We start from the raw sequence: 144,179 nt of genomic DNA, 5'->3' as shown, positions 1-144,179 counted from the left end.
TCTGGGGCAGGAAAAGTAGAAGATGAGCAGATAAGCTTAGACTACCTTGTTGGAACAAGGAGCAAGGGCATTGTCAAAGACTGGTTGGGGTGCTGTTAAAAAGACTTAGGGGTCAAGCTGGAGAACCTCCCACTCACCAAAGATAGGACAGTTTGAGCATTGGTAAGGGTGATGCCTTAGATGGATAGAAACACATCAAAGGAGTGTAAATCTCTGAGCTTAGAATGATGCAGTGCATTCATCCAGGTCCTCCAAGAAGCATGTGCTGAGGTAGAATGAGAAGTGCAAGGATTTTATTGGAGGAAATGACCAAGTGAGAGAAAATACGGACTGAAAGAGAAGAATGGGAGAGCTGTCAAACTGCAGTGTAAGTCTGACCCCAAGTGTGGGGAGAAAGGAGGAAAGGCTGTGTGGCTGAGTGGCAGAGTCCTAGACTGACATTCAGGAAGGTTCAGCAAGGCCACTGGGAGACCTCAAGCCAAAGCTGGTTGTCATAGGCGTTCAGTGTCTCCCAGGAACAAGGAACAGCCTGTCAGAGCATGTCTTCAGCACAGGCAGGGAGATGGAGTTCACAGCTCTTGTAGCTAGAACCCTTGGTGAACTAAGCTACCTAAAGTTGGAGCACTGGAGGTTCTCTCTCTCTTCTCTCTCTCAATCTCTCTGGCTCTCAGTTTCATTCTCTCTCACCTAATTAATTATAGAATATGAAAGACACCAGTTCTTTGTTTTGAAAACTCACAAAAACGGAAAGACTGAAACATCTATCCTGCCTTTCCTATGCAAACTACCTCTAGGAAACTCAATGTCAGATGTGGGACTATGTTTAAACAAAGAAGGAATGATGGCATTAGAGCATCAACATTTTGCAACACATATCCAGAAAGAGACAGGAAAGAGCCTAATATTCCAAAGAAAGAACAAAAAGAAAGAAATTGCATTAATGTTTGGCAATTCACAACTCTTCCAAGAGGGGCTATTATTAAATCATTAGGAGAGAATGAATGAAAAGCAGATTCAAAAAAGTTATGTCTTATGACCCAGAAATTCCGCTCCTGGGCATATATCCAGACGGAACCCTACTTCAAAATGACACCTGCACCCCAATGTTTATAGCAGCACTATTTACACTAGCCAAGACATGGAAACGGCCTTAATGTCCATCAACAGATGACTAGATAAAGAAGATGTGGTATGTTTATACAATGGCATACTATTCAGCCATAAAAACCGACAACATAATGCCATTTGCAGCAATATGGATTTTCCTGGAGAATGTCATTCTTTGTGAAGTAAGCCAGAAAGAGAAAGAAAAATACCATATGAGATCGTTCATGTGTGGAATCTTAAAAAACAAAAAAACAAAAAACAAAAAAAAAAAACAGAAATACAAAACAGAAACAGACTCATAGACGTAGAATAGAAACTGTGGTTGCCAGGGGGATGGGGGGTGGGAAGGGACAGACTGGGATTTCAAAAAGTAGAATAGATAAACAAAATTGTACTGTGTAGCACAGGAAAATATATACAGGATCTTGTGGTGGCTCACAGCAAAAGAGAATGTGACAATGAATATATGTATGTTCATGTATAACTGAAAATTTGTGCTCTACACTGGAATTTGACACAACATTGTAAAATGACTGTAACTCAATAAAAACTGTTTAAAAAAAGTTTATATTTAATTACTATTTTGCAGGAAATCTGGAAAACAAATAAAAATGTCACATGAAACTATAGGAATGCAATCAGCAAAATCTTCATGCCACAGGAATGCTTTCTTCAGCAAAAAGTGTTCAAGGTGAAAAATATACAGAGACGTAAGAGACATATTTTTGAAAATCAGGCTAAGTTACACTACAGAGTTTAGAGCTCCTCAGCTAGGTAAATAAAACTACAATGAAAAGTAATAAGAGCATTCCCATAAAATCCAGAACAGTAGTTACTCTTGTTATGGGAAGCTGGTGCTCATCATGGAGAAGACGCATGAGGCTTCTGGGGCTCCCTCCAAGTTCTGCCTGATTTATGGGTGGGATTCAAAGGACACTCATCTTCTAAAAAAAAATAAATAAATAAAAACTCTTTAAATGGCACATTTGCTCTAAGCTGTTTTCTGTATTTGTGTTATTTTAATTTAAAAAATTTGATGGAAAACAGAGACATTTATGCATAATGATAGGAGCTTACCTTATAAAGACACTCACTAAAAAAAGTACTAAGATGTGTATCGGTAAGAATAGTAATCACGGAGAGAAAGCAATTGAACTAAGAAACAACATGTTCATAAAATTAACAAAATATTGCCTACATAAATTATATTGCTAACCTTAACTAAACAGTAGGTGTGAAAAGTAACTTTCCAGATTCAGCTCCAGGCAAGAGGGAGTAAACACGGGCCCATCTTTGTATCTCACTGAACACAATTACACAACCTGAACAGAATGACTAAGTGGCAATCTGAGAACTCTGAAAAGTAAATAGCAGCAGGTGGAGCAAAGGAAACCTACAAAATTCAAAATACCAATAAATTGGCAGTGAGTTTGCCATCTTTTTCCTGCATAGTCCCCAGCTTGAATTGGATACAGTTAGAAAACGAGGCATGAATACCGTCATTCAGACACAGAGAGCTCCAGGAGAAACTCTCTAGCTGGGCTCAAGGCCAGAAAATGAAAATGCAGGGAAATTCCCCATTTTTTCACTCTATTTTCTGGGTTCTTACACTTTAGTCCCCAGGCAACTGTGAAATGGGGGCTGGACAGTAGCCAAAGTAGCAGAAAGCAATGGAAAACTGCAGGAGCTAAGCCTGTGGGAAGGAAGCGTCCTCTCACATTGGTTGTAGCTACCCCTCCAAAAAGGCTGGGTCAGTCCCAGGTTGTTGTTGTTTTTCTCCCTGTCCTGTGTTACATGGGCCTTGCGTATGGCACAGTCATGGAACTGGGCAGTTCCTAGCCACGGAACTGAAAAAGGGGATTCAGAGACCAGAAAGTACTGCAGAGATAGCAGAGAGATGAGCTTGGGAAAGTGAATCCACCAAGATTTTTGTAACATCTTGGACTCTCCTCCTACCTGCACAGTCATGGATCTGATCTCAATCAGCACACCAAAGACTGAGAACTGATATAACCAACTGACCTATGTCCAGGTCCTTGATGGACCTGGACAGCACAGATCCAGGACAGATTTGAATAGCACTCAAAGGCTTGGAAAACTGACCTGGTATTGGAACCACAGCCTACAGAAGGCTAAAAGATACATGTCATCATTCCTCCTAGGACTTAAACAAGACCCAGGGCCTCATAAAGCATTCAAAGCGTGCAGGATAAAATCCAAAATTATTCAGCATGCGAAGAACCACACACACAACTCAACTTGCATTAGAAAAGATAATCAACATGGGGATAGGTATAGCTCAGTCATAGGGCACATTCTGAGCATACACAAGGTCCTAGGTTCAAACTCCAGTACCTCCATTAAAAGAAAGAAAGAAAGAAATAAAGAAAGAGAAGAAAGAAATAAAGAAAGAGAAGAAAGAAAGAAAGAAAGAAAGAAAGAAAGAAAGGGCAGTCAATAGACAACAATGATGAGGTATTGGCATTATCTAACAAGTCTTCAAAGCAAGTACTAAAAAAAGACTCTGATGAGCAATCACGAGTCCTCTTGAAACAAGTTAAAATAGAAAATTTTAGAAAATAAATATAATAGGAAGAAGAGTCAAATGGAATTTTTTTTCATTTTCATATTCTTTTTCATTATAGGTTACTACAAGATACTGAATATAGTTCCCTGTGCTGTACAGAAGAAATTTGTTGTTTATTTTACATGTTGTAGTTAGTATCTGCAAATCTTGAGCTCCCATTTTATTCCTTTTGATCCCCTTCCCACCCTGGTAACTATAAGTTTGTTTTCTACATCTGTAAGGCTGTCTGTTTTGTAAATAAGTTGATTTATGTCCTTTTTTATTTTTAGATTCCACATATGAGTGATATCATATGATATTTTTTCTTTCTCTTCCTACTTACTTCACTTAGAATGATAGTCTCCAGGTCCATCCATGTTGCTACAAATGGCATTATTTTACTCTTTTTTATGGCTGAGTAGTATTCTGTTGCATAAATATATTACAGCTTTTTTATCCAGTCATCTGTCGATGGACATTTAGCTTGTTTCCACATCTTGGCTATTGTAAATAGTGCTGCTATGAACATTGGGGTTCATGTATTTTTTTAAATTAGAGTTTCAAACAGGAATTTTAGAATGGAAAAATTCAACAATGAAATAAATTTACTGTGATGACTCAATAGTAGAGTGGAGATGACAAAGGAAATGAGTGAACTTGAAAATTGATCAATAGAAATTATCCAACTTGAACAACACGCAGAAACACACAGACACACAGACACACACACACACACACACACACAACACAGCCTAAAGGACCAGTGAGGCAATAACAGGCTCAAATATATGTCATTAGAGTCCAAGAAAGAGAGGAGAAAAGATGTGAGGCTAAAATAATATTGAAGAAGTAATGGTTGAAAACATCCTCAGTTTGTGAAGAACAAAGCAGAATGAAAAAAAAAAAAAACTATAAATTCCAGAAGTTCAACAAACCCAGAAAGGATAAACTAAAAGCAGTCCATGTCCAGACATGTCATAGTCAAACTTCTAAAAACTAAACACAAAGAAAGCAATGTTGACAACAGCCGCAGAAAAATGACACATACTTGTAAAGACACAATGGTTTGAATGACAGCATATTTTTCATGAGAAACCATGAGGGTGGATGGTAGGGCAAGAAAGTGGCAGTTTTTAAAGTATCAAAAGAAGGAACTGTCAACTTAGAGTTGTCAACAATTCTATAGCCAATGAAATATTTTTCAAATATAAATACATGACAAAGAATGATTTCCTTTTATGCTGAAAGTGAGTTATTTCTTCACTGGATGTAGAGTCATTGACTTACATTTACTTTTTGTCAGTAGACTGTAGACTAGTCCTCTCTTAGAGTTTCCATGTAATATGTATATGTGCTACCAAGTCCAAATTCATTCTGCTTGCTGCACAACAGGCCAGTAAGTTGGGAGACAAAGTGTTGGGGCAAAGACTAGCAACTTTATCAGCAAAGCCAGCAGCCTGAGAAGATGGGGGACTAATGTCCTGGAGAATCATCTTCCCCAGGTCAGAATTCAGGCTCCTTTTACACTAAAAAGTGGAGGGGGTGAGATTGGTTGTTACAAACTTATTGGTGTCAGAATCCTTTGTTCTTGCAGTTGTCCATGTGGGTCAGGTCATGGTGTCCCTGTAAACCTCCAACAAGATAAATATTATTTTCTATTCTGCAAATTTTTATCTCTATATAAATGGGAAAGTGTTACACCCTTAAAGGTCACAGCCTCGAGAATGGGCTCTCCTGTCTATTTCAGGCTCTAGGCAACATTCTTTTACAAAAGGTAAGGAACCAGCATGACTAAGCCCAGGAAACAGAGCACAGGGTTAGAGCCAAAGGAACAGATCTAATGTGGAGTCAGATTTGTTCTTTTCTATTATGTACAGTTTATCATATGTGATTTATATCTCAATTAAAAAATAAGACACAAAACAGAAACCTAGACCAGTATATTATTTTGTGGAAATGAAAAAGTGGATTCTAAAATTTATAGATAAACGCAAAGATAACCAAGGTGAAGGAGTGAGGAGAAATGGAAGACAGTGTGGAGTATAGAGCAGAGACAGACCCTCACATGCACTGCCATTCCATGTAGGACAGAATGAAATTGTAATTCAGCCAATGAAGATCATCTTTTCCATAAATGGTACCAACACAATTGTACACTAATACATCAAAAATAACCTTGAACCCTATCTTCCCTTGGATCATCCACAAAAAAAAAATTACAGATGGATTATAGCTCTAAATATAAGAGACAACATGGCAAACTTTTAGAAGAAAACTTAGAAGAGTATCTTTCTGACTTTAGAGTTGGAATATATTTCTTTCATAGGACATTAAAAACACTAACGATAAATGAAAAATGCATAAATCGGATTATATGAAGATCAGTAAATTTTATTTGTCAAAATATGTCTTCAGAGAGTGAAAAAGAAGACACAGAGAGGAAGAAGATAATTTTAGTACATTTTTGGACCAAGGATTCCTACCCAGAATAAATAAGACTTCTTCAAATAAACAGGAAAAGTAAGTCTACTCAATAAAAACGAGCAAAAAAGCTCTCAACAGGTGCTTCATGAAAGAAGATATTTAAATGGTCAACAAACAGATTAAAAGGTCCTAAGCCTTGTTAGTTAGCAGAGAAACCGATAATTAATGCCACAAATACCATCCAAAATGTTTAAAAAAATGTTTAAAAAAATGTTCACAGAAAGTGGAATAACCATATTCATTAGACGTACACCCTTTCACTGAAAGATCAGTAATAAGAATGTTCACAGAAGCATTATTTTTAATTGCTCCAAATGGGAAAATACTCAGATGCCCATCAACAGTAGTGGGATATTTCCTTTAGTCTCTTAATGGAATACTACACAGTAAAAAGAATCAATGAGAAACAACTGCATACCAAAAAATAGGGACGAATGTTACAAACATAAATTTGAGCAAAAATTGCCAGATAAAAAGAGACTACACTGCATTATTGCATTTACACAAAGTTCAATATTAGTCAAAACTATCTGTAATGTTAGAAATCAAGATCATATTACCTTTTGAGGGATAGAAACTGGAATGCAGCAGAAAAAAGTGCTTTTCGGTATGGCAGTATTCCTTTTCTTGACCTTGATGCAAGTTTCACAGACATGACCTTTTCTGTTTGTAATTTGTGCTTCTATAACAAATTACAAAATAAAATTCTTCTGAGAAGGGAAATGCAATATTAGATGGTTTCACCAGCTAATTTTTCTAATGATTCAGGGAGAAAATAACACAGGGCTTACACAAACTTTCACAATATAGAAAATGGGGAATAATTCTGGACCCATTTTATGAAGCTGATGTAATCTAGATGCCAAAACTAGTAAGGCTGCTCACTAAAACAAGAAAATCTCAAGTACGTTCTGTTGATAAACATGTATGCGAAATCCTCAAGAAAATATTCACTATACAAATTCAACAGTATGTTTAAAAATAATAGTAATGACAATCAAGTGGGTTATTTTTCAGGACTAGAAGGTGGGAAGGAACAGGCTGACAGTGTGTTTATAAGCCAGACCCTCCTACTTTAAAAAAATTTTATTCAAATATAGTCAGTTACAATGTGTCAATTTCTGGTGTACAGCATAATGTCCCAGTCATGTATATACATACATGTGTTCATTTTCATATTCTTTTACATTAAAGGTTATTACAAGTTATTGAATATAGTTCCCTGTGCTATACAGACAAAAAAAATTTTAACCTAATTTTAATATAGTGGTTATCATTTGCAATTCTCAAAATCCCAAATTTATCCCTTCCCACCCCCTTTCCCCTCAGAACCATGAGATTGTTTACTATGTCTGCAAGTCTGTTTCTGTTTTATAGATAAGGTCATTAGTGTCCCTTTCTTTCTTTCTTTCTTTCTTTCTTTCTTTCTTTCTTTCTTTCTTTCTTTCTTTCTTTCTTTCTTTCTTTCTTTCTTTCTCTTTCTTTCTCTCTTTCTTTCTTTCTTTCTTTCTCTCTTTCTTTCTTTCTTTCTTTCTTTCTTTCTTTCTTTCTTTCTTTCTTTCTTTCTTTCTTTCTTTCTTTCTTTCTTTCTTTCTTTCTTTCTTTCTTTCCTTTCTTTCTTTCTTTCTTTCCTTTCTTTTCTTAGGGCTGGTTTAATTCTGTCCAAAACTCTTATCAAAGAAAGGCTGATGAAATGTACTAACTGTAAGGTGACTAAGAATTATTCCTCAGGGAATGCTACAGAGGGGACTGATTACCATTCTAGGAGCCCTGTCAGTGTGATGTACCTGGTTTGTCTATCATGATTATTATAAGTAAATCTGCAATTAGTGGGCTGCATCTGCAGTGAACAACTGAAACTAGTCACATAGCCAGAGCAAGGCTACGTGAGTTGCAGGATATAAAAGCTGAGTGATAATCAAACACAGCTGTTTTCTGGTGCTAACTTGTCCCTACGCAGTTAGCACCATTCATCAATCTGAAGCCAGAATTTCACGCTATGTAGGTAAAAGGAGCTCAGAATCCTGAGAGTTAAGGAGTCGGGGCCTCCCAGCTACTCCTGCAGCATATAGCATAGTTCTTGCTTTGCGTGTCCTGCTAATCATTAATAAACTTGATGCTGGATGAGACTTCAATTTCACGTGGGTCTGATCAATAAGGTGGGCTTTAAGGGGGGAGGGTGTAGCTCAGCAGTGGAGGGCATGCCTACCACGCACGAGGTCCTGGGCTCAATCCCCAGTACCTCCCTTAAAACGAAAGAAAGAAAGAAACCTAATTACTTTCCCTCCTCAAAACAAACAAAAATAGTGTGGGTTTTGACTTATGCACAGCATTAATTCAACAATTAAAAAGTCAGTGTACTTCAAAATACTAGAATAAAAGAAAACCATCATCTTAATAAATACTAAGAAATGGCATGATTTCCATACCCATTTGTTATTTTTAAAAAATCTTATCTGAATAGGAATAGATGGGAATTTTCTTGCTTTGGCAAGAATGATATATGTGTGAAAAAGAAGAAACAAGACAAAACACAGCTAATATTTTCCTTCGTGGTTGCTGTGAGCTGAATTTTGTCCATCAAAAAGATACGATAAAATCCTAATCACCGCCCTCCCACCTTCCAGTATCTGCGAATGTGATCTTATTTGGAAATAGAGTCTTTACAGGTGTAGCAAAGTTAAGATGAGAACATTAAGTTAGGCCTTAAGCCAATATTACTGTTATCCTTATAAGAAAAGGGAAATCCAGACACACACAGGGAGCACCATGTGATGATGTGGGCAGAGACTGGAGTGATGTAGCTGCAAGCCAAGGGACACCAAGTATTGCCAGCCACCACCAGAACCAAGAGGGTGCAGGGAGGATTCCATGCAGAATTTCGGAGGGAACATGCTGACACCTTGATTTCAGTGTTCTAACCTCCAGAACTGTGAGACAATTTCTGTGTTAAAAGTCACCCGGTTTTGGGTGCTTTATTATGAAAGTCCCAGAAAACGAGTGCAGTGGTAAATTATTGAAGGTCTTCTGCCTAAAATCAGGAATGAGATGACACGGTGTGCTACCACTCCCATTAAATATTGAATTTGATGGTCCTACTTAGCGAAATAGGTCAAGAAAATGAAACACAAGAATAGGGATTGGAAAGAAAAGTTGAAAATTGTTTGATTTGGCAATTGTTATGACTATGTATGTTTGAAAAAATCTGCAGCCAAACTATTAAGAATTAATAAATTAGCTTAGAATTTCACCAAAAAAGAGACCAATAAGCAAATATCACATGCAACAGTTAAAAAAATGAATTTTTAATAACATCATAAAAACATCAATATCTATGAATGGTTCTTACAAAGTTTCCCAACATTTCTTCATTGAAAAATTATAAAATATGACCCTTGAACAACATGGCTTTGAACTGTGCAGCTCACCAAGACACAGAAGGAGGTACTAGAGTTCTACACAATCTGTGGTTGGTTGACTCTGCAGAAGGGGAACTGTGAATAGCAAAGGATGACTGTAAAGTTATACATGGATTTTCGACTGTGAGGAGGGTTGGCACCCCTAACCCCCATGCTGTTCAAGGGCCCACTGTATTATTGGAAAAAAAATAGAGAAGATCTAAATAAATGGGCGAAAACACCATGTTCACACATTAAAGAATGCAGTGTGGTAAGACCCCAAATTAGTCTAAAGAGTCCATAGAATCACCCAAATTATAAAATGAATCACAATTATATTAAGATAAAAAAAAGGCAAGAAGAGCCAAGACAATCTGAAGGAATATTTTGAAACTTAGAAACTGTACACTACCAAGTACATAAACCTAGTTAAGTGTTACAGTAGTTAAGAAAGTGTGATATTGGTGCAAGGATAAACAAACAGATCAGACCCACACATATATACCGTCATCTGATGCACAAAGGTGATGTGATGATATAGGAAGAAAAAAATTACCCTTTCGTTAAATGGTACTGGGTCAATTGAATATCCATATAAATTAATGAATCTCGATTTCTACTTTACTTATAGCATACACAAAAGTTAATTCCAAATGGGTGAAAAATCTCAATGTGAAAGGTAAAATCATAAATCTTTTAGAAGAAAACATAGGGATATCTTCATGACCTTGGGATAGCAAAGAAAACTAACGCAGGACACAAAAAAATTCAAACTGCGGTTGGAAATGTTGATAAATTGGAACACTGTAAGATTGAGAACATCTGTTCCTCAAAGGATAACATTAAGAAAGTAAAAATGAAGCCACAGAGTGGTAAAAAAATGTTTGCAGTATATATGTCTAACAAAGGACTCATATTCCGAACAAAGAATAAATTCCTACAAGGAACTTAAAAAAAAGGCAGATGACCCAATAGAAAAATGAGCCAGTCTGAAAAGTCACTTCACAAAAAAGGATATTCAGAATACCAATAAACACATGAAAAGCTGTCCAACTTCATTAGTCATCAAGGAAATGTAAATTAAAAGCCACAATGAGATCAAATTATCCATAAGCCAAAATGTTTGAAATTAAATCAAAGACAAGTGGATGAATATGCAGAGCTGTCATATGCTGTGATGGGAGTGTAATTAGAATAAGCACTTTGGGAAATTGACAGTGCCTCCTAAAGCTGAACATTTGCAAATTCTAGGACACAGCAGAGCTTACCAGAGAATCAGAATCAGTAGGAGATATCTACATCTGTATCTATGTCTCTGTCTATATCTATATCATGTGAGCTTGTATATGTATCATGTATGTCTGTCCATCTAAGGAATTGGCTCACATGATTATGGACCAGCAGGTTCCAAGATCTGCAGAGTGATCTAGCCAACTGGAGACCCAGGACAGCCAATGGGTTAGCTGTGGTCCAAAGGCCTGAGAACCAGGAGACCCCATGGCAAGTTCCAATCCAAAGGCAGGAAAAAGCCAATAGCCAATGTCCCAGTTTGAAGGCAGTCAGGTAGGATGTTAATACCATCAGAAGACACCCCCATAGAAATACCCAGAATGATGTTTGATATATATCAAAACTCTCAGTGTCTGTGGCCTGGTATAGTTGACACATAAAATGAACTATCACAACGTCCAATGGAATTGTGTACACATTTTCCCCAAAAGACATGCTCAGGAATATTCATGGCAGTATTATTCATAATAGCTTCACAATGGAAACAACCGAGTTTTCATCAATAGCGGATACCATGGTGTATTGCTACAGTCAGACACTACATGACAATTAGGATGAACAGACTAGAACTACATTCAACAACACTGGTGGATCTCAAACACACTGTCAAGTGAAAGACCCAGACCCAAAAGAATGCATCCTGCAAGATTTCCATTCAAATGAGAACAAAAAACATTCAAATCTAATCTCTAGTATTAGAAATCAGGTTGTGTGGGAGGGTATAGCTCAGTGGTAGGGTGTGTGCCTGGCATCCACGAGGTCCTGGGTTCCATCCCCAGCCCCTCCATTAAAAAAATAGATAACCCTAATTACCACCCCCCCAACAACAACAACAACAACAACAACAACAACAACAACAACAAAAAGCACTTGTGGTTTCTGCAGGATGAATAAATTCAGTATTTTCTTAAAGTCATATTAATTATTACTTTGGTGGGGAAGGGCTAGACTCTGGAGAGGATCTTTCTAGTTGCAGCTAATATTCTGTACCCTGATCTAATGTCAAAGCGTTTTAATTCTGTGTATTCATTGAGCTGTACTTTTAAGACTTGTGCCTTTTCTTTATGATGTTTTCCCTCAAAAAATTTATCTTAAAAATGGAGCCAAAATAAAGTACATTTAGAAACTAAAAGCCAAATGATTTTTAAATTATCAGATCTTAAGTGTGGGAATATCACAGGATGGTTTCTAAGAAAGTGAAATAATCCTAGAGAAGAGCCTGGCATGCAAAAAGAAACATCAGGTTTAAAACAAAGAGTAAATGAGGGAGAAACATAAACAACCATTTACTGACTAAAACAATAACAATGAAAATAATATCTAAACAATAATAATGATGCTTACATGTAGGGGTCAAATGGCAAGAAAGAAACAGAACTTCCAATGATAATAACATACAACACTCAAAGGGTCAATCACATTTAAGGTGCCGTAAGCTCCTTGTTTGGTGTTGAAAGGAGGCAAATATAATGCTTACCCTAAAACTATGGTATGTTAAATGTGTACTTTTAATGCTATGGTAGGGAAGCTCTCTGCTTCACGTCATGAAGTAGTACCTGCCATCATAGACAACTGTGGAGCTGGGTAAAATATATCCAACTGCTTTCAGATGTTGGATGGCAGGCAGTATAGGACTGTGATCCCACAACAAAGAGAAAAAAGGGAGTCCACACTCCCCTATGCTCTGAAAAATCACTTCACAAAAAAAGGTATTTGGGGACCTTAGGTGGAGAGATGGAAGTTAAGCAGAGCAAAGTGGTGTTGCTGAGCTGAAGAGGCAAAGATGGGATTTCTAGGCTGAAAATAGTGGCTGTAATTTGTGTTAGCATACCCAAGGAGAGGATGTAATGCAGAGGGTGGTGGTCCAGAAATTTATGAGTTAACCATGAGCCTTTGGCCAAGAACTGGGCTGCACATGTAGAGGAAAAAATTCATGAAGCAGGAGACAGACTGCCAGTTAAGGGGATAACACCTGAATAGAGATGCTAGATATTGTTCTGTGCTGAGTGAGGTACGCCAGAGCAAAGTATAAAGCCAAGCTGGCCAGGACTGGAACAGTACCTATTAATAACCAGAACACAACTGTATACTCTTTAAAGCACTTCCTACCATGTACCATCTACAGTGTACAGCATACATTAAAAAATGACTAGACACAAGAAGAAGCAGGAAAAAGAATGAAGTCCACGGTTTGAAAAAAAGAAGACAGTCAATAGAAACAGAATCCAAGGTAACCCAGATGTTGGAATTAATAGACAGAAATTAAAGCAACTTTTTTGAGGTTTTTAAAAACATAAATAAAAATATTTTCGTAAGGAATGATCAGACTGGGAACATCGAGAGTGAAATTAAAACCACAAAAAATAAACAAATACAAAATCTAGCAGTAAAAGTACATGTAAATTTCACTGGATAGACTTAACACTAGATTGGAGTCTTCAGAGGAAACGATTATGGGATTTAAGGACAGTTGAGTAGAAACAATCCAACCTGAAGAACAGAGAGAAAACAGATTGGAAACAAAATAAACAGAGCCCACAGTGACATGTAGAATGGTGGGAAGCAATCTAACATATATGAGCACATTTACTGCTAGCAGACCTGTTCCAAAGGAACTACCCAAAGGAAGTTCTACAGGGTGCAGGGGTATGAGATGGAAACTTGGATTCAAAACTATGAAGAGTGCCACAAATAGTTAATATTAATGGTAAAAAGATGACCTTTTTCCTAATCTTATTTTTTAAAATGTAAGTATAATTGATTTACAATATTATATTAGTTTCAGGTGTACAGCATAGTGATTCAGTACTTTTATGGATACTAATCTTATTAAAAAATTCAACTCTCTTTCAATATAAAATTAGTAACATTGGCATGTGGGGTTTATTACCCATGTAGTTGTAAAATATATGATAATGGTTGTACAAAGGATAGGAGAAGTAAATTAAATTCCACTGTTACAAGATTTTATATTTTATGGGAGTAGTACAATAGTAACCGTAGCAGACACTCGTAAGTTAATGGAACATATTGCAATTCCTAGCACAAACACTTAATTAATGCAAAACAGTATAATTTAAAAGGCAATAGAGAAATTAAAAAATATCAATAGTTGCAGAAAAAGTGTTTCATGAAATTAGATACCTATTCATAGTATCAGCTCTTAAAAAAAAACAACTGAGAGTAGAAGAGAATGGCTTTGCTCAAATCAAGTGAACAGATGAAAAACCTACAGTTAACGTCATATTTAATGGTGAGGACTAAACTCTTTCCCTGTAAGATGAGGAAGAAGGCAATGATGTCCTCTCTCACCATTCATATTCATTATCACCCTAGAATACAAGAAAAAGACAAAATGGTATACAGATTGGAAAGGGTAAATAGAAAACAACAAAGAATCTATACACACAAGAACACCCCCACAAAACTTGTTAACTAATAAAATGAGTACAGCAGGAGTGCAGGATGTAGTCTGCAAACCAAAGCAAATGGCTCTCCTATACACCAGCTACTGAAATTTAAAATTCAAAAAGCAATTCCATTTACAATAGCACCAGAAGAAATGATGTGCTTTTGTGTACAAGTAACAAAATATATACAAGATATGTTATGCAGAAAGCTACAAAACAATGAGAGAAAGAGAAATCAAAGAAGGTTTAAATAAATGGAGAAATACTCTATGTTCATGAATTGGAAGAATCAATATTGTCAAGTTGCCAGTTCTTTCCAATTGAATCTATAGATTCAACATAATCCTAATTAAAATCCCAGCAAGCTATAGGAGAAAACTATAAAACTATGCGGGGAAAGCCATGTCACCTTGGGTATGGCCCCTTTTAGATAAAGTACCAAAAGCACAACCCATGAAAAAAAATGATAGTGTGGATTTTATTAAAATGAAAAACCTTGCTGTGCAATGAAAATTGTTAAGAGAATGAAAAGACAATTCACCATTAGGAAAGAAAACATTTACAAATCACATGTCTGATAAAGGACATCTGTCCAAAATATACAAAGACTGTTTAAAACTCAACAATAAGAAAACAAAAAAAACCTGAATTTTAAAGTGGGCAAAAGATCTGAATAGATACCTTGCCAAAGAAGAAATATAGATGGAAAACAGACAAATGAAAAGAGGTCTAACATCATCTGTCATTAGAGAAAGATAAATTAAAACAACCATGTCACCCTTAGAATGGCAAAATTATAAAAAACTAATGTCAATTGCTGGCAGAGATATAATCCAATTTCTGATAAGAAGGCAAAGTGGTCTAGACACTTTGGGAGATAATCTGGTAATTTCTTAAAAAAGCTGAATGTTATGGATTGAATTGTGACACGCCCCCTAATCTCATGTTGAAGTCCTAAAGCCCCAGAACCTTAGATTATGACATAATTTGGAGATAGAGTCATTGCAGATGTGTAGTTACTCTGGAGTTGTATACTGGAGTTACAATACCCCAACAGTAGTTATACTGGAATAGGATGGGCCCCTCATCCAACATGACAAGTATCCTTATGAAAAGGAAATTTGGAGACATATACACAGAGAGACACCACCATGCAGAGGTGAAAGCAGAGATGGGGTGTTGCGTCTACAAACCAGGAATGCCAAAGATGGCCAGCAAACCACCAGAAGATAGGAGAGACATATGGAATAGATTCCCCCTCACAGCCCTCCAAAGGAAGCAACCCTTGCCAACACCTTGATAATCAGACATCTAGCCTCCAGAATTGTGAGACTGTACATGTTTGCTGTTTAAGCAACCCTGTTTGTGGATCTTTGCTATAGCAACATAAGGAAACTTATACACTCAAAATAGTCTGATCATATGATACTCAATCACATTCCAATGATTTGAAACCTTATGCACTTCATACATAATACATACATACATTCATTTGAAAACTTATAAAACTTCAGTGTTAATTACAGCTTTATTAATAACTACCTAAAACTGGAAGCAATCAAGATATCTTTCAACAGATGAATGGGTAAACAAACTATGTTACATATATGTATTGGAGTAGTATTCAGCAATAGAAAGAAATAAGCTATCAAGCCATGCGAAAACATGGTTGAATCTTAAGTGAGTATTACTACAGGAAAGAAGCCAGTCTTAAAAGGCTACATACTGTATGATTCCCTTTATACAACATGGTGGAAAAGGCAAAACTATAAAGATGGTAAATGTATCAGTTGTTGCCAGAGAGATAAATAGGTGAAGCATGGGGGAGTTTATAGGACAGAGAAACTATTCTGTATAATACTTTCATGGTAGAGATATGACATTATGCACTTTTCAACATCCATAGAATTTTTATAGCAGAAAGAATGAACCTCAATTGATGCAAAAAATTATTTAGGGGTTCAGGGGAATCCCATGATGGAATGTTGACTGTGTCAAATATATTAAATAGTATCAAAAATATCTAAAATATCTTCAGTGATGAGGTTGGGGTAAAATATCCTGACCTGATTAATTTTGGAAATGCATGGGACTTTAAGACTAAAAGCAAAGAGGACTCCATAATTCCTGTACTCCAGTTGGTAAAGCACATACACACCCTCCCAGGGGTATGGGTTAAGTATTCTGGAACTTTGATAGATATAGACTGAAATTCAACCAATATATAGATGTAGTGGTATGAGACAGGTTTCTCACTGTAGGAGCTGGAGGTTACCCACAAGCAAGGGGAAGAAAGTTAGGATCATCAGGTGGTATTAGAAGTGGGAGCCGTCAGTGTGAACTTATATCTGGCTTAATATGGATTTAGATGGGTTTGTGTGTATACATGGGTTAGATAAACATATATCTCCTTCCTCGGACAGCTCCCTAGGTCCTAGAAGCAAACTCACCAAGTAGCAACAGGCATACCTAGTACTCAGATCTTCATTTCTAATACCATTTTCAAACAAAAGGAACTAGTGATCCCTGGAGAAATGGCTGATTCCAGGACTGTGGCCAGAAAAACTGCAAGACAAGTCTGGAGAACCTTGTAGAGCTAAAAAGAATGCAAGTGCTCAAAGAAAACTCACAGGGAGGATATCAAAGCAACAGAGGAGCCCAATAAAAGAGCTCTCAAAGCTGGAAAAATTTGAGCAACCAAATAGTTGTATTGGACTATCACCCAAAGTAGACAGGAAATAGCCACATGTCTACACTGACAGAAACAAGTGATTGAGTACATAAATAAGTGTGGAAGGGGAGATGACTGTCCCAAGCAGAATAATTTAAGATAATTAATGTAAATACTTTAAGGAGTATTTAAAACATACGTAAATACTTTAAGTAGGCGGAGCATAATTCCCACTCCTTAAATGTGGGCTGCACGTATAGACATCCTTACAAACAGCACCATACAGAGAGGGAGGTGAAAAACAGTAACTTCGCAAAGGAGAAATCTGACAAACACTGCATCTACCCAGGTGGCCAAGTCAATATCAGCAGGGTAAGTCATGTTGACAGTATGACACTTAGCGTGATGTAATGAGAACGCTGCTCCACCTTTGTGGTCTTCTTCCCCCAAACCCACAACCTCAGTCTACGTATGAGTCAACATCAGAGAACCCCAAATTGAAGGACATTCTACAAAATACAAAGCTATCAAGGTTATCAAAACACAGGCAACACGGAGAAGCTGTCACAGCCAAGAGGAGCCCAAGGAGACATGACATCTAATGCGATGTGGTGTTCTGGGGGGGATCCTGATACATAAAGACAGTGGGTAAAAACTAAGAAAATCTGAATAGACTGTGGTCTTTAGTTAATAATAGTGTATTCATATTCTTTCTTTATTTGGAAAAACCTATCGTACTGGTATTAAATGTTAACAATAGTGGCTACTGGGTATTGAGTATGTAAGAGTTCACTGTACTATTTCCACAACTTTTTTTTTTTTTGTAACACTAAAACTATTACAAATTTAAAAGATTTTTTCAGGGGGATGGTACAGCTCAACTGGTAAAGTGCATGCATAGCATGCATGAGGTCCTGGGTTCAACCCCCAGTACCATCATTAAAAAATAAACCTAATTACCTCCCTCCTAAACAAATAAAATCATTAAAGAAATAAAAAAAACTTTTTAAAGTTTATTCAAACATAAAAACAAAAGCAAGACATTTGCTGTAGGCTTTTAGAAGGTACACTTGATAAGCTTAAGATTGATTCCTTCAAACCTAGGTTGATTTGATTGTTTTTAATCCTGAGTGGGCATTGGGTTTTTTTCAACATGTTGAATTGTATTATGTCAATATATTTTATTGACATGATGATACTTTTTGTCAGCCTTTTAATGTGGTGATAAGTATTTTGCCTTTGTGGGATAAATTCTTGTTGAGACCTGAATTGTGCCCCTCTCTCCAATTTATATTTTGAAGCCCTAACCTCTCCTGGTGTGACTGTATTTGGAGACAGAGCCTTTTAGAAAGTAATTAAGGTTAAATGAGGTCACAGTGTGGGGGCTAATCCAATAGAACTTAGTGTCCTTGTAAGAAGGGGAAAAGATATCAGAGCTCTTTCTCTCTGTACCCTCGTGCGTGCATGAAAAAAAAAAAAAAAAGGCCATGTGAGAATACAGTGAGAAGGTGGCTGTCTATAAGCCAAGAAGAGAGGCCTCACCAGAAGCATAAGGGCACCTTGATTTTGTATGTCCAGCTTCTAAAACTGTCAGAAAATTAATTTCTGATTTTTAAGCCACCCACTCTGGGGTATTTTGTCTTGGCAGCCTGAGTTGATAATTATCTACTCAATAATTACAAATTTTTATGCTTTAAAAAATCTGTTTTGCTAATTGGAGTGTAATTTTTGCATCTAATTCTTTAAGTTGCACTTCCCTAATTTTTTTTCTTCTCTTAGCATCATACTAGCCTTAGTACTTCGGTCTGTTTTTCTATTAGACAAGAAGAAAATTTAAACATTAATGATGTTTATTGTATTTTCTCAATTTGAGATTTACATATTTTGAGTGCTGAAAAAATCTGAGTCATTTTTCCTTTAAATAAATTCTCATTCATCTTCTTTGCTGATATTTCCTAGAACTCCTATGAGATTAATTCTTATTCGCTTCTTCTTTACCCTTCCCTTCTCTTATCTGTGCTGTTTTCTGGGTAACTTTTTCAGCACTTTCAACCAGAGTACCAATTTTCTCCTCATCATTATCTTATCTTCTCTTTAGCACATTTGCTAAGTTTTCCATTCTGATTGCTATAGGTTGTTTTTTTTTCCCCTAGAAGCTCATGTTTTACTTTCTGTCTGTTTCTTTCCCTCTGTGTTTTGTCCTTTCTCCTGGGGGTTAATTCCTACTTTAATGCCCAGTACACCATGTTACTGATACTATTTGCTTCTATATTATCTTCCCAGACCCAAGGAGGAAGACTGTTTTCCAGCTTCCGTTGCTTGAGGTTAGGACCCAATGACTGGGTTTTGGCCAAAAGAATGTGGGCAGAATTGATTCAAGTCTCTTCCAGGCTTGGCTCAGCAGGTTCACTCCCTACTTGCTTTCAGGCTGTATGAGTGCAGAGGCTCCAGAAAAGACCTTTGGTTGGGCCACCCCCAACCCTCAGAAGACAGTCAATCTGTTTGATGAAAAGATCTTGTAACCTTGAAGGACCTGGGGAGGGTAGCCACCCAGGAAAGTCACTTGAGCATTTTGATTATGGTGTGAGGAAGAGATGAACTTTGATAGCGTTAAGACAATGGGATTTGTGGGTTATTACTGCAGCTGATATTAGTCACTAAGGAATAGATCCCATCTCAAGAAACCACTTTCTGTGCTTACTCATAAATAAGAAGCAACTCCTTATCAAAGTTTTATGATAAGATTGCAGCAATTCAGTCACACCTTCAGGCTCCACTTCTTATAATTTTAGTTCTCTTACTATTTCCACTACATCTGCAGTGACTTCCTCCACTGAAGTTGAAATCCTTATTCATGAGCTTCTGTCAAACTCCTTTTAATGTTGATATTTTGACCTCTTCTCATGAATCATGAATGTTCTTAATGGCAGCTAGAATGGTGAATCTTTTCCAGAAGATTTTCAATTTACTTTGCCCAAATCCATCAGAGGAATCACTATCGCTGGCAGATATAGTGTTATGAAAGGTATTTCTTAAAGAATAAGACTTGAAAGTTGAAGTGACTCCTGGATCCATGGGCTGTAGAGTGGATGTTCTGTTAGCAGGACTGAGAACAGCATTCATCTCATTGTACATCTCCAGCAGAGCTCCTGGGTGACCAGGTACATTGTCAATGAGAAGTAATATTTTGGAAGGAGACTTTTTTTTTTTTTTTTCTGAGCAGTAGGACTCAACAGTGGGCTTCAAATATTTAGTCAATCATGCTATAAACAGATGTGCTGTCATCCAGGCTTTGTTGTTCCACTTAGATAAAACGAGCAGAGTAGGCTTAGCATAATTCTTAATGGCCCTAGGATTTGCAGAATGGTAAGTGAGTGTTGGCTCCAACTTGAAGTCACCAGCTGCATTAGCTGCTAACAAAAGAGTCAGCCTGTCCCTTGAAGCTTGGAAGCCAGGCATTGACTTCTCTGATGGCCTCTTCCAATAGAAGGTTGTTTTGTCTGCATTGAAAATCTGATGTTCAGAGAAGCCACCTGTAGTCATTATCTGAGCTAGACCTTTTGGAGAAACTGCTGTAGCTTCTAGATTAGCACGTTCTGATTCATCTTGTACTTTTATATTATGGAGACAGCTTCTTAAACCTCAGAACCAATCTCTGCTAGCTTCAAATTTTCTCCTGCAGCTTCCTCACCTCTCTCAGCCTTCGTAGAATTGAAGAGAGCTAGGGCCTTGCACTGGATGAGGCTTTGGCTGAAGGGAATGCTGTGGCTGGTTTCATCTTTTATTCAGACCACTAAGACTTCTTCATACTAGTGAGAAGGCTGTTTCACTTTCTTATCATTCGTGTGTTTACTGGAGCAGCACGTCTAACTTCCTTCAATTACTTTGGCTTACTTTGAAATTTCTGATATTAGGGGATAAAGGGAGGCAAGAAAGTAGTTATATAATGGAGCAGGACCCCTGGGGTCTTCCCAGGACAAACCCCGCCATGTCCTCCACCTGCCTCTTGTCTGTACAAAAACTGTAGCCAAAGAATAAATTTAATCAGATAAATGAGGAAATGCAAAAGCAAAGGGAGGCAGTCAAGCAAAACAAAATAATAATAGTTTAGCCATTAAACAAAGACAAGGACCTATAGTTCCTCTTCAAAGGCTATAGGTAATATTCTGAGCCATATCCTTTGAGCTGTTTTGGAGATACTGACCACCAGGTGAAGGAAGTTAACTACATGATGACCAGACTGTAGCCATGACATAAGCTGCTCTGTCTTACACAATTCAGAGAAATGGCCTCAAGGAAATGGGAACAAACTGACCCTGGAGTTAAAGATTAACTGTATCTAAAACAATCAAGATGATGCTGATCAGACCATCGCATGACCAATTTCAAGACGATTGTCAGAGTTGATTGTGCTGCTCCTTCTTTCCTCCTATATACCCCTGAAACTCCTCTTTAATAGCTCTTGCCTCTGATCAGCAAGGGGGAGTTGGTTCTTTGGGACATGAGTCCACCTTCTCCTTAGGAATTGCTGGCTTCCTCAATAAAGCTAAATATCCTTTACCCAACACTTGTCTCTCAGTATTGGATTCTTGTGCAATGAGCAGCGAACCTGAGTAGGGTAACAGTTATGCTTTCAGGAACGTGATCCTTATGACCACACTCCACATATACAAAATCCCTCGTCCCCTCGGGGCTCATATCTGTCTAGGATGGAAGGTAGGGCTTTTAGGCATTTTTCAGGACATGTGTAGGAGTGCGAGTGCTGTATTTACATGATCAGTGGAGGTGGTGTGTCAGTGAGAATCTTGTAACTGATGCTTCTTATGTCGCTTCTATTTTGTTGTTGGGTTTTATTTTTATTTCCCTTTTTGCCAGCAGCCAACACCATGCAGCTCATTCCTTCACTACATGCCAGCTCTGTGTGTATCCAGACTGCCGCAGATGGCGTGGAACTCAGGAGCCAGATGAAGCTAAAAGCACGCCTGTCTGCTTACCAGGAATCCCTGCCCTGGTGTCCCAGTCTCCTGATGAACACCTCCTTTGAGGCAAGCCCAGGTCAGCTGTCACCTCTTCTATAAATCCTTCCCCAGAAAGAATGAATCCATCCTTCTTCTGGGGTCTTATGAAATTCATCAGAACCTGTACTGATTATTGGTTTTCACATGCATCAGTTAACGGGTGTGAATTTACTACAAGACACTTCATTGGAAGGTTGGCATATTTCTTTGTTTTTCCAAATTGAACAACTGGTTTAGTTGCCTGGGTAAATTCAAGGGCTGTCACATTTTGGTGAGCCTTTCCCTAGTTTTTGGTGCCATCCAAGAATCCCGTGCCTTACGTGGCTCAGAAACGTGGGCACTGCCTCTGCTGATCCACAGTGACCCAGCTCCAGGTGTAGCTCAGATTCTCTGGGGCCTGAGAAGGGTGAGCAGCTGAGTCCCTTCTAGTGGGCGCAGGGAACCCCTCTGCACTCAGCTTTCTGCATCATGCACACTGTGAGCAAATGGGCAGAGCTTTCTCACCACTCTTGAAAGACCTCCCCAGCACCCTCTCCCCTATCCTCTTTCGGAACCACGCCCCCTCTTCAACATCCCAGACATGACTAAGCTCCTGACCCCGTTGACTGGTGTCTGGTGTTTAGACTGTCTTTTTGGGAAAGGGTTGGGAGTTAACTTTTCAACCTTTTGAATCTCCTTAAAACAGAACAAGTCATAAAGAGGATACACACTGGGAGTCCTATCACACACTTTTGCAGCGCCTCCTCTCTGTAAGATGCCTCCTGGCCGACTTGGCTTCTCTTGGCACTTCCAGGACCTAGCTGAGAATCAGGCTGGTGTTTGCCCAGCAAATGGTTGCTCAAAGAACATCCACCTCTGGCGGGAGGTAGGAGGGGCTTGCCTCAGGTCTGTCTGCTCTCCTTGGAGCGAACCTGTGGAAGCCTGCTTTACCCCGCCGCCGGGCGTAGGGGAGAGATGGCCATAGAGAACCGGACCCTGAATGGTCCCGGCGCTCTCCCAGCGGCCCAGCGCCGCTTCTGTCTGCCAGCGGGAGGGAGCGGAGTGGCAACAAAGGAGAGAAAGGACCAGCAGAGCCTGGCGGTGGATAGCCTCCGGCACGCAAGGACCACTCGGTGGAGACGGAGGCGGGGAGGGGGCGCACGTCCCCTGGCGCGCGCGGGCCGCAGTTACCCGGGCTGCAGTTACCCAGGCGGCCGCCGAGCAGCCCCGGGCCGGGCGGGAGGGAGTGGGGACAGGGAGGAGGTGGCATGGGAGACGGGGAGGGGTGGGGCGCTGGGTTGGGCGGCGGGAGCGGGGCTCATCACGTGAAGAGGAGCGCGGGGGCGGGCCGGGCGGGGGCGCGCGCTCAGCTCTTTTAAGGCGCGCGAGCCGAGCCGGGAGAGGCGGCTCCGCGGCCGCAGGCGCAGGCCGGGGCCGGTAGCGGAGTAGAGGGCGCGCTTGCCCGCGGCAGCCCGGGACCCAACATGCGCGGCTCGGTGTGTCTGGCGCTGGTCGCGTCGCTCCTGCACGGTAAAGCCGCCGGAGGTCCTCGCCCTCCACTCCTCGTCCGCGGGATCCCGGGCACATCCTGGGAGGCTCCGGGCGCCCCGCGCCGGGTCCAGGTTTGGGGGTTCCAGCCCAAGACGGGCAGCGAGGGGCGCTGCCGGGGGAGGCGAGCCCCGCGTGTCTGGGCTGCGCAGTTTGGGCGGCGGGATCGTGGGCAGGGCGCGTGGGAGGCACCCCCACTGGCCGCCTTTGAGCAGCCCCCCGGGCTCTCTTCTCCTTAAGTGTCCCTGCAAGGAGAGTTCCAGAGGAAGCTCTACAAGGATTTGGTCAAGAACTACAATCCTTTGGAGAGGCCCGTGGCCAACGACTCGCAACCGCTCACCGTTTACTTCTCCCTGAGCCTTCTGCAGATCATGGACGTGGTGAGTCCCGGCCCGGCTCCGGGTCGCCCTCTCCTCTCCAGGGGGTCGTGGAAGCGTCGGGCGGAGAGGCGGAATGACTTAGCCAGGACACTCTCGCTGGCCCTGGGCCGGGCGGTCCCTCGCTCTCACCCCAATGCCCGCCGCCGCGTGCCTCGGTTTCCCTACCTGCCAGTGAAGGAACCTGGCACACCCCGGCCACCTGTGTGTGGGTGCTTCAGACTCGCCTTTCCATCAGCTTAGAAACTAAGGGAGAAAGTATCTGTCCCGAGCCGGGAATCCTCAAGAACAGGTCCGAATGGTCACATATTAGTACCCCTTATGGTATAAGTATTGGCATACAGTCCGACAAATTGGTGTCAGTTTAGGCATTTCTAGACTTTTCTGCTGCCCTTGGTATGTAACTTCTCTGGGGAGGAGCCTGGCCTTCTGCTTTGTCGCTGGTTCATCCGTGCAGGCAGAGGGCCAGCTGTGAGCCTGTAGACCACCCTTCTCAGTTCCAGTTACGGGCATCTTTTGCCTTCCTGATAAGGGTGGTGCAGGTCGTCTTGCTCCAAGGATGAGCCAGGATCCACAGCCAGGATACACTTGTCTGCTCCTTGAGGCAGCCGCTTCCAGCCTCATGGGCTTCTTGCTTACTTATTTGTGCTCACTTCAGTTAGCACATCTGTGTGATATCTGTGCAAGTTTGTTATTTCACTCTTTGAAACTACTTTGGGTATTTAAGTTTCATTGGCATATCCTTCGTACAAAACAAATCTTTTACAAAAGTGTGTTAAGTTCTTGTAAATGAGTTTCAGTGTCTAGCCTGAACAAGGCTTTGGACTCAGCTCTGGAGCAGCGTACAGGGATAATGATGTTCCAGGGAAGGAAGAATGCGGTAGGAAAGAGATGTGAGGATAACCACACAGGTAGAAAGTGCTAAGAGCCCCCAGAGACATTCACAAGAAAGATGTAAGAAGACAGGTCATATTTCCTGGTCCTGCAATAGAGAGGACCCACTCTACTACTGCTGCCCCGTTGCATCACAAACCTAGTTAAAACTGCCATGATGAATGGCTTCCTCTCTCACACTATGCCTGTGTTAAATGTGTACATCTTTCTGTAGATAGACCAATGCTTCAGAATATTCCTTGTGTGTGTGTGGTGATGTGGACAGGTTATCACAGTGCTGTCCCGTGGGTTACAAGGGCAGAAACTGCTGTTTGCAGAGCTCAGACTGCAGGAAAGGGGAAAGGATGGAAATTTGGGGTTAGGGGAAAGGAGCCCTGGTGTTGAGCTGAGCCAGGGCAGAGAAATGGAGGTGCAGGGGCTTTGGAGGGGAACAGGCTCGGTGGCATTTGGTGTGGGGGGCAAGCACTTTTATGGAGCACTTTTGCTGTTACTTCAGGGAGCTCAGGATTTGTATTTGGGAGCCTGGGTAGGTTCTGGCTTTGTTTTGAATGGTTGGTCTTAGGTAATTTTTTTTAGCAACTTTATTGTGGTATAATTTCTGTATAGTAAACTATATATATTTCAGATGTACAATTTGATGAATTGTACCTATGAAACCACCACCTCAATCAAGATACCTAACATTTCTGTCACTCCTCATGAAGTGCAAATTTCAAACTCCCACTTTATCTCTTCCCACCCCCTTTCCCCATGGTAACCATGAGTTTGTTTTCTGTTTGTGAGTCTGTTTCTGTTTTGTAAATAAGTTCATTTGTATCTTTTTTTTTTTTAAATTTCACATATGAGTGATACCACATGGTATTTTCTTTCTCTTTCTGACTGACTTTACTTTGTATGATGATCTCCAGGTCCATCCATGTTGCTGCAAATGGCATTATTTTATTCTTTTTCTTGACTGAATAGTAATCCATTGTTAGGTAAGTTTCTTAAACATCCCAAGTCTGTACTTTCCTGTTAAGAAACTGGACGTGTTAGCACTTCATTGGTCATTGTGAAGACCCAGAGAATGTGGAGGCAACTTTGAGGGACCACAAAGTTAGACACATGATTAAGACTATGATTATTTTCATCAAAACAAAACACCCTCCCACAGCCCCACCCCTGCCTTGTGCTGGCTGGATGGGGTGTGGAGGTGCAGTGGCGTATCAGCCAAGGAGCAGAAGCAGTAACCAAGTGGAGCAGGACTCCCAGGACTGTGGCAGTTTCTCTTGGAGAGAAGACTGCTCACTATGAAGCTGTGGGTTTCTTCCTTGGTACCTCTGCCTCTTTAAGAGACCCTTGAGGAATCAGGTGACATGAGGGATTTTTGGCTTTTATGAAAAATTTAAGCATAAGCTATAGTTTCATGATGTGATGATTAAGAAGGGAAAAAATAAGAAACATTTTGTCATTTGTCAAGTTAGAAAATTTTTAAGTAACAAAAGTATAAGCACAGTGTGTCTCTAATACATTCTAGTATTAGGGAAGCCCTTGTGAAGACGGCTGTCAACAGTCAGAAGTCATGGTGGGGTGGGTGGGGAGAAAGCCTGGGTCTCACCTTGATCAAGGGTCTAGCCATGAATACGTTGAACTTCCCAACCAGGCAATGCTTTGAGCTCATGGAGTGCCTCGAGCAAATTACTTTACCTTTCTAAGCCTTGTTTCCTCAGGTGTAAAATGAGAACAATAATACCCACTTCACAGGGTTTTGAGAGGGTTAAATAAGAGAAAGTGCTTGACACGCAGCTGTGATTCACCAAAGGTTTGCTTGATCTTCATTATGTAGCCACGCAACTCAAAGGTCCGGACGTCAGTGCCCAGGAAGGAATGGTCACTTGCCCGAGGTTGCTCATTGGTTAGAGGCAACGCTGTGAGGAAAACCCACATCTGTCTTGCAAGTCCTTTGCATCTCCTGCCTCCTTTAGAATCTGTAACTTCTTTTGAAGAGCAAAGTCAGCTTCATTTATTTAACCTGGCTGAGGGCAACTGATTGAATGTGACTGTCCTTCGATCCTGGGCAAAGAGGAGGTCTCTATATCAGAAATAATGAAACATGCAAACATTTGTATTCCAGCCCGACGTGGCTCTGTCTGGTGCTGAAGCAAAGCCAGGTCTTTCCAGAGGACTTTCAGAACCCCGGACAGAGACACGGTGACTCATTAGGGATCCACGTGGCAAAGTCTTAACTGTTTGTGTCAGGTTTTCTTTACAAATTCAGTTCTGTGGGTCCTGTGCTCACCCTGACTGGGCTGTTCTAGAGGCCATTTTTCTCCCCAGATCTTGTTCTTGCTCTCTTTCTGCCAGCAGAGATTTCCTGGCTGGGGTAATAGGGAGATAACATATGATTCTACATTTCTTGTTTTCATGGAAGGTCATTTACCTGTTTATCAGCTTATTCCGCACATACTTACTGAACCCTTCTTGTGGACTTTCTTAGATTCTGGGAATTTATACCTGGTTAAGGGATTATTTCTACTTCTGGAATTCACAGTTTATCTAGGGAGACTGACATGTAAATCTCAGATTACCTCATGTGTAATTGACCACTAATGTCTGTCCAGAGTGGTGCAGATACACACAGGAGGACATATTTCCCTCCAGCAAGAGTGGCTAGGAATTAGATTTCTAAAGGTGAGTAGGACTTTGCCAGTTGGAGAAAACCAGAAAGGCTTAACAGGTAAGGCGATCAGTGTGAGGAAAGACTGAGAGAGAGGTGAGGACAGCACACCTTCAACAAGGTGTGTTTACAGAACACTGGCTCCTGGTTGATCTTGGCTGCGTATTTTGCTGCTGAACTCTTCAGAAAATTCAGTGTGCCTATATTTATTGAGAATTTCTCAAACAGGGATATCATATTGACCAAACTACTCACTTTTCCTTACATACACTTTTGAAAGCATTAGATTCTAGAAACGCACCTTGCAGGGTGAAGGATTGGGTTGTCTTCTGGTGGGAGAGCTGAGGGGCATTCAGACCATAGACAGGAGAAGGGTAGAGTGTGAGATGTGTTGCGTGCTCTGCAGGGCATCTACCAGGACATGAGGCAGTGGAGGCATTGTGCTAGAGGTTTTGTGAAGCTGCAAGACCAGCTTGCCATGGCATATTTTCCTAGAAATGGGAACAGTCCAAATCATGATATTTATATTAAATCCAACAAATATAAATTATAGATTAGAATGAAAAAAATGTGCATACACTTTAAAGACAGAGTGTGTGCTTTCAGAGGACTAGTTTTCCCTGCTGTGACCTGCTTTAGCTATCCACCAGGCCCCCTTGGTGAGGCATGGGGTGGGGAGTGGGAAGGGGTGGTGTAATTTTAATTGGATAAAAATGTTGCTAGATCTCTGTTTAGATGGAGGGTGCAGAGGGCAGTGTGTGTGTGGGACCGATTAGAGAGAAGAGGAACTATAGGCAAGGGATGAAGAGGTCGGAGCTAGAATGGTCACTGTGGGGATGTGGAGCGGTGGACAGACTCCGAGACATTTTGGGCATATTGTCTATTGTATATAACCATGTACGTGAACTTCATGTAGGTACATAGATAAATTTGATAAAGGAAACTACCTAAATTATTCCGAAATGCACACTTTGACTTATGGTGATTATTAATTTACTTTGTGGGCTTGTAACTGGGGTGGTAATGAGATGAGGCATAAGAAATCATTTTGAAATGATGCAAATGTGAGGTTCTAAACTACCAACGGTGTCTATAATATTTCTTCTTTATGTCTGCCATCGGGTCGTTCACCTGTACACACACATCTAAAGACCATTCCATGTGTTGCTTTACATAAAATAAATGTGTACAGTTACGAAAGTGTGTCTGGAAGGCAAGGTATTTAAAATGAATAATATGGATCAGCACATGATTATTCAGAAATGTATGGCACATAATTATGCATGGATGATTTTTGCTGTTATATAGATTTTGGATTGTAGATTCAACTTTCTAGCAGCTTTAGTCACAAGACAGTAGAACCCGGTGGTCGTGCATTTAGGGTTTGGTACCGCAAAGGGCAGGCATGGGTGTGGAGCTCAGCACTTAAGCCCATGTGTGTTATTTGAAATCCCTTGGGGGATTTAAAATGCTACAACTCTAATTTAATATAACCAAATAGGTGTTGTAAAAATGATACATCTTGAATACAGTCTGTGAAGAAAATCCACAGTACCATTATGTAATTATCCTAATAATGTTTTTTTCCCTTTTTAAAAAATTGGAGTATAGTCTATTTAAAGTATTGTGTCAGTTTCTGATGTACAGCTCAGTGATTCAGTTATACGTATACATATATATGTTCCTTTTCATATTCTTTTTCATTATAGTTTACTACAAGATATTAAATACAGTTCCTTGTGCTGTACAGTAGGACCTTGTTGTTTTTCTGTTTTATATATAGTAGTTTGTATCTGCTGATCCTGAACTCCCAGTTTATCCTTTTCCACCTCTTCCGCTGCTGGTAACCATGAGCTTGTTTTCTATGTCTGTGAGTCTGTTTCTGTTTTGTAAATAAGTTCATTTGTGTCTTTTCTTTTTTTTTTAAGATTCCACATATGAGTGATATCATATGGTATTTTCTTTCTCTTTCTGACTTACTTCACTTAGTATGATGATCTCCAGGTCCATCCATGTTGCTGCAAATGGCATTATTTTATTCTTTTTTATGGCTAAGTAGTATTCCATTATACACACACACACACACACACACACACACACACACACACATACATACACATACACATACATGAACACACACACGCATATAAACTCACACACACCACAACTACTTTATCCAGTCATCTGTCAATGGACATTTAGTTTGCTTCCATGTCTTAGCTATTATAAGTAGTGCTGCTGTGAACATTGGGGTGCATGTGTCTTTTTGAATTATAGTTTTCTCCAGGTATATGCCCAGGAGTGGGGTTGCTGGATCATATGGTAAATCCATTTTTAGCTTTTTAAGGAATCTCCATGCTGTTTTCCATAATGACTGCACCAGACTACACTAATAATGTTTTTATAAGTGATATTTCTTATAACCACAAATGTAATATGTATTCTTTGCAAGAAATCAAATTAAACATAAGAAGGACTGCAGGGGAATAAAATTACCCAAATCACCATTACTCAAGGCATTTGGTGCAGTTTAGGCTATCTTTTCTCATATTTATAGGATATATAGAGAAATATTGAAAAATTAAAATGGCATGACATTCTTATGGCACCTTAAACAATACTAGTATACATTACTTTTAAAGTGACACAAATAGGCCAAGTAGTAAACTAATATGAATTTTAGAATAAAATTATATATTCAATATCTTATAATATCCTATAAAGAAAAAGAATATGAAAACAAATATGTACATATATGTATGACTGAAACATTATGCTGCACACCAGAAATTGACATTGTAACTGACTATATTTCAATTAAAAAAATAAATAAAATAAAATTGTGTTCTTTCCTTACTATTCCATAATGCTCACCATCACTCCATATTCCATCCCTATTCTTATTTTTTTTTAATGGAAGTATAGCCAGTTACAATGTTTCAGTTTCTGGTGTATAGCATAATGTCTTATTCTTATTTTTATATTAGAAGTTGTTTAGAAAATACTTGTTGAAATGATTCACAATGTTACTTATTAAGTTACAAAATGATTCTTGATGTTACTTCTAAGCCTGGTTGCTTTTTTATTTTGTCCCAGACATTGTGTGTGAAAAATTGCAGAGTTAATTTGAAGATCTCCAGGACACACCCTCACTCCAATTTCATGGTTGCTCCTGACAAGCCAGATGTAGGTACCAGCAAGCACAAATCACCTTAATTCAGTTAGTAGTTGCAAAGATGTGGACCTGGTCTTCCATTCCTGCGAGGGCTGGTTTATTTCTGAATTTTGCAGATCCATTCTAGGGTGTGAATATGGAGAACTTACCAGGATCTTCCCTCTGTTCTGTGGACCCTGGGCTCCCACTTGTCCTGCTAACTCTCGAGTCTGTCAAGATCTGCTTCAACTTTTGGCCTCTTAGGCATTGCTATAGAATCATGGTTTCTGGTGGTTCTGGAAAAGTGGCCCCAGATCTTTTTACTCTCCTAAGCTTCTCTCCCTTTCATGGGTCTTGGTCCTGCTGCCCCTCATTGCCCTCATAGTTTTTTGGAGCCTTCACGCACAGGATTGTTGCATTTTTCCAATTGTTCTCTCTGGAGGGTTGATGAGAACCACCTAGTTCATCATGGCTGGCAGCAGGAGTGAAATTCTAAATTAAGACTTGTTTACTCTACAATGCATCTTTCATAATTGATCCAGATTTATTATGGTAGAAATTGTATCCCTCTTAAACCTCTTTATGGCTCTGGGACATAAGGTACAAAATTCTTTTAGCTTTATAGACTGAGGATTATGGGCACTTTTATGAAGGAAGCTTGCTTGCAAATGCTGCTTTTCAAGTCTACCACTGAAGTGGCTCCCCAAAGGCTCAGTTCTCTCAGAGCTCTCGATTCATCCCTGACTTGCTGTTAAAGGGAGAGAAATAATCTTGTCATGGAGGGATGCCAGTGAAAATCTCTCCTCCTCTATGGATTCATCAAGATTAGGTAGTGTTTTATTCCTTGGAGAAGAAGAAAGTAATTTGGACTTTGTAACTCCTATGTTCTTTATTTCAGTGGTTTCTTTGTTCATTTTCAACATCAGCTATCAATGGTTTTCACAGAAAGAGCCCTCTAAATAAAAACAATTAAAAAGAAAGTTTGCATGTGTGTATTTATGTGTGTAAGCACACATACACCCAGACCTGTTAGTCTTATCTCTCTTTGCTGATTTTTTTTTGTTATCACAAGATGAGACATCACATAATATGCTTATTAAGTTTCCAAGAGTAAAAGCTAGAGGTTACAGTAAAGGGCTTGGAGTCACAACTCCCAGAAAGCCAAATGACTGAAACTAACTTGAAATTGAGTAAAGAATTGTTTAAAATCCTGCTTTATGGGTTAAAAGTCGCTGCCAGGGAGCTGGCTGTGGGAACTGGACATGGGGCTGACTCCAGGCTCGGAGTCAGGTGGTAGAAAAAGGAGCTGACCTGACCCCAGTGCAGGAGCCAGTGGACAAAGTAGGGGACATTGTGGTTATCATGGTTAATGAGTGGCACCTGTGAGATGATTCCCAGAGTGGGAAATTTATAGTGGGATCACTGAGGGCAAATCATCAGCAAAGATTCCTGTCTTGGGGTAAAAGAGGTGGTGTTGAGCAAGAAACAGCTTCTCTCTCTCTCTCTCTCCCTCTCTCTCTCTCTCTCTCTCTCTCTCTCTCTCTCTCTCTCTCTCTCTCTCTCTCTCTCTCTCTCTCTCTCTCTCTCTCTCTCTCTCTCCCCCTCTCTCTCTCTCTCTCTCCCCCTCTCTCTCTCTCTCTCTCCCCCTTTGGTGAAGAGAAAGCAGATGCTTAGGTAAAGCTCCAGGTGTTTCGAAACTTCAGAATTGTACAATTTTTTTTGATCTAATGTATCTGTTTTAAGAAGCTCACACATACAGTGTATCATATTGGGGGCTTGGATTCAGCAAATTTAGCTAAGACTGCCCACTGGTTGATTAAGCTCAAACTAGTAACATTTACAGTGAAAATCACTGGTCTGGAAACATTTCTTCCTTCACTGTTTTCTATTAAGATGTTTTACTGACATTTGAAGTAACCTCTTTAATACCCTAGCTAGCTCTTAGAGAGACATGTTTCATTTTGAAAGTCATACTTTAATTATGTGTCGAAGTTTGAATTGTAGTGTTACATATATCCACAGTGCGGCGCAGTATCAAAACCAACTCAGTTTTACAATATCAAAGCCAACTCAGTGGGTTATCACAGGGAACCCACGTGGGTCATCACGACCCAACATAGCTCTTCCTCCCTTTCTTCCCACTGGAAAACTGTTAGCCTGATGTCAAGCACCAGGATTTAGTTTTGCCCTTCTCCAGAACTTTACATAAGTGGAATCACACAAGTACACAGTATGTGTTGTCTTATTTTCTTTTGCTCACTTTTATTTTTATGAGAGTCACCCCAGCTGTTGCCTGTTGCTGCAGATTATTCATTTTTATTGTGTGACTGTAACATGATTTGTCCTTCTCTTAATGGAGATCAAAGTTGTTTCCTGCTTTTTTCTATTATGAAGAACACTGCCATGAGTATTCTTACACATGTCTTTTTTTAAATTGACATATATTTGATTTACAATGTGTTAGTTTCTGGTGTACAGCATAGTGATTCAGCTATACATACACATATATATTCTTTTGTTTTTTTTTTCCATTATAGATTATTATGAGATATTGAATACTTTTCCCTGTGCTATATAGTAGTTCCTTGTTGTTTATCTGTTTTGTACATAGTAGTCTATAAATATTAATCCCAAATCCCTAATTTATCCCTTTCTTCCTTCCCCCTTTGGCAACCATAAGTTTATTTTCTCTGTCTGTGAGTCTATTCTTGTTTTGTAAATAGTTCATTTGTATCATTTGTTTTAGGTTCCACAAAACAGTGATATTATATGGCATTTGTTTTTCTCTGTCTGAATTACTTCACTAAGTATAATAATCTCTAGGTCCATCCATGTTGCTGCAAATGGCATTATTTCACTCTTTTTTATGGCTGAGTAGTATTCCATTTTGTGTATATATTTATATGTATATATCACAACTTCTTTATCCATTCATCTGTCTATGGACATTTAGGTTGCTTCCATGTCTTGGCTGTTGTAAATAGTGCTGCTATGAACATTGGGGTGTGTGTGTTTTGACACACATGTTTTTGTATTTCTGTCTGTCATGTGTGTAGATACACACTTGGGGACTTGCCAGGCCAGAGGATGGCATGTTGCTGACTTTTCCAGATGAAGCCAAACACTTTTCAAAATGATTGTAGCAATTAACACTCTCATCAGCAGTATCTGAAAAATTCTTGTTGTTCTGCATACTCACTGACACTTTATATTTTAGTCTTTTAAATTTACCATTCCAGTGGGTGGGGAGTGATACTTCCTTGTGACTTTAATTAGCAGTTTCCTGATTACAAATAAAGTCGAGGACATAACCATTTCTTAATTTTCCACTTGGTATTGGTGTCTTCTTTTGTGAGTGTTTATTCATGTCTCTTGCCTATTTTTAATCTTGCCTTTTGTGTGTGTGCTGTTTTTTTTTTCCCCTTATTGGGATTTGTGTAAGTTTTTCTATATTGTGGACATAAGCCCCGACATAAATGTTTTCGCAAATATTTTCTAAGACTCTCCGGTTTGTCTTTTAATGTCCTTTCTTTCTCTCATTTGTAAACTTTTAATTGAAGTAGAATATGCTTACAGATAAACAGTATCTTTTGATGAATGGAAATTCTTAATGGGCTTAATTTTATAATTCCTTTCTTCTGTGTTTACTGCTTAGTTTGTTATGTTTAAGAAGCCTTTCCCTTCTTCAAGCTCATGAAGATATTTTCCTATACATTTGCTTTTAAAGGCTTTTTGCTGTTGTTGTTTTACCTTTCACATGGAAATTGATGATTATTTTGTTTTTCAATGATAATTAAAGGATTCTTAGTGTAATGACTACATGGTTGGTGAACTTTATCGCATGTAGACGTTGTATTATCCACTACGTCTGCCCACAAATGGATGTTTCAGTTATTTAGTATGTCTATAATATGGAAAAAATGTAGAAGCTAGGGCATTTTTTAATATTTAAAAATGTCAACAAGACACACAACATTTACAGAGCCAACAGTAAAGGGTTTACAAAAAGCCTGACCCTGCTCCATGTTTCTCATTGCTGTTCATCTCTCAAAACCTTCTGCAGCCTCTGTTTCTGGTTATGACTCCTATTTTATTTTATTTTTTTTTACTTTTTATTCTTTTTTGGGGAGGGGAGGTGGATGACTACTTAGGTTATTAATTTATTCATTTATATGGAAGCACTTGGATTGAATCCAGGACCTCAAGTATGCTAAGCACAGGCTCTACCCCTGAGCTCTGCCCTCCCCCATGTGACTCCTATTTTAATACTCTGTTTATATTTCTATTCCTTGATGGTCAACTCTACCCATTTCTATGACTTGGCTTATTCACAGCTTGCCCCAACCCCTCTCACACCTCTGTTCTCACTTCTTCCACTGGTCACTTTTTTACCTTCAAAAGGGTGAAACCAGTAAAGTGGGTCAACAGGTGTAGTGATGGAAATTAAACTTTGGATGGTGAGCACGCTGGGGTATGTACAGGAGTGAAAATACAATGTCGTACACATGAAACTTATATGTTGTAAACCAATGATACCTCAATGAAAAATCAGAATAATCTTTACTGTATCTATGAACTAACTTGCTGGAAAAAAAAGACAGTCTCAAAATTTGTAACTTTTGTTAACTGTAGTTCAGTTTCCAGTCTCTGTAATCACTCCTGTTCTGCTCCTACTTCTCTTTATGTCCTTCCATCTCAACTTTGGTAACATTCACATTTTGTTCTGCAGCCATATTTAATTTCTCTATCCTTTCTTTAATTGAAGTATAGCTGATTTACAATCTTGTGTTAGTTTCAGGTGTACAGCAAAGTGGTTCAGTTATACACACACACACATATAATATATATTCTTTTTCAGATTCTTTCCCATTATAAGTTATTACAAGTTATTGAATATAGTTTCCTGTGCTATGCAGTAGGGCCTTGTTGTTTATCTATTTTATATATAGTAGTGTGCATCTGCTAATCCTAAATTCCTAATTTATCCTCCTCTTTCCCCTTTGGTAACCATGAGTTTGTTTTCTATGTCTGTGAGTCTGTTTCTGTTTTGTAAATACGTTCATTTGTATCATTTTTTTTAGATTCCACATATAAGTGATGTCATGTGGTATTTTTCCCTCTCTGTCTGACTTACTTTAATTAATATGATAACCTTTAGGTCCATTCACGTTGTTGCAAATGACATTATTTCATTTTTATAGCTGAGTAGTATTCCATTGTGTATATATACTGCAACTTCTTTATCCATTCATCTGTCTATGGGCATTTAGGTTGTTTCCATGTCTTGGCTGTTGTAAATAGTGCTGCTATGAACGTTGGGTGCACTTTTTGAGTTAGAGTTTTCTCCAGATACATGCCCAGGAGTGGGATTGCTGGATGATATGGTAAGTCTATTTTTAGTTTTTTAATGAACCTCCATGCTGTTCTCCATAGTGGCTGCACCAAATTATATTCCCACCAACAGTGTAAGAGGATTCCTTTTTCTCCACACTATCTCCAGCATTTGTTATTTATAATTTTGATGTTAGCTTGATTATACTTAAAACAAAAAAGCCACCATCAGGATTTGGTGACCGTGTTAGCAGTGTTCTCTGCAAAGCCGCTTTTTGGAGCCCACATTTCCTTCTCTGTGGGTCTGGTGCTGTGGGTTCCATGCTGTTCTGTGGGGTTGAGTGTCCATGTCATCTGGGCCTGGTGTCAAGCTCAGATGCTCTCCTTTTCTACCCCCTTCGCTAAGCCTTATCTTACCTTCCTTTCTCTAAGTCCTCAGTCACTCTGTCCCCTGGGTCCTCCTCTGTTCTCTGTTCTGCTCCACTTGCCCTTCATTGTCCAAGGGTGCCAGTTGGAGGGTTGTCCTTTCCTTCTTCATTTTTGTAGTTCCTTTATTTTAAACCAAATGACATTATTTCTTCTAGGGTTACTCCCCATTCCCCTGCTTCTTCTAATTTTACTTATTTGTCTTTCTATTTATTTTTTCTGTTTGTTTGCCAAGACTTCCTAAAATGCCTTCTGAGTCTTAAAAAATGCTCTTTGTATTTTTTAATTAGGGAGCAGGAACATTGGTGGAAGTGCTGTCGTAGAGGACAGCATTTATTTTTAATAAGATAGCTTGCTTAACTCAATATTTTTAAATTATTAAAATTGCAATATGTAATGAACATAAACATGTTAATGAGATAGTTTATACTTTTAGGGGAGGGTAGAACTAAGTCTTGGGAATCCATGTGTGTTAGGCTCTCAGTTAGCACTGGCCGGGCATCAGGGACTTCAGCCACATTTTGCAGTGGCCACCATGTTGTACGGTACAGCCCTAACCAGTCAGATCCATTTGTTTGAGTGTTGACCCCATGGAGTGAGGAGAAACCCAGGATGCTGGTTATTCTCAGAAGGGAGTTGACAAAGCTTTCTGTGCATTCACCTGGGACAGCTCCACTCGGTCCTTACTCTCTCCTGCCCTCTTCCAGACTCAGGGCTCTTCTAAGCTCTGTGGGCTTCTACAAAGCAGACCTGCTCCCTCCACCCTGAAACCTGCCACCGATATTTAGCACATGACTTCCTCTGTCTGCTTTTACAGTCACCAAGCCTTCGTATGTGCGTGTGCTCTCTGCTTGTCATGTATTGAAATATCTTGTCTTTTTATGGCCCTGTTCCTTTTTTTTTTTTCAGTTTAGCTATTTTTTCTTTAAGTATAGTTGATTTACGATGTTGTATTAGTTTCTGGTGTACAGCATAGTGATTCAGTTATATATATATATATATTCATCTTCACATTCTTTTTCGTTATAAGTTATTACAAGATAGTGAACATAATTCCCTGTGCTACACATTAGAACCTCGTTGTTAATCTCTTTTATATATATTAGTTTGTATCTGTCATTCTGTTTGTTTTGGGGTGTTTATACTGTTTCCCTCCTGTATGTTAATTTCGGTGGTCTTGGAGGGGAAGGGGACACAGATGGGTATAAGCTGGCATCTTGAACTAGAAACTTATAGGATACTCTTATCAGCAACTAAGCCAATGGTCAAAATATGTTATTTTGTAGTTTCCATCCATTATGTGATTTACAAATCCATGTTGATACTTCCATAGTATCATTTTAATATTTAATGGGTCCCTTTAAACTTACTGAGCAGTGAACACTTGGGCAGAGTTGTGCCTGCCACTTTCTTAAGTTAATGCAGTTCCTAAGAAGAGCGTCTGAGCCTGTCCTTGAGATGGTCTTTAGTGACCTACTGAGTATATGCCTACGAGGTATTATCTAAATAATACCGTTTCCTATTCTGTGTTTGCACCTTTGACTTAAGCAAGAATGAGAGAATAAACATTTTCACATACTTCTTATGTTTATGATTTATTTAAATGTAAATGAATGTTTTCTTTTAATGTAGCCCCTGTAGAAGGTGATGCAGTTACACTAGTAAAGCTATTAAAATATCAATACTTTTGGACTCTTGTTATTTGAAAATTTTTGGTAGAGATACTCTTATTTTCAGATGAGTTTCTTTACTAAGACTGACAGGACTAGCTCAAAGCAGGGTCTCATGATGAATGTTGGTGGCTCACAAATGAGATGGAGACGGATTTTCTGTTTTTCTTTTGGCTGCTTATAATATGACCCTGGAGAAGAATAAAAATGCCCCAAATTGTCCTAAGCAACTTAAAACAGTTCTATACCATTTTCAAAGACAGCCTTAATGAGGTAAGGCACTTTTTGGTATGTTAGCTTAAGAAATCTTGACTTTATATTTATATCTTATGTAGTAAATGAAACATTTTATGGGTTTTAAAAATCAGTTGGAGGAGGGTGGGTACAGCTCCGTGGTAGAGCACGTGGTTAACATGTGCGAGGTCCTGGGTTCAATTTCCAGTACCTCCATTAAAAAAAAAATTAATTGATCAAAAGTTTTAAAACACTTAAGAACAAAACATTTTATTTTTTTTAACATTTTTTATTGATTTTTAATCATTTTACAATGTTGTGTCAAATTCCAGTGTAGAGCACAATTTTTCAGTTATACATGAACATATATATATTCATTGTCACATTTTTTTCTCTGTGAGCTGCTATAAGATCTTGTGTATATTTCCCTGTGCTATACAGTATAATCTTGTTTATCTATTCTACAATTTTGAAATCCCGTCTATCCCTTCCCACCCTCTGCCCCCTTGCCAACCACAAGTTTGTATTCTATGTCTATGAGTCTATTTCTGCTTTGTATTTATGCTTTGTGTTTTTGTTTTTGTTTTTTAGATTCCACACATGAACGATCTCATATGGTATTTTTCTTTGTCTTTCTGGCTTACTTCACTTAGAATGACATTCTCCAGGAGCACCCATGTTGCTGTAAATGGCGTTATGTTGTCGGTTTTTATGGCTGAATAGTATTCCATTGTATAAATATACCACTTCTTCTTTATCCAGTCATCCATTGATGGACATTTAGGCTGTTTCCATGTCTTGGCTATTGTAAATAATGCTGCTATGAACATTGGGGTGCAGGTGTCATCCTGAAGTAGAGTTCCTTCTGGATATAAGCCCAGGAGCAGGATTCCTGGGTCATACGGTAAGTCTATTCCTAGTCTTTTGAGGAATCTCCATACTGAAGAACAAAACATTTTAAAAACTTCTTTACAAGCTTTTTTTTTTTTAAAGCCAAAAACATTACTTTTGGATTTTTTTATTAAATGTTTTAGTTACTCAACAAATGGTGCCTGAATCACTTAGGACGATGTTTTGTATTTGCCTGAAATATCTGTAGATTGATGACCAACAAAATTCCTCGATGAAAACTAAAGAATAACAGGTATTGATAAAAATAGACAAAGCCCATAGAATCCTGGTACTTGGGGACATACACATGCTGCTGGCTGGTCTTCAGGGGCACATCCTATAGACAGTTGGCTGTCAGGAGATACTTTTCTTATTTTTAAGTTAGGTAAATTGCATGCAGTGTAGATATTTAAAGCAGGAGAATCTCTGGGAATCTGGCTTTGAGGCGTCCCTGTCCTTTGTGTTAGTGGTCCTGTGGTTATAGCTCCAGAGGCAACGGCAACTGCAGGAAAGGCTTTTCTCTCAAAGTCCTTACTCCAGAGAGGGGGTCTATATTGACACATGGTCTCAGAGATGAGAGGCATTGAAGGCAGCTTTGGGTACCTGGAATTGGACCAGGGGCGGCCCCCAGCTGCAGGGCATCCCCCCTCACCTCCTCTCCCTTGGAGGGAGGGCAGCATGCCAGTTGGTCCCCTCCTTCCTCTTGTTCCATGTGTGGAGCATTTCGTGTGATGGCCGTGGCCCAGGACGATCCTCTGTCAATAACCATTGAGCGTGAATGAAATCAACACTGTGCAGATGGCACCTGCATTGTTCAGGACAGGGAAAATTACAGGCAGTGGATTAAATTAAAAACCGAAAGGGAATATTCATGACAGGAAATGTGTTTCCTTCCTGGAGGTGGTTTGTATCCAAGGAGCAGCAGGTCATTGACATCTCATCACAAACCAGCTTTCCACTGGCTCCCCGCATTTTGCTTTTTCAGATATCACTTAAAAATTACACAGAATTAAAGAGAAGTGCTTTTACAGTGCTTGAAACTTCATCTCGGATAGAGGCAATGAACAGAATGATGGGCTACACGGTGTAGCTTGGTCTGGATTGGAAAGGTTACACCTGTTTCAGAAATGATACGCTTCTGGAGGAAAATGGGTCTCCTTCTGGGTTTGCCATCACATCTGCAGGAGACCTGGAAAGGGCTGTGGGTGTGGACCTGGGCTGGGCGTGGTTCAGGGCCTCTCTCCCTTGTCGATAGGTAGCTTTTTAGGTGTATGTCAATGTCTGTTATTGAAAAGAGCCCTCAAATGGCATCATCTAAGATGTGCATAACTTTAAAGTTTTCAGACACGTTCATACACCTGCTTTTTGCTGCTTCTTTGATCACATGAACTAGGTGTTATATTATCATGACCATTCTTGTCTAGGCAGAGAAGATTTGGGGACTTGATTCCAGGCTTTCCTCATATTTTTTGTTTGGCGGTATTTTGCTTGTTTGTTTTTCAATTTTTAAATATATTATGCAGTGTCCAAGATACTTGAATAGATGACCAATGCGATTTAATTATTATTTTGAATTATTTGCAGGGTTTGGATATTTGATGTGTCTTTTTTTTAATGGAGATCCTGGGGATTGAACCCAGGACCTAGTGCATGCTAAGCACATGCTCTACCACTGAGCTATACCTCCCTTCCCCTCCTCTTTTAAAAGCAGTTTAAAGATTTAAAAAAAATTATTTATTCATTTTGGTTTTTTTTTTTTTTTGAAGGGGAAGTAATTAGTGTTTTTTTTTTTTTTTTTAATTTATTTACTTTGATGGTGGTACTGCGGATTGAACCCAGGACCTCCTGCATGCTAAGCATGTGCTCTACCACTGAGCTGTTACCCTTCTCCCACACATGTCTTATTTCATTCAAGTTATCGTTTCTGATGCTCAGATTATCAAGTTGATTCCTGTGTCCCTTTGGTATGGTCCCCTTGATCTTTGATAGATGCTCTGTTTTCCAGAAGAAAATAAAACGAGGTCCCAAGTCTGTCCTGTACCTCCCACTCCAGGCCTGAATCTGCTTTATCAAGAAATCCTTCAGTGGGAAACTAGCTTTGGAAACCGCTGATTGACAGTAGGCATTGTAATAAGTTCTGACTTGACTCTAGTAGTTATCTCAGAAAGAGATAACTGAGCAGATGGGAAAGTAAAAATATAAAGAAATCGTCTTTTTAGAAGAATGTTGAGGTCAAGGAAGACCTGAAAACTTAGATGTAAAAGACACACTGAGTATTTCAATTTCAGTGTACTAAGGATAAGAAAAAAAATCTTAAATTCACCTACAACAGAGGAAAATCATTTGCCATAGAATAATTACCAAAATGACATCTGTGGTCTTATTAGGAAATCTGGATTTGAGAAGAGAGTGGGCTATAATGTCAGAGCTCAGATGAGAAACTGATTATTTTATTTTATTTTATTTTATTTTATTTTATTTATTGTAGTATAGTCAGTTTATAATGTGTCAATTTCTGGTGAGCAGCATCATGTTTTAGTCATACATATACTTACATATATTCATTTTAATACTCTTTTTCATTAGATACTGTAAGGTACTGCGTATAGTTCCCTGTGCCGTACAGAAGAAATCTGGTTTTCATCTATTTTATATTTAGTAGTTAATATTAGCATTTCTCCAACTCCTGATTTATCCCTTCCCACCCCCTCTCTCCCCTGATGCCCACAGGTTTGTTTACTGTCTGTGAGTCTGAGAAACTATCATCTCCCAAATCTCCTCAAAGTCAAGTAGAAAAACAAAGTTTTCAATTATGCAAGGATCCAGAATTTACCACCTGCAGATTATCCGAAAGAATTGCTAGGTAATGTATTCCAGATACGCAAAAAGAAAAACAAACCTTAAGCAAAGTAAGTGGGGTGTAAGAAGAACTAGTCAGAGATCATAGGAAATTTCCATCAAGCCTAATTAACCATCAAACAACAACCCTCCCTGAAATGTTAATAGCAACCATTAGCCCAAATATGTATATTTCTCTCTCTCTCTCTCTGTCTTTGTGTATGTGTGTGTGTGTGTGTGTGTGTGTGTGTATATATATATATATATATATGAGAATATGTGTTTTCAAAAATTTTACAAAACTTCTATAAGAGTGGAATGAGGTAATAAAAGTTTCGGGTCTTGAAATCAAAGCTAAGAAACTTGAACACTCCAGTAATATTTAGAAACAGTTTTAAGAAACACAACAGAATACTGGGGGAAACAGCAGCACAGGACGATGACGGAAACAAGCCCCATTCTCTCATTCATAATCACTGTCATGAACTGGGTACACGTGCCTATTTAAAAACAGCAATCCAGATTCAGTTTTAAAAGTCCTAGCCATGTACCACTTTTCAAGAGAAGACTTATAAGAACTTAAATTGACTATACTTCAATAAAAAAATTTTTTTAAGTAAAATTTGAGCTAGAGTTTACATGGCATTAAAAAAAAGGGGGGACTCAGAAAGGCAAAAATAGACAAACAGATAAACAGATGGGGAATAGCTCCAGCAGGTGGATGTTAACAATGGACACAGCACTGTACTTTACCCCAATAGAGGCTCACGGTGATGCTTAATTCTGTGTGTCCACTTGCCTGGGCTGGGAGATGCCCAGAAAGCTGGTAGAACACCAATTCTGGGTGTACCTGTTAGGGAGTTTCTGGAAAAGATGAGCATTTGAACTGGTAGACTGAGTAAAGATTTCCTTTACTCTTGCTGGTGGGCTGCGTCAGTTCACCGAGGGCCTGAGTAGAACAAAAAGGCAGAGGAAGGGTGAGTTTGCTCCCTCTTCTTGAGCTGGGACATCCGTCTTCTCCTGCCCTCGGACATCAGAGCTGCTGGTTCTTGGGCCTTCCAGGTTCACAGTCCTGGGGGGACTCCCACTGTTGGCTTCTGGGCTCAGGCTGAACTACACCACCAGCTTTCCTGACTTTCCAGCTGGCGGATGGCAGACCGTAGACCTTTGCGGCTTCCGCGACTGTGTGAGCCAATTCTTATGGTAAACTTCTTCTTCTTTATGTATTTATATACATCCACTTGGTTCTGTTTCTCTGGAGAACCCTGACTTACACACTCATCACGGAAAGCCACCTGCAGCTGGCCTGGGAGGAAGGGTGGCTTCACGGAGCCGAGAATGTATTGAATGAGGCATCAGAGCCCAGTGGGAGGATGGAGCACACATGTCAGGAGGTGATGGGCAGTGCTGGGCATCCTGAGGGGTGCTGTGGAACTCTGACTCTGGATGCTCAGCACGGATCGTGAGATCTGAGGGGTGACGGCCGTGGACAACACTGACACCCGGCTCTGCTATAAGCATGTGATCAAATCCATCCTTGCTGAAGCCCTGCGGAAGGTACTGTTATTCACCCATATTCTGTTGTTTGCACACCAGAGTTGGTGCAGTTCATGGTGCTGTCGTAGTGGAGTCACTGGGCACTGAGAAACCGCAGATGGCAGCAGACTCTCGTGAGCTCAGCTGACCGCCGTCTGGATTGTGCGGCGGGTAGACTGAGTTACCTCCATCCTTCACCCCATCCTTCACCCATCGCAGACCAGAAGCCAGGTGATGGGCAGGAGAGGAAGAAGGGATATGGTCCAGGCACTTTCCCTGCATGTGGGGAGCAGCCTGAAATGGTTCAGAGCTGAGTTCAAATGGTACTTTTTTTTTTTAATGAAGGTACTGGGGATTGAACCCTGGACCTTGTACATACTAAGCACATTCTGTACCACTGAGCTACACCCATCCCTCAAATGACACTTTCTGTAGAGAGATTTCCCAATCCCCTCCAATGAGACTTAATCTTTTTCACTTCTGTCATATCTAAACACTTTCCTTATTACAAGTTGCTACTAGGAAGACTGAGAAAGAGACACAAGACTTGGAATCATAAGAGACTGAGGTCCAACCCTCCACAGTTGTGTGAGCTCAAGGACACCACCACACTTCTCGAATCCTGTCCCTTGAACTATGAATTTGTGCTTCCTGTGACAACGTCACGGTGCTATTTGAGTGGTGGTACTTTCTAAAAATCTGCATTCTTGTGAGTGTCATTCTTGCACAGAGGTTAAACACTGATGTAGTTCTGTAAGGCTTATTTATGTCTCTGCCTCTGTTTACTTTTCCCAGAAGCAACTGATTCCAGCTCTTATCTGTGTCTTTGAGATCTACCTCTATATCTCTAAATAAAGTGCTTATAGTAAAAGTAAATAAAATGCTGGTGGCTTTTTAATGGTTAACAACTTCCCAATACTGAAGGTGAGGATTTTGTTCTCCATTTGCCACACCACCACCAGATAAATAACACACCGTCTATTTTCTTGCCACATTCTCCCCATGAAATTACATCATCTTTTTTGGTTAAATTAATATGCCGTGTGTATATTAAAATAGTTAGGAAGTTCCTATTCATAGGAGCCAAGTAGCGGGCTATATTTATTTTCTAGAATAACTTTTTCTTTTTCCTCAGAATTAATGCTATGATCTTTTCCCAGTTGTTGACTTTTTTCATGTAACAATCCTTGTTTTGTCCCCAAGCTTTTCAGCAGAAGTGTACATTACTCTCCTTCTGTTCAGACACACGTGGTTTTGTATCGTCCATGTTTTTAGAATCATACCTTTTGAAGCATTTTGTCTTCCTGCTTGTAACTAAATTGGCTGATCCCTTGGTCTGCTGCTCAGCTGTTGAACTGGCATTTTCTTTCCCTCTTGGATGCTGTCAGCAAACCTCTGACACCAATTGGGTGTCCTACAACTCAGTTCTGACATTAACTGCTCTGCGTTAGCATCAGACCCTATGAGGTTAAGAGCACGATTCCCAGCAAGACAATCTTGCTTCAGACGCCAGCCAAATGGGGTCTTCAGGCTGTCTGCCCATCTGTCTGTCTGCACTTCTGTCTGGTTGTCTGCACTTCTGTCTGGCTGACTGCAAATTTGAGGCTTTCCCAAACCCCAGGCAACTCACACAACTTACAAAAATTCTATACTTACAATTATCATTTTTATAAAGGGTACAAATGAGCAGTGAGATAAAGAGGCATGTAGGGCAAGGTCAAGGAGGGTCCAAGCACGGGAGCCTGGGATGTGCACCCTCCTGGTATATGGCTGTATTCTGCAGCCAGGAAGCTCTCCCAACCTTTGCTGTCTAGAGTTTTTATTGAAATTCCATTTTGTAGACATGACTGATTATTAGATTATTGGCCACATTATTGAACTCCCTCCCCTCCCTGGAGGCTGAGCTGGAAGTTCCAGCCCTCTGATCTCACTGAGGGTTTTTCTGATGACCACCACCCATCCTGGAGCTAGTCAGGGTAATCCCTGTCATGAGTTACTTTATTAGTATAATGAAGACCTTTTTATCAGTAAATTCCAAGCATTTTTGAAGCTTCCTGTCATGTCAGGAACCTAGGACAAAGAAAAAAAAATTCTTTTTTTATTTTTTAATTGAAGTGTAGTTGGTTTACAATATTGTGTTAATTTCTGGTGTACAGCACTGTGATTCAGTCATACACATATATATATATACACACATACATATATATATTCCTTTTCATGTTCTTTTTCATTAAAGGCTATTACAAGGTACTGAACGTAGTTCCCTGTGCTGTACAGTGGGACCTTGCTGTTTATCTGTTTTATATATAGTAGTTAGTATTTGCAAATCTCAAAATTTTGTTTATCACTTTTTCCTTCCTATTTGATTTGAAAGACAACTGTGTAAAGCAGTCATTGTAAACATGTGTTGATGTGCTTGCAGTATATGAAGTTTGTATGGCATAAAGAAAGGGGAGAGGGGCAAAGTTTTGTAGCATATCAATCCAGACAGGATTGTAAGAAGTTGTTAATTGTAATCCCCAGGAAAAATAGCTCAAAAAATATAATAAATGGAATGACAAGGACATTAGAAAGTTTTGATTTAACAAATCAGAAGACAGTGAAAGAAGGATTAAGGTAGAGGGACCCACACAAGATATATTGAAAACAAATAGCCAAATGGCAGATATAAATCCTACTTTTACCAGAAATTATGTTAAATTTAAATAGTTAAACATTCCAATTGAAAGACAGAGATTGACAGAAGAGTGAAAAAAAAAAAAAAAGATCTGACTGTACACGTCTGTAAGAGACACTCTTTAGATTCCGAGATGTAAATATGCTGTCATTTGAATTGCTTTTGTCTTATAGATAAAGTATTATTTTTCTCTTGCTGTAAAGTTTTTTTTTTTCATTTTTTTTAGCTTTTGGAAATTTGTGATGTGTCTTAGTAGGGATTTCTTTAGATTTATCTTGTTTGGGGCTTGGTCACTTTCTTTTTTTAAACTTTTTTTTTTTTTTTTTTATTGAGTTCTAGTCATTTTACAATGTTGTGTCAATTTCCAGTGTAAGGCACAGTTTTTCAGTTATACATGAACATACGTATATTCATTGTCACATTTTTTTCGCTGTGAGCTTCTACAAGATGTTGTATATATTTCCCTGTGCTATACAGTATAATCTTGTTTATCTATTCTGCATATGCCTGTCAGTATACAAATTTCGAACTCCCAGTCTGTCCCTTCCCACCCCACCACCTTGGCAACCACAAGTTTATATTCTATGTCTGTGAGTCTATTTCTGTTTTGTATTTATGTTCTTTTTTTTTTCTTTAAGATTCCACATATGAGTGATCTCATGTCGTAATTTTCTTTCTCTTTCTTAAATCTATGGATCGCTCCTCTTGTCAAATTTTGAAAGTGTCAGCCATTATTTCTTCATGCACTTTTTTAGTTCCACCTTCTTTTTCACCCAAGACTCCAGTTATACAATTATTAGATATTTTATTTTATTCCCATAGGTCCCTGAGGCTCTGTTCATTTTTTTCTTTTTTCAGTTTTTTTTTTCCTCTCTGTTTTTCAAATTGGGAAATTTCTATTGTTCCATCTCACAGTTCCATCATTCTGTCCCCGTTCTGCTGCGGGGCCCTTCTGCTTAGTTTTTATTTAGTTTGTTTTGTTTTTCAGCCCTAGAACTTCCATTTGAGTCTCCTTTATCGCTTCTGCTTCTCTGCAGAGACTTTCTGTTTTTCCAGTTATTTTGATCATGTTTGTAGTTGCTTTTTGAAGCATGTGTTTGATGTCTGCCTTCAAACTTTTATCAGATAATTGTAACATCTTTGGGTTGTCATCTTGTTGACATCTATGGATTTTCTTTTTAAATTTGGTTTGAGATCTTCCTGAGTGACTTTCAGTAGGAACCTAAACACTTTACGTACTTTGTTCTGAGGCTCTGGGTCTTTGTTGAACTTTCGGTGTAGCTGCTTTCTCTGACACGGCTCCAGCAGAGGAAGAGGGGGGCACTGCCTTGTTACTTTCATCTGAGGGTGGAAGTCCAGATTCCCTACTGAGCTTCTGTTTCCATGTTGGGAGGGGAAGGGACAGGCTCTTCCTTACTTCTGGGTCAAGATGGGGTTCCTCCTGCTCCCCATTACGTCTCCTGCTACCACCCTGGACCTCATTACTGTTCTCCACATGGTCTTCACTGACACTGTGTGTGTGTATGTCCCCTCATTACTGCTGGGCGGTGGTTAAAATCCTCACCCTCTGTTAGATGTCCAGTGACATCATTCCAGTGAAGAAGAATGGGGGAAGGGGAAATGGGGGTTGGGGAGAAGTTTCCTGTCTCTCTACTGCCAGGTGGGGGTAGAAATCCAGGCTCCATAAAACATGGTATTCACAGCATGGCTGGACATAGCTTGTGAACTCAAAGTCATGGCTCCCAAACTGGCCGCCTCTGACACAGCCCTGGTGGGGGTGTAAGGATGCCTTGTTACAGCCTGGAGGGGGGACAAGTCTGCTGCTTGTGGACCTGGGTGATCACAGGGCTACCTTTTTTCCCTGTGGTGGTTGGATAGAGTATTTGTTGTATAAAAATACACCTTGCTAGGGTGCTTGTTTCCTGGCTCTTTGATTAGAGATAGCAGGCTTTTGGGGGGCACTATATATATGTTTGTGTATGTGTGTGAGAGAGTTTCTTTGTCTCTAAGTCTGGAATGTATACATCAAAAAGAAAACCCAGGAAGTTCACAGCAGTGCTGTCCCTTGGGACAAGAGGTCTCCTTTATACCTTTCCCGAGTCTTCTTATGTTTGCTTTATATGCAATATCTGGGGGGGGGTGGAGTTAACTGCTTTTAGACAGATTTAATGATAGGATAGGAAAAATTATATCTCCTCTGTCTTCCTGGAACTCATACTTTTATTGCTCTTGAAATGAGCACTTAAAATTGTATGATAGATCAAAATATATCTTATCCACACAAAATGAAATAATGTATTTAAAATCATAACTCCTACAGTTATGTGTATGTTAAGGCCCATATCACATCCTGCATATATTTTACTTAGTGAAGTTGAGTAATTCTTAGTAAAGCCGGCTGGGCATAAGGGAACATTTCACAGGGAAGTTCAGTATTGAAATAGATCATATTCATGTCTAAACAGGGGATGAGAAATATGAGGATCATGAATAGAACTGAAGCAATTCTTTAAAACATTGGGTGAGGATATAAGTACAGTTTTCTCCCATTTTATATTTTATTATATTTTCTCCATGATTCTGTTCCTTGGAAAATGTTTTGATAATTGCAAAGTATTCCTTTTTGTGGATATGGAATAGTTTATTATTGGGCAGTTAGCTTGTGGATAATATTGTTGGCACTATTCATAGTATCTTTGGACTTCCATGTTTATCCTGATGCCTGATTTTTTCTTTAGATATGGAATTACCCCAAAATATTAATATATTTTCTTTAAAGTGTCTTGACTTGAAGGTAACTTAAAGGTTGCCCTAAAGAAAGTACGTACAATTTTACATCGACTCAAAGTGTTAGAGACTGTGAGTTTCACTCTGCCCTCATCATTTTAAAATACTTAACAGACAGTGGGGAGGGTATAGCTCAAGTGGCAGAGCACATGCTTAGCATGCTCCAGGTCCTGGGTTCAATCCCCAGTGCCTCTTCTAAAAGTAAATAAACCTAATCACCTCCCTCTCACCAAAAACAGAACAAACAAATAAAATACTTAACAAGTGACTTGGCTTATTGTCCAGATACACACCTCTGGCTGAGTACAGATTTAAGGAAAAGGGCCACCATTAGGCGAGACACTTCCTTTGTTTCCTTGGGATCATCTCCTATTCTCTGTGGTGGAAAGTCCACAAGCCCACACCCAGAGGAGGTAGAGTCCAGACTGTGGATACGCAGCAGTCGTTGGCAGTTGTGTGCCTCATTTATAAATGTGATGTGAGAATTAGTCCAGTGAAGTGAGGTAAGACACCCGTATTGAGAAGCAGTCTGTCACTTGTTTCCTGGTTGCATCTTTGGGAAGCCTGAATCTCCCCTTCCCGCCAGAGCAGCCGTATGTATTCATAGCCTTGGTAGTAACACGTCTTTTCTCTTCATCTGTGAGTTTCTTGGGCAAGATTTTCATTCTTATTAGCGGGTTATATTCAGTTAGCAAGAGCCAGAAGGCAAGCCGTGTTCTTCTGTTGTTTTCACGTCCTTCCCCGGAGCCTCTCTGATGGAACCAGCCACTATCAGAGATACGGGGAATGTGTGAGAACAGAGGGATGACCTCTGACTCCTGGTGGAGCAGCTTAGGTGGGATCTTGGGGAACTCCTCGTGGGGGCAGAGGGGTAGGTGAGTATCATGGCGTGTGGTTGGTCAGGGCCATTAGGAAGTGTCTTTGGCAGGTGAGAAGAGGCTAGACCGACTCATCCTGGCAGCTCAGGAGAGTTCGTGGGCCCCATCATGAAATGTTGAGGGGTCCCTCCTTCCCTGGGAGTCTCTCCTTACTTCATCATTCTCTGAAATAACCTCTCTGTGGAATCCAGCTAGGATCAGGTCACTGCTTCTTTCAACTGAGCAGAAACCAATTGTTGTTCTAGATGATAATGAATGTAAAAGTAGGAGCAGATTGATTTTGATCTACCAGTGAGGGTATGGTCATAGATAGCATGGGGTTAGGAGGTGGCGGGGATAGACATCCAGTTGTAGACATTGTGTAGATACAAACTCAGGCCTTCCCTGCACTGAACACTTTCTTCCTGGCCAGACCAGAGTTTAGGATGAAAAAATTTTCCCTGACATATTAAGTGGCTCATGCTTAACAAAAGGTCATTTATGAAAGAAGGCATTACCTTGGAACTTGATGCAAACTGTTGAATCACCCGAATTATGAAAAAGTTCCCAAGTAATTCCCTTCTGATTTGGTCAGAGGAACGTTTTTCTTGGTAATTGGTGCCGGGTGCTTTATGGCTTGAGTCACTTCATTGTGCTTCTCGGAAGAAAAGAGGTCTGTGAATAGTCAGAATTTGGTTTATTCAGCTCCTCATTGTTCGTGGAGATCAGGGCGTCTGATTATCCTCTGGATTATATGGGAAATGGACTTTCGGGCTGGGGGAGGGAGAGGTGCCTTTCTGAGTGTTCGAACTGCGCAGTGATTAAGTTAGAATGAATTGCCAAAGTATTTCTGGCTACCAGTAATTTATTAGCTCTCTACCAGTCTGGAAGAAAAGAATTAGAGCCTGAAGATCCACGGGGGCTCAATATTTATCGATTTCACAGAAAAACGAAAAGAGTTCTATAAATCCGTTTGGGGAACCCAAGCTTAATCAGGTTATTCAGGACGTCTTAGACCCCCATGATAAAGTGTGCACTGGGAGTCTGAGAGAAGGCATCACAGTGCTTTCTCTTGGCAGATGTCGATCATTCCAGCGATCCTCTTAGCCTACAGGTGTCCAAGGTGGCCCTGCCTGGTGTTGCGAGGGGAGGACGTTATGGTCAGATTGCTCTGCTGCGGTGTTCCCAGGTTTGGAGTTGGTGCAGGCTGGGCAACATGAGGGCAGCCATGTTGGGCCTTGGGAAGAGCTTCTTTCCTGGGTCACGGGTGGGACCTGTGGAGGCTCTGTGGAGGGTGCGTGTTGGTATAGGACCCTCAGAGCTCCTGCCCGTTCCACATGTATCTGCATCGCAGAGAGCAGGTCCTCAGGAAAAGGGAATCACCAGGTGTGGGCGTTCGATCCCAGTATCAGCTTAGAGAGGAAGACACTCAAGTTCTGCTGCTGTGGGACACTCCTCTGGTTACTTGAGTTCAGCACCAGTGACCGATTGTGTGCCTGCCTCAGGCATGGGCTGCGGAGGCTGCACCCATACCCAGCCATTGCCTGACCCCTAACCCTCCAAAGGGGTCTCAGGATATTGACCTGTCTTCCTCTTCCTTACTGCCCCTTTGGTTGCTTTAAATACCTGTCTTTTTCTTTTTCTGTGGTCTTGTTGAAATATTTGAAAAGGGAAATGTCCCATTTGGTTCCTCATCTTTTTTTTTTTTTTTTAATTGAGGTATAGTCAGTTACAATGTGTCAATTTCTGGTGTACAGCATCATGTTTCAGTCATACATGTACATACACATATTCCTTTTCATATTCTTTTTCATTATAGGTTACTACAAAATATTCAATATAGTTCCTTGTGCTGTATATAGTATCATCATTCTAAGTGAAGTAAGCCAGAAAGGGAAAGAAAAATACCATTTGATGTCACTTAAATGTGGAATCTGATTTTAAACAAAGACTCAAATGAACTTATTTACAAAGCAGAAACAGCTTCATCTCCTTCCTGATTAAGGTGTGCAGGGTAATGTGAATGAAGCCTGGATGCTTGGAAATGGTTGACAGTGACTCAACTTCTTTGCCTGAGTTGAAGTTGTCAGTGCCCTGATGTCACTACAATGAAGTTCATTATTTTTCTTCTCTAGTTCTTGTAGTTAGTAGCATGTTCCTGTAGGTGATTCCTGTTAATTTTCTCTGTTGAAATGAGTTTAGGAGCTTCTGCAAGCTTAGACATTTTTTCTACCATTCTGATAATTTATAAAAATCTCAGTGTTGATTCTGGAAGAAACCTTCATTTAGGTTTTAGGTCAGACTCCCAACCCCTGGTTGTTTTTCAAACATTAGAGTGAATGACATTGAAACAGATCGTTAGAAGTCTCTCCTGCATCAAGTACCTTTTTCAACACTCATTATCTGTAAAGTTTGCGCCATGGTCCATCAATTCTAAGATGTGCATTTTTTTCACATTTTAACTTTTTCTTTTTGAAAATAGATGTCTTACAATTGAATGGTGTCTTAGATTTGATGCAAGATGAAACTAGAAGGAATATTTAGTTGGAGAATAAACAATGAAATTGATTTTATCCATAAACTCAGTTGCAGAATGAAAGTAGAAGAAACATTTTGTTGGAGGGTAAACAATGAAATTGGTTTTATCCATAAACTCAGAAGTCAAAAATAACCTAAAAAGAGTTCGCATTTATCTTTAAAAGTATTTTCGGAGTGTCAACTACCATGAGTTAAATTTTTACACCCCTCCTTTTCTTCTGAATCCAGTTTATTCTTCTGCCAGGAATACACCTGATAGTAATACCGTCTATGACGTGGTGTCAGTAATACACAATTTGTTTGTCTGAAAAAAATCTTTATTCTAATCTGACTCTTGGATTACAGTTTAGCTGGGCCTAGAATTCTAAGTCGAATTCCGCAATAATGCTTTGGAATTTGGAAATGTGACTTCACTGACTTCTGGCTGTTGGTTGCTGCACTTGGCCACCTGCTGGTAGGGCAGCCTTCATTCCCTGTAGATAAACTGACTTTGACCCTGTGTGCTTCTAGGACTTTTTTTCATATACTACAATTTCCCTGCAGTGTGATTTTTTTTAAATACACGTTTTATTTTGGAACAGTTTTATTTTTTTTAATTTTAAAAATTATCTTGTTTTATTTTTACTGAAGTATAGTCAGTTTACAATGTTGTCAATTTCTGGCATACAGCACCATGTTTCAGTCATACGTGCCCATACATACCTTCCCTTTCATATTCTTTTTCATTGTGTTACTACAAGGTACCAAATAGGGTTCCCTGTGTAGAACCGCTTTAGGTTTAGAGGAAACTTATGAAGATGTACCCCGTTTCCCCTGTTACAGTCATTGTACATTTAAAAAATTTATTATTTTTTTGTTGAAGTGTCCCATTGTACATTTGTATAGTACATTTTCATTCTAATTAATGCACACGTATTGACAGATTATTTTAAACTCAGGTCCATGCTTTGTTAGGATTTTTCTTAGTTTTTTAAGTTACTGTCCTTTTTCTGCCCTGGGACCCCATCCACGACAGCACGTTCCAGTTAGTCGTCTCCTAAGGCCCCTCTTGGTTGTGACAGTTTCCCAGACTTTTCCTTGATTTGGATGATTTCAACTGTTTTGAAGAGTTCTGGTCAGGTGTTTTGTAGAATGGCTCTCAGTTGGAATTTGTTGGATGTTTTTCTCATGGTTAAACTGGGGTGATGTGTCTGGGGGAGGAAGACCACAGCGTTCAAGTACCCTTCTCATCATGGCATATCAAGGGCACGTCTGTCACTATGACTCACCCTTGTTGATGTTGACCTTGGTCATCTGGCTTAAGGTATGTGGGTCTCTCCACTGTACAGTTACTCTTTTTTTCCCTCCCTTTCTATACTGTAGTCTTTGCCAGGACGTCTCTGTATGCAGCCTATGTTAAATGTAATGGGGGGTTAAGCTCCACCTCCTGAAAAGGTGGCGTATCCACATAAATTATTTGGAGTTCCTCTGCATGAAAGATTTGTCTGCTTTCAACCATTTATTTATTCGTTTAATTATTCTGGCAGTGTGGACTCGGGGATATTTATCTTATACCCTGGTTATAATTCAATCCTGCATTATTCATTTTGTTTCTCAAATTGTCCCAGCTTTGGCCAGCTGGGTATTTTTATGATTTGTTCCTGGGTCTCTTTGATGTGCCTCATCAGTGTGACTTTATGTACTTCTTGTCTGATCACTTTCTGACTTCTTGGCACTAAATGATGCTCCCAGTCATCTTGTATATTTCCTGGCTGACACCTGGAGTTAGCTGTTTCTCAAGGACCCCTGGTTCTTTCCATTGGGGAATAATTAAGAAATAAAATCTTGGCGGTCAGTGTGTGAGTTCATGGCTACTGGGGCGTCATGATTTCTAGGCCCTCAAAGTTGACAGTAAGGAGATAAGTGTCTGTATACTAACCCACGTATCTACACATATCAGTGGATATTTCTGGGTGTAACATTGGAACCCATGTTAAGCTAAACATGAGTGCATGCTTCTATCTCCAATGCTAATCCATTACCAAGTAGGTAATTCTAATTTCCTCCCACCCCAACAGTGAGAAATCTGACTCTCACTGTCTTCCATCCATTCACTGAACTGTTAAATTCCAGCTCACACGCAGTGGTTTTAGAATTGTTAACCCATACTTCAATGAAGAATAGTTTCATCAACCAGCATGCAGTACTTATGTAAGTTCCTTACAGGCACCACTCATTTTGGAACATACTTAGGTCAGCACCCTGTTCCCTCAGATCCATCAGGGAGATTCATACTTCTGCAGTGTATTTAGATCCATTTGTCACATTTTGCATTTCCTCCTGGATCCCCCAACTTCCTAAATGATTTACTTTTAATTCTGCGTACATTAAGGTTTACTTTTTGTGTTGTAAATTTCTATGGGTTTTGACAAATGCTTTCTGTCTTGTGTTCACTACTGTAATATCCTACAAAATTGTTTTTCTGCTCTAAAAATCCCGTGTGCTCCCTCTAGTCATCCCAGCCCCGTCACACTCACCCCACCGATGATCTGTTTACCAGCTCTAGTTTTGCCTTTTTTTAGAATGTCTTATAATTGAAATCATACAGTCTATAGCCTTTTCAGCCTGGCTACTCACACTTAGCAATATACATTTAAGGTTGATTGCTATTTTTCATGGTTTGACAGCTCATTTCATTTTATCCCTGAATAATAATATATTGTACAGATGTACTAAAGTCTGTTTATCCATTCACCTACTGTAGGACATCTTGGTTGCTTCCAAGTTTTGGCAATTATGAAGTTGCCATAAACCTCCACAATAAAGGTTTTGTGTGGATAAAAGTTCAAATCAGAGGGTAAATATCTAGGAATGCAGCTGTTGGGTAATCTGGTGACACTAGATTTAGTTTTGTAAGAAACCGCCAAACTGTCTTCCAGACAGGTTGTACCATTTTGCATTCCCACCAGCAGTAAATGAGAGTTGCCTTGGCTCCACATCCTCCCAGCAATTGGTGGTGTCAGTTTTTAAGATTTGAGTCATTTACTGGGTGTGTGGCAGGATCTCATTGTTATCTGTCATTCCTCAATGACACACGTCAATCGTCATTTCAGAATGGATGCTTGTTTGCTTTCTGTCTGTCTTCATCATTGCGGTGTCTGATCACATCTTTTAGTGCCTGTTTTTTAGTTAGGTTATTTGTTTTCTTATTGTTGACTCTTCTTTTTTCCTATATTTTGGATACAAGTCCTTTATCAGAGACAGATTCTGAGAAATTTTCTCCTAATCTGCAGTTTGTCTTTTTGTTCTGGTAACGGCGTCTTTCACAGAGCACTTTTAAATTTTAGTCAAGTCCAACTTAGCCATTTTAATTATTTTATTTTTTTGCATGGATCATCATTTGGTGCTGTAGCCAAAAACTCGTCACTAAACCTAAGAGCCCATATATTTAACCTAAGATTTTCTTCTGGTTTTATAGCTTCACAGTTTGTATTTAGGCTTATGATCCATTTTGATTCCATTTCTGTGGTAGGTTTACGGTCCCTGTCTATTTTGTTAGGCATTTATTGTGCTTGGTGTTCCCTCATTTTGCTGGGTATATGATTTGTGTCTGTCATTAATTTTGGAACATTCTCAGCCATTATTGCTTTGATTATTATTTCTGCTCTGCTCTTTTTTTTTTTTTCTGGTAACCCGATTACTTAAAGTTAGACCTTGGTTGTGTCCAGTCTATTCGTGAGACCATCGGTCTTTCTTTTCTTTTCTTTTCTTTTCTTTCTTCCTTCCTTCCTTCCTTCCTTCCTTTCTTCCTTCCTTCCTTCCTTCCTTCCTTCCTTCCTTCCTTCCTTCCTTCCTTCCTTTCTTTCTTTCTTTCTTTCTTTCTTTCTTTCTTTCTTTCTTTCTTTCTTTCTTTCTTTCTTTCTTTCTTTTCTTTCTTTCCTTCTTTCTTTCTTTTTCTGTTTCCTTTTCCCCCTTCCTTCCTTCCTTTCTTTTCTTTTCTTTTCTTTTCTTTTCTTTCTTTCCTCCCTTCCTTCCTTCCTCCCTCCATCCCTTCCTTCCTTCCTTTCTTTCTTTCTTCCTCCCTCCATCCCTTCCTTCCTTCCTTTCTTTCTTTCTTTCTTTCTTCCTCTCTTTCTTTCTTTCTTTCTTTCTTTCTTTCTTTCTTTCTTTCTTTCTTTCTTTCTTTCTTTCTTTCTTTCTTTCTTTCTTTCTTTCTTTCTTTCTTTCTTTCTTTCTTTCTCTCTCCCTCTCTCTCTCTCTCCCTCCCTCCCTTCCTTCCTTCCTTCCTTTCTTTCTTTTCTTTTCTTTTCTTTCTTTCTTTTCTTTCTTCCAAAATGTTTCCATTTAATGGAATCTGTACATTTTTGACAAAATATACTCAAATTGCAGACAGACATTCTTTATTTCTGTTGCCGCATTTCTGATTTCAAGTATTTCCTTTAGATTCTTTCTTAGCGTCTTCATATTCCTGCTGACATCGCCTGTCTGTTCTCACATGCTGTTTATTTCTCCTTTAGAGTTCTTTAACATAGTGATTGTATTATTTTAAATTTCTTTTTGTTTTGTTTTGTTTTGGGGTAAGTAACTAGGTTTGCTTATTTGTACATTTACTTAATGGAGGTGCTGGGGAGTGAACCCAGGACCTCATGCATGCTTAATGCCTACTTTAACATTGAGCTATACCCTCCCCTATTTTAAATTTCTTGTCTGATAATCTCAACATCTGCGTCATATCAGAGTCTTTTTCTGATGCTTGCTTCATCTCTTCAGACTTCTTGTCTTTCAGTTGCTTCGTGGTGTTTCTATCATAAACCAGAAATGTCCTATAATGTCATAGAAACTTAAGTAAATACATTAGTGTGTGACTCCCCTGGTAGTTTGGCTAGTAGTAAGGACATAATGTTTGCTGTAGTGTTAGGGGCCGGAGGTTTGAAATCCTTCTAGCGCCTCTTTTTGTCTCCCGTCTTGACTTGGGTTTCCTTCCGTACCCTCCTCAGAGAGGGTCTGCCGTCTTTCATCTGGAGCTCACGGTCACACTGGCATGTCGGTGTGGTGGGAAGACGTGGCGGAGGGTAGGTGTTCTGCCGTCTTAGGTTTACATCTTAGGCTTTCGGTGGGGCTGTGCTCCTGGGCTGTGGCCTTCACAGGTGTTTCCCTCCCAGTAGGCCTACCATCCCCTGCCGTCATGTGAGAAAGAAAGGCTGCAGGGTGCTGGTGTGGGAGGAATGGCAGGGAAAACTCTGCAGAGCTTGGACAGTGGGCCTTGGCTATGGAGAAGGCGCTGGATGGCCTGTTTCCCGAGTTACTCCTTCCCTCCCCATGTCAGAGCTACGAGGGTGTCTTTCTTGCATATTCACTGTAAGAACTTGGTGGAGTCCCTGGAGATAGAATCCATGAGAGTGTAGGGAGTCCACAAGGTTGTGGCCCCTGGAGGTTTCTTATTCTCATTCAGGTTCACCCTCAGCAACCAGAGACTCAGCAGAATTCCCATGGAGGTGCTCCTGCCAGTTTATGGTTGCAGTGGTCTCTGACCAGGTAATCAGGTCTTCCTGTCGTGACTCTGAATTTGCCTGTGTCTCCTGGTTTCCGTGTGGCACTTTGCCCAGTGTCCAGCCAAAGTCCCTGATTTTCAGTATCTTCATTTTTTTTTCTTGCTGTAAGCGTGGGAGTGGTTAATTCTAAGCTCCTTACATATCAGAGATGAAAATATGATTAAACTTCGATTAACCTTTGAGTCATTCTTATCTTCTTGAGGAGCTCATGGTGCTTCCTTAGTCTGAAGATTAGTTCAGCAATTCTGGAAATTTCTCAGTCATTATTTCTTTATATTTTCTCCTTCTGAAGCCTTTTTAGATGCATCTCGGGTGCTTTCATTGGCTCTTTTGTGTTTTTTAAGCATTCATGTTTTCCATTTCTTTATCATTCTTTCCTATATTTTAGGTCATACATTCAGATCTGTCTTCACTTTCCTAATTATAATTTCATATCTTTCTAGGCTGTAACCCATCCATTGAGTATTGATTTCAGCGACTACATTTTAAGTTTTGTGAAACTTGTACTTTTGTTTGGTCTTGTTTCCGCCCAGAGTATCTTAGTCTTTTATTGTGCTCTTGGTATCTTTATGTATTTAATCATCTTAAACAGACATGTTCTGTGTTTCCCTCTGATATTTCTCTTATCTGAATTTTTGGGGATTTATTCCTGCTGGCTTGGTTTTCTCTGTCTTGGTCATGGGGGATTTTTCACTTTAAGATGTTTTATAGTTTGTGTCAGGGGGGCATAATCATGATTGTGGTCTCTGAACAAAATGGTTTTTGGTTTTTGCCTTTTTTTATTTGGTTTGCTCTTTTGTTTGTTCTGTCTGCTTTTGCCTGGTGCCTCAAACTGCACTGTCGTGGAACAGCTCTGATGCTACTTTCTCCATCTGCAGAGTCCCCAGGCATTGTGGATTGTTTATCTTTGACTTCCCCATCCGACTGAAGATTTCCACACTTTCTTAGGAATTGGCAGTACAGCCTTTTTCCCTCTGCTGTCAACCCAGCCGGAGACAGACAGACTTCCTTCCGTTTCCTTCTGGCAGTGGGCTCTTCAGGACCCCTGTGTCCTATGGATGGATGTGGAGGGGTTTGGCTCAGCTCCCCTTTCCTGTGGAGTGGAGCCTTGCCTTCACCCTCTTTGTGGACATAACTGACCACTGCTCCCACGCATCTCATATGCTGACGGTGTTCTTTTTAGTTTCCTCTTGTATTTTTGGTTTCTGAGGATCTCGCTTCCTTATTTTGTGAGCCTCTGTTTGCACTGAAGAAGGCGTTTCTGTGATTTCCTCCAGCACATCTAGGCGATTTGCAGGCAGACGGTGATCAGGTTGTGGAGTCAGCTGTTCTGCTAAAACCAGAAGTGTGCCCCCTGTGCGTTACCCCAGGACTCTTCCTGTTCCCGGAGTGCGTGTTCTCCATCTCACTTCTACTTGTGTCTTCCTCGTGGCACCTCCACCTCCTTGTCCTGAGCTGACTGCATGTCTGTGTTTTTCCTCCGCACACACAGCCATTATCTCATGCCTTGCCTTCGTGCCGGTAACTCGATTTTCATCGAAGTCTGTTTTGCTCCTTTCTCTGTCTGATTTATCAGCCACATTCCCGTGTTGTTTTGGTTCTCATTTTATTTGTTTAGCTCCACAGTCTTCCTTTTTCTTTCATTTGGGAATTTCATAATCTCATCTTTGAAGTCATGTTTAATTGGATCCAAGGCTTCATTGAGTTACATATACGTCAGAAAGAACTCATGTTCTTCTTGTTTGGGGCTTTTTTCCAGGTTACCCTTGGTGTTTTTTGCTCGCCTGCTTGCTTTCCTTTCTTTCTTGCATTTGCTATTTTAAATTATTCATGCTTTCATTCACCCATTCATTCATTCATTCTTAGCCAAGCTATGTTTATGAATCCATCATTCTAATTTTTTTCATCTTGTCCATGTCTTATGAGGATGTGTCTCCTCATAATTTTTAATTTTCTGCTCTATAATGGTGGTAGGCTTTTTTTTTTTCATATTATCCTTTCCTAATGTGTGGTCCTTATTTATTGCTGCTTAATTTACTAAACCAGTTAATCTTCATTGCTTGTAGACATACTAGAAATAAATGTCCAATAACCATAAAAAAAGCCCACCGTTGCACCAGTTCCACACAGAAGGGTCTGTTGGGAGCCCCCTTCTCTAGCTCACATTTTTGGACGACCTTGCTTTGATGGGAGATGTCCTGACCAGGTTTCCGATAGAGTTCACTGGGAAAGTCTGCGACTCAGGCATCTCTGGGGTCCAGCTGTGCCTGCTTTTAGTCCTGCCTCAGACACCTTGTTACGTGTGCTGCATTTGGGAAGGGCACACTTGGACACTGAATAATAATAGTACTGGGGAGGGCTTGTCACAAGGCTGAAATGAGTTTTATTATTTTTTTGTTTGTTTTGGGGGAAGGTAATTAGGTTTTTAAAATTAATTAATTTATTCACTCATTTAATTTTTAATGGAGGCACTGGGGATTGAACCCAGGTCCTCGTGCGTGCTAAGCGCACACTCTGCCACTGAGCTCTACCCTCCCCACTTGAAATGAGTTTTTTAAAAGTGTGTGTGTGCATGACATTTAGAAGGCTGCCAACTTAATTGAAGCTTTAGCTGTGTGATTTCTGGATTCCACTTCCTGGCAGCCTCCTCCTTGAAGACCGGGTGCTTGTTCATCATCTTTTGCCCATTTTTCTGTTGAACTGTCTGCCCTTTTCTTATTGATTTGTGGGACTTGATTCCTTATTCTGGATCAGGAGTCTTTTCCTCAGCCCTGGTATCTTGCTGACTCAGGGAAAATGACAGAGTCTCCACTTATTTTTCTGTGAAAACAGGACAAAAATGTGGTTGGTGGAAGGATGAAATTAGATAAAAGAAGTAATCCAAGTTACAAACTACAGAGTATGACACAAGTAAGAATTTATATTATCCAGCCACTTTCCCTGCAAACAAGAATTTAGACGCAGGTTTATTGTTGCCTCCTCCCCCAACCTTTTTTTTTTCCCTCAGCATCTACACAAAAGCAAAGAGAAAGTATTGGGAGCACTGCAGAATGTTGGATAATGTCACCTCATAACTTCCGGGAGAGTAGTGGCTGTAAAAGTGAAAGACGGCACATCACACACCACGAGAATCGTTGTGCTCTAAAGCAGACGCACGAGCGTTCCAGGAGATTTATTTTTAAAAGCATGACTACTGAAATCAAAGTGTGCTTTAAAAAAAACACTCTTTTGAGGGATGATTGACATACAAAAAGCTGTCCAGATTTCCTGTGCACAGTCTGACGACTTAGGAGGTGAGCACACACCCGTGAAACTCCCTACGATCCACGCCGTCCCCAGCCATCCCCTCCTGAAGGGTCCTCCTGCACTCTTTCTTTCTTTATTATTACAGATATTATTTCTGGGATAAGAACACCTAACAGAGGATCTACCCTCTTAGCCACTGTCAAGTCTCCCACAGAGGCTTATTAGCGATGCCGCACGGGAGGTCTCCAGGCTTGTTCATCTTGCAGAACTGAGACCTTGTATTCGTGGACTAAAACCGCCTGTCCCATCCTGGGCCCGTGGCACCAGGCAGCCCCCGTTCTGCTCTGTGCTTCTGCGGGTTTGATTATTTTAGCATCTTCATGCAGGTGGAATCATGTAGTAGCTGTCTTCCTGTGTCTGGTTTCTTTCACTTTGCATGCTGTCGCAAACAGCAGGATTGTCTTCTTTTTTGAGGCTGAATACTATTCTGAGGCGCTCAGATTGAAAACAAAGGAGCGGTTGGTTTTAGGGGTGCTCTGTGCACTGGTCTGGTGTGATTCCATGGCAGCCTGGGTCCTGTGTCCTCCCATGATATCCCAGGGTCGGGAAGGAGCGTGAGTCTTGGAGGGGAGCAGTGTGCATGTGTGTGTGCGTGTGCACGCAAGTGACCACACAGGGACAGCCACTACTGCTGGGGCCCCCCGCTGCCCTCGTGTCCCCACTGCCCCTGTGCCCCCCCCCCCACTGGTAGGTAGTAGGGGTAGCTGTTCTTTCCCCATTTCCCAGAAGAGAATATTGAAACCCACATACAGTGAATGCCAGAGCTGGTTGGAACCCGTATGGAAGGAGGGTTTTCCCCTGGCGGATGTGGGCTCTGCTCCCCTGTGCCTACCTGCAGGTGACTGCTGGGGGTCCAGAATCTCTGGAACCCAGGCCCGGCTTCTGTGCTCTTTGTTCTCCAGGGACTTATGCCTGGTTATTATGCAGAGACCCTGGGCCGGGGTCTGGGGTCAGGGTTGGAATGCCCAGTGTGGGACCAGTGTGCCTGCAGCCTGTGTGGGATGGAACTGCTGACTTCAGCTTAACTGGCTGATTCATGGTTTCAGACAAGCTCAAGTGCCACAGGGGAAGCTGGTGGCTGAGGTGTCGGTGGGGGAGGAACAGGTGAGAGAGGAGAAAGCTTCCCTCGGCGAGGTGGGGGGAGGAACTGATTTGCTGCAAAGCAGATTCTGGGCAGTGGGAGTGGAGCCGGCGTGCCTGAGGCTGAAGGGCCTTCCAGAGCTGCAGATGCACCTGCCAACTTGTCCCAGTTCCCAGGTTGCCACCTGACTTCAGTGTATGCAGGATGTGCAGACCCTGGGGCAGGGCAGTTGAAGGCAGAGGTGAAATCCTGCAGCGGACTCAGGACACAGGGCACTGTGGGTGTGGGCTGTGGGGTGTGGGGGAGACCTAGCTGTGCAGACCGTGCCGGCCCTGGTCCCCTGGCCGCATCCTTGGAGGCTGGGGTTGTAAGCCATCCTCTGTACTTACAGCCCCAGAAACTGTTGCTTGGTTCCTTCTGAGCAACTGGACAAAGGGCAGGAAGGCTCCCCGCTGGGTTAAACAGCACTCTGCCTCCCCAGTGCCTCCCCTTGCTGCTCCCGGAGTCCCTGGGCTTGCTTAGGAGGGAGGAGGAGGGCGTTGGGCAGAGCAGGCCCCAGGAGTCAAGGAGCTGCAAGGTCTCAAGGGTAAGGGGCACACACAGTGGGTGGGAGGGGTCCTGGCTTTTGTCACAGGTCGCAGGTCACAGGGAGTCAAGGTAAAGTCTCGACCTCAGGGCCCCACCCTTGACACTCTGGTAAAGTCCACGTCCCTGTCATCCTGTCTGAAAGTGAACTGCCCTTTCCTCTGTGCGTTGTCACTATATGTAATTAGAGGTGTGTCATTGTTGAACTGTGAAATCCCACCCTCCACCCACACTTTATGTTCCCACTGGCGTGATGCCTGACACAGGACGAACTCCACAAATACTTGTCGAATGAATGAACGAGTGAATGCACACTTGGCTGCACCAGGGCTTGTGAAGGGGCTTTGTGCTGCCTGCAGGACTTAGAGTGGACTCTTCCATCGGTGCAGCCAGACAGACGAGGGCAGGGAGCCTGCCTGGAGGTCAGACGGTGTGGGGGCTCTGCCTCCCATGAGCACGGCTGCTGTGACAAAAGTACCCCGGACCCGCGAGCTTAACAACACCCATTTATGTTTCACAATTCTGGAGGCTGGGGAATCCCAGACCAAGGCGCCTGCAGATCTGATGCCTGGTGAGAGCCCGCTTCCCAGGTCATAGACTTCTAGCTGGGGCTTCACTAGGCAAAAGGGGTGGGGAGCTCTCTGGTGGTCCTGGTCCTGAGAGTGAGCCCACCCTCATGACCTAAACAGGGTCCAGAAGCCCCACCCCCTCACACCATCACAGTGGGGGTAAGTTTCACATTCAGTCTTTGAGGGTGGTGGGGGGTTTGGGGGTTTGGGGACACATACCTCACACAGGGGTGGGAAGGAGCCAGGGGAGCCAGTCACTGCACAAACTGAGAGAAAGGGAGGCCCATCTTGGGGACACAGACAGCAGCCTCTCTGCTGGTGGAGGCTCTCCACTGCCGCACCTTCTGGTGGAGGCTGGTTGCTCTTCTGTGTTAATTACAGTTTGAAATGCCCTGCTCAGCCCCATGCTGCTGCACAGCACAGAAATCCCGTTTCACTCTAATGAGGTTTCAGCCAGCATGTTGGAAGGAAGAAAGCCTTTTAATTAGATTGGTCGTCATTGAGCTCCCAAACCACAGAAGCCTTTCTCTCGGAAGATAAAGACGCGGATGCCATTAAGAGAAGGGAAGCCTCCTGAATGGAATGCTGGCTAATTTTAAGTCCATTAAAAACAACAGTTCCTTAATAAGTCGAAGCAGGGGACATATGTCCTGAAAGAGTTTATCAGTGCTTTCGAATAACGCTGTAGATTGGACTGGAACTGAGCACTCGTGCAGTTCAAATGCACGCTCTGTCGGGGACTGCTCGCCCTGCGCACAGTACGGAGAAAGGTTGGCTCCACAACTTTTTCTGCCAAAACCCCTGGCATGTGTTATTTTGTGAAATGGGGTATACATTTCCTGTAACTGAATTGGCAGCTTCTTCTGGACACAGCCCCTGGCCTGGGACCCACCCAGCCCTGTAATTCCCAAGGCAGCCTGATCCTCTCTACAGGATTTACACTCGCCCTTTCCTGCCACCCAGTCTCACCTCTCAGACGTGCCTGGGGTGAGCTGCGGGGTAGGGGCACTGACGCATCAGAGAATCTCCACCAACTCCATACATGTTCAGCACCTTTTTATTTTAATGAGAAGTGGCCTTGGTGTCTCATTTGCATCCCTGCATATGACCACGCCCCCACAGATGGTGTTCTTTTTGCTGCTGGCTCTGTTTTTACGAATGCCACCAGTGAACCAGGACAGGCAATTCCTGTTGGAGGAGCTCAGGGTGGCCTCAGCCACTGGGCATCTCGGCATGGGGTCATTAATAAGTGCTTTCTCCTGGAAAAGGTGGAAAGTGCTAATTTCACAACATCTTTTAGGTGGGAATTGAACACGGAATACTGAGTAACTGCGTTCTCAGTAGAACAATCACAGGAAACCTGCTCCTCTGTCTCCATGCACACCCTGGCTTTTGCTGGGCCGTTGTGGCCTTTGCCAGCCGTGATAAAAAGCTGGTGGCATCCCAGTCGGAAAGGCTGGATGTTGACCAGCATCTTGTTTAGGTGCCTGGTGTTGGGTCAAAGCCACAGTCAGTACGTCTCCCGAGCTGCCTGGATAGCATGCGGAGTTGGTGCCCTGCAGGAGCCCACACTTAGTTTAGAAATAGGCAAAGGGGGCTCTCCAGTCAGGTCCAAGTGCCAGTGGCTCCTTCCTAAATTTACCTCACCTTTCTGACCCTTAGTTGGCTCACCTGGACAGGGTGTATCTTGCAGGTGGGTGTCACAGGCTGACATGCTGCCCAGTGGATGGACTCTGGAAGGAAAGGCAGGCAGACCCACAGGGCTTGTGGGAAATGCGGTCCATGCAGCCCAGTTGGCACATGGCGTGGCAGCTGTCACGGGTCAGGCTCCTTTTCCCAGGGAGGGAAGCATAAAATACTTACATTTACTTAGAACTCTATACATGCTGGCAATAAACTTGACTTTCAAAAATTGGCCTTTGCACTAAGTTTTGTTTTTTTTTTAACAGTTTTATAACTTTATACAAGTTGTTAAAATTTTCTATTGTTATAAATTAAAATTTATATCACAAATTTTAATTTTATATAAATTACTAAAAATGTATGAAGGGAAATAAGCTAAACCATTAGTAGATGTCATCTCTGGGGGGTGGGGCTGCAGGGTTTTAATTTTCCTCTCTGTGCTTTTCCATCCTTTCTAAGTGCTCTATAATGAATGTGTGTTACTTTACAATAAATAGAAAAGCTTCACTCTGGGGAAGGGCTTCTTGAGTACATTTGGAAGTGCTTGGTGCATTCTAATTTCCACATACTCCATGGTCCAAACCATCCAATTCAAAACTGTTAAAAATGTATATTAAATTATAAATTAAAATTTGTATTAAAGTTTTAAAATTTTATACAAAGTATTTCTTACAGTGTAAAGTAAAACATATGAAACCATTAACAAGGGTCATCTCTGGAGGGTGGGGCTGCAGGGTTTTAATTTTCCTCTCTATGCTTTTCCATCTTTTCTAAGTGCTCTATAATGAATGCGTGTTACTTCAAAATAAATAGAAAAGCTTCACTCTGGGGAAAGGCTTCTTGAGTACATTTGGAAGTGCTTGGTGCATTCTAATTTCCACACACTCGCCACAGTCCCAACAGTCTGATTCGTACATGAATAATGATATCATTTCCTCTTCTGTAAACCATACAAACATATTTTTTATTCTTTTTTTTTCCTTTAAAGGATGAGAAAAACCAAGTTTTAACAACCAACATTTGGCTGCAAATGGTAAGTTGAGATGGCGGCAGTCCCCACCCGTGGATCTTCCTGCTCTGACTTTGAGATGCCTGTGCTGGAATCTCAGGGGGCTGAGGCGTCCCGTGAGAAGAGCCAGGACTGTCCTCCCTGACTTCACACAAGCCAACAATGAGGCAGAGCGTCCCGCCTTTGCATGCACCATGCTGCATTCTGCAAGGCTCAGTGCATGCTCACATCTCACTATGGGGTGACCTGGGGAGATTTCAAAAGCAGAAATATACACGACAAGTCCTAAGATGCATGTTCATGTCCACAGCCAGCACTGTCACTGGTCCCCGGAGCTCAGAGCACCTGCCTCGCACTTCTTGCCTCCAGACATGCATGCTTGTTTGCTTTTCGGGGAGGCATAATTAGATTTATTTATTTAATTGTTTTTTTAATGGAGGTACTGGGAATTGAGCCCAGGACCTCAAGCATGCTAAACATGTGCTCTACCACTGAGCTATACCCTCCCCACCAGTCGTGCGTGTTTGATTGCAACAGAGCGTTACCTCAGCCAGAGGTACCTCGCACGTCCTGCTCCAGTGACCCCTGCGAGAATTCTGAGATGCTCTGCTTTTGCATTCATGTATTTTTGTCCTGACATCTAAAGTTCTAACCCAAATTTAATTAACTGTGGATTATGTCACTTCCATCCAAGTGTAAATACTGACATTTAAAAATAAAAGTCAGTCTCTAGTTTAAATTGAATCTATTTAAATGTCATATAATTTAATGCCCATATCATTAATTAAAAAAAATACAAACAAGTCTTTCTTTAACTGTTGGATAGTTTACATAGTCCCTTTTTCTCTCTTCACTTATATTTCTATTCTACGGTCCACACAGAATCCTATCCTAATGTGATGTAACTTGATGTTTGAAAGTCTTTTGTTAATCATTCTGTCTTAATTCTCTCAAATGTAAATATTTACATAAAAATCATTCCTTCAGGAAGTAAGCGTTAAGAATTTTTCTCCTGGATTGATTTAGGATTACAGTGATTATTGGTGCATAATTCATCAAAGTGACACTCGTTACAAGGTTTAAATAAATAATAAATATTAAAAATTGGAAATCTACCTTTCTACCGGAGATGGGGCTTTGTCTTTAAATTCATTTATGTATTCATAGATGATTATTTTTTATTGCTAAAATGGAGACATTGACACAGATTTAACCATCAATTCTATAACCTTTAAAAATAGATGTAGTAACATGTATAGTTTAGAATGAAAAGCACTTTGTAACAGTGATACCAGTCAGTTCCTTGAACTTCTTCCCGGTTACATGCTGAATATCATAGTTTCCATCAAGGTGTTTCAGCTGCCAACTTAGTTTCTCCTTCACTTTTGCTGCAAGCAAATAATTAAAGGGATTAGAACCCATCTGATCTGTGAAAATATTTGTCACCAAATTTTTAACAATATTGACATAGACAGTTGGTATTTTGAATTGACTTTTTCTTGGCTCTTGGGTCAGTGTCCCAAGATAAGAGTTAAGATAAAGCAAACAAGTCTTTCTTGGTGAAATGGGAGGGAGAGGCTAAAACGTAGAGGCAAAGGATGCTCCCAGGCAGTTCTTGGGCAGGTGAGTTTTAGCTGGAATACAGGTGGAAGTTGAGGGGCATGAGAAAATGAATTTATGTAACACCATCTGCTCTGTGTCCCAGAGGTACGCTTAGCTATGCCTGGGACCCCTTGCAGAATCTCCCTGTAATGAATGAAGTAGACATCTTTGAGAGTTTCCCTGCAGGATTTAAAGCAACATTCTTCCGTGTATCTCCACACCTGTGCCCACCTACTCCGGCTTCCCTCCTTTTGTCAGGGGTGCAGGATCTGCGTTTCCCAGGAGCCAGGCTGAGAGCTGGTCTTTCACAACTCTTCCTGTTGCCTTGAGCACCATCATCATGTCTGTGGGTAATTCTCGTGAGCAGACAGGCAGTCTGTCCTCGCAAACCTGCCCCCACCCTATGACTCCCTGGTTTCCTCTCACCTTTGCAGAAAGTTTCCCCCCCACCCCATGCTTCTCACTTAAATTCACCTTTATCTGGCTTTGTCTGAGCAAATCACAAACCTCCAAGTTGCTAAATATTATGAATAATACTTTTCCCCAATTTTTTTGGTGAGCATTTTCAAATATACCAGAAAGCTGAATTTATAGTGAGCATTCCTGTACCTGCCTCCTGGTTTCTTTCATTAGCATTTTACTCTACTTTCTTTATTCCCTATCTGGCCTTCTCTCCATCTGGTTTGTTTGTTTGTTTGTTTATGGTAGCATTTTAAAACTTTATTGAAGTACAGTTAACTACAGTGCATCATTTCCTGGTTTACAGCATAATGTTTCAGTCATCTAGTCTATTTTTTAATCAATGCAGTTCAAAGTAGAATAGTGGGCATCGGTGCACTTTCACCCACATATTTCATGTCGATCTTAGAGTTCAGAGGGTTTTTTTTTTAACTTTTTTTCCCCCAAGGTAAAAATTATTTGCATACAATGCAATGCACAGACCCTAAGTCTATCAGTCCATCAATTACCAGGAATGCCTTCAGCTCTGCAGTGCCCCCTGCAGTCAGGAGCAGAACTGCAGCATCACCAGGATGATAATCTAGTGTCCCTTATCTGCCAATACCTGCCCTACTTACCCTGACCCCTCTTTGGGTGGAATGCCTCTTGTTCTGGTTTTTCCAGTAATTGACTTTCTCCCTTTACCTTCCTTCTCAGGAGCATTGGGTGGAGCCCTTCCTTGAAATTCTTCCTCACTTAGTATCAGGATATCTCTCTGTTAGAGTTTCCTGCTGACTCACTGGTGACTCCTGAGTCCCTTCTGCTGTGCCTTTATATCTTTCCTGCGAGTCATCATCCCAGGAGTTGGAGGACCCAGTCTTCTGGTTTGCAGCAACGTCTGTGGTGCAATGGCACCAGCCTGACTGCCTCCCCGAAGTCTCCACGTGGGTGTTTAATAGACTCTTAAAACCACTGTGCTACAAACCACCCCTCCTCACGCTTTCACCTGTGCCCCTTCCACAGGCTTCTCCATCTGAATAAATAAATAAATGGTTCTGCTTGCTCAGACTGAAAGCCTCAGAGTCACCCATAACTTTTATCTTTCACATTTGCATCTGATCGGGCAGCAAATTCTGGAAGCCCTACCTTCAAAATTGACCCAGGAACTAACCACTGTGCATCCACCCCATGGCTTCCACCCTAGTCAAAGCAGGATCATTTCTTACCTGTGTGATTACAGAGCCTCCTAGCCAGGCTTCCTGGGGCAGCCCTTACCTGCCCTGGTGGTGTCTGTTCTCAGTGTAGCAGATAGTGTGGTCCTAGTAAAAGAAGGTGAAGTTTAAGCCTTGATCATCCTTGGCTCAGATTCCCCCCCCCCCAGGGACCCTGTCTCCATTGATGGCATATGAGCTGAAGTCCTTGAAGTGGCTTTTGACTCCCTGCCTGCCTGACCTCTGCATCCCCTCCATGATGTCCTGACACATCTCTCAGGGCACACCTGCCTCAGGACCTTTGCACTTGCTCCCTTGTCTGGAAGGCTGTTTTCCCAAGAACCACTGGATTTCTCTCCCACTTCTTCCCTCCTCTTCCTAGAGACCACCTTTCCACTGAGGTCTTTCTGAGTTCCTATGTGCTGTCCCAAGCCCTGCCCTCCCCAGCCCACTCTACTCTTCACCTTGTATCTTAGCTCTGGCTGCTGCAACAAAATACCATAAACTGGTGACCTATCAGCAACTGACAGTCATGTCTCACAGTTCTGGTGCGGGAAGTCCACATCATGGTTGCCAGTGTGGCTGCCAAGGTTCTGCTGAGGGCCCTTTTCTGGGCTGTAGGCAGCATCCTTTATGTCATGTCCTCACATTATAGACAGAGTGAGCTAGCTCTGGCCTTTTCATAAAAGGGCACTAATCTCTTTCATGGGGGCTCCACTCTCATGACCTAATCACCCCCTCTGAGTTCCACCTCCACTAGGGTTTCAACATGGGGATTTCAGGGGGAACAGAAACACGCAGTCCATAACAGCCTGCTTCGGTTTGCTTCCAAAGCACTTGTCACCATGTGACCCTCTGCACTGTTTATCTGGGCTGCAGATCTCCCACCCACACTGGCACTTCTGTACCAGGAGGGCCGGACTCCTAATATCCCCACGACTCTCACCCCCAGCTGTTGACCACAGCAGGCACTGAATGCCTCTGTGGAATAGAGTGAAACACAGCCTAACGGTGAACCTAGGAACGGCTGAGATACCATGATACAAAATAAAACCAGTTCCCACAGAACATTTGAACACTGTTGGGTAAGGGAAAGCTCTGGGAATTCTGGGGGCTGATGCAAATCCTTTCCTTTTTACATAAAACTCCCCCTTTCTCGTGCCCTCTAAAAGCATCCTTCTAAAATGTGGACATTTTTCTTATAGAGAGAGATAATGAATTTGCTCCTAGGATGATGTCAGGTCATGGACAGGTCTGTCTCCCGTGGCCTCTATTTTTTAGCCTCCAATAAGTGATTGATCTTCAGCAAGGTATATGATTTGGCATTTTTGTTCTGGTTTTTTGGGTTTTTTTTTTTGAGGGGGGGTACCCTCCCCCTGAATTCTTTTCTTTTAAACTTATTTTTTAATGTTTTTTGGGGGGAGTGTAATTAGATTTTATTTATTTATTTAATTAAAGTACTGGGGATTGAACCCAGGACCTCGTGTGTGCTAAGCACGCACTCTACCACTGAGCTATACCCTCCCCACCTATTTGGCATTTCTTAAAGAGTGTTGGTTTCCAGGGAAGATGTAGCTGGAATATTACTTACTGCCTCGAGTTCAGATGCTCCACAGATAAACATCCTTGCTTGGGAAGATGTCGCCAGGGACCTCTACATTTCTCCCAAGCCCAGCTTATTTCCAATTAAGATGTGCATTTGCAAGGAGCATCTGCAGCTTCACTTCTTTTAGTCTCATTTACCTTTTTAATTTCATTTACCTATTTGAGTCTTCTTTCCAAACACCTGCTCTGTGGAAGGCGTTGAACCAGGCCATGTGAGGGGGACCCAGAAAAGGAGGAGACCCTGTTGGTTTCTCCTCTCTGATAAACAGAAATGCCAGACACTGTGCTCATAGGTAAGAGATCAGTGGCTTGCCGAGAGCCACAACAGTAACCCACAGTTAAGGATGGTGGTTCAATCATTATGTCCCGCTGAGAGAAGAAAGTTTTATGGCAGAAGGAAGAAGGGGGCCACTCCCTTCCTCGGAGATTGAAATAGTTGACGGGAAGAAGGTTGGGAGTGTGTGTATGTGAGGTGTCAACCTACACCAAGTACTTGGTGTTGGCCACCCACAGCCAGCTCTCCGATGCTTCGGACACAGTATCCAGCAATTCGGTTCTGTTCTGAGAGTTAGCATCAGATCCTATAAAGTAAGGGCTCAGTCCCATACCTGCCCCCACTTCAGACTGTCCAGCTGAGGTTGAATTCAGACATTTAGTCATTTTCTAGAACAGCTCCTGGAACTCAAGAACCCACTTGACCTCTGTTGACTGTTTATTATAAAGGATCCCACTCAGAAACAGCTGAATGGAAGAGATGCAGGACAGGTGTGCAGGGAGGAGGGGAGCTTCCACGCCATCTGCATCCTGGCACCGTGATATATTCACCAGCCTGGGAGCTCTCTGAACCTCATGGTTCGAGAGTTTCATAACCCCATCTGCAGCCTTGCTCCTCTTCTCTGAGATAGGGATGGGGCAGGGCTGAAAGTACCCAGCCTCTATCCCAGGGCTGGTCTTTCTGGTGACCTGCTACATCCGGCCAGCCTGAAGCCCTGTGGGGGCGCCACCTGAAGTCAGCTCAGTAGAATAAAAGATGTGCTCCTCGAAAGACACTCCCATCACTTAGGAAGTTCCAAGGGTTTTAGGAGCTCTTTGCTAGGAACCAAGAAAAAAGACCAAATATATTTCTTTCTTTCTTTCTTTTTTTCAAACAATTCCCTTCTATTTTTTTAAATTAAATCTGGGGAGGAGTTAATTAGGTTTATTTATTTATTTATTTTTTCATGGAGGTGCTGGGTATTGAACCCAGGACCTTGTGCATGCTAAACACACACTCTACCACTGAGCTGTAACCCCCCCAAATACATTTCTTATTATACCATAATGTACTTTTTGTAAACAAAGGAAACGTTCCCTTTCTTCTGCTTCATTCATTTGCTCTCACTCTCTGCTCTTTTTTTTTTCTTTCTCTCTTGCTCTAAATATCCCCATGCATATATGTGTATACGTGCTTAAAAAGGGTTTCCTGTGGGCCCCAGGCAGGTTCTAATAGGGCCAGTTCTCAGACCCATGAAAGAATCGAGATTTCTACTTGCATTTTATTTAAAATTTTTTTTCTTTTATTGAAGTATAGTTGATTTAAATATCATATTCGTTTCAGGTGCATAGCAAAGTGATTCAGTTATACACATGTGTATAAACACATATATATATATATATATATATATATGTATTCTTTTTGAGATTCTTTTCCATTATAGGTTATTACAAATATTGAATATAGCTCCCTGTGCTGTACAGAAAGTCCTTGTTGTTTATTTTATATATAGCAGTATGTATCTGCAAATCCCTAACTCCCGATTTATCCCTCCACCCCCTCCCCCCTGGTAACCATAAGTTTGTTTGGTATGTCTGTGAGTCTGTTTCTGTTTTGTAAATAAATTCATTTGGGTATCATTTTTTAGATTCCACATACAAGTGATATCATATGATATTTGTCTTTCTCTGTCTGACTTATTTCACTTAGTATGATTATCTCTAGGTCCATCCGTGTTGCTGCAAATGGTATTATTTCATTCTTCTCAAGGCTACATAGTATTCCATTGTATAAATGTACCACATCTTCTTTATCCAGGCATCTGTCGATGGACGTCCAGGTTGCTTCCATGTCTTGGCTGTTGTGAATAGTGCTGCTGTGAACATTGCCTACTGTGCATTTTAGATCAAGGGCCCCTTCGTCCCTTGTGTGTTCCCTTAACCACCCTGCATAATCTTATCTTGAACACTCAAGGAGAAGAGATCACACAGAAATCGGGAGAGAAGGCACAGCACAGCCTCTTCTGATGTGAAACTCTGGGAGCACTGGCCTTTCTGGGTCTGTGCTTGTTTCCAGGTGTCCCCTGTGTGGAAACCATGCCAGCTGCTGTCTGTACAAAGATTTTACTCAGTGCCTCTGCCCTCCGGGGCCCTACAAGCTAAATGAGCAGTGAGTGCTTTGATAAGAGAGACAATCTCTCTGTGGAATGTGATAGTTTCCCGGCTGTTTCCCACATCCATTCTTAGGAAATCTGTAAAGATTTCAGGGGGCCCCCTGAGCTCTGCTCCTGCTCCCAGGACTCTTGGCACCAAGGTCCCCACTCTGCTTCCCAACCTTGAGTTGGCCCTCACTCTCTCCATCTTTGGCTGCAACTCAGTTACTACAGCACTCACATCCTCTAGGATTTTGTGAGATGGGGGGAACTTTCCTCCTTTTAAAGCCATTCTGTATCACATGCCTCCCAGGGCCGTGTGACTCACCTGCCACTACACGTTATCTTATTTCATCTTTACAGCGCCCGATGGTGTGGGGCACATGTGAGGGAACTGCAGCTCAGAGAGGGTGATTCACTTGCTCCAGCCCACGCAGCTCTTCCCTGCTGGAGTCTTGGTTACAAACCCAAGTCTGTCTGATGCCAAAGCTCCCTGCAGCCCCGCTTTCTGCTGTGAGGGTGGGAGAGACCCAACTTGACTTTGGATTAAGGGAGAGCAGTGTGAGCAGGAGGGTGGCACCTCCAGGGAAGATGCAGCCTCCCTTGTTGTGGTGCATAATCTGCCCATGCAAACACATTGGGTGAGAGGAACCCACCATACATGGTAGAGCCTGAGGGGTCACCTCCCTTGAAGTCAGATAATGAAGTTCTGAGCCCTTACTCTGTGACTGGCGAAAAAGATGTTGCTTCTCGCTGCTCCGGTTTTCTCTTGTAAATAGGAATAGTAATCACGCTGATATCCCTGCATCCTGGTGAGCACAGCTCACACACGCACGACACTGAGCAAGCAAGATGGCTGGGATGCGTGCCCATGGGGCACATGCAGCTGAATAGCAGCTCAAGGAGGAAAGATCAGAGGGGATGAGGAATTGCCAGGGAGGCTTCCTGCTGCTCAGATATGGTGCCATCAGGAGAGGTTTATGTTTGAGGGACCAAGCTCTCCCATCATGTCAGCAGGCAGGGTGTCTGCCGGCCACACCTACCTTCCTGGGCAGTTCTGGGGGCCCTAAAGCCCTGCTCTGCATGTGGTGGTGATAGTGACAGGGTCAGGCTCCGTGATAATCGGCTCCCAACCCAGAGAAGCATCCCAGGGCGGGACCTGAAAATGTGGTAAGGGAAGCACAGGTGCTCAGTGTGGAAGGGCTTATGCAAAACAACCAGAGCAAGACTGGCCCTTCCTGGGCCGTCTCCTCTTCCCAACCACACACGTCTAATCAGAAAGCTGAGAGGGGTGGGTCTCTATCCTCAATGCCCCAGGTGTTGCATCAGCACAGTACACCACAACGCATCTTCAGTCTCAGAGGTCCGTGGCTGTAAATGCTGTTACTCCACCTCTTGTGGACTTCAGGTAGTCCCAGAGCGAGGGTGCTCTCCTTTCCTCTGCAGAGGATCGTGGGATCTCCAGGACATGCCCTCTGACCCCTATTGCCAGTTTCAATAGGTCTAGGCCCACAATCCCTTGGCTGGGATCCCCAGATCTCAACAGCTCTGAAGATGACAAGGATTTTGTTTGTTTTTATTGTTTTCCTTTGATGTTTTTATAACTTTACATCAAATTCTTTGGGTCTAAAGTCAAACTGAAATGGATACGCAGTTGAGACACTTATTTTCTCAGCATAAATATGCACGTTTGCTGCAATAATCGCATGTTTGCAAATATATTTGCAATAACGATATGTTTGATTATGGGGAGATGCCCAATCCCAGCCGAGGCTGTTACGTCACATACCTTTTTAAGCCTAAGAAAGTCTGAGCTCCAGAGCAGGTGATCCCAGGGGTCCTGGGTACAGGATGGGGGCCTTTACTGGGGTCTTCTCTGATGATGGAACACCTGGAGGAGCTGCTGGGCCCAACCCTGGCAGCCCCGTGACCCTGTGGGTGATGCTGGTTGTACAGCAGTGCAGGTGGGATCCTACCTGAGCAGTCTTTACACGGTCAGTTGACCCCAGGTAGCACCGGTGTGCATGGTCCTGGGACAGAGGACCCTAGATGTGGGCCTTCCTTTTGCAAAGGTCCCTCAAGAACCAACATCAGGCCTGGTGCCAGAGAGATGAACCCGTGTTCACGTGTTTATGACTATTTCCTGCGTCTTCACCTGTACCCTGGTGTCCTGATTCAGTGTGTTACCACCAAGGCAGTTCTTGGCATTTTTGAGTTGTGGTGTCAGAAGCACTATTCCTCCATGAAAAAAAATAATTCAAGTCCAAAATCACATCCTTAGAGATGTGGGAGAGGTACTCCTGCAGCTGCATGAAGCTCTTTCATGGCAATAAATATTCTCCATTTTTTTTCCTTCCTGGTTCTTATTCTAATTGAAAGAATGCATTTGTTTTTCTAAAGTGTCCTTACAGTGGAAAACTTTGAAAGCAAAATAGTTATTCATTTGGCTAGGAAAAAAAGAAAAAAAAACCTGTCTGCTGTGGTAGGGGAAGGCTTGGGGGCAGGCAGGGGACTGGAATTAACTCTGATGCTACCCTCTGACTGTGGTCATGGTGACAACAGGATCTTAAATGGGATTTTTATGCTGTTCACAGTCATTTTGTAAAGGGTTATTTAATTTCCAGTTTCCATATATTTTACAGATAGCAACTCAATTATGTAAATAAGTGTCTAGCACTCTTTTTAGTTTGAACTTATCTAATAATATCTCATAAGATCTCTTAGTAAGCAAGGGAGCCAAGTGCTACAGACTAATGCTGCCGCCTGTGTTTGTCAGTCTTGGACAGATCACTATTTACAATGGAACATGTCAGAGTACCCGGGAGTGAAGACGGTTCGTTTCCCAGATGGCCAGATTTGGAAGCCAGACATTCTCCTCTATAACAGGTAAGGACAGTGGACAAAAAAGGAAAAAGAATTATTTCATTCTTGCGCCTGTTAACAATGAAGGATATTTGAGTCGTTTATAGAAATGCTGGATATGTTATCTATACTTTGGGACTGTTGAGCCCCACAAGGCTTTGTAAGAAGCAGCCCTGTCTTGTGTCCAGTGTTCTCTGCCCTGGCACACAAGCCTGCATGTCTCAGCACGTTGCCCCTGATGGCTGTGTCTGTAGGGCTGTGGTTACAGCAGTGTAGGTACCTGTGGGCGTACTGGCACTGAGACATTTTGCATGTGGCAGTCCCTTTGCCCCTGAATGACGGCAGTTACAGCCATAGCATGAAAAGTGTCTGGTCAGTGGGGTGCCTGGCTGAAGTCCACAGTTTGGACCCAGGTCCTCATTTGATGTGCTGCCCGATGCGCATTGAGAGCGTCCTCTACGGGGCTGCTGGGTGTGGGAGACTGTCTTCTCTAGTCACCCTCGGAAAGACATACCTGACAGAAGAAGGGCGGAGAGCAGACGTGTTCTGATTGTCCTCCTCAAGTCTGGAGAGGAACAACTCAGCAGTCATCCAAGGCCATCTGATTTGTAGAGCAGAAGCCCACAAGGCGGGTATCCAGGCTAAGTTTCTTGAAGCACTGAAATGATTTGCCAAACTGCATAGTCCAATAAGGGAACCCAGAATCTCTTCTTTCCAATAAGGTTTAGAATGTGATAACCAACTTGGGAGACAGGAGAGGGATTTCTCAGGGATGACTGCTGCCTTGGTCCCTCCTAGAGGAGAAGGATGCCGGGTGCCTTCCTGATTTCTTCTTATAAAGACTTTAGTCACATGGGATTCGGGCTCACTCTGGTGACCTCCTTTTAACTTAGTTACTTACCTCTTTGACTGAAACATTATGCTGTACACCAGAAATTGACACATTGTAACTGACTATACTTCAATTAAAAAAAAACAAAACAAAACAACTCTATGTCCAAATACAGTTATGCTCGGAGGTACTGCAGCATGTGAATTAGGACTTTGACCTGTGACTTTGAGGGGCCAGTTCAGCCTATAAGAGGGGCATTGCAGTTGACTGCTGAAGGGAAAGTGTTACGATCGAACAAGTCTGGGTGTAAATCTTGGCCATGATATTTACTATGTCTCTAAATCTTAGATGCTTCCTTTGCACAACGGGGGAAATGCCATCTTCCCAAAGTTTGGAAGGATGATTGCGGGTGTACACAGCATGCTTAGGGTAGTACTCGGCAGAGAGTAAATAGTAACATAGTTGTGTGTCTACAGGCATGATGAGGAGGATTTCTGCTTCAAGTAAGATGGTCTGGCGATTTAAAAAGAAATGCCAATCAAGTTTTTCACTGTTCTCAATTCAGTTTTTTTTTTTTCATCTGGAATCAAGAATAAATATAATATGATAGAATCTTAATAATGAGGCTATAAGAGATGGTTCTTATGGCTTATCTGTCAGACCCTGAACCCCAATAAATAAAATGTTCAGAGTTTCTAATATTCTGACTAATGAATTACTAAGTGTTCTACACATAACTGAGTTTCAAGGAGCAAAGATCCAGCCGTCTCTGTCTGACAGGTGCCCCCAGGAATGATGCACGCCCCTCCTTTCCCCTCGTCTTTCCCCTGAAGCTCCAGGTAACCGTCCTCCTCCTTCCTTTCCCTCCCGTATCCCTATTGATGCGTCCACAGCCTCCATCATGGGGTCTATCCAAGCTGCTTCCTTTTCTGCCTTAGTTTTTTTTCTGAGAAACAAGATATGGGACCTTGAATCTGAAGTAACTGTGAAGTACATGGCACTCAGGTCCACATGAATGCAGTGTGGAATAAGCAGGGTACAGAAGATATTAAGCCAGTCATAGACACATTGTTGGGCATCTTGCAGCAAACAAACTACCCTGAATTTAGTGGCTTAAAAAAATGTGTGATTTCTCGTCATGCTGTGGGCTGACTAGGTCTTGTAGCTGCCTGTCTGTTTCGTGAGATGCTGGTGGAAGGCAGTGGGCTGGGGCTCAGATGAGCTGGGATGTGGGGGGCGCATCCCCAGGGCTGGCAGTGACAGTGACTGTGGGCAGGGCCTCAGCTGGGGCTGCACCTGGGCCACCTGGCTGCCTCCTCCCTCCAGGAGACTTTTCCACATGATGTGGGCAACTCTGGTGGGGGGAGGGGGAGAGGAAGGAGGTGGGGGCTGCTGGATCCCCTGGGGACTGAGTGTAGGCACCCAGAACAGCCTGTTCACCTCACTCTGGTGGGCAGAGTCGGGAGGGGCCCAGCCTTGGTGAGGGAGGAGAAGTGATCCCCAGCTCTCCAGGGCAGGGGCGGAGGGAGAGAGGCGACGAAGACAAGCCCTGGGGAGACCAGGCATCCCAGGCTGAGACAGGGAAGTGGTGACAGGGAAGTCAGAGGAAAGATGGGAGGAGAGAAAGGACCAAAGCAGATGTACATAATGAAGGTATGGCTGAAAGGAGCACTCAGCTGAGGGTGCCCCGGGGAGCCCGCAGGATGAGGAGACACAAAATGACCTCATTATCCCTGCCTCTGAGGGCTGGCCTCTCTCTGGTCTCTGGATCCAAGTCCCGAGGTGGGTGTGGACCAGCCTTCCCCGTGCAGTCTCCTCTCACCTGCGGTTCACCACCTCGACATTTGTCCGTCACCTCACTGATGTACCTTGACTCTCCCCAGCCATTTACAACTGCCCCCTCTCAGCGTGGGATGCCCACCCTCCGCATCCCAGACCTCAGTTGGCTTCTGGACTCCATATGCATCTCTCTATCACAGAACCTCCTAGAAAGAGTTTCCTGTGCCCCATGGTATGAGGGTCCTGCCACCTCTCCTGGGCATCTAGAGACACCTGATAAATGTCTGTGCACAGACGAGGTGGAAGGAGGAAGGGGGATGCCGGCGCTAGGAGGAGGGAAGGGGGTGATTCCCTGTGATGCCAGTGCTGCTCAGGGCAGCGCAAGAAGAAAGAGGAGGGGAATCACATTGGCAGCCTGGAAAATCCGAAACCATGGGACTGAGTCAAAACATTGACACAGGAAGGAGCAAAAACAGGCCCTGAATTTAATAAGGTCCTGACCTTTTGATACTCTGTTACTGGGGATTTTGAGAGATGCTGTGTTTAATGCTTACCACCAGCCCGAGGCACAAACAATGATGTGTTCTCTCTGTGGACACGTGTGATGGTTCATTATGTGTGTGTGGGTGTGTGTGTGTTTCCTTAAGGAGGGGACATGCCATCCTTCTGTGTGAGTCGTGGTTTAGGAAGGAGCATGGATTCAGGTCAGGGGAAACACCAGCATGTGTATCACATTACTCCTTCCATTCCAGCTAGATATCGGAGTCCTAGTATGAGCCACAAATGATTTTTGAGATACAGTACATCGTCTGTCTATAAATTAGATAAACCTCTGTGGATTAGTGGTATGTATGAAAATAAGGGGGAGGGTACAGCTCAGTGGTAGACTGCATGCTTCACATGCACGAGGTCCTGGGATCAATCCCCACTACCTTCATTAAAAAAATAAGCAAATAAACCTAATCCCCCCCCAAAAAAGATAAAATATTGGGCTTAAAAAATATATGTATATACACACACACACACACACACACACATATAAAGAAAATAAATTACTTCTACCCCAAAAGTCTTAATCTCATTCAATGCCATACATTAGGAAAAATTACATTTATTTAAAACGTTTTTAATGAAGTAATTTTGGTAATCAGAAGCTATAGTAATACTTGGCATAGTATTTGTAATTCTGACTTGGTTTTGTATTATGCAAGCATTAAAAAATCTTTAGGATTCGAATATATATTTTATATTTATATCAATATATATATATATATATATATATATATATATATATATATATATATATATATATATATATATATATATATATATATATGTATCTCGGTGTTTCAGAGAGGCTGGGTCAGTGTTAAACGGCTGTCTCTGCAGCATTTCTGGGCTGGGCTGTTTTATACTTTCCCTGATGGATGGTGGACAAGTTAGGACCGCCAGCCAGCTGGCTGGGTTGCTCCGAGGAGAGGCTGGGAGCTGATAAAAGCATTCCTGTTGGATGCTGATTTTGGTAGTTTCTTGGTTGCTTCATTCTGCTTTGTGTTAAGCCTGCAGTTCCAAGATTTGCCTGAACACAGTCATCTTGCTCAAAGCGAGTAGCAACTGTGGGTGGCTTGTCACGATTTCCCTTCTTCCGCACTTTTTTGAGTGCTGTCTTCTGTCTGATTACGTTTATTGCTGTTCTAGAAGAGGGGATACAAATCCATAAAACGATAGCCTCTGGGAAGGGCTTCGGGCTGGAAAGGGGCATGAGGGAGCTTTTCGAGATGATAGCGGTTTCTGTGTCTGACTCTGTGTTGGTTCTGGGTCCCTGAGTATAATCTGCATCAAAATTCACTGAACCATACACCCCAGATCTGTGCTTTTTTGCTTGTCAATTACACATCAATTCAAAAAGTGTCAGAGGTTAAATAGCAGATGATTCACAAATCAAGAGAGAGTCAGTGACCTGAAAGACACATTGAAGTAATTTACACAGAAATACAGCCTAGAGACTCAGAAAGATGAAAAATAAGAGAAACGCGGTGACTTGGGGAATAGAGTGAGCAGATCTTAAAATGTTTAATTGATGTCCAAGGTAGAAAGAAGAGCGAAAATGAGGGAAAAGCAGTATTTAAAGAAATAGTGGCTGGGAATTTTCCAGAAATTATTTTTAAAAAACACCAATCATCAGGTAAAGGAACCCTGACCAGTCCTAACTGGGACAGACGGTATTTACTGTAGGTCATATGTATGCAGAAGAAATCACCCAAGGATTTAAAACAAGGGGTGTCTGTGGCCTCTCCTGGTTCCTGGGGGTCAGGGGTCTGGGGAATGGTTCACTGGGTGTCTGACTCCAGGTCTCTCATGCTGTTTCAGCCCAGTGTCAGCTGGGGCTGCAGTCAACTGGGAGCATGCCTGGGGCATCTTAACAAGGTGACTCATCAGATAGCTGGAAAACTGATGTTGGCCCTTAGTTCGGGGACTTAATTCTTATCATGGGAGTCTTTATGAGTTAAATTACCTCATGATGTGGTGGCTGGCTTCCCTCAGAATGAGTCATCCAGAAGCCATAGGAGGAGCTACAGTGCCTTTTGGGTGGGATGAAAGGCCTTACAGAGGAAAGCCTGAACCCTAAAGTCATCTTAGCTGCCTCTGTGCTGTGCAGCCGTGGGCAGCTGCCTCAGCCTCTCTGGGCTTCTCACTTCTTGCACCGTTTAGTTAGAAAATCCCATGACAATAATTGAATTCTTGTTGATGAATGTAATTTGGTGATGTTTTTGTTGGCTCTGGATTTTTGGACAGCAAGGGGTGTCTGCCGTCCCTTTCTTATAGCCTCTACAAAACCACATTTGCATATATGCAGGCTGCTACTGTCTGGCTCTGAGGCTACAGGCCTCTGGCTACAGCCTTCTTTCTGTCACATGTTCCCAGGACCTTGTGGCTGGTGGCAGAGCCTGGGGAGAGGGCAGTACACGCAGGACACACCCAGACGCAGTGTGGTTCACCAAGTGGGGGCTTGTGATTGTGCTAATCAATGAGTCGCCAATGAAATTGAATTAATTTTCTTCCCAAGTATCTTAGGTTTCCTTAGAAATAAGCCCAAGACAAGGATTTGAGTGCGCAGAGTTTATTTGAGAGAGGAAGTGAGATGGGAGGGAGGGAATCCAAGATGTGTTAAAAAGCTGCTGCTGTGGGCAGAGGCGCCCGGCCCCACAGGGACCTGTTGGGGGTTTATCTGCCAGAGGTTGACAGCTGATTCTGGGGTTGTCATTCTTAGCTGTCCCGCACACGGACCACGTGTGCTCTGTGCAGAGCCTTGAGCTGGCTGCTCATACTCGACGTGGGCGGCAGTCAGGGCCTGGGGCAAGGGCAGGATGGCTGTCCACGTGGTCGGCTACAGCGCAGGTAAGCAGCCCACTCAAGTTCCAATAATTTTCACTTTGTTCTGATTGAAGATCCAATCTCGGCTCCTGGTGGGAGGATAGGCGTGATGTGTGTGGTGGGGGGCATCCTAGGACTCGGGATTTCTCAGCCAACACAGAGAAGGCAGGCAGGTAGCAAAGGTCACCAAGACGAGTCTGGACCTGCATCCTCATGAGTGGCAGTTGCTCCCCCATGGGCTGCATGCGTTATCAGGGTACCACATCAGTCCACGTGTGGGGTGGGATCTTAGGGAGTGAATCTCTTAGACTCAGTGCCATTACTGCTAAGGCTGCAGAAGAAGGTGAGGGGTTGGTGCTTGCAGCCCATGGCACAGCCATGGCTGGTCTGGGGGTTCAGAGCTGGGGAATCAGGGCAGAGGCATCACTGAAAGGATATCGGATATGGCAGGAGCCTCCAGTGGAGTAAAGGTAGTTTTTCAGCCCTGGATCTTAAAGAAGGAGTTTTTAGGATGTGCTGTTATCACATCTGCATTATCAAATCTTCAGACCTACTCTTGGGGAGGCTGTTTCTAAAGGTGTAGAGTAAAGTGGATGGAGTAGGTTTTTAGGAAGTGAGAAGAAATAGCCAGCCTGTGCTCACATCTCCAAAATCCTTCTCTAAGCTGTCCGTCCACACCTCCGCTTTCTCACTGCTGCCACTGTTGATGTTTGTTTGTTTGTTTTTATTGAAGCACAGTTGATTTGCAATGTTGTGTTAGTTTCAGGTGATTCAGTTATACATACATAGATATATATATTCTTACATAGATATATAGTCTTTTTCATTATAAGTTACTACAAGTTATTGAATATAGTTCCCTATGCTCTACAGTAGGTCCTTGTTGTTTGATGTTCTTAATTTGTCCTTTCACTCATCCGGTATTTAGTGAAGGGTTACACGCTGTTATCACACACTGTTCTAGCATCTGAGGATGTAACAGCCAAGATCAAGACAAACAGAAAGCCATGCCCTCTAGAGAGAGGGAGAGAGAGGAGGGGAGAATGCTAAGCGAATTCCTGGGGCTCCAAGGATCGGGGGAGAGCCTAGTAGGTGCCGGAGCCAGAGCTGGGGTGTGAGACCAACTGAGTGGCTAGAGGGAGGCCACGGAAGAAGTCAGAGCATCAAGGGGGCAAGTGCTGTTGGCAGAGAGATCAGGTGCACCAGCCTATCAGGAAAGGATGTGAAAACCTTTGAAATGCAAATAATAATAACAATAAATGGAGAAGGAGGGAAAGGTGAGCGGGCATCGGGGGTGTGTGCTGCGTGTTTGTGGTCACGTGCACCGGCTGGGTGTCAGATCCTCTGGCGGACTCAGCTGGTCGTGGTTTTTGAACTATCTTTCAACTCTGTAAGTTCTAGAACTGGCAGTCATGCAGATGATTCCAGACCATAGAGAGGCAGATGGATTTTGTGCAGTGTGCTGACTCCTCTGAGATCAGACTGGATAGGTGGTCCTGGTTGCCTGCGTTCATGTCTGCCCTTTGGATCTGCCTCCAACTGGTTTTGGCCACCTTGCTGTTTCCTTCATTAGTTAATGACTTAAAAAAAATCTTTGAAACACGTTCATTTTATATTTGTGCAAGTGTCATGATTTTACTTTTTAAACTGTATTTTTTTTTTTTAATCACTGTGAGGCGGGAACATGTCATCTAGCTCAGTCCTTGGAACCGAAGGGGCCAGAGTACCCTGAGTGAGTGAGGGGAGTGGCTCAGAGACCCTGGGGGATGGCGCCCAAGTCTCCCAGAGCTTGGCTTTTACAGAAGGGGCTCTGATCCTCTTTGAATTTGAGTTTCCTTTCTTTTTTGCTCTGAATAACAGTCAAAATACTAATTCATATTCTCCTTCTGCTTTGCTATCAACTGATTATTTTGTCTGAAAGTTATCATCTGCTCTTCTCTGCTTATACACTCCTCCCATCTGAGGGTAGTGGATGTATTTTGCTTCTGTCATTTCCTCCAGCATCTTGGTAAAATCAGGGGAGGAGGGACACGTGGACCTGTGTCCCCATTCAGGCACTGGGAGCCCGGAGACCTGTCAGCCTCACACTGCCTCAGATCCCAGCCTGTCTGCATGGCAGGAACTGTCACTGGTGGACCTTGAGCGCCCCTGCTGGGTTCCACTCTTTCTGCAAAGGGCTGGATGGCTCTGAAGTCTGTGTTAACATCCACATCTCTCAGGGCAGGAAACTGGTGCTCAGAGAGGTTAGGCCACTTGCCCGAGGTCAACCAGCAGGGTCTGCCTGGCTCCAGAGAGTGACATATTTGCCTCTGGTTGTGATTTTAGAACTCTTATGTCTTGTTTTTCTAGAAGTTAGGCAGAGTGGAATGACTCCTCTCTCCCTCCCTCAGAATCAAATCCACCTTCAGGTCTTTTCTAGCCCATCTACCTCAGCCTTTTTTCTTTCACTTTGGAGAGGGTGAGCCTGTCTCCTCCCAGTTTCAGAGCTGCTGGGGGTTTTCATACCGCCACTTCCTGATGATCTCCCCTCAGCATCCGACAACTGATTTTTCCTTGACCAAATCCCTTGCCAGCCAGTGTGGGATGACAAAATGCAAACCACTGCACCAGAGTTTGAGCAGAATTTCAAACAGAGGGCCAGGCGCTGCAGCGAGCAGAGTTTTCTAGGGATGGCTGTGTGACTTTGCACATGTGGTGCTGGGCCAGCCCCTGGGCCCCCGTCCCCTGCACCCTGAGGGCTGCGGTCCAGCCCAAGAGCCTGGCTTGTGGAGGTGAGCGTATTGATCCCGGTGACAATCAGACCCAGAGCCAACATGGCCATAACGGTCTGTGGAATAAATACGTGAGACAGGAATTCGATGGGACGTTCAGTCACCATCATGAGCCTTCTGAGGGATGGGAGGGGTGGGCAGTGCCCTGGTGGGGGTCAAGGGCAGCTCTCACCCTGCCCCCTCCCCAGCCTGCTGTGGGGCTCCCTGCGGAATTTCCGCTGCCTCCCCAGGCTGCACTCACTGGCCGCCTGCACAGAGGAAGGAGCCCACAGAGGGACAAGACATGTGAGGTTGCTGGGCCCCCAGGGCCTCAGCTCTGCAGGGGCCAGGTCAAGCTGAGTGTGCTCATGGCTGCACCAATATGTAGAGGAACTAGACTGTGGGGCGGGGCCACCGGGCCAGCGTGTAGCTGATGCTGTCTGTTCAGCTCAGGGGACGCTTCTGCGGACCTGCTGTGTGTGAGATACCATGCTTCTAAGAGGAGGATGCTGCCCTTGAGGTGTCTGTAATCAGTTACACTTCACTTCATCCTAGTGGTCTCATCTGGTCTGATTCAGGACCACAGTGAAGTCATGTAGGATTACCATCCTCCACTCACAAATAAGGGAACTGTTTCTGAGACACAGGACTCCAAAACCTTTGACCTTTCTGACAACTGACAGCCTCTTCATGGGTATGAGACCAGGGCCCAGAAGATCATCTTACAGGGCAGGTGATGGGAGTGAGAGGTCCAGCATCTTAGAAAGATCAGGAAGAGAGAGGTCTGCAGCCAGTGGGAGGAGGGAGAAGTTGTTCCTGGTCGGGTGGCCAGATGAGACCTGTCTACCTGCGGCAGTCTGGCCGCCACTGTAATAGCACCTGGGGAAAGCACTAAGAGAGGCCACAGGCCGGGGCTCTTAGAGTGGACGGTGGGAGACAGTCTGGGAAGGGAACACATGTTGCAGGACCCCAAAAGCATTGCTTCTGATTCAAGGAAGGGTGGAGAACAGGGTAGTCGACCAGGATGAAGTTCAGTAAGGACTTCAGACTTGTCCAGCCGGCTTCTCCTCTGGGACTTTGCCCCTGATGTGCTGCTGCTCAGCCGCTGCCTCTGGGCTACCGGATGCCTCCCAAGACTCCGCTTCTCAGCATCGCGTCACGTGACAAGTCCGGGTTAACGCTCATGCCCCTCCCCGCTGGCCAGGGAGGTCTGTCCAAGGGGCCGTGTTCTAGTCACATCTTTTAGTCCCCAGAGTTCACATGGCAAACAGCACGTGGAAAGCATCCAGCTGGAGTAAGTGGATGCGGTACTAAGGACCATTACCCTGGTGCAGCAGGGAATTGCTGGAGGCCTTAGCACTTGGCACCCACTGGTTCTGTATTGATGGATTCATGCCCAACACCAGTAAATAAAAAAATCAGTGCAGTCTGGTTCTTTGGGACAGGGGTGTAAGGTTTTGGTCATAAAATGCAAATACCGAGAGTTTGAGCCTGAGAAGCAAATACCGAGTTTATCTTTCTCTTTTCTCCTTCACGTCCCACACCAGCCTGCCATGAAGGACCATCCGATTTAAACTACTCCAGTTATCTTTTAGCATGACTGATGGTCTTTTATTGAAAATGAATTATACATTCTTAATAAATCAGATCCTTCCATTATTCTTTTTATTCATTTCTTTATGAAAATGAATGTGAAAGGGCTTTATGCTTGACTGCCAAACTTGGCTGACAGTTTACTGATGAGATTCATAACCTTTGGGTTGCCCTAATATTTTGACACGTTGGCCGGGTTCTGGGCCACATCCAGGGAGGCCACCCTCACTTTTGGACCCTGGATGGCTGCAAGAACTTCTGGATCTCTGAGAATTTCATTGAGCCCAGGCATTCCTGCCATTTCGTTTCATGCATGCCCCCTCCCATTCCCAGCGTTCCCCCAGAAAAACCACCCGGAAAAGAACCACACTGAGCTCCTGATGTCACCTAGCTTCTCCCTCCCTCTGGGCTCTCTCATGTTCTTCCTGAGCCTTCTTAACTCTTTCTAGTCTTTCTTGGATTTCTCGCCCTTCACGTTTTCACTCACACTTTCTCTGACGTTCAGCAGTTTTCTGGGCCCTCGGTTGAACTTCTTTGAGCATTCACTAGCGTCTTCATCATAATCCATTTATGAGATGGGGGCAGGAGCAAGGGCTGCATCTTCCCAGTGGCCCAGAAGCCTGTGTGCTTTCCTTCGCCACTTGTATGGCTGAGCTGAATCAGGATTTATTTCAATAGCTCTGTCACCATCTTGCATGGCAGCATCTGGCCTCTGTAATTTGATGAAGGCACTGGCTCTCTTGGCATAGAGAATGGCTAAGTGAGGGTTTAGCTTGATGGCATCTGTGAACAAGTCAGTGGCTTTCTGAAGTTCACCATCATTTAGGGCATCAATGGCAGCCACTCTTTCAAAATCATTTTCTAATCATTTTCTAATACTTTTTAATAAGCCAAATGGTTTGCTTTTTATTTTGTGGGTTTTTTCCCCTAATTTTTTAATGGTATATGGTAAGGGTCTAACTTTACTTTTCTTTGAAGGATAGGAAATGGTTCTAACATGATTTATGAAACAGTCCATCCTTTTCCTGCTAAACTGAAGTGGGATGGTTGTATTCATCTATTCCTGTATCAGTAGCATACTCCGTGCTAAGGAGAATAGACAAAAAGACACATGTATCTTGAATATCATGCTGAAATTTTAAAATATCCAGGATATTGAGAAAACCTTTGGAAGTGCTCAAAGTGAAAAATTATAGTAACAAGAAATAAATTTGCCTTGGTGAATAAAGTGTTACTTTCAAATATTAGAGATGAATTCTTTTTTAAAAATAAAATCCTTTATTTAAAATCCAAGTTTCAAGTTTATAACGACGCAAGTCATTTACATCATGTCTAAAAGAGTTACTCAAGGATCTATTCCAGCAAAATGAGATTAAACCAAGGAAGATTTCTTAACATTACCCGAGGTAGCTGGGGAGGTTTAGGAATTGCTGAAGTCCTGCCCCCTGGGAACAGAACTCTCCAGGTGGAGCTGGAGGAAGAGGGAGTCCTGGCCGTGCTGGGTGCATGGTCAAGACTGGGGAGGGAGAGAGTGGTCTTGGTTCACATCCTGACTCAGATACGGTCGGCAGTTGTTGGCAAAGAAACCACTGGAAGTCATGGTTACATTTAAATATTTGATAATGTTTTAAATATAAATAATAACTTAGAGGTTTGAGTTGGCAGGAGATTGAGAAACAGAGGAATAACAGTGGACAGTTGCTGTGGGAATTCTATGGTCCATGTATGATAGATGCACCTCATTAAATGCACAAAGGTACACAGATTTAAAAAGTACAAGTGATTTTATGGGTTAAACATTTGAGTAGCTAATAGAGAAAAAGAAGTGGTGATATAACTTCCAAACCACTAGACACAAAGTAAATAATGAGTGAAAAAATTCTGTCAGTACACTTAATGCAGGAATAGAAAGTATGGTAAAAAGACAACTAACAGAACAGCAGAAATAAAACAATAACTAATCACAAAAATACAAACAGGTTTAAACCCCATAACAAGTCCTAAAACAAAATAGACTTTCTAATTGGTTGAAAGCAAACAAAAACAACCAAGTCTATGACATATATGTCGTAAAGATAGATTTTTAATCAAAATGATCCATCAGAATGAAAATAAAGCCATTGAAAATGTTGTCTGTAAAATGCCATAGAAGGAAATCCGATTTAGCAGGGTTCTTATTCAGCAAATAAACACAAAAGACAAGGGGCATGGAAAGAGACACAGTGGCAGATTTACTGAGACAGCAATGTGGTCATGAACAGTTATGTGGCGGAACAATGTGGCTTCAAAATACATGCAACCAATACTGATGGAAAACACAGAAGAAATGGACAAAATCAGAATCTCAGGAAAGATAAGTATGGTTAATAGGATGGAATAAAACAGTTGCTAAGACAGAACCAAGAAATAGAGAGATTTGTACCCAAAAGACAAAAAATACTGCTTTTAAATATTCTTGAAATATTCACAAAAACTGTCTTTGAACCACAGATAATATCTAGTGTTTTCCAAAATGTAGATTTCACATAGCTTATATTCTGTAATGACAGTGCTCTAAAAGTAGAATTTAGCAACAAGGGGATAGTAACACCGTAATGTGTATGTATGTGTGTATATAATCTCCACTTAATTTGTTGTTTAAAAAGTTCTCAAATCAACCTTTGCTTATACCAGGGAGAGTAAAAGTAGTGCCTAAAGATGAGAAAACTAGGAAGTTTGAAATTTGATTAATTAATCCTATACCTCAAAAAGTTAGGAAATGCGTATCAGAAGAAACTAGAAGGAATTAGCAGAGATACAAGAGAAATGAGTTTTTAAAGGCATAAAAAAAAGTCATTCAAAAACCAGAAGATTTAAAACTAAAATTTCATTCTTTGAAACATCAAAAAAGTGAATGAATTAAAGAATGTATATAATAAATTGAACATCTGGTTGAAAGGAGGTGATTTTCTAGGAAAATGAAAGTTATTAAATATACTTAAAAATAGAAAATCAGAACAGACTTCAAATATATTAAAACTGGAAAAGGTAGGCAAAATTTACATATTAAAAGATGCATGTTTACATTTGAATTTTATCGTCAAAGAATAAATAAATGTATAAATTATTCTAGAACACATATAAAAGATGAAAAATTTATAAATCTAACAATTATACTATGGCAAACACATCTCAGTAGAAAACTATTGACAAATATTATACATGAATATGAATGCAGATTTCCTAAAAGAATACTGGCAGATGGATTCTAGCAGTGCACAAAGTGAAAAATACAAAATAATTTTTATCCTAGGTAGGCAAAGATGGATTAACTTGTAGATTTCCTAATGCAATTCACTGCATACCCATGCTAAACAAGGAAACAAATTAAAAGACAGAAAAATGATTAAATTCAGCTCTAATTCTAGACTAGGAGAAAACTTTCATAATTGGATAGCTAGTACCCACAGGAGAGCTGCAACAAGCATAAATAGTTGAGAAGTGAGATCCCCTTCCAAGTTAGACGCAAGGCAAACTTCGGGGTATCCCTCTGTCAGCTGTCTGCTGGAGGGTGTAGCCAGAGAATGAGAATTAAAAATTAAAAATAAGAGATCTGAATATAACAGAGGAAGACATAATGCTACCAGGACTTCTGGCTGATTATTGACTTAAAAATAGAATCAGCTGGCAAACTTCGAGCTCATAGAATTGAGCAAGGAAGACAGGATAATAGCTGAGTGACACATCAGTGAATAGCAGTGAAGCAAAGTGGAAAACAAGATCTCATTTCCAATAGTGAGGATAACTGTGCAAGACTGAGGGATTAATCTGGTACACGTGCACCAGCCCATTGGAGCTGAACTTAAATAATGATTCTGCCTCTGTTAAGATTATATCTCTGTTTCCCTGTTTAACGTAGATATGTGGTAAGTCTACAAAGTTAAGCCATCTTTGCCTATCTGGGATAAAAAAAAACTGCCAAAGTGTCTTACAGACTGCAACCAGCTGGAAGCAGCATACGCGTTCTTTCCAGCCCTCTTCCCCCAGTGGCATTGCTGTGGGAGGATCCAGGGCCAGGATCTAGAACTGCTCTGCCCCTATGCAAGCCACATCTGCAGTCCGTCTGCATCAAGTCAGAGGGTCCACGAGGAGACAACCCCAGGTGGCTCAGATGTTTCTTTGGTGGTCCTTTGTGTCCTTGCAGCCCATGTGGATCCTGCTGCTCATTTTGACTTTTCCAATTTGATTTTCTGGCTTCTGCTCTGCCAGAGAAGCTCCCAAATACTTGTTAGCAATGGGGACTTCATCTCTACCGCCTCCAGGGTGTGATACAGCAGGTGTGGAGTACAGCTCAAGAATGTGTTAAAAGTGGTCCATGGACCAAACTTGGAAAGACTCTGACCTGCTGGGCACGAATACCAACTTGCATTCCTTTAATTAGGTGGAAACTAGGAGATATTTGGGGGTTGGCTGTTATGAATTTCAGCCCATACACTAACCTCAGTTACATCCTGTCACCCTCTTACTGTCCAGAGAGAGACCAACTGAATGATGATGGATGCTCACGTCATTGTTGGCTTGTAGCAGAAGAACCAACGGAAACTTGCTATCTGAGTGCTTCTCCCTGGTACTTCCCTAGGTATTGCTTCTCATTTCCCAACATGTGCTAATGCTGGAGAACTTCAGTGAATTACTACAGGATTCCTTATGTATTTTGTGATCAAAGGCAAGATGGGTTCTGACTATGACAGAGTTCCTTTGATGTTCTTAGCAAGCAGAACATAGGATGGGTTCCATCTTACGGACCTCCAGCTGATGCCTCAAAAGACTCATGGCAGGTGGCATCTGGATTTGAAAGTTGCTGCTTTCCCTGACCTTCCAGTGGACATTGTCACATTCTTTTTATCTTGGCTTTGCTGTCCCTTACCTCATTTATTGTGAAACCAGTTTCAGATTGAGGGCAAGTTGAAAGAAAGAAAGAAAGAAAGAAAGAAAGAAAGAAAGAAAGAAAGAAAGAAAGAAAGAAAGAAAGAAAGAAAGAAAGAAAGAAAGAAAGAAAAAAGTCTTCATAGTTCAAAAGACTCGTACTGATTGCTGTTACGAACTCATATTGCTTCATTTCCAACCCTCCTTCCTTAAACAGCTAAGTGTCATTTTATGTATTTTCCCTCAGTCCACCATTTAATACATTGATGTGGTTATAATGACTGCATTTTTCAGTCATTATAAACATTTTCTACGTGTCTCTGGGAATTTTCTAATCATTGTTCTAATAGTAACATAAGATTCTATTGGGATGATGTGTTTTAATTGACCAGTGTTGGATATTTGGTAAGTTTCTATGTAAAAAAATAATTTTATGTTTTATTTTGAATAATAATAGATTCACAAGAAATCAGGAAAAAATGTTCAGGGAGGCACATTTTCCTGTCCTTCCCAAATTTCCCCAACGGTAACATGTTAAGTAACTCCACTACAGTGTCACAACCAAGAAATTGACATTGGTACAATCTACAGATTATTCAGATTTCACCGATTTCACATACGTGCATTTGTTTGGTTTTGCTGTTTTGCTTTTCTTTGCTATTTTTTTGTTGTTGTTCTTTGAGGGTTTTTTAAGGGGGGATGTAGTTAGGTTTATTTGTTTATTTGATTTTTTTAATAAAGGTACTGAGGATTGAACCCAGGACCTCGTACACGCTAAGCACACACTACCACTGAGCTATACCCTCCCCCTTCACATATGTGCATTTGCATGTGTGTAAGTGTGCATAATTCTAAGCAATTTTGTGTGTAGATCTGTGTAACTCCTCCCACAATTAAGATAAAGAACTGCTCCATCACTGCAAAGATCCCTCTTATTACCCCTTTAAAACTACTTCCTCCTTGCCCCTAACCTCTGGCACCCACAGGTAGGACACCCATCTCTAGAATTATGGCAGTTCAGTAATATTATATGGACTCATACAGTATGTAACCTTTTGAGACTGGCTGAATGACATTCTGTGGTACAGCTGTGCATTTGTTTATTCATCCATGGAGGGATATTTGGGGTGTTTACAGTTGTTAGCTATTACAACTACTCTGAACATTTGTGTGCAGGTTTTTATGTGCACATAAGTTTTTATTTCTGTGGTATAAATTACACGAGAGTACAATTGCTGGCTTGTATAATGTGGATACCTAGGACTAAATCTAACCAAGGAGGTGAAACAAGTTCAAAAAGTGTACAGAAGGCTTCACAAATTTGCATGTCATCCCTTGGGCAAGTGCCATGCTGAACCTCTCTGTGCCATTCCAGTTTTAGTATACATGCTGCCAAAATGAGGAATCCTTTTTGATTTTTAAAATTAGGTGTTCCGGGGGCTCGTCTCCCATGCAGGATCTAGAGGTTGGTGTCCCTGACATGGAGTTTGAATCCCTTGCTGCTCAGGGAAAAGATCTGTGCCTTTGGGGTCCCACCTGACTGTGGATCAGCACAGCCAGGGTGTGGTTTCTTCCTTGGTGAGACATCTCTCTGACTCTCCTCCTCATCTCAGTGCTGTTTTCACCCTTTGTTGTGGCAATTCTATTCATCCAGTTTTCAGGTCCATTTCTGAGGGAGTTGTTCCATATGTGGTTGTAGATCTGCTATGTCTGTGGGAGGAGGTGAGTTCAGAGTCACCCTGTGCCATCCTCTTGAACCCCCCTCCACAATTTTTTTAAATGTTGATCTTGTATCCTCTGACCTTGCTGAACCCCTGTATTAGTTTTGGGAGTTGCTGTGGGGGGTGTTAAGAGATTTCTGGGGGTTTTCTACGCAGTCATGTAAATGACATCTATCATTACATCAACAGTAAATAAGACAGTCTTCCTTCTGATCTCTATGCCTCTTTTTCCTTTACTCCCCTAGTGAAGACTTCCAGTGTTGTGTTGGATTAGAGTGTTGAAAGCAGACACCTTTGCCTTGCTCCTGATCTTAGCGGGAAGGCACTCAGCCTTTTCACCGCTGTGTAGGATACCAGTTATAGGTTTTTGGTAAATGTTCTTTATCAGGCTGAGAAAGTTCCTCTCTACTCCAGTTTTCTGACAGTTTCTATTCTGGATGAGTGTTGAATATTACCAGTCTTTTTTTTTTTTTTCCTGCATCAATTGATATAAGTACATGCTTTTTATTCTTTAATCTTTTAATTTGGTTGATTCCACTCATCAATTTTGAATGCTCAACCAGCCTTGCACCCATGGAATAAACCCACTTGGTTATTGTGTGTAATTCTTTATATCTGCTGCTGAATCGTGTTTGCTGACATCTTGCGAAGGATTTTTGTGTCTGTTTATGAGGCAATGTTGTCTATAAGTTGCTATTTTTTTCTCATTCTTTTTTTGGTATCATCTTTGTGGTTTTGGTTTCAGAATAATATTAGCTTCTTAAAATGAGTTGATAGCTATTCTCTTACCCTTTGCTTTCTGAGAGAGAGTTAGGGATTGGTATTAATCCTTTAATTGGTAGCATTTTCTAGTGAAATTGTCAGAATATAGAGAATTCTTTTTAAGAATTTTCAAATTATTCATTCAATTTGTTAATAATTTTATAGCTATTCAGCTTATTTATTGTCTCTTATTTAAGTTTTAGTAGTTTGTACTTTCCAAGGAATTTTGTATTTCATCTAACCTGTCAAATTCATATGTGAAGAGTTGTTTGTGGCATTCCTTTATCATTCTTTTGATTGTGTACAGGGCTTGTGGAGATACACTCAAATTCAGCCCTGATAGTGGCTTGTCAATGTAATAGATCTTTCCAAAGATGAGGAGTTTTTTTTTTAACATTTTTATTGAGTTATAGTCATTTTACAATGTTGAGTCAAATTCCAGTGTAGAGCAGTTTTTCAATTATATGTGAACATACATGTATTCATTCTCACTTTTTTTCACTGTGAGCTACCACAAGATCTTATATATATTTCCCTGCGCTACACAGTATAATATTGTTTATCTATTCTGCATAAGCCTGTCAGTATGTACAAATTTTGAAGAAGCAGAGTTGTTTCCCTGATTTTCCCTATTGTTTTTCTTTTCTCATTTTCAATGATTTTCCTCCTATATTTATTGTTTCATTGATTTTTTCTCCTGTGTTTATTATTTCCTTTTACTTGCCATGAATTTATTTTTCTCTTCTCTTTTCTAGTTACTTGAGGAGTTAGTATAGATTTAAATAGACTTGAGACTTTTTTCTGATGTAAGCATTTACTAACCTGTCAGCACTTTACCTGCATCTTACAAATTTGGGTATGTTGTGTTTTAGCTTTCTTCAGTTCGATTTGTGTTTTGAGTTCCCTGTAGGCTTTCTCTTTGGCTCATAGATTATTTAGAAATTTGGTGTTTAGATTCCAGGTGTTTGGAAATTTATCTCCCTGTTCCTTGTTCTTGATTCCATTGAGGACACACATCACACTCCATATGGTTTAAATTCTTTTACATTTGTTGAGGTTTTTATGGCACAGGGGGTGGTCTGTCTTAGAATATGTTCCATGGGAACTTGAAAAGAATGTGATTTTGTTGTTGTTGGGGAAAGCGTTTTCTGTCAGTTAGGCCCTGCTGGTTGACGGTGTGTTCAGTTCTATGTCTTTCTTGATTTTCTGTCTAGTTGTCCTCTCATCAGGTCTGACAGAGATGTGCTGAAGACTGTGGATTTTTCTATTTCTTTTTTCTTACTTCCTACTGTTTTTGGTTCACATATTTTGCAGCTTGTATGTTTGGGAAAGAATGCATGGTTGTTGTGTCTTCTTGGTAGATTGAGCCTCTATCAGATGTACATTTATATCTGTCCTTTGTCATTCTCTCTCCTCTAAAGCCTGCTTCTTCTGATAATATAGTCATCCTTGCTTTTTTATTGAAATATACTTGATTTACAATGTTGTGCTAGTTTCTGGTGTACAGCATAGTGATTCAGTTATACATGTATATATTCTTTTTCATATTCTTTTTCATTATATTCTATTATGAGGTATTGAATATAGCTTCCTGTGCTATGCAGTAGAATCTTGTTTATCTGTTTTATATATAGTAGTTTGTTATCTGCTAATCCAAAACTCACAATTTATCCCTCCCTACTCCCTGTCCTCATTGGTAACCATAGTTTGTTCTCTATGCCTGTGAGTCTGTTTCTGTTTTGTAAATAAGTCCATTTGTGCCATTTTTTTAGATTTCACATATAAGTGATATCATATGATATTTGTCTTTTTCTGTCTGACTTACTTCACTTAGTATAACAATCTCCATGTCCATCCATGTTGCTGCAAATGGCATTCTTTCATTTTTTATGACTGAGTAATATTCCTTTGTGTGTGTGTATGTGTGTACCACAACTTCTTTATCCAGTCATCTGTCGATGGACATTTAGCTTGCTTCCATGTCTTGCTGTTGTAGACAATATTTGCTTTTGTTGATAAGTTTTTTCGGTCTCTGTGATTTGGTTGTCAGTCTGGAGTCCTCACTTGTCTCTGCTGATGGTGGTGGTGGTAGAGAATGGTTTTTTCCTTTGGTGTTTAGCTGAGGTGGGACTGTTACTTGGAAGTTTTCTCTTTCTGGCTGCCCTTTCCTGGTCATTTGCTGGGTGGAGCAGCCTTTGCTCAGGACGTTTGTTGTTGTTGGTGGTGTTTTGTCTGCACCTGTTGATGTTTCTCCAGTGCTCAGCTTGGAACATAAGAGACAAATGGAAAACCCAGGGACCTCATGACAGTCCTTCTGCCTTTTTCTCTGCATCTTCACCATTTCCTTATGTTTCTTTATATATTCTGTCTTAGTCACAGTGAATGGAGGTAATAGTGTATTATTCAACTTGAGCTGCCACAACAAAATACCATGCACTGGGCTTTTTTGTTTGTTTGTTTTTCTTTTTGTTTTTTTTCGCCAAGTAGATATTTATTTAGGGTAGAATCCCCTAGCCATTATATTTTATTTCTTATTTATTTATATACTGTGTTGTTTCCAGGAAGCTCTTAAAGTGACTTTAATGGATACATAAAAATGGAGACTTTTGTTTCTCCCATTTCTGGAGGCTGGAAGCCCAATATCAAGGAGCCAGCCAGCTCAGTTTCTGGTGAGAGCTCTCTTCCTGGCTTGTAGATGCTGCCTTCTCAGTGTGCCCTCATATGGCAGAGAAAGAAAGAGAGACTATGAATATGAATTTCTTCCTATTCTTATAAAGCTACCAGTCCTATGGGATTAAGGCCTCAACCTTGTGATTACACTTAACCTTAATTACCCCCTTAAAGGCCCTATTTTCAAATATAGTCACGTTGATAGGGGGAGGTTAGGCCTTCAACGTATGGATTTTGTGGGGACACAGTTCAGTCTATGCAAATAATTTAAAAAGCATGTCTATTCTAGCCATAATGGAAAGTGTGAGCTCTAATTTTTATTCTATCAAAAATGGTAATAAGCGTATTTGTGCCTATAAAAATTTTAACCATATATTTCCCCAGGCAAAACATGAAATCTTTAAGGTTCTTAAATCCTCTTATCACATTTTGTGAAATTTCTTTCCAGACACGTTATACCAGCTTGGTTTACGCATAAAGAAAATTAGGTCCTTTGTGGCACATTCTATTAAAGCTAAGCCAAGTTTAATTTTTATAATTCATTGTTAACCTTTCTGGGTTTTTTTGGTTGAAATCCGTAGTATAATTTTAGGTGGGAAATCTTTGGATTAACTTCCTGAAGATAAAAACAATATTTTCTTTTTATAATTTTTAGGTTTTATTTATATTGCCATAGCAAGTGGTATTTTTGGAATGCATATGCTTATTTTATTTAGATATCATGTTTATTCAGATTAATGTTGATCAATTTCTTTACTATCTTCTGTCTAAAGGGGAAAGCTCCCTTAAAAAAAAACTAGTCTGGTCACTTTTCAGCCAGTGACTGGGAAACCTCAGGCTTAGACTTTGAGCCCCCCATTTATGTAAGAGGTTCCCAAGGTGGCCTTCGTGCTAAATCAGAGGTCACTGGGGCACACCTTGGGCACTTTCCCCTTTGTGTTTTCTTGTCAAAGTCACGTGTGAATTCCCACATGAGCCAGTCTTGGTGCAATAATAACACCAGTGGCAGAAGGCTCCCCCTTCTTCTGTGGGTGGGGGTGGTTAACCTCCTTTTGCCCCCTTTTTTTCATAGTTCTGGACAGAAGGGGCATCACAAGTTACATGGCTTAGAAATGGATAATTCATTTTTTCAAATTGACATATAGTCACTTTACAATGTTGTGTCAGTTTCCAGTGTACAGCATAATGTTTCAGTCATACATACATATATTTGTTTTCATGTTCTTTCTCATTTTAGGTTACTAAAAGATATTGAATATAGTTCTCTCTGCTATGCAATATTAACTTGTTGGTTTTCTATTTTGTATATAGTAGTTAGTGTCTGCAAATCTCATTTGCTTTCACTTCATGCACTTGTTCACATCCCTTAAGTGGGCTGCCCTGTCTGTGTTAGAGGGATGGAGGCCAGCGCTCTCCCCACCACGGAGCCCTGGGAGCTCTAGGAACAGTCCTGAGTCACAAAATCACTCACCCAAGGAGGCAGGAGGCAGAATGCGCCCTGCCCTCTCACCCAGACCAGGCTGGTGGCCTGGGGGAACGCCGCATTCTCTGAGAAGGGAGACTAGAGTAGCATCTTCTTCTCGGGGTGGGAGGATGAACATAAAGCTTGCTTGTTTTAGGCTGTGTGAGGGGATGCTCAGGGTCACAACCAGAAGCTCAGAGACAAGACTCATTCCAGTGGGTAGCATCTGGAAGCCTCGATGTGCCCTGCTGGAGCTCCGTGGGTGGCCAGTCAGTGTTTGAGTTTTTTGCAACCTGGCAAACAGCACAGTCTGCTGTGGTGGTCAGTGCCCAGGAGTGGGGGCTGGAAAGCTGAGGGGAGACACAGGGGTCTGCTCTCCCCTCCTCCTCCCCCTCCCCTTCTTCCACCAACACTGTTGCTGCCTGTTTGCCTCCTTTTATAAGAGTTTACAGAAAACATTACAGACAGAGACTGTCAAGGATGAAGGCATAAATACAGCAAGATGGAGCTCAAATAAAAACAATCACACGCAAACACAGAAACCCTGCTGAAGATGAGGTGAAAATTAAAATTAAAAAGAACATATAAAGAAACAGCATCTCACTTGGAACAAATATCAGCAAACACCACAAACAGCAGATCTGGATCTGAACTTTAGATAATAGAAGCAAATAAATCACTTAAAATAGTTAAACACAATTAAGAATTGAAAACGCAAGAAGAGAGCAAAATGCCCTTTAAAAAGCAGCTTTGACCAAAAAAAAAAAAGTCAAGTAAAGTGAATAGAGATGAGGAACATAGCCATCAAAATTAAAACTTAGTGGAAGCATTGGAGGGGTCAGAGGAGATACAGTCGAAAGAGTAGAGGTGATTTCCTGGGTGAATCCTAGGCAGCTAAATAGGTGGAAAATGTGAAAGAACAGTGAACAGTTGCGGGAACATCTCAGACTTCTCAGGTGCTCTGTGTACCAGGTCCTGATCAAAACAGTTCACATTTATGTACAGCTTTTTTGAGAAGGGTACTGTTGTTATTCCTATTTTGCAAATAAGTTGAATATAGGAATTGTCAGAATAATAGCACAGTGTGTCTGAGGTCACACAGAAAGCAGAGATGGACGATGAATCCCACCCAGGAGAGACCCCACTCTTAACCCTGTGAGACGTGGAAAATGAGTTCCTATCAAACATAGGTGCCCCCGACACAGCAGCTGGTCTCAGACAAGGAAATGAGAGAAAGGATGTGGGAGAGGTGTTAAGAGATGATTTTCAGAAGGAAGATGAAATCGTGTCTCATGCACAGATATAAAAAATGAGCACACGTTAAAGAATGTATTTTAACTCACATGACATGAGAGAACCAGGCAAATGTTACAGCCAGTTAAAGGAAAAGTCAAACCAGGACAAATGCGTATGAAATAAAGGGATGTCGAGATGAATTGTAAGCAGACAGAAAATGTGTTTATGGGGAGAGGGAAGTCAAATCATTACCAGTTAAATCACTCCTACACCACACATAATTTTTACGTCTATCAGCTGCCTACAGCTTACAGAGAGCTTCCAAATAGCTCAGACGTGGTAAGAAGCCTCAAGTGGCCAGTTCAGAACTGTGTGCCTATAGACGACGCAGTTTTCTGGTGAAATATGACTTTTTTCCTACAGAAGCCATGTTCCAAAAGAATGGCTGAGAATTTAATAACATTGATGAAAAACCTAAATGCTCAGATTCAGGAGATATCAGGAGTCTGAGGAAAGATTAATAATAAGAAATGTGCCCCTAGACATTTGTGCTAAAAGCTGTAGAATGCCCAAAGCTAAGGAGATGCTGGAAACAGTGAAAGAAAAAAAAGATAGTCTGCTACAAAGGGGTGTCAGACTGGCCACAGGCCTTTTAGAAGCAGTAGTACAATCCAGAAAATATGAGTATCTTTAAAGTTTGAGAGCAAATAATTGCCAACCTATAATTCTGTCCTGGCTAAATCCTTCTTTTTACAGGAGGGGCAAGATCAGGACATTTTCAGGAAAAGAAAGAGTAAAGAAGGTACCATGCAGAGTAAACTGGCATAATGAAACCACCAGAAATACAAGTATTAAAGAAACTACCAGAACATACATTTAGGAACAAGGTAGAGGAAGGAGTGGTGAGCAAAGCAATTGGTAAAAATTCAGGTAAATATAAGCAGTTTTGAACACATAATAATGATGATGAACTTGCAGGTGTGAAAACAAAGTGAGATGAAAAAATAAACAATTTCTGAGCATATGTAACAAATTTCACATACATGCACCTAATAAAATAGCTTTGAAACAAATGAAGGACAGTTGGTGGATAAATCCATAATTATGGTAGATTATAATTTTTTTTAAATAATTGATAGTTCAAGAAGGGAAAAATGTGTAAGAATATAGAACTACACGGTTAAGAAGCCTTATTAAGGTAGAGATACAGATATGAATAGACACAGATAAAGAGGTATCCTTGTTCTATTGAAAAAATACATACTTGGAGAACTAAGTATCCAAATGCGAATTAAAAAAAGAACTGTAAGTGTGTGAGTGCATGTGTGTCTGTATGTAGGGAGAAATACATAACCTTAAATGCTTACATTAGACATGATTTTAAAAGTAAAATTTGTGAATTACCAACCCCAAGAAGTTGGAAAAAATAACGTTAAGTAAATAGAAGGAAGAATAAAGAAAAGTGTCGAAATTAATTAAATGAGAAAAAGAAGGTAGAAATCAAGAAGGAACAAGATGGTTTTAAAAAGAACTAGTAAAATGAACACAACTCAAGGAATAATTATCAAGAAATTAAAGAAGATAAAATATGTTTATTAGATATAAAAGAGGTTTATAACCACAGACGGCATTTTTAAAATAGTGAGGGCATTATGGACAACTTTATGCCAACAAATTTGGAAAGTTGGCCAGAATTTATTTTTTTCTAGGAAAATGCAAGCTGGTTTTAGACAAAGCAGAAAAAAATAGACAAGAAAATTGAATTAATGTATCTTTTAAAATATACTTTATTTTTTAGAGCAGTTTTAGATTCACAGTATAGTAGAGAGGGTTCAGAAGTTTCCCCCACTCCCCTGCTCCTAAATATGCACAGCCTCTCCCATTATGAACACCCCCACCAGAGTGGTATGTTTATTACAACTGATGAGCCCACATTTGCAAATATATATAGTTATCACTGAAAGTCCATAGTTTATGCTGGAATTCACTCTTGATGTTGTACATTCTGTGGGTGTAGACAAAGGTATAATAAGGTGTATCCACCATCATAGTAGCATACAGAAGAGTTTCACTGCCCTGAAAATCCTCTGTGCTCCATCTTTTCATTCCTTTCTTCCCCCAACTCCTGGAAACCACAGAAATTTACTGTCTCCATAGTTTTGCCTGTTCCAGAATGTCATACAGTTGGAATCACAGTGTTTAGCCCTCACATTGGCTTTTTTCACTACTTAGTAATATGCATTTAAGCTTCCTCCAGGTCTTTTCATGACTTTATAGCTCATCTTGTTTTAGGACTAGATAACATTCCATTGTCTAGATATACCACAGTTTATTCATTCACCTACTCAGGAACATCTTGATTGGTTCCAAGTTTTGGCAGTTATGAATGAAGCTGCTGTATTTTTGTCTGGACATAAGTTTTCAATTCCTCTGGGTAAACTCCAAGGAGTGTGATTCCTCTGGGTAAACTCCTGGATTGTATGGTAAGAGGATGTTTAGTTTTGTAAGAAGCTGCCAAACTGTCTTTCAAAGTGGATGTTCCATTTTGCCAGTGTTGGATGAGAATTCCTTTTGCTCCACATCCTTGCCAGCATTTGGTGTTGTCAGTGTTGTGGATTTTGGCTATCTGGTAGGTATGCGGCAGTATCTGGTGGTTTTAATTTTCAGTTCCCTGATGACATAGGATGTGTAGCATCTTTTCCTATGCTTATTTGCCATCTCTGTATCTTCTTTGTTGAGATGTCTATTTCAAATTTTTGGCTTTTTTTTTTTCATTGGGTTGTTCTCTTATTCTTAATGGTTATTTGTACATTTTGGATAGCATTCTTTATCATGTGTCTTCTCTCAAAGATTTCCTGCTATTCTGAAGCTTGCCTCTTCATTCTCTTAATTGATAATGTTTCTAAAGAGAAATTTGAAAAAATGGGTTTTGCAGGCAAGATTCACCTAGCATACAGTATCACTTATAAGCATGTATATGAAAGTCTTAATTAAATTATTAACTCACTAAATCCAGCAATAATTTAAAAAAAACCATAACAAATATAGTTTTCTAATAAATATACAAGTTTTGTTTAACTTTGGAAAAATTTATTCATATAACTCATCTTATTAACAGAATGAAGGTGAAAAATTATATGATAATCTTGGTAGTTGGAGAAAAATCAATTGATAGTATTTAATACCTATTTATGAAATAGAAGAAAAATCATCTAACCTGATGTAAGGTCTTTACCAAAAGCTCATTTAATGCTGAAACATTACAAGTGTCTTTATGTGGAACAAAATAAAAATACCCATTGTATTCTCTTTAAAAATATCTAAATAATGATATGAATTTAAATAATAAGAAAAGTAAAAGAAAAAAATATTAAGGATCAGAAAAGAATAAACTAAATTACCATCATTCACAGACTTTATGAGTCTTTCACATTAAAAAAGAAAACTTTAGAGACTGTCTATACAAAATACGTTGGATACAAGACAAGTACAAAAATATTGGATATATTTCTTTACTTTTGCAACAGACAATTAGAAAATGTAATTTAACAAATTTTATTTCCAATATCTGCAGGTGTTCAAAAGTACCAATACAAAAATTTAAGACCAAAACAAATAATGAGTTATATATTAATTTCTGGGAAAACTCTGTATTATAAAAATGTCAAATTTTCCCAAACTAGTCTGTAAATTTAATGTGATTCCAACTTAAGTCTCAACAAGATCTTCATGGGACTGGAAGTGTAGATCCTAGAACTTATAGTTATGAGTAAAGAGCCAGGATAGGTAAGATAAATTTTAAACAAAAGGACAAAATTTGGGGACTTGCCTGCCAAATACCAACATTTCAACATTTCCATTATGTTATAGTGATTAAGACAATGTACTGGGTCAGGAATAATCATATTAATCAGGGGACAAAATTGGGAGCCCAGAAAATTGACACATGCTATAATAACATTATCCCATGTTATTTATAACATTGTTATAATTCATCCAATGTTACATCTAACTGTTATAATCACATCCATGTTATATGCCATTTAACATGTAAATTGATGGATAAAGGAAGGATCTTGAATAGATTCTTCTAGAAACCTCCTGCTGATGCCTAGATGTCTGTCTGCCTCCTGGGATTTCTGAATGGTAGCGATGACCATGAAATTTCAGTTCTGCTGGAGACTTTTTGGTCATGGTCTGTGACAAGCCACATTGCTGTCTTTTTAACCTGTCCTTAACACTTTAGAAGAAAATACAAAACTAAATCCAACTATCCAGAGCAAGGACTTACTACTTTCTTTTGAAACCAAATTAATCTATTCTCTACAGACTTTTTCCCCCCTGAAATCTGGGCATCAGTGGTGTCTTAACATGTAATTGGCAGCTTCTTTTTTCTTTCTTAAGAGAATTTAAAATAAATGACACCTTAGATCCACTGTCTTTTGAGGTAGATGGGTTTCCTCATTCTTTTTCATTTACTTTTTTTGTTCCAATAATTTAAATTTAATTTTATTATTTTTATTGAGCTATAACTGATATATATATATATATATATATACATAAATATATATATATATATATAACACTGTATATGAGATAGATATATATAAAACATTGTATAAGTTTATCCTGTATAATGTATTGATACATGTATGTATTGCAATATGATTACCGCTGTAGCATTAGCTGACACACATAATCACTATTTCTTTCTTGTGGTTGAACAATTAAGATCATTCTTGTCTCTTCTGCTCTTCCCTCTCTCTGTCTTTCGAGGACAATGTGTGCTCAGAGGGAATGGGTCTGATGGTGCAGGAAACCGTATTAACTACAGTCCTCACCTCATAGCCCACCTGGTGTGCTCTTGGCAGCAGCACGGTGCACCTGGAATCCTTCCCCTCATCCTTCAGCATTACCTGGACGCAGAGTCTTATTCTTGTGTCCTGCTGGGGGTTGGTCTTTCTGTGCTTCCTTGACAGCTAGTGGCCCTGTTTTCTCTCAGGGCGCTGAAGACTGGGCTCTGGAGTCAGGTGACTCCATTTCTGTGGATGGCATGGTCACTTTCTCTTTCCTGGCTTAAGGTCGAGCCCCTCCCTGCTCAGCAGTGGGGTTCCATGCTGCAAGGCCAGCTGAGCAGGGGCTGCACTGTGCTGGGACTGGAGGGCTGTGCTCCTAGGGACAGGAGCCCTTGCCAGGGGCAGGGCCAGGCGCTCTGTGAGACCCCAGGGATGGGGAGCAGGAAACAATCTTTGCCCAGGCCCCCAGGGTTCATGTGTGCACCTTGGACTCTTCCTGCCTGTTCTACTACTAAAGTCTGAAAGCACAGTTCACAATCCCCTAAGGATGGGTCATTGGGTCCTGCAGACACAGCCACCAGAGGTTTGCTCTCCAGCCCCTGTCCTAGCCATATTGCTTGGGGCAGTATCTCACTCACCCTGGATCCAGGCAAATCCCACCTTCACAAAGCCTCCCTCAGTCCAGTTTGCCTCCAGGTGTGTTATCCAACTACATCCTCTGCTGGGGATGCATCCACCCACCTTCCTCTCCGCCTGTGAGCACTCTGCCCATCCTTAGAGCCCATCCAGATGTCCTCTACTCCTGACTACCCAACCCATAATGTTGGACCTGCACTTTTAATATTGGGGTTAAATATCCCTCCTCTGCATGGGCACTTTTCCTGCTGCCCTTTTGCCCCATCTGTGGTGTGGGGGGCCCAGAGTTCCCCTCACACCAAGTGCAAGCTCATTCATCCATTGCTAGCTGGACAAGGACCAAAGCAGCCAGAGAGAAGAGCTTTTGAGAGGAGTGAAGGGGCCATGTGCCCATGTCCTTGAGCTCTGAGGGCTTATCCATCTTCCAGAAGTCAAGAAAAAATATATACATTCAACCATTTTCTAACAGTTTAATGCAGAAAGTCTCAGATGCACACTGGAGCAGAAAGAAGAGTGACCCACCCCAGCCTCCAGGTGCTCAGTGTCTGCTGGCCTCAAGGCTGCGTTACTGTGCATCCTCAAGGTCACTGTCAGCTGGGGCCCGCTGGACATCACTGCGTGTAAACAGCCTGGTGTTGTCACCTGGCAGGTCTTTGAAGTGGTTTTGGTCACTCACGTTTCTCAGGCACTTCATCCCCTGCCTGTTTTCAGACTCAGCTTTTTAGCAACAGAGCCCCTTTTCAAACAAACCTTATCTCCAACCCTGATGGATGGTCAAAACAGATGAAGTGGTATTGGCTCATAATTACTACCAGAGTTTACTTTTATATCATTTACATATGAAGTCAATTTGCCAATGGGAAAGAACCCTAAAACTTCCATAATGAATATGACGATTTACATTTTTATAATGATGACAGTGGTCCACTTCCTCTTATTGCAACAGTCCTTTTAGGTTGAACCATCTTCAGAAACCACTGGGTCACACAGGTAAGCTGTTGCTATGGTAACAGATTTTTATCTTGTTTTTACCCATTTGCCTTGTGATCTCAAGAGTCTCTCGAATTAAATTGATCCAAGTCCATGGAGAAAGAGCTGTAGGAAAATTTTTTCTTTCAGAATCGAATGACTAACAGATGCTCACAGTCTTTATTATAAGTGTAAAAATCAGACAAGACACCCAAGCTTAAAATAAGCAAAACTCTGCAAGCACTGCACTGTGCTTTCTGCTGCTGCTGCTGCTACAGAGATGGGAACAGGGCCAAGTCAGATGCAGATTCTGTGCTGGGATTGTAGGATCGAACGTGAATTTTGTAAAAGAGGAGTGCAAAACTGAAATCTTACCAGGCGACTCATTTCCAAGAGTTTCAAATACATGCAGTCATGGCAAGAGGAGTTTTAGCTTCACTTTCACCAGAGTAGTTGTTAAACAGGTCAAAATACCAGTGTATGAATTAATACACTGATAGTGTCTGAAGAGTTAAAATTTTGTGAGCAGTCATTTGAGAATGTTTGAAACTGCTGTTAGCATTTTGAAGCACAAGGAAAGAAAATATTGGAATCAAATGTTTGCAGGAACCTCAAAGCATCTCTGCAGAGTATCAGGGGTCCACAGATCCTAATTTAAAAATCACAGTAAAATCCAGGGTGAGTTTGTGAAGGTCCACGTTCTTAGCTATTTGGTGCCCAGTCACTGTTTATGTCTCATTAAGTCTCATTAAGACAGTCGGGTCCAGACTGCATCCTGCCTCATCCTCTCTCCTGAGTGTGTTTGGAAGTGAGGGGATGCTCATGTCCTTTTTACTCTCAGATGATTATCTATCTGTGATGTCTCAGTCTCCCTCCATGCCCTCTGTCTTTAAGCTTCATCACATTTTAGTTTCATATTCAAACCATGACTTTCTTGTACAGTTTTTTTTTCCCTGAAGTTTCCAGTGCTTTTTTTTTTTTTTTTAAGATTTTTTAAAAAGCCATGTGTCCTTAATCAAATCCATGGTGTTTTTCATGGTTGTTATTCTCTTCACTGGTCTGAATCCTCATCACTCTCTTCAGACACCACCCATATCTTGCTGTAATTTGGAAACCACCCCTGTTTCTAGACCCACTGCACAGCTCATCAGGAAAATCCCTTCTCTAGACCTTTAGGTTTAGTTTGAAAGCTTATTTCTTCTTTCTTAGTATTCACCCTTTGTTTTTCTGGAGCTGATCCTCAAGTCCATGACCAAGAAAATATACATGGAAAACAAGCTGACACCTTCGCATTCTTGAAAATACCTCTGATTGCCTCCATGCTGGAGTGGTTTCTTTCAGCTCTAGAATTTCTCTGTGTGATTCTGTTACCGAGTCCAAACTTATTCTGCTTACTGTGTGACAGGCCAGTAAATCCAATAAATCAGGAGACGAGGTGTTGGAACAAGGAATAGCAACTTTATTCAGAAAGACATTAGACTCAGAAGATGGCAGACTAATGTCCTGGAGAACAATCTTCCCCAAGTCAGAATTCAGGCTATTTTTATGTTAAAAAGGGGAGGGGTTGCTGTTGGTTGTTGCAAACTTCTTGGTGTTAGAATCCTTAGTTGTTGCAGCTGTCCACATAGGTCAGGTCACAATGTTTCTGTAAACCTCAAACAAGACAAATGTTACTCTCTGTTCTACAACTTTTTATCTCTATATGAATCAAAAAGTAACACCTTTCAAAATCAGAGCCTTGGGAATGGTCTTTCCTGTCTATTTCAGGCTCAAGGCAACATACTTTTACAGAAGGTGCAGAACCAGCAGGACTAAGTCCTGGAAACAGAACACAGGGTTAGAGCCAAAGGGACAGATCTAATGTGGAGTCAGATTTGTTCTTTCTTCCCTGTTACAACTCCTCTCCCCTCCCCTCTCCCTGATGTCTCTTCTGCTTCTGTTGAGTGAGGTCCCCTGGCCTTTACTCTGAGGTCTTTGTCCTTTCTGTCTTGCATTTTTTCTTCTCAGTGATTCTTAACAGCCAAACTTCCCACCCACTTATAAAGACGTGTTTCAGAGACCATATTTTAACTTCCAGGTTGTCCTTTGTTTTTCTAAATGCAATATCCACTTGAATTTTTGTGAGGGTATTGCTTTTTTAAGAGGTAATTTTTCATTCCTTTCATTGACTGTTTCTTCTTGGATGCTTTCTGCCTCTGTCCTTGGTTGTGCGTCTCACATGGAAGGCTGTCTTCAAACATCTTACAGTTGTGATTGTCCCAGTTAGAGGACATCGGTGCCAGAAAGGCTGTGGAGGCTCCATTGACATGGGTGGCCCTGAGCAGAGGTCCTCCAGTCCCCAGAATGAAGGGAACCTAACTCGTGGTGCTGCCACCTTGGCTGGCTGCCTACCTGTTCTTGAGGCATGGGAACTTTTTTATTTATGTGCAGGGCGATGTTTTAAGGATATGTTTTAATCAGGTAAGATGAAGACACAGAAATGATGGTCAGGAAGGAAGGAAATTTATACTCAACAGTTCCCTAGAAACAGAAGCAGGGCTCACTGTGCAGGGCCACATGGGGAAATACGGGGGTCGGTCAGAAGGAAGAGGGCATGAGGGGGAAACGTAGTCCAAAGCTTTTATTGTCATTTCCATGGAATGGAACTGGGGAGGCTGGGTAAACAGGACTAGGACTGGGAATACTTTCGGTAGGCTCTGGTGCGTATGGGCTGTCCTTGCTTGTCTGACGCCTGGCCCTGGGGTGATTAGGGCAAGTGGATGGTGGCCTGGAGGATGAGAGCCCCGTGAAGGAGGTGATTGGTTGGTTTGCATTTGGGACACATGCTTATGAATGAGTCATTTGCTATCTTTAGGAATTGGCTGACCTGGGGCAGGGGTTCAGGGTGGGGACAGTTCCTCCAGGGTTAGCAAGGTCCCAGATGTCAAAGACATGGATAATAAGGGATGTTGGTCTTAATTGTGTTTTCTTCCTGTTCTATGGCCTTCCCCTTTTCCAGGGTGGTAATTCCAGGCTACAGGAGATCCTGACTATGGGCAGGGAGTGGGGATAGGGTACATTCATCCAAATGTGATGGATCTGATTCTGCTGTCTCCACCTGCCCTCCTCTAATCATGGAGCCTGGTACCCCACCATGGTGCCCAGCTCCCTCCTGCACCTGTCATGTCAGTCATTCAAGATGGATTTGTCAAGTACCAACCGAGCTTTGTGCTCATTCAAAGGGCTGGAACTAGAGCTTTGAACACAGAGGGTTCAGACTCCACCCTCCCAGGCTGAGAGGGGTGCTGGACTTCCACCCACTCTCTCTCCTGCAGATAGATTGAAATTTCTCAGGGGCTGATGGCCTCCTAAGTTGTCTTTTAACTCTCATTTCTGCTAAGAGCTTTATATCCATATGGGGAAAATCAGAGTTCATATGAAACGGGGATGGCCATTGATTCCTGCCCTCTGTGCTCTGGGAAGACCTTCCAGGTCAGCTGCAGATGGGGCTCTCAGACCACGGCCGGCTGTTCCATCTGCCAGCAGCAGCCCATCTCAGAGCTGCTCGGACTGCAGTCACAACAGCCCTAGGGGCACTGGGAAGCCCACTGCCTGGCAGCGGTGGCTCACGAGATCCTTGTCCTGTTTCTAGTGCTGATGAGCGGTTTGATGCCACGTTCCACACCAATGTGTTGGTGAATTCTTCTGGGCACTGCCAGTACCTCCCTCCAGGTAAGGTCCGCTCCCTTTGTCTCCTGCAGTTAGATGGAGTGCGGGGGTGGGGGTGCTGTCCCCAGGGCACTCACGGGAGCAGCGGGCCAGCTCTGTGGTCTGGGCATCCTTTGCCGCCTTCACACCTACCACTCCTCCTCCTCTGCCTGCACATCTTCCCTGAACATGACAGTGCCATCTTCCTCTTTTTCGTCTTGGGATCCCAGCTCAAGCTGTCTTTGCCACCGGGTGTCCTGTGTCCTTATTGTCTGTTGTGTGTTCCTTAAAGTTCAGCCACCACTGAAGCATCTCCCTTGTCAGGTCATCTCCACTCCCCTGACAACCTCCAGGCCACATCCTGCACCGCAGTCCCCGTTTCCCTTCCTGCCACACCGGGTACCTTGGCAGGTGCTGCCCTCCAGGTGCAGGGGTTGGGGAGATGGTGAACCTGTGGACTGGCTTCCTGAGTGTGTACTTGGGAGAGTACTTTCTTTTAGATGTGAGACCAAGTGTTTTCAAAGGGGCTCATCAGTGATTTCTTGCTGAAAGACCATTCCTTCCCAAACCACTGATGGCTGATCTTCCTGGGACGGAATCTCTTCCCACCAGCCCAGTCACTGTGGTCAGTTCCCAGGAGGCTGGGCTGCTCACTTAGTAACCTGCACGATGGGAAATCGGGCTTCGTGGCCTCGAGGGTTTTAACAATCTTTTAGATGATTTTTCACGTGTTCTTTTCCAGGATGATTACCCCACTGCAACTGTTTCTTTAACTTTCTGCTCTCAGGCAACCTGCAGCCATCTCCCATCTTGCCACCTCCACACACACCACACACACACCACACACATCTCCCCACCACATCCACACACTCACCACACACAGATGCAAACACACATGTACACCCACATACACACACATCACCCACCAGACACATACATACGCACACAACACCACACATTATACACATCACACCCTGCCTCCATGCTCTGCCTCCTTAGGGGTCCCTGAGCCTCCCACAGGTATTCTGTGTGTAACTCACCTTAGAACCACCGGTCCTCACCCTGGGGCCGGGCCCATGTGTGGATAAACGTGTGCTGAGTGATCAAACCCGCACAGGCAGACACCATCCGCTCTTGTCTCTGGATTTTTGGTTTTTTTGTCTGAAAGCCTGTGCTTCCTTGCTACTCCCCTGGCCCTTCTCCCCTCCCACGGCCACACATGTCTTCGTCCTAACATCCTCCAGGAGGAGTCTTCCACCACAATCACGTTTTTGTCCCCAGGCTCGAAATTTGCAGCTTCTCTCACCAGAGCTCTTTAGGACAAAGACCTCCAGTAGTCACCAGTGTAGGAGAACCTGGTGCTGTGGGTTGCTTTGCAGGCAGGGGCTATTTTCAGCCACAGGAGCAGCAGTCCTGACCCCCGAGCTGCCTGTGTCCGGCAGTCCTCAGGGCTCCATGCCTGCACTCCAGCCTCCACTGGGAGGGGCATTGTGCTTTGACTGTGGGAGTCTCCCCTCCCCTGGTCGGGGGAGCACAGTGCCGTCTGGTTCCCAGCAGCCAGCCTGTACCCGGGCAGTGCAGACCTGGTCTAGGAAGCGGCCCTGCTCGCACAACTAAACACAGGCAAAAGGCATTTCAGGTGCAAGCTTGGTCACAAAATGACTTTTTTCCCTTTTCATATTTTAAAATTTTTAACAACTTTATGGAGGTACAAGTTCCGTATCATACAATTTACCCATTTCAGGTGCGGGATTCCATGATTTTTAGTAAAGGCACAGGGCTGCACCACCATGGCTACCATCCAGGTCTAGAGCATTTTCCATCACCCACCAAAGATCCCTTTTGCCTTTTTGCAGCTACTCCCCACCCTCAGGCCAGCCCTGGGTAACCAGTGATCTGCTTTCTATCCCTAGAGAGTCTCTTTCTCTGGTCATCTCATTAAAATGGAATAATCCAGTTATAGAGGTGTGTTTTCTACAAGCAGTGTGAGTTTGGGGGAAATCCAACCCATTAATGGGAAGGCAGTGTCTATAATGATGTCCAGAGTCCAGTGGACATTGGATATAATGCTGCAAATTCTGTTTAAAGGAACTTGAGGAGATAGGAAGTTTATTATCCTTTCACAATTTGGCTGTGGGTGAGGGGTTCATGTCTGCAATGCTATTGAGTCCTTCCTCTACTTATGTTTTTAAATTTGGTAGCAGAAATTGACAGAGTGCCTGCCCTGTCCCCATGAGCACTGGCACCCTTAGTGTTTTATGTCATCATTGCTTTCTGGTCCTTCTCTGGGCAGAGAGGTACACGTGGACACAAATGGCTGCAGTGGGCTTATCTGTTCTCCTCCCAGTGACCAGCTGGGAAATTCACCTCCCACTTGTCTTGTCTCTCTTTTCAGTAGAAATGCTAGCTTTTGCCCAGACACCATCTCTGCAACTTAAACTTATCAGTCCTTGTTCTGTTCCTAGACACCTACACCCCAATGTTCATAGCAGCACTGTTTACAATAGCCAAGACATGGAAACAGCCTAAATGTCCATCAACAGATGACTGGATAAAGAAGATGTGGTATATTTATACAATGGGATACTATTCAGCCATAAAAAACCAACAACATAATGCCATTTGCAGCAATTGGATGTCCCTGGAGAATGTCATTCTAAGTGAAGTAAGCCAGAAAGAGAAAGAAAAATACCATATGAGATTGCTCATATGTGGAATCTAAAAAAAAGAAATGAACATAAATACAAAACAGAAACAGACTCATAGACATAGAATACAAACTTGTGGTTGCCAGAGGGGGCAGGGGGTGGGAAGGTACGGACTGTGAGTTCAAAATTTGTAAATACTGACAGGCATATGCAGAATAGATAAGTAAGATTATACTGTATAGCACAGGGAAATATATACAAGATCTTGTGGTAGCTCACAGTGAAAAGAATTGTGACAATGACTATATGTATGTCCATGTATCACTGAAAAATTGTGCTCTACACTGGAATGTGACACAACATTGTAAAATGACTATAACAATAAGAAAAGTGTTTTAAAAAAAGAAAGAAACACTTCAAAATAGAATTGAAACTAATTAAAAATATATTCCACATTTATTTCTAGATAACCAAGGATTTTTCTCAATTTTTAACCTAAAGAAAATGCTCACCCCACTCTTCACCAAAGACAGAAACACACACACAGAGACACACACACACACACCCCTTTCTGATTCTGTTTCTAAGCTCTTTATCATTTTTATCAGCTTCTCTGGGATTTTTTTTACGTTCTTTACTTTTATCATTTAGAATTTGAAGATGCACGTTCAAGGCCAGAGCAGGTTTACAGAACTTCTGATTCTCTGCACAGAAATCCCACAGAACAGAGAATGTTGGTTTAGTCTGGGAATTTTAAAAGACAGTAATGCTTCTGCTGAACTTCTCTAGAGATTTTTCCAAAAAATATCCAGCTTGTCCAGGGCAGGTCTAGCTGAAGGCTAGGGCTGAAGTCCTCTCAGGTCACACCAGGTGAGAGGCCCTGATGTCCACACTGCCTATTCCTGAAAGGAGCACGGCTGAGCCAGAAGGATGTGTGCCCAGCACTGATCATGAGATGTGCAGATCATCAGATGCACGGCGGCGTTTAACCCGCCGGCCCTTTATCAGGCCAGCAAGCTTTTCTCTCCATGAAGAGTAGGCTTTGTGTATGATGAACAATGCATGAGATGGAGACCAAGAGATTGCTGTGCATTTATTTTTTTATTTTTAATTTTTCCAGCACCATGGAGATAAAGTTGACAAATAAAACTGTAATGTATATATGTATACGTATATATTGTGAAATCATTTCTTTTCACAATCAGGTTATCTAACACATTCAGCATCTCACCTAGTTACCTGCTATTCTCTTAGCAGACTTCAAGTATACAATATTATTAACTGCAGTCACCATGCTGGTCATTAGATCCTCAAAACGAATCCATCTTAGAACTGAAAGTTTATGCCCTTTGATCAACCTGTCTCCGATGTCCTCCACCCTCCAGCCCTTGGCAACCACCATTCTACTCTCTGTTTCTACAAGTTCAACTTTTTTTTTTCTTCAAATCCTGCCTATAAGTCATATTTTACAGTATCTGTCTTTCTGTGTCTGGCTTATTTCACTGAGCATAATGCCCTCCAGACTTACCCATGCCATTGCAAATGGCAGAATTTCCGTCTTTTAAAGGCTGAGTGATATTCCATATAATGCATATAAATAAATATTTATCTGTTTATCTGTCAACAATCACTCAGATTGCTACCATGTCTTAGCTATTACGAGTAATGCTGGGTGCATTTCTGACAATATGGTACAGTAGTGACATGGGTGCAAATATCTCTTTGAGGTACGGATTTTCTTTCCTTAGACTCTATTCCCAGGAGTGAGATTGCTGGATCAGATGGTAGTTCTATTTTTAATTTTTTGAGGAGCCCACGTACTTGTTTCCATAGTGGCTGCGCCAGTCTGCATTCCCACCAACAGTGTGAGACTGCTGTGTATTTAAAGCACGTCTCAGCCAGCGCCCGTTTCGGTCTGTTTCTGTTGCCCGCACAGGCATATTCAAGAGCTCCTGCTACATCGACGTGCGCTGGTTCCCCTTTGACGTGCAGCAGTGCAAGCTGAAGTTCGGGTCCTGGTCTTACGGAGGGTGGTCCTTGGATCTACAGATGCAGGAGGCAGACATCAGTGGCTATATCCCAAATGGAGAATGGGACCTTGTGGGTAAGCCCCGCAGAGACGTGACTCTAGCAGCCTAGAAGGAAGCTGCTTTATTCCTGGGCCAGCTTGAAAAGTTTGGGATTTTCCACTCTGCTTTTCAGCATGAGCAGGCACTAAACCCTGTAGCATTCTCTGTGATTTACTGAGAACTCTAGGGTGAAAAACAAACAAACAAACAAAAAACAATTAGAAAATTACGAGTTTTCCATGAGGAACTTGCAGCTGTGGTAAGGTCACATTTAAAAAAGTCAGTGCCAGGATAGACATCCCAGTGTTACTGGAATCTGCACCATCCCTAAAAACTAGGTGGGACAGCAAACCACAGGGAGTCTACACTGGATGGTATTAAATAGAAAAACAAGCACTGCATTTATAACGGGGTCGAGTTTACAATGTATTATGTATAATCACGGTGTCTTAGTCCGTCTGGGCAGCTATAACAGAATATCGTAGATCGGGTGGCTTATAGACAACAGAGATTTATTTCTCATAGTTTGGAGGCTGGGAGTCCAGGGTCAAGACACTGGAGATTCGGTGTCTGGTGAGGACCTGCTTCCTGGTTCATAGACGGCATCTTCAGGCTGTGTCTTCACCTGGTGGACGGGACTGGGGGCTCTCTGGGGTCCTTTTTATAAGGGTGCTAATCCCACTCATAGGGGCTCCACTCATATGACCTCATCACCTCCCCAAGGCCCCACCTTCAGATACCGTCACTTGGGTGGAGGGGGTTAGGATTTCAACATATGAATTTTGGGGACACAGTCTATAACACGTGCAATTCCAATACATTAAAAAACTGCCAATTTGTTCAAATATCACTGAGATACTCTTAAATAAACATAGTAAACCAAAAGCTGTTACTCAATTAGCCAGTGTTTTCGCACTTAGCAAATCCCATGGCTCTGTGTATGTGTTGTAACTCCTTAAAGTAAATGGAGTAATTTTGTTCAGTGGTGGTTCCTTCCTCCCCCCAAAACAAAGGAATCCCAGGCAAGCGGAGTGAGAAGTTCTACGAGTGCTGCAAAGAGCCATACCCCGACGTGACGTTCACGGTCACCATCCGCCGCAGGACCCTCTACTATGGTCTCAACCTGCTCATCCCCTGTGTGCTCATCTCAGCCCTGGCCCTTCTTGTCTTCTTGCTCCCTGCAGACTCCGGGGAGAAAATCTCCCTTGGTGAGTATGGAGTCGGAGCTGGGCTGGAAGGCACCTACCCTGAGGGCAGCTCTGGAGGGCTCCCTGTAGGCAGTGGTCAGGGCTCTAGTGCAGAGAGGTCGCAGGACCACTGTTCAGGGCATCTCAGCCCAGGGAGGCTCCCTGATACAGCCCTGTGCTGGATGGCCGTGCCCTCCTGAGAGTCCACGGACTTCTCTGATGCTGCACAGAGGATGGGGATGCCCAGGAAGGTACCAGTTCTTCATGGAGGGCCCTGTGCCTTCCACGCTCCTGCCACCCTACCCCACATCTCCATGCCAACCAACCAGCATCCGTTGTGGGCTGGATGCAGTTTAGTTTCATCCAGTACCAGCTTTCATTTAGATATCGCAGTGTGTGGGTAATTCCTTATGATCATCCAGTAGAAAGGTGAGAAAACTACAGTTTAGACTGGCAAAATTAGTCCTTCAACAGCTCAGAGGGTTACTAAAGATCATATTTGGTGCCTGTAGAAATCATTCTCTTTTTCTTTTTTTTCTTTTAGTGGTGGCACTGTGAGTGAACCCAGGACCTTGTGCATGCTAAGCACATGCTCTACCACTGAGCTGCTACCTTCCCTCCCAGAAATCATTCTCAGCCCCACAACCTTGACCACAAGGCTGGGGCACATTAAATGACTTGTCCATGGGCACACAGCTAGTAAACAGTAGAGTCAAAACCAAAAGTCAGGCCTTCAAACCACATTTTCTTTTTCCCCCTACATGAAACTATGTCTCAACACTAATGTAATAAAGGAAAGGTGAGATCTGTGTGCTCAGATTCACAATCCATTTTGCATTGTTCTTCTAAAGTTCTGGCTCCTAAGTTCACCTCCCCAGTAACTCCTCTGGGACTCTGGTGAATGACGTGGACTGTCCCCAGAAAAATGCCCATTCCCATAAAGAGAGAAAACCAGGCACTGGGTTTCAGTAATGTCCTGTCTACCACTGCCCCTCCTCCAACACCTCCTTGGGCTCTCAGGCCGGATGGGATTCAGGCCTTATTGTCTGTTCTGTCTCAGGTGTCCCTGTGTGTCTGTGTTTCAGGGATCACAGTTTTGCTCTCCCTGACCGTCTTCATGCTGCTGGTGGCTGAGATCATGCCTGCAACGTCTGACTCAGTCCCCTTGATAGGTAAGCAGGCATCTGGCTCCTCTAAAGACAGGAGCTTAGAGAGCGCCTGGGGTTTCCTAGCACAGGCAAAGAGCAGAAACACGTCCTCCAGGGCTCTGGAGAGCTGCCTGGCCCCCTTTTCCTGTTGTCATGTGATGATCTGCTATAGCTACTCAGAGTGACCCATGGCCTCTGCTCACCTGGGCACATGTAAGGGGAGGATGGGTCTGGCTTTGTGGTGTGGCTCTGCAATGCAGAAATGGCCCACCTTCCTCCCACAATCCTCCCTCTCCCAATTGTTATGGAGCTGGAGATTTTTACCATTAGAGATTCATTGTTTTATCTTGAGTTGCTGTTTTTTCACAAATTCTTTGTCACACTTTAAGCCTTAGCCACTGTTTCCTGAGATGACTCAATGTTGCAGTATAAAGTTCAAGCTTGTGAGGGTAGGTGAACAGGACAAACGTGTTTCGGCCAAGGGTTGGGCTGTGTCCCACAGGCCTGCAAGCCCTGTATTTGCCCAGCCTCAAGACCAAAGAAAGAGCCCAGAGTCAGAAACAGAGACATGAATAGTTTAATAGATGGGTGATCTTACATATCTGAAGCAAAAGGGACCTGGAGCAGCACCCCACCATGGACGGCAGACAGCAGAGGGCAGGCAGGGCACGGGAGCAGTAGCCTCCGCTCGCTGGGGAAGAGAGAGACCAGTTAGCGGGGGATTGATGTCGTTGGTCCATCGGTTACCAGGGAAACCAGCAGAGGGGCACAGCCCCTCAGGCTAAGTACCTTCATGGGGCAGAGGTCTTCCCTTTGTTAAACTATCAAAGGGGAGCCTTTCTGATGGATAGATGTGAGTAGGATGTCAGTGATGAAGGAACCGGTCTAGCAGGGGATGTATGGAGAACAAGAGAACAGCCGTCTTGGGTGGCCTGACCGCACACCAGAACAGGTGTCTGGCATGACCTTCTGCTTGGGAGAGGATGCCAGGAACAAGAGGCAGCATCACCTGTTGCCATGTACCTCTCTGGGTAGGAATAAGCAGGAGCGTGTGAAGGGGTGCTCAGTGGTCTAGGGGTTAGGATCCAGGACCCTCGCCACTGCAGCCAGGGTTCTGTTCCTGGTCAGAGAGTGAGATTGCTAGGCCAGTTGTGAGGACCAGAAGCAAACAGTCTGCCAGCAGATATCAGGTATGAGATCCCCACTCCCGTTTGGTGGTGGAGGTCAGAGACAAGAAAGCCATCCATACTGGCAGCAGCCCTGTGTGGGTAGCCAGGGGTAGGTAGGTTAACCAAGGGGGGGCCTTACAGGGACACCCTGGGCTTCATGAATTAAGAAGCCAAGGCCTTGCTTTTTGGAGCTTCCTGGATGTGTAATGTTTTGACCAGAGAGACTGTTGGTATAAAAAAAACCTCTGTGTTTGTTATTTCTCTCAGGACCATCCAGGGAGCCAGGAATCATCTTTCAATCTGACATTCTGACCCCCTTTCTACCTTCCAACACGGGGGCTTTCAACAGCAACTTGCAAAAGAAGCTGCCCTTCACAGGGCAGTTGGCAGGCCCTGCCTTGTCCGATGAACCTATGGGAACCGGCTTGGGTGATGCATAGCTCAGGTCTAGAAGGATGGGATGCTGTTGGCCTTTGATCTGTGTCCTTGACCCTGGATCCCTCCTTAGGTCACTGTATTAGTTTACTAAGGGTGCTGCAGTAAAGTTCCGCAACCTGGGTGGCTTACACAAGAGAAGTTCATTGGCTCCCAGTTCTGGAGGCTGGAAGTCCAAGATCAAGGTGCCAACAGGGCTGGTTTCTCCTGAGGTCTCTCTCCTTGTCTTGCAGCAAGACAGGCACCTTCTGCTGTGTCCTCTTGTGGTCTTTCCTCTGTGTCATCACATCCCCTGGGCCCCTTTGTGTGTCCACATTTCCCCTTCTTATATGGACAGGCACCACACTAACGATCTCATGTAAATGTAATCACCTCTTTAAAGACTCTCTTTCCAAATACAGTCACATTCTAAGGTACTCGGGGCTCAGAGCTTCAACATATACATATTAAGGAGACACAATGGAGCCCATCACAGTCACATTTGGGGTCCCCCACCCTTCCCCTTCCTGGAGGTACCTGATGCTGACTTTAAGTCTCAGATGTCCACCTCTGCCAGCTCCTTGCAGGTTCCTCCTGGTCTCCATGGGAGAGCAGTGAGTGGCTTCCAGCCTGGAGGGCAGGAGACGTTTTTAATCAAGTGTGTTGCTGCACACTTAGCCTCTAAACCAGGATGCTTTGCTGTAGAGCTCAGCCCCTGGGAGACCACTCGCTGAAGGTTTAGTAACCAGAATTGGCTATTACGGAGTGCCTCCCATGCCAACGTTCTCCTTCACCCTTGGCCCATGGAATCACTAATCCCTGCACCGGCCGTGCAGAGAAGGCACTTCCATCCCTGTTCTGCTCATGAAGACCCAGAGGCCTGGAGAGGCCGAGCAGCCTGTCCAGGCTCGCGGATGGCAGGCAGTGGCTGGAGTGGGTGGGGAGAGGGGATCTATGCTGCTTCTCACCTGGGCCATGGTGGAGAAACGCCTCCTTGCCCAGCAGAGCTTGAGGCTCGTGTTCTCAGCCTGAAAATGTGGCAGGAGAGGGAAACGTCATGTCCTGGGACCTGCAGGAGTCCTCAGGATGGACCCGCCAAGTGAGGGTTCTTGGATTCGCACAGGAAAGAATTCAAAAGTTAGTCAAAGAAAAGTGAATACGAGATTGTTTAGAGAGATTCAAGCTCCATAGGCAGAATGTGGACCGTCTCAGAAAGTGCAAGCACCCTGAGGCATGGGGGCATCTGGGAGAGTGAGGGCAGCCCCGGGGCATGGGGTTTGAGGTTTGCATGGGTTAAGTAATTTCACAGGCTAATGAGTGTGAGGAACCTTCTTGCTATTTCACAGAAGGATAGGTGTTTCCCAGGAATCGGACCATTGCCCACTTGTTGGCCTTTTATGGTCTGCCTTGGAACTGTCACAGCATCAGGGCGAGTGATTTTCAATATGACAGGGAAGGTATGATGAGCTAAAGGTTGGTCACTGGACTAGTGTCAGAGCCACCTTTGTTTCACCTGGTTCTAGGCAGTCTTTATCACATCCCAACAGCTGCGCCCTGTCCTCATTCATCCAGCCTTTGTGTTCTGCCCCTTTCCCCCCGTCTCAAAAAGACAGTGCAGCGGACCTCTTGCTCAGGATGGGCAACTGGCATCGCCACCCCTCCATGGCTCTTGGTCGATGGAGCCAGACTCTGCCTAAGTAGTCATTTTCCAAGTCTGATAAGACAGCCGGGGGGGATGCCCAGGTCTCCCCTGTGAGACCCCGACAGCAGGTCTGTGTCCTGCGGGCATCACAGTGGTGAGGTTTCTGATAATGGTCCATGTGCTTCCTCATGGAGCAACCTACTCTCCATCCTGTGAGGCTCTGTTCTTCCTCACTGAAGGAGGAGGCAGACAGAGCACCCAGGAATGTGGTTAGCAGGACAGGAGGCAGGGCTCTGTGCCCTGGGCTGGTCTCTGCCCACCAGGAATGTGGGCAGTGGGCTGCAGGCTGGGAGGGAGTCCTGCTCTGCTCTCAGGCATCGCTCCCCAGCCCGTGATGGTCAGAACGCCCGGTCTAGGCCCACCCACACTGTGACACTGTGACACCCCATGCCTGAGGCCCCAGGTCTCACCTGTGTCTGTTCTCTCTGCAGCCCAGTACTTTGCCAGCACCATGATCATTGTGGGCCTCTCTGTGGTGGTCACGGTGATTGTGCTGCAGTACCACCACCATGACCCGGACGGCGGCAAGATGCCCAAGTGGGTGAGTTCCTCCTTCCCTCCTCCACTGGAAGTGGAGCAAGTCAGAGACACTCCCTACAGGAGGCATCAAGGATGACTTACCTATTTTAAAAACCTCACAGACAAATGGGCAGAAGACCTAAATAGCCATTTCTCCAAAGAAGGCATCTAGATGCCCAACAGGCATGTGAAAAGATGCTCAACATCACTAATTATTAAAGAAATGCAAATCAAAATTGCTATGAGCTATCACCTCACACCAGTCACAATGGCTATCATTAAAATTCTAGAAATAATAAGTGCTGGAGAGGGTGTGGAGAAAAAGGAACCCTCCTGCACTGTAGCTGGGAATGTAAATTGGTGCAGCCACTATGGAGAACAGTATGGAGGTTCCTTAAAAAACTGAAAATAGGCTTACTATACTGGCCAGCAATCCCACTCCTGGGCATATATCTGGAGAAAACTATAACTCAAAAAGACACCTGCACCCCAATGTTCACAGCAGCACTATTCACAGTAGCCAAGACATGGACACAGCCTAAATGTCCATCGACAGACGACTGGATAAAGAAGTTGTGGTCTATATATGCAATGGAATAGTACTCAGCCATAAAAAGACTAAAATAATGCCATTTACAGCAATGTAGATGGACCTAGAGATTATCATACTAGGTGAAATAAATCAGACAGAAAGACAAATATGATATGATATCACTTACTTGTGGAATCTTTAAAAAAGACACAAATGAATGTATTTACAAGCTAGAAATAGATTCATAGACATAGAAAACAAACTATGGTTACCAAATGGAAAAAGGGTGAGGAGGGAGGGATAAATTAGGAATTTGGGGTTTATAGATACTAATTACTACATATAAAATAGATAAACAACCAAGACCTACTGTGTAGCACAGGGAACTATATTCAATATCTTGTAATAACCTATAATGGAAAAGAATAAGAAAAAGAATATATAGATATATAGAGATCTATAACTGAATCACTTTGCTATACAACTGAAACTAACACAGCATTGTAAATCAACTATACTTCAATTAAAAAAAAAATCTCACAAACAGCTAACATTCCTGAGCAAAGAGCTGCATTTCTCACCTGTCTCCCTGTCTCTGCATGGCGGGCAGTGTGCTGAGCGTGCTCTCAGGGCCCCACGGGCCGTCCTGACAATCTGACACCCTAGAGCAAGGCTCATACTGACCACCCTGCACCTCTCACTGGACGGTGTTTCTAAACCTGCTTTCTGCACATACACTGTGGAGAGCCATGCAGAGGTTAGAAGCAACGCCAAAATCAGTGCACAGCCACTGGCTGGATCTTTCGAACAGAACGAGGAGTGGAGTGAGAAACAGCACAAGCAATGTACAAACACACACATTCAATAGACATAGGAAAGTAATCTGAGAGCCTATAAAATAAAGGTTAAGTCATTCACAGTCAGGGAGGGGGAGAGAATAAAAGGAAATGGATGGAAAATAAATGTTTTAATAAAACAGTCTGGAGTCTTAGCAGGCACGTGGCATGGATTCCCAGCGCCTGAGTGGTGCTGTTGCACTGTGACCCATGCTGATGCGTCCCCACCCACGGGCGGTGCTTCTTCAGAGACCAGTGTCCAAAGCTCTATACCCACCCTCACCCTTGGTTGGGGGCCTCGCAGGGCGTGAGCTTGGTGCTCCCCACCTCTCAGAGCCCAGGCACATCAGTTCTGCCCACCCCTCCATCTTCTCACTTGGATCCTACAAACCTTCTAGTCTTCCTGTCCAGAGAACACGTCTTAGGGGCGGTTGGAAAGTAAAGAAGCCCTCTCATGCCAAAAGAGCCTGTCTTTGCAGACCTGTAACCTTGCGTCCAAGTTCAGAGGGAATCTGGGCCTCACCAGGGCATTAAATGCAGCTGCAAGATGTAAGAGGTGTTTTGTTAACCTCCGTAAGCAGGGAGTTCCAGGGCTTTCTAAAAATATCCATTGTGTGATCATTTATGGTTTCCCTAAATTTAACTTAGGAAGGACCAATTTTTTTAAAAAGTTGGCTTTACAGAGTGACTGTGTGCCCTTGAATTCGTTTCCACAGCAAGTCCTTACACTTAATAACTCATTGCATCAGCGGTAGAGTGAGCTCCGGGAAGTAGTGCCACCTCCCACACAGTCACATCACCAGTCTGCAGGCTTGTCTTGAGAAGTCCATCCCGCTCAGAGAAAAAAACTCTGAGACATATTAACACTCATTCATCTGCATTCTCGTCTGAGTTTCTTGTAAACCTGATACACTTTGTCTATCCATCCATCTGTTTGAAATGGACATTTACATGTTCCAAAAGTCAAAGTCAAAGTAAAATTGGACTTTTTAACTTTTATTTACTCCTATTCAGACTCCTGCCCCTCCCCCAACTTCTACCAGCAACTGAGAACCATTTCAACTAATTTCTTTTTCCTTCCAGGATTTATGGAAATGGAAAAATATAAGCACATATTCTTATTTCTGATGTTTTGACTGATATAAAGATAAAGGAATTAAGGCATTAAGATAGAAAATCATTTTTAATGATCTGGGAGCCCTTTCCTGCTCCAGAGAAATCTTAATTAAGAGCATATGCTAATAATGCACCTTTCAGCTCAAGAGCACGCTCAGGCCAATGGTGCAAAGAAAATATGAAACTTGTGTTTCCGTCTCCCTTTATATAACACACTGCGTTTTTCTTTCTTTCCACGTGTATCTGAGACATAAACAGCCTCCAAGGGCCACTGATTATGGACTGTTGCTATAAAGACGATCCTGCCGGTGCGGTGACATTATGTGACATTTGCACAGCCAGAAACAAAACCATGCCCTCTGAAGAGGTCACAGGCACACTCTGATCAGTGCCAAGAGGAGAATCTCATCTTTTGAGATGCTTTAGCCTTGAAAGCTAAGGATTCAGGCCGTGAAATTCAAAATAGACTTAGCTTGAGATGTGCCCCGGGGATGCGCAGACCTGGATGCAGCAGGTCCAGGAGAAGCTCTGGTGTGATGCCCTGCGCGGCCACCTCTGGGTTTGGGCAGACTCATTGGCTGCGCAGTGTGCTCCCTCCAGCCATGGTCCAGTCTTTCTGGTACCTTCTGAGAGGGTTTTGGGCTAAAGTCCCAGGAGGCTTGAAGAGAACTTAACAGACTTTTTGACCGATGAGGCTGCAGAAGTCAGAACATGTTAGGTGTTAGATGACTCAGACTCACTGTGTGACATTGAGCCCTTTTTTTGCTTTTTTTTTTTTTTTTGCCTCTTTGAGCCTCAGCTTCTTTATCTATAAAATGGGAAAATTATCCTCATCTCACAGAGCCCTGAGAGGCCTGGGAGAGATGGCTGGTCTTACAAGCCTCCTGTGGAAGGTCTGTGATCCTTCAAAACCCTGCAGGACCTGCAGGCTGGCTGGTCCGGGCTCTGGAGTGTTGTCCATAGGGTGTGGGCAGGATAGACTCTGCTGTGGACAGAGGGTGGTCCTCACAGCAGCCGTGAAACTGCTCTTAGTTGTTCTTATTCATCACCATCGCCAAGACCAATCTCCTTATCTTTGATGCCAAGTCATAAAAATGGTCACCACTTGCTGCCTGTCCTACAGATGGGGCACATGCCTGCTGTCCTGCTGATGGAATTTACCCACCATCAAAAACCCAAATTCTAGTCAGTATCCGGATAACTTCAGGGAAAGGGCCCACTTTTCATGCATTTGTCTAAATAGGCTTGCAAGATTTTTTTTTTTTTTAAATCTGGATTGAGGTTTCACATGGTTCCTTTCTTTCCATTGGAGGGAGAAAGAAGAAATCACAGTGATTTCTCTCTAGCATCATCTATGCAAGTAGGCAATATATGTTCATAAAACACTTTAGACCAGAAGCTGGCAAACTACGACCTTGTTGGCCAAATCCAACCTGCCAACTGCTTTTGCAAATAAAATTTTATTAGAAGAAACCCTGTTGGTGGGAGAGGGAAATAGTTCAGTGGTAGAGGGCATACTTAGCCTGTCCAAGGTCCTGGTTCCCAGTAAATCCATATAAAAAAATTTTTCTTTTGGAAAAAAAGAAAAGAAACGTCTTTGTTCCTTTGCATATTTGAGAACAGATCTGGGTGGTTGCGACAGAGACCTTATGGACAGCAAGGCTGAAACACTACAATCTGGGCCTTTATAAAAAGTCTGCCAATCCCAGCTCTCACAGCGCTTTCTCCAGAATCATCTCATTCAGTCGTCACTGCAGCCTAGTGGATTAGGCAGAGGGTCCTAAATTCCCTTAGTTCACAACACCTTTGTCTTGGAGTTTTTTGTTTGTTTGTTTTGGATTTTTTCACAGAGCTCCTAGGACAAAAGAAATACCTAGCAGTTCTGTGATTTAGACAGGTCAAAACCACTTACTAAATATTTATGCCTTGACGGCTCAGCACGTGTTGGCACAGCGCCTCTCAGATCTTGGGAGCACGCTCCCCTCATTTTCTGTTCCACATGACTTTCTTGGCACTTGCCTTTTCTCAGGACAAGTTCCTAAACCTGCTTGCGACAAAGGGGCCTCATACAAAGAATGTAGCCATGTACTGTGACAGTCTGAACTGCTTCAAGCTGGGAGTTCATGGGGTAACTGACACCTGTTACAAGGTTGCCCTTGAACAATTAAAATCTCCGGGAGGGGGGTGCCCCTGGGAGTTTGCCATGGCCCAGTAGGGTAACGCACACGGAGTTAGAGGTGGTGGTCCCTGGTTACAGATGAGGAGGGATCAGAGAGGGTGACTTGCCTAGCTCAGGACTCCCTTAGAAGACAGCCCCTTCCCCCTACAGGTCCGTCTCTCCCCCGAGATTGCAGTACGCCCCTGGCTCCTTGCCAGGGTGATTTTCTGCCTTGCCTTATAATTGCCTCACATTGGATTCAACCACTGTCATGCGTTGGCACCGTTTACATGTGTAAACTCTCCCAGGAAGGCATGGGGATCTAGGAGTGGATCACTCCCAGGGTCTTCGAGGTAGAGCTGGTGTTCTAGGATACCCTGGCCGTCGGGATCAGCGGCTGCCCCCTTCCCAGCCGCTCTGCTCCTAACGCTGCGTTGTCTCCGCAGACCAGAGTCATCCTCCTGAACTGGTGCGCATGGTTCCTGCGCATGAAGAGGCCGGGGGAGGACAGAGTGCGGCCGGCCTGCCAGCACAAGCAACGCCGCTGCAGCCTGGCCAGCGTGGAGATGAGCGCCGTGGCCGGGCCGCCCGCCGCCAACGGCAACCTGCTCTACATCGGCTTCCGCGGCCTGGACGGCGTGCACTGCGCCCCGACCCCCGACTCGGGGGTCGTGTGCGGCCGCCTGGCCTGCTCCCCGACGCACGACGAGCACCTCCTGCACGGCGGCGGGCCACCCCCCGAGGGGGACCCGGACCTGGCCAAGATCCTGGAGGAGGTGCGCTACATCGCCAACCGCTTCCGCTGCCAGGACGAGAGCGAGGCCGTGTGCAGCGAGTGGAAGTTCGCGGCCTGCGTGGTGGACCGCCTGTGCCTCATGGCCTTCTCCGTCTTCACCATCATCTGCACCATCGGCATCCTCATGTCTGCGCCCAACTTCGTCGAGGCTGTGTCCAAGGACTTCGCTTAACTTGGGCCCGGTCCCCGGCATGTCGGAAACACACAGATGGGCGATGTTGTTGTGCTTCGGGAGAACTCGGGGTGCTGAGCCCTCAGCAGCGTTAAATCCGAGGGTCCGATGTACCGTATCGCTGTCACTCATACGGCTTACAACTTCCTTGTCACTTTCAGTAATAGTCTCAGCACGTTTCTGTTTAACCCTCTCACATGGGCCATCTGATACCCTTGGAGCATCTTTATGGTCAGCAGTACCACCAAGAGGTCACTTGGCCTGTTGCCTACTGCCTGGAGAGCCCTGCAGAGAGGTCCGGGTAGCTCAGGACTGACTGCCTGGGGAGGCCTGGACAGTCGGTTTTGCATGCCTGCACGTCACCCACCGTGAGGTCCTCACTAAAATCCAGCATCTGCTTTTGCTGTGTACAAACCTAGATTGACGTTAGTAATAGTAATAATAAACCACCTCGCTAAACCATCCAGTAATTGACCGGTGAAAACAAACGAAGCTAAACTAAAACGAAAACCCCAATGGCCCCAATGGCTGGTTTTCCTTCAATTCGGACTTCATTTTTCTCTACCAAAGACTGTTGGTAGAGAGAAATAGTTTTATGCTATTTTGACACTTTAGGAACCAGGCAGTCATAGTTGGTCTTGTACATTATGCTTTTACCAGTCTGATTTCGGCCAACCTACCCTGTCAAGAGAATTAGGAAGGACTCAGGTGTGTGTTGACTCTGAACCAGGACCAGACCCAGTTAAGTCAGGTTGCTTTCTGTCAACCCCAGGCCCCCGCAAGCTTCCTGTGCTGCCCCAGACACTGGCCAGGGTTGAGGGTAGTTTAGTGAGTCTGTTCTGCTTGGCAAAACCCAAAGGGCAAATAGAGTTCAGTAAGAATTACCGCCCAATGTAATAATAGCTGAAGCTAGATTAAACTGTCTATGTGTTTCTTAAAAAAATAATAATAATGCATTGGCTGCTTCATACCTATTGGACTTGATTAATCTTAGAAATTTGGGGATCCATACAAATGCCCAACATAGAGTAAAGTGTTCTATGATTTTCTCCACGTGTCAGGGCCAGGGGGCGGGGCTGGGACCTCTCTTGCTCCCTGCAGGGTGGCATCTAGGAAGGGGATGGCGTGACTGATGGCTTTCCTGGGGGACAGGCCAGTGGTGGTCAGCAGGAGGGGCTGCACAGCAAGTAGCTCCAGTTTCTGGTTTTCGGGGATCTGCTCCCCCCAAGCTCATCACCCAGCAAGCTGGCTGAATGGGTGGATTCACTGGAGATGTGTGTTTTGAAACCAAGGGAAACTTAATTTTAACTCCAAGTTGTGGCACGGTTCTCCACTTACATTGTCTAGCTGATGACAGTTACTTTGCCTCTTCCACTCTTACTGTTTAATGAGATCACAGGAAGACACAAGACAGTGTCTTTGTTCTCTTGTTCCATCCAGGGACTCTCAGAGCCCAAAACTGCAGAAGGCTTCTAATCTCCTGGGCATCTTCAGTTTGCTTCTAATGCCCAAAATGGCTACATCCTGAGGGAAGATAAGATTTTTCAGAGCAAAAGAAATTGCATACACGTCTCCAGTCATTTATTTTATTCCGTTCTGGATAACACCGTGGATTTATTTGCACTGAAGAAGATGGAGGCACTTGCATGCTCTGTGTGTGTGTGTGTGTGTGTGTGTGAGCGCTATGTGTGCACCTTCAGAGAAGGCACCTAGTTTACAACAAGAAGGTTGATCAATAAGGGAATTCCAGCATCATGTCATTCAGAGCAGGGCCATCCTTAGGGTTCGATGGGATGGATGAATGATACATAATCTTCTTTTTTCTTTGTTTGTGTTTTTATTCTATTACACTGTCTTTAGAAACAACTAGAAGTGTTCTATATATAAAGAGAATGCTTCATTTCTTATTGCTCTTTGAAATTGATCCCTACTACCTTTTGCTTCAAAAAAAAAACCTTTTTGGTTTTGTATTTTATACAGCAAAATATTTAAAAAGCAAACAAAATGAGCTCTTATTTCAGCCACCTGAATAATGACTCTGCCCATTTAATAACCTTCAATGAAAAAGAATATAAAAACAAATATATGTATGTCTATGTATGACTGGGACCTTATGCTGTAACACCAGAAACTGATGCATTGTAACTGACTATACTTCAAAAGAAAGTAGTAGTAATTAGGAGAAGATGCACACATAGTATGAAAAGAAAAGGGGTGAAAATGAGGGCCCCCCACATCCCTGTTTCCTCTTCTCACAGGAGACCACCAGTAATCTCCTGGGGAGGGCGGGCATTTCCAGGAAAGGAAGAAGGGACGGGAGACAGGGGGCATGGAGAGAGACCTTCCTTTTCAATCCTTTCTCAGCACCCTGCACTTCGCTTTCTTAAGAGATCTTTCCGTAACGACATAGAAAGTTGTTCTTAACTCTTTCCAGTAGCCACTTAGGCTTCCGTGGTCCCCGTGTACTGAAATTCCTTTGGTTGGTCTTTTACTAGTGAAAGTAGAGAGTATTTCCTGTCTTTATTTTTATACACAGATGGACTTCTATCCAAGCATCCTTTTGTGACTGTATCTTATAAATTCCAACTTGGAAATGGAGTTACTGTTAAGTTAAGGTTACATGCATTTAACATTTGTGTTGATATTGCCAGATTATTCTTCAAAGATTGATCACTGGATACACTGACCAAGAGTATAATGAAAGGGTCCATTTCTTAGTTTTTGCAGCTGGGTATTATCAAATAACTGTTTTTCCAGTCTGGTGAAAAATGATATTGCAGTGTTATTTGGATTTAGTTCGCTTTGTTATGAGTGAAATTGAACATCATTTCAAATGTTTTCTGGTAATTTTCTTTTTTGGTAAACTTATGTCCTTTACACAATTTTGGCTTTTTCTTAAATAATTTGCCTGTGTATTTTGAAACCTTTCTGTCTTATGTCTTCAAAACATTCTTATTTGTCTTTTGATGTTATTTATTGATTTGCTTATGTATTGTCATATATATGAAGTTTAAAGTTTTATGTTGGCAATTTATCCATATTCTCCTGGTTAGATCCTGGAATTTTTTTCCAGTCCTAAAAAGGCCTTTCCCATTCTGAGATTATAAATAAATCTACTCATATTTTCTTCTAAATCCTTATGGTTTCATTCGTTTATCTTTACATCTTCAGGATTTTATTTATTGCAGGAAATGGAAGTAAAAATGTGTTTTTTTCCCTCCAAACGGTCAGTTGAACCAACAAAATATGTAACAGTGCATATTCTGTCATACAATTATAGTCTATTCCTCATTTGTCCAAAATGTCGCCTTATTTGTAAGCTAAATTCCTCTGTTTTGGTCTACTTCTGTTTTATTGATTTGTCTCCCTTTAAATGCGTTTTGTTCCCGAGGCTTCAGTCCTATTAGTATAATATATTCATATTAATATAAATATTTTCAAGTCAAGTCTCCCTTCAACACTCTCTTGCTCTCTCTTTCTCTTTAACTCTTTCTCTCTCACACACACATACATTTTTTAAAATTGGGATCACAATGAATTTATAGATTAATTGAGTCCTTCATCTCAAGAATACTACAATCTAGGCTTGCATTCAAATCTAATTCTGTGTCACCTGTTGAGTTTTACGGTCTTGTTCAGATAGGATCCATGAACTCATTATTGTCTGTTTCTAGGTATTTTATCATCTGGCTACCATCTTCAATGGACTGATTTTTTTCCATTTTATATTCTAACCGGATGTACGGGAAAGTGGTTGATTTTGTATATCAGTGTTACCATCAGACACCTTAATTGTGATTTCTTACTGTTTCTAAGATTTCCTTTTGCCTCTCCCTTTCCAAGAATTCCCGTTGTTTCTTCCTCTCAGCCAACTGCATTTGAGAACAGTGTTAAGTGATAGTGATTCGGGTGGCCTGTCTGTCTTGTTGCTGGCTTTAATGGGATGGTTTAATGTCTCACCATTTAACTTGTATGAAGACATGTATTTTCCTTGTCATAATAAAAAAAGTGTCTGTGTATTCTCAAACTACCAAGGCTTTCTGGGGAGAATGTACATGTCGGTCACAGCCTCCTCAGTATCCCTGGGGATGATCAGAAGGGGTTCCCTGTTGTACGTGGTCTTATTTTAGCAGATTCCTTCAGACCAAACTACTATTATGTTCCTGAGATAACCTCTACTTATGATTTTTGCTGTCAATATTCACATGTGAGGTGAATCATTCTGCAGCTTGCTTTTGTGTGCATAACAAACAGAAAGAAACCAAAAAAAAAAAAAAAGCTCTTTATTCTGCAAGCATTTACTTGGCTTCAGAATCATCTTCTACTTAAGGGTAAAATGTCTCACTGGGGTTGGGGGTGTCTGGGCACCCACTGGGGTACTTCTGGGTTTTTCCCATTGGGCAAGTTAGGTACTGGAACACTTCTAGAATCAATTTTACTTACATATTTTTTTAGAAAATGAATTTAAGTCCATTTTTCAGTATATTTACCTAGTTTTGCAATACAAGAACTTTGGATTTTTTAATTTCCTCTCTATACATGACAATTTCTCCATGACTCATTTCTAATCGCGTGTATTTCTCCTTTTGTTTTCATTGATTAGGCTTGCCAAGGGTCTTACTCTTCTGTATGTTCAGACACTGAACCCTTAGACTTATTTATTCAGGTTGGGGAATGGGCTGCAGCCCCCTGTTGCCCCCAGGCTGACCTGACCCTTCCTGGGACAGCAGGCAAGACTACAGCAGGAGTCACAGCGGGGCTTGGGAGCCAGGACAGGAGCCTCACTTGGCAGCAGGAAACAGAGGGTCAAACCAGGCCATCTTGAAGTACACATTGTGGTGGCATTAACTACATTCACATTGTTGTACAACTGTCACCACTGTCCATCCACAGAACACTTTTCATCTTGCTGAAACCCTGTCCCCATTAAACACGAATTCCCCACTTGCCATCCCCCAGACCCTGGTGGCCACCATTCTACTGTCTGTTTCTATGAATTTGAATGAAATAATGTCATTTGCAGCAACATGGATGGACCTGGAGATTATCATACTAAGTGAAGTAAGTCAAAGAAAGACAATTATCACATGACAAATACCACATATCACTTACATGTGGAATCTAAAATAATGAGACAAGTGAACTTATTTACAAAACAGACTCACAGACATAGAAAACAAACTTATGGTTACCAAAAGGAAAAGGGGAGGGATAAATTAGGAGTTTGGGATTTGCAGATACAAACTGCTATATCTATAATATATAAATGACAAAGACCTACTGTATAGCACAGGGAACTACATTCAATATCTTGTAGTAACCTATAATGGAAAAGAATATGAAATATATGTGTATATATATATATATGAAATATATGTATATATATATTTATAACTGAATCACTATGCAGTACACGAGAAATGAATACAACATTGTAAATCAGCTATAATTTTTAAAAAAGTAAAGAATTTTTTTGTCACTCATATGTGCTGTCTTCATTTGTTGTGAATAAACTTTATTTTTGCTGAACCAATTTTCCTTTGAAAGGTTAACTGTTCAGTACCATGACTGTGGGGGACACTCATGGTCCCTAAAACTGCTTCTCAATGGGGCTGAGGCAGTGGAGAATGAATGTCCTGATGGCTATGCACTTAGAACTCCCTGAGGAGCATTTTAGGGCTATGTTAACGCACCACCAAAGGATAAGCTTGGGTGGGCAGTGGGAAGAAAACCTCTCCAAGGCACTTTAGGACTTGCAAGTCTGTTCGCTCCACATCCTCTGTCGTTTCTCTGGTGCAGAGAGGAAATCTAGGTGGGCTGCCTCACCTGCAAGCCCAGATCTGCCCCTGCTGATCTCCCGCACCCTCCTCGCCTTATCCAAACCTCAGTCTCCCCGTCTTCAGGGAGCAAATCATCAGTACTAGTAACTGCTGATGTAGGAGGCTGGATACAACCCAGAACACGGGAGAAACTCAGAAAATGTCCGCTGAGTTTCTCTGCTTCACGATCAGACCTCAGCCTTTCCACACAGGGACACCTGATTCTTGATTTAAAATACTTTATGACAAACAGGCTGCCCAGTCCTGCTACAGGCATCCCTTCCAAGTTTAACCAACTCCTCCCGCTCCTGTTGGCACTGACATCCAGCAACCTGTTCTCTGGTGTGAAAAAGGAAACTTTAGAGAGACAGTGCCAGCTGTCTCTTTCTAGTGATATTTTCTAGGACTCCAAACTGAAAAGCAGAAGTCAAAAATGAAGAGAGGGGCTTTGGCAGCGAGTCCTGGAAGAACCTGGTGAGGTCCCTATGAAGGGGCTGTTACACATAGAAACCAGCAGAGACCTTGCCCAGAACAGCTTTCTGTTGAATGCCTCCTAGGGGTTCTGCATGTTCCCAGATGGAAGGTGGGTAGCTTATCTACAGGGAGCTGGAGGTCTGATGGACAGGGTGATAAACAAAAAAACGGACACAGACAGGAATGGGACAGCATGAATGTGATGGGGTGAAGACCTGGGAGTAGGGGGAATGGGGTCAGGCCAGTCTCCCCAGAGGCAACCATATGCAGCAGACAGTGAGAGCATGATTAGAAGTTACCCAGCAGGGAGAAGGTGTGGAGGAAAGGGAGCCCTCCTACATTGTTAGCAGGAACATAGTTTGGTGCAGCCATTATGGAAAACAGGACGGAGATTCATTTAAAAAGTAAAATTAGACTTACCCTATGATCCAGCAATCCCACTCCTGGGCATATATCTGCAGAAGACTCTACTTCAAAAAGTCACATGCATCTCATTGTTCACAGAAGCACTATTTACACCAACCAAGACATGGAAACAACCCAAATGTCCATCGACAGATGACTGGATAAAGAAGCTGTGGTATATTTATACAATGGAATACTACTCAGCATAAAAAAGAATAAAATAATGCCATTTGCAGCAACATAGATGGACCTAGAGATGATCATACTAAGTGAAGTAAGTCAGACAAAGACAGATATCATATGCTATCACTTATATGTGGAATCTAAAAAAAACGACAAATTGTTTTGATTTTCATTTTTTCCAAAAAACTGAACTTACTTACAAAACAGAAACAGACTCACAGAACTAGAAAACGTACATTTATGGGCAGGGGAAGGATGGAGGGGGAGGGATGAATTGAGAGCTCCAGATTTGCAGATACAAACTACTATGTATAAAACAAATACACAAGGTCCTACTGCATAGCGCAGGGAACTATATTCAATACCTTATAATAGTCTATAATGAAAAAGAAAATGAAAGGAATATATATATATATGTACAACTGAATCACTATGCTGTTGTACACCAGAAGTTAACACATCATTGTAAACCAACTGTACTTCAATTAAAAAAAAAAAAGAAGTTACCCAGGGGGAGGACTAGGAAGGGAGAGGGCAGCAGCATGGTGGGGGGCCTCGCCCATCAGTGGCACCAGACAAGGAGTCAGGCTGTGACAAGGAGCTGGGAGGGCTGGGGTTATGCTGGCAGTGGGGGTCACTGTGTCCAGATTTCCAACTGTTTTTTCTAAGAGCAATGAGGGAGGGGGCACTGAAGTTTGTAAACAGAAGAGTGGTATAATTCAATTTATCTTTAGATTCTTGAAGAAGGAATTGAGGAATACCATGTATTCATTCCCTGTCCACCCCAGAGAGCATTTGTTGAGAATTATGCTGGGAGGCTGAACACGTCTGAAGGAGTGAGCTGAATTCCCCCCAATTTTAAGGTGAATTAGAGGTGCGATTTGTGGACCAGATAAGGGACAGAAGATCACAGCTAATGAGACTTGATCAATGAATGAATAACCCCTGATCAAAACCCGAGACAGAGGGACCTAGAAAAAAAAGTCAAAGGAGGATTTTGAGGCATTTTCCAAGAGAGTGTGATATATAACTCCTCTTTTCATCTTCCAAATGAATGTTTTCCCAACCCTGCATAGCCCCCTCACACAGCTGGTGCAGATGGAGGGCAGACACCACCCCAGAAACGTGCACACGGAAGCTTTCAGATGAAGAATGGTCAGATGGGTGAAGAGTGGCCAGTGACTGAGAAGCGTGATGGACATCCTCCGCTTCAGGTCTAGAAGCTCCTGAAAGGTGCCCTTAACTGCAAAGCTTTGCAAGTGGGTCCTCTTTCAAAGGCTAGCAGGAGGTCAAGAGACCCCCACCCCACCCCAGGGTGTGAGATAGAGAGAGAGCCAGAGAGAGAGAAGGGGAAATAGACAGAAGAGAAGTTTGTCATCCAGCCCAGGCCCCTCTCAGGTGGGACAGCTGGTGAACAAAGCAGGTGCTCAGAAGGTTTGTGGCTGTGTGAAATGAGGCTGATCACCAGCCCCAGAGCCCTGGCACCCAGGGCAGGGTCACCCACCCCCACCTCCCAACTCCTCCATCTTCCTTGACTGCATGTGCTGCCGGAGATCCGACTGGCTCAGCTGAGGACGTGTCCCCTACTCCCTCTCGGCTCTGGCTCCTGTTGTCCACCCTCTTCACTGGGGAGAGAACGGGAGGCACTGGTGCTGGCCCTCAGGGGTGGGCAGCGGGGGTCCTAGAGAGACCCAGGTGAGGACGACTGTCCTGCTCGCATGGGGGGAACCCTTTCCCACACGTGTGTTGGATCCTCACTGCTCTGCTTCCTTTAAATGTGTCAGTGTCTGGAGGAGGGAGGGGCTTTCCCTGTCCCCCCGCCCATACATGACCAAAACCCATGGCCATCACCCCTCTTCGTAGGATGCAGATGCTGAGATGTCCCGAACCAAGGTCGATGAAAATAATCAATAAACAATCAAGAGCAAGAATAGGAAAGAGTTTTATTTGAGCCAAACGGAGGACTAGCCCAGAAGTCCTCTGAGAAACTGCTCTGGAGAAGCGTGGTTTCAGCACAATTTTATATCTTGTCAGAACAAAGAACATTAAACAAGTAAGTCAGGGATACATTTCTTCAAGTTTGCAGAAAAAAAAAAAAAAAAACAGCCCAGCACGTACACACCCAGCATGTACAATATGGCCTTGGCACCTGGGACTTTGCAACCAAGGAGGACCAGCACTGGTGTCCCAAGAAGACGGGCATTTAACCTGTATTTTTAACATGGACAGTCTTTACTTCTGGTCAGTGTGCCCTTTTCTTTAAAGACAGTGAATGTACAATGTATGTTCAATCGGCAGCAAATGGACTGTTCCAGTGAGCATCAAATTCAAGTTAACTCATGTATAAGCCAGAATTGACTCTCTGTGTCTCCAGATGTGAACGTTTCTTTTATCACTGGCCGTGACAACAAAGAAAAGACCTCGTACAGATAAGAAAAATAACAAATAAGGTGTAACAGAAGCAGCGTCTCTAAAAAGCGGCCTCCAGTCTGGGGCAGAGGGAAAGGACCAGGGTCTCTGTGAGTTTCATTTATTTCAAGAGGATTTGTCATTGTTGACATGGTTTCCGCATGACTGCCTTAAAGGCCTGGTGGGTCAGATAAGTCCAACGTCCTACTCAGTCGAGCTGTGGTTGTCCTGGTTCCTGGTAGAGCTGGTGGTTTTCCCCATCGTGGACATTTTGTCTGTCGTGACGGGGACTCTGGGTCCTCTCTGAATCTTCTCTAATAGCAGACAGTCTCCTGGTTGGCCTGTGGTCCTGCCGGTTCCAATGACGGTGTAGTTCCCCAAGGCTTTGCCGCGCTCTGCTCTCCTGTGTGGTTTGCCTGGTGTCTGGGGTCCCTGTCGCCCCTGCTGAGGCTGCCTGAGGGGAGGAAGGGGCTCTCACAGGCCTGGGTGCTGAGGTTCTCTCATCAGGTGGGACAAAGGGGTCTCTGGGCGTGGCTGCCCACGCCCTTGTATCCCTGAGTAGGGAGGGAGGTCTCAGCCTGTGAGAAAACAGTGTCTCCACTGGTATAAAAGGCCAGTGCCATTGTGGGGGGTCAGATCCATCCCTTTGCTAGTGGTTTCGGGCTGGCCTGGGCTGTCAGAGGGACCTTGTGCCACCAGAGGGGGAAGGAGCCCACCTGGCCACCTTCAGATACTGGGCTGGAGTCCGCCTACTGTTGGTCAAGGGGAACACAAGTGTCTCTGCCACTGTCCCTCCCTTCACTAGGCTCTCAAACTAGCCCTCCACCCTCTGATCAGATTTTGGAGTCCTCTGATTGCTACTTGTGTTATTCTAGATTTCTGGCTGTGCTTAGAGCAGCAGGCAGGGGTCTCCCCATCCTGCCAGGATGGACCAGCATGAGATGAAGGCAGCTTTTACATCTTTATCCTCAACTGTCCTTGAGATGGGAGGACACACTGGCAGGGGCTATTGGGAAACTCTCCAGAGTAGAGGAAAGGTCAGGGTGTTGGAGAGACATCCATGGGGCTGTGGGTGGAAGCCAGCACAAGTGAGGGAACTGCCTGCTGTGAGGAAGGCACGTTGTGGGGAGGGAGGTCCCTGGCCTGATGAGGACACACACAGCCTTCTGTGGTCTCCTGGGGTTTGGTTCAAAGTTGCAGACAGACATTGCATCTTTGTATGTTGCAAGATGAGATTGTCTTTAGCCACAGGCCTTTTGATTACTTTTCATTTATGCAGCCCATGATTTGAAATATCATCTCTATCCCATTAAGGACTGTATTCCAGTGTTTATCTAAAGAAAATAATATGATGAGATGTTATTTAATGATAAGCCCTCCGTAGAAAAGAACAAAGCAAGTGCTAAACTTGGTCATATTTTGCAGTGGCTATTACTGCTTTATTATGAGAAAGAGAAGAGTTGCTCCTGACCTGCAGGAGCTGGTCCAGCACTCACGGCTGGATGCTTCCTGACAACCTCACAGAGCATCACCAGGCAAGGCCACCTGGCGAGGGTGATGGATCAGGACGAGAGTCAGATTGCTGTGTCATCATGTCTGAACATGAACAAAGCAGGAAGCCACAAAACAGGCCAAACACACCCTTGTCCCCAGTAGAGGGAGAGGGTGCTGCTCCTTTACAAAGAAGGCTGCTGTCCTGGTCTAGTCTGCCTTTCTTTGAGATGCAGTTTATGAAGATGTCCAAGCATAGGATTACCCTCTTCCTGACAGCATCACAACATCCCTGCTTCCTAGAACCCTCTCCCCAAATCACCCAACACAAGCCCGAGTCCTGCAACGGGTCCTTTCTGACTCCCTCTTACTGAGAGGCCCCCAGCTCCCCACAGGGGCCTTGGGTGTGGTCTTCCTAACTCTAGTGAATAATAAGCCCACTTGTTCAACAGCAGGCATGTTGCTGGGGGTCTTCAGTTGGAGGACATTTCCAGTTACAATATAGAGATTTAGGATAGCATTCATGGGCTAATTTCCATGAGAACATTTGAAACATGTAAAACAGCTTACATATTCCACCCCCATCCGGCCACCAACTCCATGATAGTATAATTTTTGCTAAACCCTAGGATATTGGTTTTGTTGTTGTTGTTGCCTTGAAAATACGGATCAATTTGGGGAGAACTGACATTTTTACAATATTTAATCCTTTAATCTATAAACACAGCATATCACTCTATTCGCTTTTCCTAAAATGTTTTTCAATATTTTCTAGATTTTTTTGTGTGTCAGTCTTGTACATCTTTCATTTGTGGTTTTTTTTTTTTTTTGAGGGAGTAGGCAATTAGGTTTATTTATTATTTATTTACATTTAGTTATTTTTTAATGGAGGTACTGGGGATTGAACTCAGGACCCCATTCATGCTAAGCACACACTCACCACTGAGCTACACCCTCCCTCCTAAACCCTAGGATTTTGGAACATAGGATTTTAACCTCTGGGCTAAGAACATCCTTGCATTTTTTAAAGTGGTGTCTGAAAGACACTAGGAGTAACTTCATGCAGGTGGAAATCATATTTTCCCCATTCATTAACCTGATGATTCTACTAGGTGTTACTGAGTCCAAACTTGTTCTGCTCGCTGCACCAGAGGACAACACACTGGAAGATAAGGTGTTGGGGCAAGGAATAATGACTTATTTGGAAAGCTGACAGACCGAGGAGATGGTAAATGTCCTGGAGAACAATCTTCCCCAAATCAGAATTCAGGCTCCTTTTACACTACAGAAGGGAGGGGGTGTCGTTGTTGTTGCAAACTTCTTGGTGTCAGAATCCTTTGTCCTTGCAGCTGTCCATGTAGGTCAGGTCATGGTGTCCCTATAAACTTTCAACTAGACAAGTGTAATTTTCTGTTTTGCAACTTTTTATCTTTCTATAAATGGAAAAATGTTGTACCCTTAAAGGTCAGAGCCTTGAGAATTGGCTCTCCTGTATATTTCAGGCTCTAGGCAACATTCTTTCACAAGAGGTACAGAACCAGCCCAGAACCAGAGCACAGAGTTAAAGCCAAAGGAACAGATATAATATGGATTCAGATTTGTTCTTTTCTATTACACAGCAAGAGGCCACAATCTGGACCAGCACCCAGGAGGCTGGGCTACCCGCTGGCCTATTGAGTCACATTCCCTGCCTAGGAAAGCAACTGGCTCTGGTTCAGGTGATGTCCTTGGAGAAAGGGAGTGAAGAAAGTGGTGTTCTCTTCTCCATCCCAGGTGACTCTGCTCAGCCCTTGGGGCTTCTGGAGGGCTCTCCTAGAAACCCAACACACCCACAAGCCTGTCATGTCAATGAGGACAAGGGAAGAGGGGGCCTGGCTGACGGAGGACCCTTCTGCTGCGGTCCCACTTTGGGTGGCTGTGCCACTATCTGCTGCTGGAGCTTGGCAGCTCCAGCAGATCCCCAGTCTCAGTGCTGCTTTGAATGCAGAAGTGCCCTGTGTGGATGATAAATTATACGATCATCCTATTCTTAGCTCAGGGGCCTCTGTGCATTGGCTACATGGGTTTTGTTTTAACTACAGAACTTAGCTTTACAATCAGTCGGCAATAAGATTCTGGCAGAGAGAGTGAGGATGTAAAAAATGGGACAAAAAGGAAACAAATAAAATGGAGACAGCTAGCAGAGAACATTGGTAGGGATGGGGAGGGAAAAAATTCTACCCTTCCTGTTGGGTCTCCTGACCTGGGCAGATTCTATGGGGACGGGATCCCTGGAGGGGATCTGAGAAACTCAAAGGCTGAAAAGATTCCAGGAAGCTGATTCTGGAGACACTGCAACCCGATTCTGGGGAAATTGTGCCAGTCTGTCTCTATCCTAGATTTGCACTTAGCATCCTTCCAAGAGATGCTTCCGGTGGTGTGTGTGTGGCAGGGGGAGGCACAAAGGGAACAGGGATACACACAGCTGTAGACTGTGTCAGTCTGACACTAGGCTGCCCTGTGCCAGGCACTTAGTGGATGCCCTGTCAGTGCTAGGAGGTAAATGTATATGAGTTCAAACCATCTTATTTAGAGTTTCAGCTACTTCTCCTCTATAAATTATTAAAATACTGCCCTTACTTTCTTAAAAATATTTTCACTTAAAAACCCACCAGTATTAGTTTCCTAAGGCTGATGTAACAAAATACTATCAATTTGGTGGCTTAAAACAAGACAAATGTATAAGGTTCTGGTGGTCAGAACTCTGAAATGAGTCTTGTGGGGACAACATCAAGGTTGTTGGTTGGGTTTTTCTTTTTTTTTTAGACTTACACTTACTTATCAAGTGAATATTTAATTTAGTGAACAAATTCATTTATATCAAACAAAAACAAACCCATACAATAATTTGAGACAATTTAAATATTCATGGCAATTACAAATTTGAAACCATCTCTCTTTCAAAGATGAATGCATCTAGACTGTTTAACTCACTAAATCATCATCTTTGAATATCAAGAAACCAAAAGCAAAGAAGACATTTTAAAAAGGAAAATGATAGTTTTGAAGAAAAAGGATAGGTTCTTTCTTTAGGCCCTAAGGGAGATGCTGTCTCCTTGCCTTTTTTTAGTTTCTGGATCATGGCCCCTTCCTTGTAGCACATGGCACTTCCTCCTCCTGCTTCTTTGTCACATTGCCCCTTTCCCTTCATAGCCAAATCTCCTTCTGTATCTCTTTTACAAGGACAATTATATTACATTTAGGGCCCACCTGGATAATCCAAAATAATCTCCCCATCTCAAAGTCCTTAACTTAATCACATCTGTCAAGTAACATATTTACAGATTCCAGGGGTAAGGACATGGGCATCTTAGGTCCATTTTTCAGCCGGCCACGTAACTCATCTCTCAGATTCCCTGGTCACCTTGTCACTTCCTCCTTCAAGGCAGGGGAAGGAATTCGGGGTCCCCACCCTTCACAATGGTATCTGTAGAGAATATCTCTCGCTTGCATCTGTTATCAACCAGGGTTCTTGGTCTCCTTAATTAATAGAAATTGATAAGAGGCCAGATGAGAAATTCAGGCAAGGGTTTCTTAGTACTTGTGTTGCAGCACGAGGGAGGGGGAATAAGTAACACGTTCCTGTCCACTTCCTGATGGGGGGGGCGAGCTGGTTCCTTAAATGGGGTGAGAGTAGGGGACGACTGGTGGGCCACACGAGGGGCTTAAATGGTCTGCCCACCTGCTAGCGGTGCTGTGTGCAAGGATCGTGTGCAGTACCCTGCTTTTGCTCTGGATAGCTCATAGGTGGCAGTTAGGTTTTTGTCTTTTTATATCTTATTGTTCATAATTTGCCTGAACTGAGCTGCATATGCATGCAGTTATTTTTAGTTCCGTATAGTTTCCCTTTATTCTGTTGCTCCAGGAGATGTTAGTCCAGGTGTCGGCACAACAGCACAGGGTCCCAAGCCCCAGGTCCCATCTTGTCTCTTAACGTGATCTTCAAAATAACCCCCAAGCCAGAGGGTGCTGTCAGCATCACTTTCCAGATGGGAAATTGGAAAGGAAACTAATAGTTCATTTACTGAGTAAATTCCAGTGTCAATTGAGCATCATCATGTACAAGAACCTGCACTTTCATCAGTTCATTTAATCTTCTTGCAATCTGGGAAGCATTTCTTTTTTTCTGTGTTCAGTCTCCTTTTGCAGGTAGAGAACCTGAAATTAGAGAGGTTAAGTGCTGTAACTAAGACTGCAGGGTCAGAAGTGAAGGCACTGAACTTGACACACATCCATGACATTCAGTCTTCACGTCTTTCCCAATCCCATTCTGCCCTGTGTGTTTTCCTGAGCACAACCGTGGCAATGGTTTGAGGATGGGGTGGCCAACGGTTGCAGGGTGCTCCTTTGTGGTACACGCTGACATCTTTGAATGTTACCAGAGCCACAGAACATTGGGGCAGAAGTGAGTCTTAGTGAAAACCTACCCCAAGTGATTCTCAAAGTACAATATGTAAACTATCTGGAGACATTAAAAAGGAAAAGTTCCTGAGCTCCATTCTTTTAACTTAACAGATCTGAGGTAAAGACCACAGATCCAATTTTTAACATGCCCAGAAGCTGATTTGATGCAATGGGACAGAAAAGGAAGACACCTAAGTGAAAGGGGTAACAGTTTCTCTAGATTGTAGCATTGTTACTGAGTCTAGGCTTGTTCTGCTCCCTGCATGACAAGCCAGTAAATCAGAAGACTGAAATGTTGTGGCAAGGAATAACAACTTTATTCGGCAAAACGACAGACTGAGAAGATGGCAGACTAATGTCCTGGAGAATCATCTTCTCCAAGTCAGAATTCAGGCTCCTTTTATACTAAAAAGCAGTTAGTTGTTGCAAACTGTCGGAGTTTGGTGTCAGAATCCTTTGTTCTTGCAGCTGTCCACATAGGTCAGGTCATAATGAATGTCCCTGTAAACCTCCAACAAGAAAAATTTTACTCCCTGTTGCAACTTTTTATCTCTATATAAATGGAAAAGTGTTATATCTTCAAAGGTCAGAGCCTTGAGAATAGGCTACCATGTATATTTCAGGCTCTAGGCAACATTCTTTTACAAAAGGTGCAGAACTAGCATGACTAAACCCAGGAAAACAGATCACAGGGTTAGAGCCAAAGGAACAGATCTCATATGGAGTCAGATTTGTTCGTTCCCTATTATAGCATTGGCCTTTCTTTTGGGAGGACAAGTCTGTGTGTGATAGGGGCTCATCATGGTGGGCCATGCCACTAGAAAATGCCACATGATTCTTAACAGCTTTCTGGTTCTTTAAGCAGAGTTGATCAGGTGAAGAAGTTTGGCTCAGTCTGGGTTCTGATTTGAGAGAAGCAGTGAGAGGTGGATTCCATGCTGTGGGAGGGGATATTTGGAGAGGCCTAGAGTCTAGCGTGTGCATTTGCTAGAAAGAAATCCAGAGTGGTCACTACAACATCTGTATTACCATCTGTCTAACAGCACTTTCCAGGATATAGGATTGACTGACCACTGAGAAATATTTCAAATCAGAAGTAGATGAGCAGTATGAATTCTCATGAGACGGTCACGCAGACTAGATGGAGGTTTGTTACTGCTTAGAATATTGAAAAATGGAGCACTGGAATGTGATATCACCTGGGGGAGAGCATACCTGGACCAGGTGACTGGACATCTGGTGGCCTTTGGCAGATTTATCCTGAAGGCCCCTGCTTTCTTTGGATTTATAAATTTACTAAGCCTCCTGTTACTCTGTGTGACTGTAGTATTTTTCACGTGACAAACGGGACACATGAGTGATGATTCACCACCTATCACAGATGATAACAGAACAGTTATCACACTGGGCTCTGACTCTGCAGTTCACTCAGGCTTACTGCAAGCTGATTTCTTGAAAGAGCTCAGATGTCCGGTTCAGCGTGCCTTTACTGGAAGGGCGTGCTCTGAATAGAAGAGAAACAATAGCTACAAATATTACTCAGTGGATCAGTTCTTAAGTGATGTTAGAGTTTTCACCAGTGTTCGGGTGTCTCCGTTTAAAATCTGCAGCTTTCCATTTCACAGTGTGAAAGGATCCAGGCCCCAGGTTCTGCAGACAGTGTCATTTATTGGTGAGGTCAGCAGATTGTGCTAACTATTGTTACTGAATCCAAACTCCTTCTGCTCGCCACACGACAGGCCAATAAATCAGGAGACGAGGTGTTGGGGCAAGGAATAGCAACCTTATTCAGAAAGCCGGCAGATGGAGAAGATGGCAGGCTAATGTCCTTGGAGAACCATCTTCCCCAAGTCAGAATTCAAGCTCCTTTTATACTAAAAAGGGGAGGTGGGATATGCTTGGTTGTTGCAAACTTCTTGGTGTAGGAATTCTTTGTTGTTGGAATCCTTTGTTCTTGCAGCTGTCCACCTGGGTTAGATTATGGTGCCCCTGTAAATCTCCAACATAACAAATGTTATTTTCTATTCTGCAAAACTTGTTATCTTTACAGGAGTGCAAAACTGTTAACATCCTTAAATGTCAGAGCCTTGAGAATAGGCTCTCCTGTATATTTCAGGCTAAAGGCAACATTCTTTTTAAAAAGGTGCAGAGCCAGCAAGATTAAGCCTAGAAAACAAGACACAGTGTTAAAGCCAAAGGAACAGATCTAGTATGGAGTCAGATTTGTTCTTTTCTGTTGCAGTACGTGTCCTCCCTATGATCTCTGTAAAAGGGAATCATTGGATTTTCTCAGCTTAGCTGCAACTTTGTTAATGATGGCCAAAGGTGCGCATTATTTAGGGAGCACTTTGACAGCTTAGCAGTTCATGGAGTATAGTATTTGAACAAAGGGAGCTCTTTACCATCTAATAAAATGCTGCATAACAGCCTCAGTACTGAACTTTTAAAGAAGGGATCCTGGATTATTGCGTGCACTGGCCTCACATTCAAGCTAACCTCCCAACCTTTATGATTGTGTGTGTCTGCTGTCACAAGTGAGGTATTGCTTCAAAGATAAGGAGATTTATTTTACCCGTTATAAATTCTTCCCAAAGCAAAGAGCCAGCTTATTAAAATGCTGTATGTTCATCCATGGGCGATTTGGGTGAAGGCAATTTTGGACCAGCCTCTGTGTACCAATAATGAAAACAGAAATGGATTCAACCTGCTAATGGAAAAGTGACAAGCAAATAAATGAGTCTCCAGGTTATCCAATTTGAGAAAATGATCTAAGGTGAAATACAACCAAAAATTGAAGTAGAAAGTTAAGAGTCTCCAAGTTTCTGATGGATAATTTGTGATTTAGAATGACTGAGGCAAGTAGGGGGCTCCAGGGCAAATCTGATTATCAAGATTTCCCCCAGCCTCTCTTCTTACACTTTTACTGCACCCCTTTCTTCACACGTAACTATTCACACGTAACTATTACCAGCCTGAAGTAACATACTGTGACTGCTGCCTGAGACTGGCCTGAGGATGCCTTGGTTTTGTCTTTTAATTAAACAAGTTATCATCCCTGCTTAATCACAGAAAATATAGATGCTGTGTGTCGA

At 42.5% G+C, this 144,179-nt stretch overlaps 1 protein-coding gene, 1 non-coding gene and 1 pseudogene across 2 annotated transcripts; 1 reads left to right on the top strand and 2 right to left on the bottom strand.

Annotated features, from left to right (window-relative positions):
* The first annotated feature begins 23,301 nt into the window (after nucleotides 1-23,301).
* On the top strand, nucleotides 23,302-129,890 carry LOC105081153 (neuronal acetylcholine receptor subunit alpha-7). The gene is made up of 10 exons (XM_074354050.1): nucleotides 23,302-23,453; nucleotides 23,712-23,851; nucleotides 66,081-66,125; nucleotides 76,139-76,248; nucleotides 109,342-109,421; nucleotides 113,982-114,149; nucleotides 115,128-115,322; nucleotides 116,387-116,473; nucleotides 120,166-120,275; nucleotides 125,342-129,890. The coding sequence occupies exons 1-10, from the start codon at nucleotides 23,408-23,410 to the stop codon at nucleotides 125,861-125,863; spliced, it is 1,503 nt and encodes a 500-aa protein (XP_074210151.1). The 5' UTR covers nucleotides 23,302-23,407; the 3' UTR covers nucleotides 125,864-129,890.
* Nucleotides 86,663-88,153, bottom strand: LOC123612902 (hsc70-interacting protein pseudogene; annotated as a pseudogene).
* LOC123612903 (U6 spliceosomal RNA) lies at nucleotides 92,754-92,863 on the bottom strand. The gene has a single exon (XR_006720166.1). It is a non-coding gene; the product is annotated as a U6 spliceosomal RNA (small nuclear RNA).
* Nucleotides 129,891-144,179: the final 14,289 nt, after the last annotated feature.

Source organism: Camelus bactrianus, chromosome 27, assembly GCF_048773025.1.
Source record: "Camelus bactrianus isolate YW-2024 breed Bactrian camel chromosome 27, ASM4877302v1, whole genome shotgun sequence".
Lineage (NCBI taxonomy): Eukaryota > Metazoa > Chordata > Mammalia > Artiodactyla > Camelidae > Camelus > Camelus bactrianus.
Note: the sequence above shows the minus strand (reverse complement) of the source record. Positions and strands in the feature narration are given on the sequence as shown.

Excerpts from the sequence above, each read along its gene's own strand:
- LOC105081153 (XM_074354050.1), top strand. The coding sequence starts at position 23,408 with ATGCGCGGCTCGGTGTGTCTGGCGCTGGTCGCGTCGCTCCTGCACG. Across the intron at positions 23,852-66,080 it reads TTCTGCAGATCATGGACGTG|GATGAGAAAAACCAAGTTTT; the intron begins GTGAGTCCCGGC and ends TTTCCTTTAAAG. Across the intron at positions 114,150-115,127 it reads TGGAGAATGGGACCTTGTGG|GAATCCCAGGCAAGCGGAGT; the intron begins GTAAGCCCCGCA and ends CCCAAAACAAAG.